The sequence below is a fragment of the Xyrauchen texanus genome, chromosome 45 (assembly GCF_025860055.1).
Source record: "Xyrauchen texanus isolate HMW12.3.18 chromosome 45, RBS_HiC_50CHRs, whole genome shotgun sequence".
NCBI lineage: Eukaryota > Metazoa > Chordata > Actinopteri > Cypriniformes > Catostomidae > Xyrauchen > Xyrauchen texanus.
In genome coordinates this window covers 17,587,376-17,731,554 of record NC_068320.1, presented here as the reverse complement: position 1 = coordinate 17,731,554, position 144,179 = coordinate 17,587,376, and the positions used below count along the sequence as shown (strand labels likewise).

The window sequence follows — 144,179 nt, the reverse complement described above, 5'->3', positions numbered from 1 at the left end:
TATCAAGTACAATCAAAAGATCCCTTTGGCCCATCAACAAGACTATGGACGAGCAGATACTTTTGTCCTTCATCGGTAGGTGCATGTGTGAATATAATAATACTTACACAGTGGGGTAGGTCATTGAATTGACACAATTTTATATCCAGATCTATTAAATTATATATATAAAAAAACATTATTAATGTAATTCAAACACAATAATTGCTTTAATTCACCTGTGACTCATAGTTATTTTTATATTTTTTTCTGAGGATTAAAGTAATGTCGTGTGGTGGAACCGTCTGGGGACAGTACAAAAATAAATAAATATTCAAGTCTCGTTAAAAGTTTAAATTCTTGAAAAACTAAATGTTGGCATGAGTATTGCAGAATAAACATTTATTATTATTTCTTTAAAATTATAAATATGATTCAGATTTGTAAAAAAAGTTTGTCCACTAAATCAAAGTCACGTGGTGTAACCAACATAGGTCATGTGACAAAAAAATTAAACATAGAAAACCCCTTTAGGCCCTCAAGACAGTTTGTGAATTAAAACAAAAATCAAAACATTACTTTTGTCATATCACTCTATCATTATAGTTGTCATTATCAGCTCGGACGACTGCATTTGTCAATGACCGTGTCCAAAAGTCTCAAACAACATTGAAAATCTGGTATTCAAGATCTAATTTAAACCTGGAAACTTTTAAACTTAAAAGAATGAACTGTTATGTCATAAATTGAATAACAAATGTTTAAGATTCTGCACTCTTTCTAGGTTGTATCAATGACCATTTTAACATCTTTGAACAAAAGTTTTCCTTGCTTTGGAACATACTCAAATCATACTGGAATAACATGGATCATCAGGTTTTGCACAAACTTGCCAGCTTGAATGCATGCTTTTATTAAAGCAAACAGGGACACACCAAATACTGAGAATAACTGAAATTCATTTAATTTTTTTAATTAAACTTTTCCTTCAAATTATACTGATAACATAATTTGTAATGAAAACATTTGTATAAAATTAAAACAAATGCTAAATACGTACATACAATTTTCACTAGTGGTCTCAGACATTTGGACACCACTCTAGGTTTTTATACATACGAATGAACAGCACTGATGGCGATTTCGAGAGTCTAACTAGACCTTCACCACATAAGACTCAAGGATGCCTGGAGAATCTGTATGTTCTTACAAAGTTACTTTCTCTGACTCGAACACCTTTGCAGGGCAAGCTTGAGGCAGTTACTGCTCTGTACCTGAGAACAGTTTGTTAAACAAACAACAGGCTTTCATCTTGTGAAACTAAATCATGTAATATAGATGAAAGTTTTCTACAAGAGGGCAAAAGACCTGTCCACAACCAGCTGGGGTATGTAAACACTGCACCACCAGGAATAAAAAGCTCAATTTCTTCAGATATTCACTTCTTACATGATCAGCCTCCTATTTCTTCTATACCATCTATGGTATCTGTCTTCCACAGAAATAGTTTCTTGTTTTTTTATATGCTTGCCCAAAACCATCCAGCTGGTTTTTGTTTATGTCCTGATAATCTAATTGCACAAATGGCCTCACAGGAGTCTAAAACCTAATCAATAATTACACTCACTGATTAGAAAGAACAACGATCAATAAAGATCACTGCCATGTTTTGGAGTTTCAATCAAATGTTGCAGTCTGCGAATGCAGCTTGATCCATCATTGCACCTCCCTAAAACTCATCTCCTCTAACTGAACCTGCTATGCAGGGTTTTTTCATTTATTTGAAGCATAGATGAATATTTGCATATTGATTACACTGCGACAATGGCCTTTTTATTTGGTAATCCGAAACCTAGTCTGAAATATGGCTTTGCAAGTGTATATCAAGTTCTAGATGAAGCTATGTACTTAAAATTTGTCACTGTAAACACCAATTATCAGCTAAATCCATTGCATTTTAAACAATAATTTCGACTCCTCCCTCATTTTCTTTAAAATCATTTAAATCGTCATTCTTACAGCTGTTTTAGGGTTTGTTGACATTGCATCATACATAATTTACACAGAAAAGGTTTGTAAGCCTCCCGCTTTGTCAAGTATAGTGCCTCACTGTAACCCAGATTTGTTCTTTTTTTAAAGAAAAGGAGGGTTTCAAAATAATTTTTGTGGTCATCAATATTATTATTATTATTATTATTATTACTATTATTTAATGAAATAATGTTTTAAAGAAAAAGGTGACCTAAATATTTTTATTATGTATAACTGTTTAGCAATTAAGGCTCTGGGTTACTGACCAGAAGGTCGGGGTTTTAAGCCCCAGCACTGCTAATATGCCACTGTTGGGCCCTTGAGCAAAGCTCTTGACCCTATCTGCTCCAGGGGCGCTGTATCATGGCTGACCCTGGGCTCTGACCCCAGCTTAGCTGGGATATGTGAAAAACAAGAATTTCACTGTATATATGTGCAAATGTATAATGTGGGACAAACATAAAAGGCTTTTTGTACCTTTTCGTAAAGCTTATAGGAACATAATTAAAAAAAACTTTGTCTATCTTTTAAGGAAAGTTTCCCTTTGTAGGCCAACGTAATCTTTTTCTTCAATGAGGAATTACTGTCTAAACATCAACAGTGAAAATAATGTCAGACATTCACCTTCCATTTTATATGGGCCCTGTAAACAAACACAAATGCGCTCAAACCAACCCGATCTCATGAAAATTCGTGCATAATCTACGAGTTGGCTATTTTGTATGGTCTTGAAAGTTTGAAAGTGAAAGTTGTTGGAAGTGCAGTCACACTATATCATACAAATTAAATGGTAAATAGTCTACAATTATATAGTGCCTTTTTAAACTTAGCGGTATTCAAAGCGCTTTACACTGTGTCTCATTCTCCCATTCACACACCTGCCAGCTAGCCTGCCAGTGGGAGCAACTTGGGGTTCAGTGTCTTGCCCAAAGACACTTTGGCATGTGGAGTAGTGTGGGCCAGGAATCAAACAACCAAACCTGCGATTAGTGGACAACCCGCTCTACCACCTGAGCCACAGCCACCCCAATTTGACCATTAGCAAATTTAGAAAAATCGTAGGAATCCTGACGATTCCACCATGAGAGTGTGTGGGCTTAAACTGTGGAGGGTGTGGTAAGGGACCGTCTGAAAGCTTCAGCCAGCAGCAACCCCCCATTAGTTTCGGTGGCTTGCATTTTAGGACAAATTCTTTGCTAAACACCTTCTTACGGCTATTGGTCCACATCACCGGTAGGTGACCAGGAACTCCACCTACTTCGAAGAGGACTTCAAATTTGTTTATGTTGTTTATTCAAAATCAGTCAACATGAAAACACCGGTGTGCAGAACTTTTTTACAAAATTAAAATTTTTGTGTGAAATTGTGAGTAAATATTATGCTAAATAAAAGTTCATGTCATTTTATCTGGTGTCGGTTACCATGAAGGCCAAACCAGGAAGCTGGCCAGTGGGGGTCAGAATTTTCAAAGATCTGCCAGTGCCCCTAATCTTAGGACGAGACAGGCCGGGGATCGAACAGCTGTTGGCCCAAGCTGTCCAACCTGCCAGCCGCCAGGGGCAATGCCACAGGGGACCCCATCCATGGAGATGCCCGGTGTTGCTGGCCACTGACAGTGAGCGAGAAGGAGAGTTAAGAGTGATTGCTCCTACTGTATATTCTGATCTCTTACAACAGATAATGGAGGGGGGGCGCGTTCGGCAAGGAACAACGAGAGGATGACCACCTAAGAAACTGCTGGTCCCAGGTCATCTGAGAACTATCCAATGTGTCCACACTTCATTGAGCACAGGACACCCTGGCATCCAAAGAACAATCACTCTGGTACATAATTCCTTCTAGTGGCAATCTGTAATTTGTGACGTTACTAACTATGTGAAGTTTGTCAAGTGTGTGCACAATCTAAGACCCTCAGGGAACTGCCCACAGGATTACTACAACCACTGCCAATACCACAAAAACCATGGTCCCACCTGTCGATTTCATCACCGACAAGCCAAACTCCAATGGATACACTACCATAATGGTAATTATTGACAGATTTTCTAAATCATGTAGACGTGTCCCTCTAATGGGTTTACCCATGGCTATGGAAACTGCTAATGCTCAATTCCACCAAGTATTTAGAGTCTATGGATTACCAGATGACATTGTGTCCGATTGAGGTTCACAATTCAAGTCCCGAGTTTGGAATCGGTTTGTAAGCAACTGGACATCAACATGAGTCTCAACTCAGGCTATCACCCCGAAGCCAATGGACAGGTGGAATGTTTAAACCAGGAGACTGGCAGATATCTTCTGAGCTACTGTAACTGTGAACAGGAGCAGTGGAGCAACATCTTGCCCTGGACCGAATACGCACAGAATTCCCTCACTCATACCTCTACGGGGCTAACCCCCTTCCAATGTGTGCTGGTCTACCAAACCCGATGTTACCTTGGTCAGGAGAACCATCTTCAGTGGCAGCGGTGGACGATTGGATTAGGCAGAGCGAGAGGGTGTGGGACAGTGCACATATGCAGCTACAGCGAGCTGTCTGAGCACAAGGATTTCAGGCTGACCGGCAGAGGCGCCCTCACCCCAACTATCAGCCTGGACAGAGGGTCTGGATATCTACAAGGGATCTCAAGTTGCAGCTACCCTGCAGGAAGCTTAGTCCAAGGTATGTGGGTCCATTCAGAATTATCCATCAAATAAACCCAGTTACTTAGCGATTAGAGCTTCCTGCTAATTACCGCAACTCTCCTTCATTCCACGTGTCCTTGCTGAAACTTGTCCACCTGGCGTCTGGTCCTGGAATCACAAATCCCGAGCCTCCGCCTCCATTGGAGGTTGATGGAGCACCAGCATATATGGTCAGAGAGATCATGGACTCAAGGCGATGAGGGAGCCAGATGCAATACTTGGTGGACTGGGACGGCTATGGACCGGAGGAGAGATTGTGGGTAGCCACCAAGGACATAATGGATCCATCTCTGATCCAAGAGTTCCACCAAGCCATCCTAATCATCCAGCACCATGACCAAGGGGATGTCCCAGCAGAACAACAGCAGGAGTTGTTCGTAGCCCTGAACTACTGATCTTCACCCCTTTTTTCACTGCTCATTTTACTGTTTACCACATGTGTATATATAGCCATGCAGTTTCATTGATCATTGCAAAGTATTGCCAGTTTACCCTGCCTTACCGAGCATTTTTCCATTTTTTCTTGATTCATGTTATGACCATTGCCTGTTTTTCTGGATTTACTGCTTTTTGGATTACTCTTTGTTTTTCTTTGCCTGGTTGGACTGTCTAATTGGTTTACTGGATTTATCTGCCTGCTGTTTTGGATTGTTTGCTTGTGTCTCTTTTAATAAACTACCTGCACATGGATCCTTACACCGTCTCCATGGCAAGTTTGTTACACTAACTGACCAAATACAGGAAATGTTTTCTATGATTAAATGTCAGGAATTTTGAAAAACTAAGTTTAAATGTATTTGACTAAGGTGTACAGTATGTCATCTTCTGACTTCAACTGTATAGCAAATAGATACTCGCTATTAACACAGTAGCTTGACTGTATCTTAACTTCTTTAGATTATGAGTGACTTGTAACTTGGCAAGCTACGGCTTCAAAGAAGTGTCCCCAACACTGCACACACATACACCACACACGTATATAAACGGACATCACTTCCCGCTTTGTCAAACTCCAAAATCGGGGATGTCAAAACAATCATGTTAACCTGCAATTGACACAAAACTGTCAGGCTTTACTGTCATACAGTATGTCAGCTCAACAAAACACTACCAATTATTCATAATATCACAGACAGCATTTCGAAGATGGCTTCAGACATTATGACACAGACCATTTACAGACAATTTACTCTTGTCTCTAAATAAGTTAAAATTCAGCAGCGCTGAGATGACATGCCAATAAGAATGAATGACATAATGTCAGAATTTAAGCAGCACAGTATTGGATATTTCACATTTCATATTGACTGAAATACTTAATCATATTAAAGCATCCTTACAAATCTGAGGTGCCCTCAGACAAATGAGAGAAACGTAAGATGTGTGCTTGCTATTAATCACACTGAATAGCATGTTTCCATAGCAATAGATTATGGGGTGGGTTAGTATCGCTGCTAGGTATATGAAACGCACACACACAAATCTCCACAAAGCAAAATCCTGGCCTATGATAAATGTACTTGACAGGTGACTCACGTGTCATTAAAAATTATTTTGTTCAGCCTGAAAACACTACCCTGAGTATACCATTTTTCACAACTGCTTCGAGAAATGAAGAGAAAGGACATTTATGAATAAAACAGCAGAAAGGCAATCAATCTGAAAAAGGAGATTTGTCAGAGAGTGAGTGAGTGGCACTCCGATCACCTGACAGAGTCAGTCAGATTGTTTCAAGAACTGCCACAATGTAAAATAGCACGTGTACTGGCCACCTAATATATGCCAAACAAACTGGATTAAAAATATCTGACAAAAATGACTCTTTGTCCTTTATCTCTTAAAAGGTACAATCACTACTGTTTTATTGTTAATAAGTTTTACCCCTAAAAAATTATTTGTATTAAAATGATATATACTCACATGAAATTAACACTCCAATCATATCCTAATAAAACCGGTTATACTTCGAACCATGGGGACTGCCGCATTGGGACCACATGACTAATCTAGACACTTTTGTTTATGGAATAAATAAATCACAAATGTCTTCAAACAGCACATGTCTAATATGACATCAGCAAAAGAAAACTATTACTTTTGCATTATGCAGTATCCTTGCCACTAGGTGTCAGTATAAGTCCATGAAAACCGCCATATCGGTTTACGCAACAACAACAAAAAGTGTTAATAATAATAACTTGTAATCTGGACCAGCTGGGAATGTTATTGGAAAAAGTTATCATGAAAAGATTTCGATATGGGACCTTAGAAATAGTCTCAGATTGTGTGTCAAATACAATAAAAAACTTCAAATGCAAAGCAGTGCCTTGAACAGTAGACCTACATATTCTAATGAATAATTCACATGTAATTCAGTCATTCCCTTTGGCATTTCAGCTCATTCCTGGGTTAATTTACATTTTCATGCATTGCATGACCCCATAATCAAATTAGACTGTCATAACAAATAGATATGTTCATAGAGATTAGATTCATATAGTCAGTAAAGAAAGAAAAGATGATATTTGTCCCAATGGATGGGTTGTTGACAAATAACATGGGCATTTACTTTTTTACAACATAAAATGTATATGAATGTACAAGGGAAAGTGTATATTTTAGGAGATAAGACTGGTCACTGTTTAATTTCAAGATTTTCACCACTTATTATCTTTTTTATTATCATTATTATTGCAGTTCAATTAAATGTTCCTGCAGTGTGAGAATAAAGCAATAATCTACTCAAAGCCATACATTAATGTGAATTTACCACAGGTAAGAGTGTTCTTAGGCACGATTCACCCCTTAAACGTGGTGAAATCAATGTGCAGCATGAGCATAAGTGGCTTATTGCTTTTATAAAAAGACAACAATGCACAACAATTAAAATTATTACTATTTTCAGAATAAAAAATTCTGCCAATTCCTTATCCTATCTGTAGGCTGTTTGCGATTGCCAAGCAACATAGTAACCTGGCACATTCATATACAATGCGCAGTCATTAAGCATTTATAGTTATTTTACAATGGATTCAAATGCCAATTTGAATTTATTGTACAATTACGTCATGATGGAATTACCATAATTACAAGATTCCGACTTGTAAAAAGTGTTCATGTCTTTGTAGAACTTGTAAACTCAGAATTCTATGTAAACTCCGACTTCACAGTCATGATGTTATGTAAAAATTGAGTCATTCCTATGTTCCCAGCCCAGGGTCATTTATAGCACATAATAACCGGAATAACATGTTCCCCATCTGTATTCGCTTAATATGACATGGGCTTAGCATTATGGTTATGCTAGGTTATGGTTAGGGAAATATTTTATCTTGAAAAGAACCAATATGGTAGAGGCTTCAACAGTTAAAGGTAGTGAACACATATTTATGTTTGATATTCTATTTTATTATGCCATTGTTACCTGGAGCGGTTTTCTGTCCTTAAAATTGTTTTCTGCAACATATAGAGGTTAAATAATTTTATAATTTGTAGAATTTATTTAGCTGTAATCACCAACAAAGCTGTTTGTGAGACTTGCCATAGAAACAAATAACTCCACATTTGACATCTGGCACATTGACATGTTCAAGTTATGTCAGAAAGATCATATTTACTATGTAAACAAATGGCATAAAAGTACAGCTCCTATCTATTTGAATGGGGAAAGACCAGAATCTCCAAAATGGTTGGTCGCGTCAGATTACGATAAAATAACTTATTTCAAATCAGCAGTCAAATCTGTAAACAATGGTACCATACATTGTGCTTCTTTAGCTCAGGTCACGCTTAAAAAACACTATTTCTCAGGCTGTTCCAGCTAATGTGCATGCGCGTTCTCGAGTTGGTTGAAAGACAATCTGAATCTGCAAGCTGACTGGCTCTTTTACCATTAAGGCAGGACTTTCTTTTCTATATCCGTTGGGAGTTCCAATTTCTCGCATTCATTTTAATAGGAGTAGTCCGTCTTTGCTAAATGTTCTCTTATTAAAGTCAATCTGTTTCATTGAGTTTTTAAAAGTAAATATATGATCGCTTCGACTCTACATTCTGATTGGCATTCAAACCCATTGTAAAATGATTACAAATATAAAACACATAAGTTCCACAATAAAAAATAAATAAAACTAGAAAATCCGTTTAAAATACACCATTTTATCAAATGTATATTTTTCTGTTTTGAAAAGGGTCTAAAAGCAGAAACTGTATGTTTCCATCATGTTTAAAGCACATGCTTATCATGTTCCACTAAAAAGAGTGAGGCCCCAGTTTTTGGGCAACAGGACGTGGTGTAATTCGGAAAATGTATTGTAACAAATCCTTTGGTCTTTGGTTTCATGGAAAAAAAAATATCGGAATGAATTTAACCGATTAATAACCTATAACCAGCCATTCAAAATAACATTTTCACTCATTTTAGTTTTCGTTCCTTGAACTGTTTTATAATCCCTAGTTTTAAATGCAAGATTAAAGTGCTGTATTTTGTAAAACAGGTATAGAGGACTCGGATTAATAAAACACATGTATATTATACTGTATCTGCTACCTATATCAGCTTGTATTACATATAAACCGCACCTTCTCTGCAGGAACTGTGATACAAAGTCTTAAAAACAAAAAGTGATAGAGTAAAAGAGGCAAGAGCTGTAGAAAAAGAAAAAAGAAGAAGAAAGAAATGGAGTGTTGTCTGTGGAGAGAATCAATCTGCAGGCTAACTCAATCCCTCAGCGTTATCTGGCTTGCTGGAGCAGGCCACAGGTCCAGATTGCTGATGATCTACATGCCTTTATGTAAGTGAAGCTAATCTGTCATGGCCTCGGGGAAGTGGGGAGAGCCAGACAGAGCGCTCAGGCTTCATCACTCTTAAGTGTGGCCTCATAAACTACTTATAGAGTCACTGCTAATGAAACATACTCACAAACACAGCTGCCAGCCAATCAGCATTAGGGATGTAATTAACAGACAGACAGAAAGAAACTTAAACCGTTGATTTTAACAGTGTATTTTTTTACGTTTTTTAAATTCTGGGCTAATTTACCCCAAAATAAATCTTCTGTTATCATTTACTCACCCTCATGTCACATAAAACTTGTATGACTTTCTTCCGAGGAACACAGAGGAAACGTTAGGCTTTCATTCTGCCTAACATCTCCTTTTCCATTTCACGGACGAAAGAAAGTCATACAGGTTTGATGTGACATGAGGGTGAGTAAATGGTGACGTTTTTTTCTTTGGGTGAATTATCCCTATCTTTTTTGAGAAATAATTAGATTTTTTCTTTCTGCTTGCACAAGCCATCGCGTGGGCCTCTTAGGAATGCTAATTCCAGCTCTAAAATAGTGCTTATGCAGGTATTATTAAGCTCTTGTGAGAATAGCTTTTAATGGTTCTCTGTGAATACAAATTTATTCGTGCTCTGTTTCCCAATCCTACTTGACTGAATTTACCTCAGTTTCCCTAAGTTTCCTTCTCACTCTAACAACCTCTCGGCTCATTCCCCATTCCACAATTAATTCAGTCATTTATCCTCCATTCCAGTCAAGGGCACGGCCCGAGATCTCTTAATTAAAGAAGAAAGAGGAGAAGAGAAAGAAAGTTCCTCTGTCTTCAAACGAAGCTCAAATTGGCACGAGGCTTTATCTGATCATTTAAACTCTCTTAACCCTCCTTAATTAATCCCAAACACACACTTCAGACAGCCAGCACTTGATTAATGAAATTAGCGCTTGGAAGTCAAATAAGATCAGCCGTGGACAGTGATATTGTAACCCAGGGGTAGCTTCTACTAGATGTGTAAGGTTGTCTGAGAAAAAATGCCTGTTGGGATTTCACACAGAGAAAAGTGATGCAAGACACTTTTGCACTGATGTAAAGAGAGCACTTTCATCCAGAAATCAGGTATTTGTTCTTGTGTTCGCATTATTCTATGAAAATACTGTAAAAAGAATCTAAGTTTTTTGCAGTATAATAAAATATACATTATATATTTACAAATATATATTTATGTTGATGTGCATTTTGGAAAGAAACAGTTGACCGATAATGTGAACATTCATGACTTCTAAGTACCTTTTCAGCATAAGACTATTTAATTTCTTTAATCTCATAAACTGGCAATCCATCTTTACACTGTCACTGGCTGATTTTATGAAATAGTTCATCCAAAAATGAAAATTCTGTCATTGTTTACTTACCCTCATGTTGTTCTAAACCCATTTGACTTTATTTTCCGAATAACCCAAAAGCAGAAATGTTTTGGGGGGGGTTCACAGTCCATGTCACGTTTTCCTTGTTGTCCGCCCCGTGTTTCACTGTCTTCGTGTTAGAACTACATTTCCCATGATCCCCAGCACTCATCACTGCCAGCCGTGTGTCATTGTGCTCACCTGATTGTAGTTTGTCATCATCTTGTATCCAGTGTATATATACCCTGTTTGTTCTCCATTCCCTTGTCTATCGTTGATGTTTGTGGACGCCTGTCTTCGTGCTCTTCCCCGTGTTCATCCTGCCGGTTCTGCCTTTCATGTTTTCCGTGTTTACGTTTTGTTTCCCCATCGCGGGTATTTCCTTTGTTTGTGTTTTTCCCGTGTAGTTTTCACTGTTGTTTAAATAAATCACTGCATTTGGATCCAACCCCTTGTCTGCCTCCTCCTGCATCGTTACAGAACGATAGACCACCCATGGATCTAGCAGCGGTTTTCCTTGAACTGCCGAGGCAAATCTTCCCCTCCGCGAGTACTCACGACTCTTCTCCACGATCGCCATCCACACCGTGTTCGACGACAACGCCCTGAGGACCATCTACTGGGTCGGGTTACCGTCATCCCGGCGGAGAGAGGCGCCGAAACCCGGAGACCACCCATGGAGGGAGTACGTGAGTCTCATGCTGAGGAAACTCGCGCCCAAGGAACCACCCCTCGTGATTCCGGCTGTCGAACCAGAGCCCACGCCTGCCACGGTCAGCGAGCCAGGGCCCACGCCTGCCACGGTCAGCGAGCCAGAGCCCACGCCTGCCGCGAGCCAGGGCCCACGCCTGCCACGGTCAGCGAGCCAGAGCCCACGCCTGCCACGGTCAGCGAGCCAGAGCCCACGCCTGCCACGGTCAGCGGGCCAGCGCCTGTAGCCTCTACCGTCCCAGAGCCAGCGCCTGTGGCTTCTACCGTCCAAGACCCAACACTTCCCGAGCGTTCCAGAGCTCCGCCTCCCGAGCGTTCCAGAGCTCCGCCTTCCGAGCCTCCCGAGCTTTCCAGAGCTCCGCCTCCCGAGCGTTCCAGAGCTCCGCCTCCCGAGCTGTCTAGAGCTCCGCCTTCCGAGCCTCCCGAGCTGTCTAGAGCTCCGCCTTCCGAGCCTCCCGAGCTTTCCAGAGCTCCGCCTCCCGAGCTTTCCAGAGCTCCGCCTCCCGAGCTTTCCATGGGTCCGCCTCTCTTGGCTCTGCCTCCTGGGCCTCCAGAACCTCCCACAGCTTCGTCTCCAGAGCCCCTCTCAGCTCTGCCTCCGGGACCTGGCCCTGTCCTGAGGCTGCCTCCCAGGCCTCCTGGGCCTGTCCCTGTCCAATGGCCACCTCCCAGGTCCCCTGAACCGGCCTTTGCCTTGTGGCCAGCTCCCGGGCCACCCAAACCTGTCCCCTTAGTGTGGCCTTCTCCCCGGACCCCTGACCTAGTCCCTGTCCTGTGGCCTCCTGACCCAGTCCCTGTCCTGTGGCCTCCTCCCAGGCCTCCTGACCCAATCCCTGTCCTGTGGCCTCCTCCCGGGCCTCCTGACCCTGTTCCCGTCCTGTGGCCTCTTCCCAGACCTCCTGACCCAGTCCCAGTCCTGTGGCCTCTTCCCAGACCTCCTGACCCAGTCCCAGTCCTGTGGCCTCTTCCCAGGCCCCCTGACCCAGTCCCTGTCCTGTGGCCTCCTCCCAGGCCTCCTGACCCTGTTCTCATCCTGTGACCTCCCCCCAGACCTCCTGACCCAGTCCCAGTCCTGTGGCCTCTTCCCAGGCCCCCTGACCCAGTCCCTGTCCGGTGGCCTCCTCCCAGGCCCCCCAAACCTGTCCTTGCCCGGTGGTCAGCTCCCAGACCACCTGAACCTGTCCTTGCCCTTTGTGCCCCTCAGGACTTCCTGCCTGCCCTCTGTGCCCCCCTGGACTTTCTACCTGCCCTTTGTACCCCATTGGACTTCCTGCCTGCCCTCTGTGCCCCCTTGGACTTCCTGCCTGCCCCTCGTTGCCCCCTGGACTGTCTATCTGCCCCACGTTGCCCCCTTGGACGCGCATGTCTTGTCTCCCTTTGGTCTGTCTAATTGTCCCTTTTATCTCCTTGGTCTGTCTCTGTGTCCCTTGTGCCCCCCTTCATCTGTCTGTTTTCCCCCCGGGTCTACCCCCTCACTCCTTGGTCATTTTTTCCAGTTGTTGTTCTTGTGGGTCTTTTCCCCTCTAGGACCGTCTGGAATCCGGTCCTTTTGAGGGGGGCCTATGTTATGATCCCTTGTTGTCTGTCCCGTGTTTTCTTTTTCTCCCGTCTCTGTTCATAGTCCATGTCACGTTTTCCTTGTTGTCCGCCCCGTGTTTCACTGTCTTCGTGTTAGAACTACATTTCCCATGATCCCCAGCACTCATCACTGCCAGCCGTGTGTCATTGTGCTCACCTGATTGTAGTTTGTCATCATCTTGTATCCAGTGTATATATACCCTGTTTGTTCTCCATTCCCTTGTCTATCGTTGATGTTTGTGGACGCCTGTCTTCGTGCTCTTCCCCGTGTTCATCCTGCCGGTTCTGCCTTTCATGTTTTCCGTGTTTACGTTTTGTTTCCCCATCGCGGGTATTTCCTTTGTTTGTGTTTTTCCCGTGTAGTTTTCACTGTTGTTTAAATAAATCACTGCATTTGGATCCAACCCCTTGTCTGCCTCCTCCTGCATCGTTACATTATCACACTAAAATCATGTTAACATACATATTGTTTATGTCTTGTGGCTATACTTTTGGACCAGTGTGTATTTTAACATTAACGTTACAAATTCACCTCCATTGTAAGTGCCTCACATCTGGAATATTCCTTTAAGCTCACAAACAAACAAACAAACAAGCACCATAAAAAGTCCAAAATTAAGTTGTTAACCACTAATAAACTTCACCTCAGCCACAGCTTGTGTCCATGTCCAGATTTAAAAAAATGTCCCATTGATGAAACTGAAGACAAAATTGCACTGCTTCTGATGTGCATAGTAAGCGCGTTTTTTAAATCTGCATTAAACGTAAAAATAACAATAAACATTTAAAAAATAACAACATATAGGTGTGAAACAATGTGAGAGTGAGTAAATGAGAGAATTTTTCATTTATAACAGTTCATTGGCCATGGAGATTCAGGGGTTCACTGATTTTTCACAGATTTAGGCCAGAGGAAGTTCATGATATGCTGGATAGCGTCCAGTTACGTAGTGATAAATCTGCAACAATAAAGAGACAAGACATCTTTTTGTTCCTGTTGGTTAAACCGGTCTGAACACTTTCTAACCTCTTAAAAGCCTTGTCAAAAGGCAGCTACATTAAGCACTTATAATAGACATATACATAAATAAAGGAGCTAATCTATATCCAATTCACCACAGGAGTCTAAGGCCATAAAGCCACACTGTCTGAATAGCTTCCGTTTCCTGCCATAATGGCCACTAATGATCAGTTTATCACACCTTAAGCCAGAATAGACCAGCTTTGAGAGTGTGAAACACAGCTTTGGTTTAATTACCTGCCGCTCAATGTCAGTGAGCAGGCTGCTTGCTCCCAGTCGGAAAAGGTGGGGATTCAGCCACTCGTCTCCGAGCTCCTCCTTTATCAGAGTCAGCCACACCACTGACTCCTGCGCCATTCGAATGCCTCCCACGGGCTTGAAACCCACCTGAGACAGAAAAAAGACATTTCACTCAGGGAAAATGGTGGATAAAATGTATGATTTATGGAAAGAATATTGATTTACAGATACAATGGGTCCTTTACCTTATGGCCTGTCCTTAGATAGTAGTCACGAATGGCCCGAACCATTACTATGGCAATAGGGTAAGTGGCATTGACAGACTCCTTGCCAGTTGAAGTTTTGATGAAGTCAGATCCTAGTGGTTAAGAAGCACAGCAGACATAGCCTCTCAGAGCCAGACTTTTGACAATCGCATACAGTTTTGCTTACTTTGTGGCTTATTCTGGCCAAGAACCGCCCACTTTGACAGGAAGAGATTGTCTGCCAATTTTTTCCAGCAAATTTCAGGTATAAGTCACCGGCTAGTAGGTAAGAGACGAAGCATGCATTGGCATTTGGCTACACTTCTTAGCATTATCTAGCGTTCTGCGTATGCCTCAAGCACTAGGAAGTGTAAACAAGCTTGAAATCCTGATCATGCCCAGAGACGGCAATGGCAACACGTACAGTGAAAAAGAGTAATATTTTAATCTGTTCTCACCCAAAATCAATCGGATCGCTTCTGAAGACATAGATTAAACAACTGGAGTCATATAGATTAATTTTATTCTGCCTTTATGTGCTTTTTGTAGCTTCACTGTTTTGGTCACCATTCACTTGCATTGTATGGATCTACAGAGCTGAGACATTCTTTTAAAAATCAAAATTTTTGTTCTGCAGAAGAAAGAAAGTCATGCACATCTGGGAGACAGAGATGAGAGTAAATGATGAGAGAATTTTCATTTTTGGGTGAACTAACTCTTTAAGTCTGTGTAAACTCACCATTTCCAAGCATCTTATCTGTTTAAATATTAAATGATCTCATGATTTGGTAACAGACTGCTAAGAACATCCAATAAAAAAAAAAACAAATCGCATTCCCTCTAATTTCTTTCTTTCTCAAAAGTACTAAAATAATTGTTAATGGAACTGTTAAATTCCTTATGATTCCTATCAAATGATTGAACTATCAAATAACTACTTAGAATGCATTTTGCTGGTCACACTGATTAGTAATTGTAATGTTTTTGCCACCTTTTGTTCACTTCATTCTGACAGGACAAAGTTCACTTAAACGTGCTCTTAAAAACTGAAATGTCTTTTGTGAACATGCACATTTTTAGCACCTCCATTCAGGAGCTTTGGAGAGGTGTCAGATTTTGAACCCAGACAGGACATTAGTCGTGATGCCAGGGGAGGCTAGACAAGAACATATGGTCCCGTCTGCAGGGCACAGAGGGTGTGCATTCGTTCATCAATAAGAGACATCATTTATTTTCTTCCTCTCCTTCATAGCCAATTACGGTTTATCAGCGTTCCGATAAAAATAGAAGATAAAATGACGCTTCTAATGGATGAACCACAAACTGTGGACCAGTCTAACCCCTAGCACCCCAGTCCTGCCTGCCTTTCCTCATGTCTAATGACTGTTCATTACCGTACAGAACAAGATGAACATTTTCCAGTTCATTAAAGATATGTTTTATGTGTTTTTCCATTCTTTTTTGCAACCCCCACCCCTTCCGCCACTCTTTCAGTCTATTGCTCACCCTCTCCCTCAAACTGACATAATCCTTGAGATTCGTTCTGGGGAGTCTTAATTACACGATAATGGATAACGGTTATTAAACGCGGGCGACAGTAATGAAGCTCTATTCATTTGCGGCGGAGAGCGGGGACACTGCCGGAGAGCGTGGGAGTAAAATAGCTCCTGCATCGCAGATTAATAGGTGAAATTATCATTCAATTTCAGAAACCTCATACGCAATTCATAGGAACAAGGGGAGATTAAGGAATGAGCACTGCGACAAAAGCAATGCATTTTAATAACGATCCCTATCAGAGCCGCTGACAATTGGGTACAGTAATCGGCTTAATGTGCAAAGGCTATTTAAGCGTTCAGTCACTGGCCTTATGTGTGGGAGTGCATGCACGTGTGTATGTGTGGCCATCTGGATGTGGAGAGTAAAAAGGATGAACAATAGTGCCATACTGTGGACAGAACATCTAACTGAGCTTGATTTTTGTAATGTGCGCTTTAGTGTGAACTGTATAAGTGGAATTGTTTGAAAAGTGCTTTGGGGAAAAAAAACGTTATAATGACAGTCTATATCAAAATTGTCCACTTTGCTGTGCTTCGGAAACAACTTTCTTTTTCGTAAGATGTCACCAAGCCCTCTTACTTTTTAACCCCTTCCCCTCTATTCTTGCATGGAACACCCATATGATCCAATCAATTCCAGATGGATAAAATCATCAATGAAAGTCTTGTTTCATTTGGAAATTAACATTACGTCACATTAAGAAATCATATAGGATATGAAGGTTATTAAATGTTGACTATAAAGGCAAGTGGATTTAATCTATATTCATTAAGACTCCTTTAGACCATCTGTGAGTCTCAAGCAGGGCTGGACTGGGACACAATTTCAGGCCGGGAAATCCTACACCCATCCAGGCAATCCTATGCACCCAAATAAAATTTAGAAACACGGACAACCTTGTTTTTTCCCCCCTAAATTACATTTATTTCACAGTATGACCATAACATAAAAACATAAACAACCAACCTAGAAGTAAAGCAGTCCTAATATCAAATGGGTCTGCACATAACGTACATACAAGCATTTACTCTAGAAGTCCAAAGCTGTTTGTAACTCTCTACTTCTCACTCATAAGTGTATATAAAAAAAGGAAATTTGAATTACCTTATTAAATGTATGCATCATCTTTCATGTCAAATTCTTACATTTGATCAATAAATTCAGTTATAATAATAAGACACTATAGGGCTATTACCCATCAAAATAAAAAATGTGCACTGCAATTACAACTGCAATAAATAATGTTATGAGATTGATGTTTTAAATAAATGTTTGAATATAAAAAAAATGCAATACTTAAACATTAAACTAAACCGCCAATAGGTGGCGGCAAGTGACCGTCTTAATTATTGAGTCATTCATACAAAAGATTTGTTCAAAACGCTGAATCATTCAGTAACAAAACACTGCTGTAGCTTTCCTTTGGAACTATTTTAGTCGGTGAAATAGAACAAAAACAGTTAATATGGTTTGTGTCTAAAATGTAAGTAACTTAATAATAAATATGAACTACGCTACTTGTTTATTGGACAATAAATTCAATGTAACATTTTCAATCGTGATAATATTCAGCAAAACAGCTCGATTAGTTGTGTTATTTTAAACTAAATCATATGTTATTAATAAAAAAAAACAACATTTAGAATTTTTACCTCAGTACATTTCTTCTGTGAGTTTTCTGTGTGCACTCATTTGTTTTGATTTCTCCACGAATGTAACGTTAGACAGGCGCTACCGCTTACATTTGCTAGCTAAGTTAACGAAGAAACAAGTACAGTATTTACAGATGAAACTGACCTGCACTTGAAGCCCTGAACAGGTCAGTAATTTTGCAACATTTTGCTGATTCTTCTTGGAGTGCTTTCTTTTTTTTTGTCCTTTCCCTCTCTGCTCCACCTGGCCGTTTTCTCTACATCATCGGGTGCTGCTCGCATTTTCTGTTTAACCGTTTGTCTGAGGCGTAAAGTCGAATCGTAGCCTTGCCAGTCAAGACTAACAGATTCATGATTTTTTTTTTATTATTGTTATTAATATTAATAATAATTTTATTGAATGACGAGTTCAAAAATGATCACTGGTAAAGGTAGTAATATAAAATAATAATAATAAAAAATATAAAATAAATAAAAATAAAAAACAAACCGCTGGCTGGCAGCAGGCCAACTTAATCGCCATGCCAGCGTGAATTGTCCCGGTGTTCCCGATGGCCAGTCCGGGCCTGGTCTCAAGTCTTAAGGCCAATTTATACTTCTGCGTCAGAGCTATGCCATAGCCTGACATGCGCCTCTCCTGCTGTGAGACAAATCCCCCAGCATGACAATTAGGTATCTGAGGTAGCACTGCATTTTCTCCAAGATTATTATAAGATTACATTGTATTTGTACTTAAAATCAGAAACATCTGCTGTTTTTATATTCTGTTTATAATGAAGTTAAAAACAATCTGTTTACAATTTATAAGCTCAAAGCTTTTTACTCTCTATATATTTGGTGATACAATATTTGTTGTATTCTACTTGAGAACGTTCCAATCTGCACAATGTTTTGACAGTATGGTGTACAGTAAATAATACTATTTCATAAGTTATGAAAATGGAACACTTCTGATTGGTCAGCAATTAAAAAAATGATCTGTTCAGAGTTGGTTATATTGTCTATATCCATTGTAAACTCAATTGCATCTCAATTTTATAATTACACACATTTTGCATTGGTGAGCAATTATTAAATGATTTGATGATTTTTGTATTCATTTATTTATTTATTGCTGCACATAGCGTCAAAAGTATGCCAAATGTATGTCAAGAGCAAGCTAACAGTATGTGTCTGATTTATTTTCTCTCTGCATGGTAGACAACATATACGATAAATAATATGCACCTAAATCTCAACATATTCACACACATTGCTTTTGTTTATTTATGAAATGCATAATTATATCAGAAATGAAGACACTTTCTCTCAATACACTAGCAATTTGGCTGTGTACTTGCAGAACGACGCATACACACCAACGCAGGATAGTGAATTCACAAGCGCTGAACCAGTGGTGCTTGTATGATGAAGAAGTATAACCTCTTGAGACTCGAGTGTGACTGCTGTGTGCATTTTTCCATTTTCCTTTTTGAGTTGTAACTAGAAGCTCCTGATAAACATGCAAAAAAAAAAACATTCTATTGCAAATAGTTTTCTTAAAAATGTTTGGCAACATATGTGGACAGCGGGAATACGTTGTGAAAATTGTAATAATACCAAGCTATAGAAAGTCAGCTTTTTTTAATCAAACTGTTTATGATGTTTTCAGGAGTGTTGGTTATTCATGTTTTTGAGACTAATTAGCATAATTAATTCTGATTTAAAATAATGGCAAGCATCATCCAATCACTGCCAACCATGTTAAAATAAACTAATACATTATAGATTTTTTATCTATGTACTGATTACCATTGTCCCATGTCTGCTATGAGTTGTTCAAACATCATCTGCAGCCTGAAACTAAACTTTTGATAGGATGTTTAGATTGAATGCACTTAGTTGCAACGAGAGCTACTATATAGGATGCTTCCTTGTTCCCCATTTAGTGAATGACATAACCTCCAGTGTGCTGTCTGTCTGCACTGGTCTCAGAACAGTTTGAAATGCACATTATTTTCATCCTAACTCCATATAAAGCCTCTGAAAGCAGCTTTTTCAGCTTTTAGATGAACCAATTGATTCTCAATATGAAAATGCACAGACTCTAATCTTTTGACTCAAACAGGTTTCATTGTAAAAATGTACTTAGGTTTCTTACCAGATGTAGTTTTATTGGCATTTCTCCTAATGACAAACTCTGCTGTGGTCAGTGCTATGTTGTTTTGTCATATAACATACGTCACATCATATGCGTCTAGTTTAACAATTTACTGAAAGCACAGAGCCTCCTTAACTAATCTTGGCCTGTCTGGGATCTTACACTTAGTGTCCTCACCTGCCATCATGGACACCAGGCTGGCCTTGTATATATTTTTGAAGGTTCCTAGCTCTCCCACTGCCAGGATAGTCTTCATATGAGCATTTCCACATGCTTCTCTGAACTGCTGGATCTCATCGTAGAGGGCTGAGATTAGAACATTGGTGAAAAAATAAATAACTCAGGTTTAGTTGTTCATGTTAATCAGTACCAAAACTAGAACTGAAGAAACAAAAACTATGGAAACATTATTTATTGTTTATATATAATGTAATACATTGACAAATGTCATGCAAACTGTACACACATTCCCTAGACACACATACCTGCCCATTGCCCAGTAAGTGCCAAAGTCCGGTTTATGACAATATCAATTTCCATAGCACCATCCTCCACAGCCATATGAACTTCCTCGAGACAGGTCTTTAATGGCGTCTGTCCAGCAGGGAAACCAGTGGCCACTGGAAAGCAATGGTATAGAAAAGTAATAGAGAATATTAGGTGAGACAAAGTGGTTGCACCCTCTCTAGGATGATGTGTAAATATAGAGAGATTTAGAAAGAGTGGTTTCAAATCTTTTATCAGATGCAACAGGAAGACTAGAATTGGCTGCCTTAAGAGATTTCACTGCATCAGCCACTCGTGATGGGTACACGCAGACAGCAGCAGTTGTGATGCCTGTAAGCACACACATACACACACACATGCGCATGCAAATATTGTCAGACAAAACTAGCATGCATTTTATGCAAGTCTGCAAAGGCAGCAACCAAAGAAAATTAGGGAAGGAAAAAAACTACAAAAACAATCAAATATTCTGTTAATGTCAGATGCCTCCGATTCTGCATACTGTTGATTTATTGAGTAATATGACTGAATTTCATTCAATGGTGTCACAAATGGAGCTTTTTCTCCCTCTTGTGGGCAGATGTATCACTACACATTTGTTAAACATCATCAATACAATGGAAGTTCCAACTATAGTTAGGAATGACAGGTTAAAAGCATCTAAAAAATGATTTCCTCCAACTGCCATTTGCATCTTCCATAACTTTGTAGTTAATCATTGAATGTTATTTTGTACTACTGCAAGTGCCAATTTGCTGAGAAAACTTTGGCACCTGTCTAACAGACCTTTGTCATGCATGTCCATACTCTTGAGCAGGTCATGCCGAATTGGCTGTGTGGCCTTCATGCACAGTCGATGGACGTTAGAGGGGGTGTCATCACCAGCGAGGGTCGTCAAATCAATACATGTGACTGCTTTCAGCAGCCAGGCAGCCTACAGCAGAGGATTATGATAGTCATATTATAGGCTACACTGGATTTTACAATGCACATAGCAATGCAGTGCAATGCAATCAAGATGATGCATAAAGCAAAACCAGTGATCAGGTGCCACAAATTCTCTGAACTATTTACCTGCCACTGTTTCTTGGCCACCTTGCATCCCTGGATTTGCTGGGCTCTTTTAAGAACAGCCTGAGTGTTGACTCACACTTTTGATACCCATGCCAGATCTAATAGAAGACAAGAAATAAGAAAACAAGGTTTAAAAAGATCAGTTTGGTTTTGGTACTCCCCTCTGCATGCTAAATGTAAGTCATGAGACACATGGGTCATGTGTGATTCATTAAGGAATGTAGTTTAGAAAACATCCTATAAAGAAAAAAAAGTTTTAGGCAATATGCACCTACAAAGGACATAAGAAGGTTCATTTAGGCAGTTCATAAATCTGGTCAGATGTACAGTAGTTATACATTGACCACACACAGCACAAAGTATATACTCTTTGTATTTATTATAAAAATCTTAGTCGTATAGCCAAAGGGACACCATTATCTGTGTAGATCATTATTCATTTGCAAAAAGTTTTATTCTGTCCACTGTTTTTATTTGAATTTAATTTTTTTATTAAATGCCCAGCCATTCACTTGAAAAAAAGTAGCGGTTTTACTCAATGTAAAACTTTGCTTTGTTTAAAGGAAAATAAAACGCTCACCTAGGTGCATTCCCGGATTTCTAGCAGACATAATGAAATATAGGCGAATGCATGAACTGGATATGACAGGAAATTTTGATCATCTGCAGCAACTCCACACATTGACAGCTCAGAAGACTTTGCTTCGGAGATACTCGTCACTGATACGCCCCGCCGAGCAATCTCAGCCAATCATTTTACAGCTTCGCCTGGGCGAAGTGATGACGTATTGTATTTACAACGAGGTTTGGCTAAAGACAAAATATATTTTAATTCAAAATTCCTTTATTTTTATCCCCCTAAACAACAGATAATTAACTTTTTTCTTTTATAGTAAAAAAGGACTTATATATCAATCCGTTTCTCACCCACACCTATCATATTGCTTCTAAAGATATTGTTTTAACCACTGTAGTCATATAGATTACTTTTATCCTGCCTTTATATGCTTTTAGGAGCTTCAAAGTTTTGGCCACCATTCACCTGCATTGAATGGACCAACAAAGCCTAAATATTCTTCTAAAAATCTTTGTTTGTGCTCAGCAGAAGAAAGAAAGCCACATCTGGGATGGCAATGCTGGTAACATAAAGTCTACCAAAAATAAATCTTCCATAATTAATAAATCCGTCTTAATTAGCTCCTCCAGTTTGGCTAAACCATCTGTATTATTCTGTTGTTGTTGAGGGTCCTCGCTGGAGACATCTGCTTTCAGGTTTGCGCTCCATCTTTCCCTTGCTTATTATTTCCATAAACTGGCCAGGCAGAAATGTTAGGACATATATCATGATTCCAGGGTACATGTTTGCAACTCTCACATGTATCCCAGAAACTGATGAGTCAAGACAAAATTTGCCACTGATTATGGTTTCAAAATAATTTAAAGTGCAGTATTCATCATATGTGCAAAAATTTATATTTAAGGTTTAGAATAGAGATAGTTCACCCAAAAATGAAAATTCCCTCATTGTGATTTTTAGTTGAATATCTCAGCTCTGTAGGTCCATACAATGCAAGTGAATGGTGAATAAAACCTTTAAACCCCAAAAAGCACAAAGTCAGCATAAAAAGACTCGAGAACCGATCAAAACAAAATCAAATCTTGACATCAGTCTCCTTGCAGATCATGATTTCAAGCTCCATTACACTTCCTAATGCTTGATGCGTGTACAGATAACTAGATGGTGCTAGGAAGTATAATCAAGCTTGAAATCATGATCACAGAGGAGACTGATGTCAAGATTTATAGTGAAAAAGGAGTAATATTTTTATCAGTTCTCACCCAAAACTGATTGGAAGCTGCCTTTACATGGTTTTTGGAGTTTCACATTTCTAGACCCCATTCACTTGCATTGTATGAACCTACAGAGCTGAAATTGTCAGACATCTGGGATGGTATGAGGGTGAGTAAATGATGGGAAAATATTCATTTTTTTTATCTGAGCACCTATATTTGACCTTAGCTTTGGCTCTGCTAAGTTATTCATTGACATTCTTGAGGTACATCTTTATACAAATGATATTGGTGATCCAACCTGAGTGATTGACATATGTCTTTGATCTGTTCAGACACAGCTTTATGCTTAAATTTAGAATCTTCAGAATCCTGCAGGGCATCCAGCACATTGACAGGCTCCACGGTCTTCGTGCAGCCATAATGTGTTTAAGTCAGGTCCCACACGCTTTGAGAAAGAGACACAACTGACTGGCCCTCTGACCTCAGATTAGTACGAAGGCTGAAGGAGTAGCTTTTGACATAATGCTTGGGCTTGTCTTGGCAAACTGTGTAGGAGATCCCCCACCAGGGATCACGTAAGGGAAATCGGCCTTCAACCCGGTACAAATTTTTACCGACCTTAAAATCCACTGAAAATGAAGGCAATAAGACATGCATTACACATTTGGTCACTATGTTTACAAGTAGGATACTTATATTACTTATATATATATATATATATATATATATATATATATATATATATATTTTTTTTTTTTTTCATATTTGGTTCTCCATAAGAGTACTTAAACTTTAATATTACTAAAAATGTTCAAACTTAAGCTGATCACTAGCTGCACAACATATTTATGTAACTGAAATGTGGGCTGAAATAAAAAAATAAAAAAAATGTCAAACATCAGACTATTATTTAATGTGCATATCAAACATGTATAAACTTTGTTGAATACAGAAAGCTGTTACTTTCCATTCTGGTTTGAATAATGAGCTGAAATGTTAGATAATTTATAGGTGCACTCTGTAATGTTTTCCCTCATTTAAAACGTTTTACTCCTAAAGAAATAGTCATTTTGAAACAGATATGTAAAGTCATGACCACTCTTGTGAGATGAAGACTTCAGTCATATCAGTAACCTTAAAAAGCTGTTTTATTCTACATGGAGAGTGTCCACTCATGGGAGCTGCCATGTTAGCATAACATGACCAGCTGAATAAAAACTATATTGAATAGTGGGATGTGGAACAAAGGAGAACAAATACATGATATTGTGTAATTCACTTGATTTACATGATAACAACAAAAGACCAAGACATCATTTAAACTTTAGAAAGAAAAAATACAGAAAGCATATTGCTTGATTGTGCTATTCATATTGTACTTACAAACATGACACAAGTCTCATATACCTGTGGGAGACAGTGGAACTAATAATATTGTCAAAAACACAATCAGTTGTACAATTTTCAGCACATAATTATTCACAATATAAAAAAACATTTACCTCTACATGGACCAAATATTTGAGACCATAAGTGAAAATGCTTCTATTTTGAATTTTTCTAACCTAATACATTTGATATATTACAAATGATAATATCAGCAATGTCTTTTTCAACAGTATATCCCTCTTTGATTTAATGGTATGCACTCAAGCTGGCATGAGCAAAATCTGATGATCCACTTTATCATGGTAACACTAATATCCTTTGTGCCTCAATAGTAGCAAAGAAATCCAACATTTTATACAAAGGACTTATAGTATACTAATAGTTTACCCCAAAATGAAAATTCTGTCATTATTTACTCACCCTCATGCCATCCCAGATGTGTATGACTTTCTTTCTTCTGCTAAACACAAATTAAGATTTTTTAAAGAATATCTCAGCTCTGTAGGTCCATACAATGCAAAGTCAGAACTTTGAAGGTCCAAACAGCATATAAAAGCATCATATTAATCTAAGTAATCCATAAAACTCAGTTGTTAAATATATCTCTTGGGTGTGGATGAGATCAAAGATCAAGTCCTTTTTACTATAAATCTACACTCACTTTCTCTTCCACATTCTACTTTTGTTTTTGGCGATTTGCATTCTCCGTTCATATCGCCACCTACTGGGCAGGGAAGAGAATCTTTAGTAAAAAATGACTTAAATATTGATCGGTTTCTCATCTAAATCTATCATATTGCTAACCACTAGAGTCTTATGGATTACTTTTATGCTGCCTTTATATGCTTTTTGGAGCTTCAAAATGTTGATCAACATTCACTTGAATTGCATGGACCAACAGAGCTAGAATATTCATCTAAAAATCTTTGATTATGTTCAGCAAAATAAAGTCATAGGCCTACACTTCTGGGGTTGCATGAGGGTGAGTAAATGATGAGAGAATTTACATTTTTGAGTGAACTATCCCTTTAACATGGTCATTGTCACAAATTTGCTTATTCGTTTAGTAGCCTAAAAGTAGTGCAAAAATCATTTAAGTAATTTAAAAAAGAATCATCTTTTTAATTCCAGGTTTAGAATCCTAGACATAAACATAAAACATAAAATAACATCAATTTGTCACTACACCCTATTGGCAGCTTTGTAAATAAATGAACAATTATGACAAAGCTACATTAATTAACTAAATGCATGTTTACATTGAACCCCAAATCTGAAATACAGTATAACCTCTGAAAATACACTAAATCAGATGAAATGCATCTGAAAGAAATAGAGTGAAATTTCTTGGGACAGCTGCCTTTCATGGGAATTCGGGGCTGCGGTCTGTAGTGGAGAACAGCTTCAGCCTTGAGCTGCCAAGTGGAGACCCTTCTGATGTGGTTTACTAAGACAAAAGGATACAGACTGCCTTCAAAAGTCTAAAACAGTACATAACTCATATTTGTTGATCATTTAGATTCAATTCTACTCAGTTTGTTACCTTTAGTTTTTTGCTTGGTGTACTGCAGGTGTCTGAGTGAGCCAGTCGTTTAGAGGCCCTGCTGCTTTCTTTCGGGGAAGAGCTGGTCGCTGCTGACAATGCTGCATCTCCAACATGATTGTACAATTCAGATACATCTTCATTCTGCATCATGCTTGGCTCATCACAATTCTCCATGGATGAGCAAGCATTACGTTTGCTGAGGGCAATTTCATCTTGTAAAGAGATTTGGGATGTTTCAAGATTTTGCTCATCTTCCTCCCTGTAGAGACGTCTTACATATGAAGGTCTGGAGAATGCCTGGGAGAAGCTGGGGGTATGCAGGGCCAATGGTGTGGACTGTGAAGGCCAAAAACCAGGACTGTTGCCAGACTGAGTTAGATAATCATCTCTTGGTCGGACAGCTACACTTCTGATGAGGCTACACAATCGTGTATTCCGATGGATGACTTGTTTCTGGATGGATTTTTCTATGTCAGCTTCTGTACCCACCACATACACGCGCTTTATACCCCGTGTCACAGCTGTGTATAGGTGCTTTCAGTTTTGACCCTTGCTATATCCATGCACATACACATAGTTTCTGCCTCTGATCCCTTAAGTGGAATGAGAACACATATTAGTTCAAAGAAGCTTAATGTATGAGCTTTTAAGATGGAACCCATATCTACACACACTGAGAAATTTAGGAACACCTGAAATGTATGCAATTTCCTGAAAGGTGTGAATGGTTCTTGCCCAAGCATGGCGTAGTTTACACTCTCTCTGCAGCTGCCTGTAGCTAGAAGTCACCAGCCGCCCGTTTTCATCATCAAGTGTCAAGTACCGATTTTTTTTGTCTGTTGCTCCCATATCCTCCTCTGTTACATCCTGTGAATGGATTAGAATAAAATGAAAACTGCACCAATCAATAACAAATTCATGTTATTATTACTTCTGTTTACCAGTTCATGTCCTTTGGAAATTACAATTTAATCTCAGTATAAATTCAGTCATTTTAACTGAATTTTGGAATAAAAGAAATTATAATTAAACATCAGTTCATAAAGACATTTCCCCCCAACATTTAACCTCTTTAATGAAGAAAATTTCTCCATTGCACAGTCGTTTTTTTATTCTTTTCCTTTTGTCTCTGGCTTTCAGCATCATCATTTGCAGCTTCAGCAGTATGACTGAAAGTCTCGTCTTTGTTCTCATCATCTTTGTCTGAGATGTAGCCATTTTTTGTGCAGCAAACTTTATCCCCCACTTGAAAGTTCAATTTATATTTGTGAGTCCTAAAGTAAACAAAACCAAATATTAAAACTTATTGTTAAAAAGGCAAAAAATAAAAGTAATGAAAGCCCACTAATGAAAGCATTGTGTTTGTTCATTAAATACAACAAATGCATTTTTATTTTTTTTGCTTTTATTTTAGTTTTATGTTTACTTTGTAATATGATCAGAATAATGCTTGCAGCAAAGCTCATTGAGCAACTGACAGATCTTCCTGTAAACAAAAATAACTTTTCAAGCTCAGCTTTTATTTATCATGGTGGACATCTTTAGCATAGTCTTACTAAAACAAAATCTGAGGGGTGTTCATCTCTATGGACATGGGTAGTATTCAACTGACAGGTTGAGGTCTATTTTTGTTATGGCCTTGGCTATGTTTTTGTGCTTCGTTATGGCTAGATACGGCTAGAATAGAGGGTGCTGCAGTCCCATGGGAATGCACGCAGACCTTTAAGCTAGGCTCAGTAAGGTCAATGTCACCTATCATTAATTGATCTTAAATGAGGTCTTACCTTGTGAAAGCCACAAATTGCGATGATGTATCATTTTCGAGTCCAGGAGCATTCTCAAGTAAGAATTTAATGGCATTCTGGAGATCTAAGCAGCAAAAATATGTTTGAAACGCAGATCAGTTAAATATTTCAACAGGTGTTTTGCTCATTACAGCTATGAGACAACTTCAACAGCTCTTTACAGTGTATTCAGACACTCTTTTTCAAATAATTCCAAGCCAATTGATTCTGTTATGTACAGTAATTCGAAATGGAAGATGTTCTAATAGGTCGGCCAGCTTGGTGCCTCAACAGTGGATTTGATTTCTTCTAGTTCCAATTACTCAAGATGGTGATTGTGGGCAGAAGAATTAAATAAAAGTGGTGGTGCAGCATAACCCTTTAGGATCTTGTATCTTAACCCACGTTATATTGTTCAAGACTGACCAATACACTTCAAGACAAATGGGTACTTTCAGAAACTTCCAATTGAGAACACACAATAATAAATGCTCCTGAGAAGAGTTCAGCAATGTTTTTTTCTATGATGAAAGCATTTCTTTGTCTGATTGTAAAGTCAGAACTTTTAAGCCACAGACACAACATGTCTGTGCATCTGAGGCATAATTATAATACACAGTGCAAATGCATTAAGCAACAATATATATACATATAACTTGAGTAACTAACTTATATTACATATGTTTCTGAAAAGACTAACAAAGATATTGCAAGTTATTCAAAATGTTATGTAACGGTTGACATGCCTGTCTTGAGACCTACAGGAATGTGTTTCCTCACTTACCATAATCATAATTTTCTCTAGAGATTTGGACAAAATAAACCTTTTGTCAGATGATGGCACTTTGAAGGATCTTGTCATGTCTATAGTGGCATCAAACTCCAATGGACTACAGCGTCTTTTTTCCCCATCTCTGAAATTCTAAGAGTTTATAGATAGAACAAGATTATGGCTGAAAAACTACCATTAAGGTCGAGCTAGAAATATCATTTAGATTTATTCAAATTGCACATCCAACAAGAACACAACCATGATAGAAATAGCAATCCAATCATAATAACTTGTTGAAGGAAACCTGGGAGGCAAAAAACAATTTATATAACCCAATCACACATGCTCACAGTCCAGCGTTTCTGACGATGAGCTCAGACTCGGCACGATGGTTGGTCTGCATTTCAATGGCAAAACGGATATCCCTGAGACCTTGAAACAGATCGCAAAGTGTGTTTCCAGGCTCAATGCTGGGCAACTGCCTCACATCACCTATACTCACAAAAACAAAGGAATCCAAAATGATACCAGAACAATAAGTTGTCCAACCAGTAAAATTAGGTTGCTGATAAATAACGCAATGCTTGTTGTGTTGTATGTATTGGCATCTGGAATATTTGCTTAGGTGTGTAGTAAATTTGTGTTTTGTCGAGACAAAAAATACATTTTCAGCCATGTCTGGACACTAAACTAAACTAAACATCATTATAAAATAGACCATAAACATTATATTAAAGGAATATTCAATGTTCAATACAAGTTAAGCTCAATCGACAGCATTTGTGCCATAACATTTATTACCACAAAAATATATTTTGAATTGTCCCTTAAATGCAACTATCTGGGTTCCAGTGAGGCACTTACAATGGAAAGTCATAGCCAATTATACAACTTTCATTGTCATTATGATGTAATGTCAACAAACCCTAAAACGACTGTAAAAATTACGATTCAAACATCTTTACAGATCAGATAATACACAATAAGTTTTAACAGAAGAACAAATGTAAGTGCTTTTATAAAATGATAAGCTTCACATTTCTCTTTAAATCCTTCAAAATATGACCCCATTCACTTCCATTGTTAGTGCCTCACTGTAACCTCGATTTGTGCTTTTATTATAGACAGAGGGATGAGTCAAAATAATTTTTTGTGGTAATCAACATTATGCCACAAATGCTGTCGATAGACCTTAACATGTACTGAACCTGAACATTTTAATTAATATGCAAGCAATATGCCCTTACCCAAAATGATGAACTTCTGGAGATGTGCATGTTTGGTGAGCATATTGAGAATGGAGTGAAGGATCTGAACAGACACCAGGCTTCCCTCATCCACCACCAGCACCTGCACATGTGAGAACTTTCAGTCCTCAGGATTCCCAAGACCATCTTTTTTTGCATTCATGAAACTCCATAAAACCTGACAAAAGAGGACAGATTTGCAAATGACTAGCATCAACTTCTTCCATAATTAAGGTGTTCATATATTTTTATTTGGTGATACCTGGATAATTTGGCTATACCTGGTGCATGGTGTATGCAGTGAAGCTGGTTCTCTTAGTAAGAAGTGAAGCAGCTCTCCTGTAGGAGCAGTGAGGAGAACTTCTACAGGGGCATTGTCACTGAAGCTTGTTTGTCTCTGCATGGCCACTGTGGTCTTCCCACAACCCCCCTTTCCACTGATCACCGTCACTGCATTTGAGCACATCATTTCTGCCGCTCGCACATGATCGGGGTCTAGTTCTTCAGTGGAACGATCAGGATCCATGTAGGCTGTGGAGGAAGATTCTTTGTTTGGAGAGACACTTTCCTCTATGCTTGAAGTAGAAGTCTGGTTAAAAGCAAGATCTCTCTGCTCCGACCCAACACCCTGCTCCAAGTCATTGTGTGCTGAGGCAGATGTTCTTGTGTCAGCATGAGGTTTCCTCAGCTGAGTCATATCGTCTTGCTCACAAGCCTTCACTTTTAATCTCTCTAGCTGAGCTCTGCGAAGAATCTCGCTCACATCCAAGTGGATCTTCCAGGGTTTTGCCTCCACCAGGCACCTCAAGCATTCAGCAATGCCTTTCTCGTAAAAGAAGAGGTTCCGAAGTGCCACCTTTCTTTTGTCCCTTATCAGTACACCCTGCTCCTCAAGGAAATGGACAGCTTTCCAGACATCCTCAACTCCGATCTCACGTCTCATCCACTCCACCAGCTTCTCCTGCTCAATGTATGTGCTGCCAGTGGCTCTGCAATATTCCTTCAGTTTTGTGTACAATAGTAAGGCGTTGCGCTGTAGCACAGGGATACTCCTGAACAAATCACAAAGCTGAAAGGCCTCCACCTTTGCTTCACACCTGATCAGATGGAATTCTTTAAACATGATCTGTCAAACGTTTGAGAAAATTTATTTAAATAACCATAACAAAAGGATAACAAATGTCAACAAGGGATAATGTGAGCTAATATCCAAAATGGTTCAACAACAACAACAAAATGCTCAGACATTGCATGTGCAATTAAATCTTACTTACAAAGTTGAAGCCCAACTTCCATACATCCTTAGTCTTAATTAGCTCATCCAGTTTGGCCAATACTTCTGTATTGTTCTGTTCCATCTTTCCTTTGTTTATTATATCAATAAACTGGCCTGGCAGCAATGTTGGTAAGTATTTCATGACTTCAGGGTACATGTTGGCAATTCTCACATGTGTCCCAGGGTCTGTGTTTTAAATTATTAAGAATAAGTACAGTAATTATGTTTTCAAAATCACTTATAATAGCAGTAGGTATAAGTTGTTTCGCTGGCTGCACACACACACACACACACACACACTTATGATGATTCGGATCATTTGATCTAATTCTTTTAACTAATTGCTCAAAAACAAAACAAAAACACTGTAATTACTTTTTTTCAAGAAATTACTGCATGCAAGTGATGCAAATAGGTAACATAGGTGGTCCAACCTGAGTAATTGACATTTGTCTTGAGTTGTTCAGCCAAGGCTTTATGCTCTAGACTTGACTCTTCAAAATCCTGCAGGGCGTCCAGCACATTGACAGGCTCCACGTATCGGTCTTTGGGCAACCACTCCATAAATCTGTGAACAAATAAGGGCTCAGCTCCACAAGCAGTAAGAAAAAGAGACACTAGTGACTGACCCTCTGATCCCAGATTAGTGCGGAGGCTGTAGTAGGGGTAGCCTTTGTTATGACTCTTGCGCTGGCCTTGGCGAAATGTGCAGGAGATCTCCCACCAGGGATCATGTAATGGAAAACATCCCACAACCCTGTAAATCTTTTTACCGACCTGGAAATTCACTGCAAATAAAGAAAAGTCATAAGACATGCATGACACATTAACAATTTGGCACAGGTATCTCTTCAGTTATGATACTGTCCAAAATAAGAATTGTTTCACTTTCAGGAATAAGATGAAACAGCAAGATGAGAATTTTTGCTTGTGTAATTTACACTCCTGAGACCCAGCCTATAATTTTTGTCCTTAGTAAAACTGTAGTTGTTTTTTCTCTTAGGACTATACTGTACATGCCACATTTCTTTAAAGGGACACCCTAGACTAGTGCCTGTATTTAATCAGTTTCTAATCATAATGAGTTCTATTTCATAGGAACATCTCATATTTTATATTTTAAAATAGATTTAATTTTTTAACCCTATTTACCTGTAGCATAACCTAGGTGAAAACGCATGTACCAAGTCTGATGTCTCTTAAAGAGGACATTAAAGAAATATCTTGCAAAAGAAAATCTTACCATGATTTGAAAAATCACCAAATTTTTCTTGAGATGTTTATTTATAAAACAAATACTTAATCAAATAATAATAATATAATTACAAAATAATACATCTATTGTTACAATTTTCATAAATTGTACTGAATTGTGATGTCAGACGTTATGAATTACAAAGCAGAGGAAGTTGTTATGGCCAAATCCTGAAAAGAGGGAATAGCAAAATACAATATAAAATTTTTATTTTTACACTTTTCAATATTTTCATTAAAGCTTTGTTGCAAATTATGAATTATTTAATTTTCCAAATAGGTTCCTAATGTCCAAATATATATATATATATATATATATATATATATATATATATATATATATATATCACACATACACACACACCGATGAGACAACTTTATGACTACTCACAAGTTACGTTGATCATCTCCTAACACGGCCACATGTCAAGGTCTGGGTAGATTAGATGGTAAGCAAACAATCAGTTCTCGTAGTTAACATGTTGAATGCAGGAGAAATGGGCAGGAGTAAAGACCTGAGCAACTTTGACAAAGGCCAAATTGTAAGTGGCCAGACGACAGGGTCAGAGCATCTCTGAAATGGCAAGGCTTGTGAGGTGCTCCCGGTCAGCAGTGGTGAGTACCTACCGACAGTGGTCCGAGGAGAGACAAACCACAAACCGGTGTTGGACGCCCAATGCTCAACGATGCGGGAGGGCAACACAGGCTCTTCCGTCTGGTCAGAACCGACAGGAGGTCTGTGGCACAAGTCACAGAAAATTTTAATTATGGTTATGGGAGGAATGTGTCACAACTGAGTGCCCATGATGACCCCGTCGAAAGTACCTACAATGGGCATGCAAGCGTCGGAACTGGACCTTGGATTAGTGAAAGAAGATCGCCTGGTCCGATGAGTCATGTTTTCTTTTACATCACATGGACGGCCATGCATGTGTGTGCCGTTTACGTGGGGAAGTGATGACACCATGATGCACTGTGGGAAGATGACAAGGACGGAGTGTGATGCTTTGGGCAATGTTCTGCTGGGAAACTCTGGGGCCATTCATGTGGACATCAATTTGACACGTGCCACCTACATACACATTGTTGCAGAACAGGTACACCCCTTCATGGCAATGGTATTCCCTGATGGCAGTGGCTTCTTTCAGCAGAAACATGCATCCTGCCACACTGCACACATTGTTCGGGAATGGTTTGAGGAACATTATGAAGAGCTCAAGGTGTTGTCCTGGTCTCCAAATTCCCCAGATCTCAATCCAGCTGAGCATCTGTGGGATGTGGGATGTAGACCAACAAGTCTGATCCACAGAGGCTCCACCTCACAACTTACAAGACTTGAAGGATCTGCTGCTAATGTTTTGGTGCCAGATACCACAGGACACCATCAAGCTTTTTTAAAACAAATATCCCCAGAAAACATGTTCGTGGACCAGTGATTGTCTTATTTTTTCGCCCCTCATGAGTTTGAATCCCTGTAATTTTGCAAGAACAAATCTACAAATTAGAAAAGAAGCAAATGTGTTGTTTTTTCAGTAACCATTTAGCGCTCTTGCCACCTGTGACCACACACAGCGTAGCCTGCCCTATATGTGACTTGTGACTTGTTATCTTTTTTCTTGCATAGCTGAATTTCAAACATTACAAGTAAACATGCTACTAAGACGGACAGAAAACATGCACACGTTCTTAAAAGGGAAAAATATTGACGATGGTTAGCCTATGGGATAGGTGTGCCGTAGACGTTTTTAGTAATAAAAAGTGTGCCGTGGCAGAAAAAAGGTTGGGAAACACTGGGCTAGACTGTAAGGTGTGTGAGAAGTGCCCAACAAGACAGTCACATCTTTGGCAAGTGCAACAGGAAGTGTGGGGTGAAATGTCACCTGAGTATCTGAACAAACTGACAGCTAGAATGTCAAAGATCTGCAAAGTTGTCATTGCTGCACGTTTTTTGATGAGAACTCTTTGAGGTAGTTTAAGAAGTTCTGATTTATTTATTTTTTTATTGTAATTGTTCACGTTATTAATGTCCTGACTATATATTGTGATCAGTTGAATGGCTCTTTTGTGAATAAAAGTACCAATTTCTTTCCATGAAAGCAAAATCTGTACATTATTCCAATCTTTTGGCAGCCAGTATATATATATATGTATATATATATATGTATATATATATATATATATATATATATATATATATATATATATATATATATATATATATATATGTATATATAGGCTATATGTATATATATATATATATATATATAGGCTACAATACATATATATACACACAAACATATACAATTATTGTTATGTTTATTATGCACTAAACACTATATCGACGTTTAAAAGAATGACATTGCTGTACTTTACTTTTATTAAAACGTTCACTATTTAACAGACTGATTTGCTGCAGACACTGTCCACAGAAATATTTTAGCTTATTTTTATGATTTACGCATTTCAATATCATATAAAATTGATTTGTGTAATGTTTAACCAAATCAAATTAATACAATTTAAAATATATATATATTTTTGTATTTTATAAAGATTATTTAAATCAATTTGATAGAATTTTGTTAGTAAATTGAAATTTTTTGTGTGTGAGAAATACTTCTACCTTCTTTTGAAGATGGTGCGCAAGATTTAAATATTTTCCCGCCAGATGAAACGGAGTCCATTTCACTCATATCCATGAATTCAGGCTATCCATATCCTCTTCTTCATTTTCGCTTTCTGTATCATCATCCTGGTTTGACTGGTCGTCATCACGTTCCGATAGTATGTAGCCGGTTAAAGTTTTAAATACAGCAGGAGAACTTTGACCCGCCATTCTGAATTGCGTTCGAATCAAAAAACGGATTAATGCTTTCAGTTACAATTATTCATACTTCGCGGCAACTGTCTATGACAACGCTGTAACACCCAACAGCCAATCAGATCATTCCAAACATTCAAACTTTTGGAAACGCCTTGAAAGTTTTTTTTATAATTATTTTAGATTATTTGTATTTATTTAATATTTGCATTAGTCCTCTAAACCTCCTTATTAGTAAATGCATAAATGATTTAAAAAAATTAAAAAAATGGATTTGCATTTCAACATTGATTTCACTTATTAGTTTATAATTCATGTAATTATAATAATTAATTTGTATGCCAAAAATACTGCATTATTTTTATTGGTTAAAAATGAAACATAATAAATTAGATCATTGTATTTACTGGATTCGTCAGAAACATGAAATATACAAATCTTCACTGGGGTAAATGCATGTCTAATGATATGGTAGTACAACACTGGTTTGAATCCCGAAGAGTTCACTTTTTATAAAGTTCTTCCATTTAATGGGTGAATCAGTCTGACTTCAGTGAGAGAAGTTCCTCTGTTTTTATCAGCCCTTGATTGTACAAGTGAATTTTATTCCTCATTTTTGCTTTTGCTGGATTCTTGATGTCACTTTGTGAGGGCTGGGCACCATCATCTGAAAAAGTAAAATGTTGTTAATTAATCTCATCATTTTGTTTGTTAGTAGTTTGTTTGTTGACATATTTATTTATGAATCCTTCCTTTTTGCTACTTGCCTAGAGTTACATATACGATAGACTGACTAAAGCCATTAGCACAGCATTCCTCACACCCCTGTGCTTCAGTTTCAGTGGAACAGCTGCACTCCACAGGCCAACTCCCATATAAGTCCAGGTGAGGAACAGGGTCTGACTGTAAACTCTGTGATGCTGAAACCACTCTGTCACTTTCCAGGAAAGATTCCCTGTGAAATTGTTCTCCAACACTCAAGAAAGTAACCTCGGACTGGCTGCACTCACAGGGTCCTGCCTGTTTGGGGACTCTGGGTGACGGAGTTTCCTCCAGGGGTCTGAACATTTCATCATCTTCAGTGGGCAGGCTGGGACATGGAACTTGGACATAGTGGAAGCCTTGAGGAGAGATATTATCATCTAGAGTGTGCGGTTGGTCTTCAGGAGGTGCAGGAATGGGAAGAAGTTGGCTTAACCTCTGAAGCACCTGAACAGATCACATTATATCACTATAGCATTCACAATTGTATTTTGCAGAGTTTACACTGACTTATTTGTAGGACAAATTATGTAATTAAAAAAAAGAGTGGGACTTAGAACAGGGGGAGTTTTGGTCAGTACATTTACTAACAGTTTTCATGCTAGGCCTGACTCGTATTCTGCTGGCTGTGCACTCCAGCCCAATTTGGAGCAGACAGAGCGCCACCGCAGGAGACCAGTGTTCCAATTTAGGATCTAAAAACCGCAAACAGGCATCCACACAGCCTTTCTCCTCAAACTCTGATCTCAGAACATCTCTCTAAAGGAGAATGTAATGACATTGTTAGAGATTAGTCAGTAAAGAGTACTCTGTAGATTAACGTTTGAAAATTAGATCAAAACTCTGTGCATTATTCTGGCTAATAAAACATGTACTTTGGAGAGTGGATTCTTACCAAATACAGGTTCTTTGCTGACACTTGTGTCACCTTCTGTCCAGTACATGTCTCTAATATAACCTACAAACATAAAAACGAGTGATGTTAGAGAAGTCCGTTTTGAGAAGTCAGTTTTAGATGAGGAAGAAATTTTAATGGACAACATATTTGTAGATAATTTACTTATGGTTTATTACAGTGATAGTTTATCATTTTGCCTAAAAAGGATCATGAACTAACCATGCCAAGGCTATAAACATCTAGTTTGACTGACAGCTTGCCATCACGGATGTACTCCTCTGGGAGATAGGCAAAGTTGCTATGGGAGGCAGTATCCATGACGATGGTGCAGCTCTGGTTGACAGAGTGGGGTCTTAGATGAGCTAAACCAAAATCTGATAATTTCGGCTGCAGGTGCTCATCCAAGAGTATGTTTGAACTGTCAACACACCACAAACTACGTTTAGCAGTTATAAGCACGCATCATCATCGATCTATATTATCTTCACTGGACTCAAGAAAACATTGTAGCTATGACTGGCACCTTGTAATGTTACCGCAAATAACCATGCAGGGTTGTGCAGTGTGTAGATGGTGAACTGCCTTTGCAGTGCCTTTGATGATGTTCAGCCTCTCCTGCCATGACAGAGGCCTCTCAGCTTCCTGAATAGGAAGAAAGAGTAAAGGTAAAGTCTACTTGAAGCTAGCCTACGAAAACTTCTTAAAGGGATTGTTCACCAAAAAAACTCAAAGGTCCAAAAAACACATAAAGCAGCATAAAAGTAATCCATATGACTCCAGTGGTTAAATCCATATCTTCAGAAGCAATATGATAAGTGTGCGTGAGAAACAGAAGTCTTTTTTACTATAAATACCGACTTTTCACATTCTTCTTAGTTTTTGGCGATTCGCATTCTTCATGCACATCATTACGTTCTGGGCAGGGAGGATAATTTATAGTAAAAAAGGACATAAAGATTTATATTTTTCATACCCACACCTATCATATTGCTTCTAAAGATATGGATTTAATCACTGAAGTCATATGGATTACTTTTATTCTGCATTTATATGCTTTTTAGAGCAATGGTTTGGCCACCATTCACTCGCATTGAAAGGACCGACAAAGCTTAAATATTCTTCTAAAAATCTTTGTTTATGTTCTGCAGAAAAAAGAAAGTCATACACATCTGGGATGGCATGAGGGTGAGTAAATAGTGAGAAAATCAAATGATTACCTCATGAAGCCTGTGGAACAATGATCCATTATGAAGGTATGGATACACTAAACAGAAGTGATCTCTCTCTGAAAAGCTTCCCCATAGCTCCAAGATATTAGGATGCTGGTAGCTGAGAGGACAGATGGCGAGAAAAATAATCCTTTTTTGTCAGGACTATGGAAGGGGAATAATGATAAAATGACAAGCACACCACTTATAATAAACAAACTTAAAATAATTGACTGATTAAAACCTACAGTTGTAGAACTTCAATCTCATTTGTGAATTTTTCCCACAATTTCTTCCAAGTGGCTTTATTTCCCTGTGTTAAAGTAATCAAGAATGCTGAAATCAGTGTTTTCAAAATTGTGACAGTGTTATATCTAAAACATTTCACCATGTAAATTCAGAGCTTAGAGGCAAGTACCTGTTTGAACACTTTCACAGCAAAAGATTTGCTTCCCCATCTTCCGCAGTAGACCTCTGCAAATGTGCTAGCTCCAATTTTCAAGTCCTGATGGAAATTTCTGGTTCCCTCTATGACGTCTGAATAAGTGATCGAATACTTCTGTTTTTCACCTATGACAGTGAGGTGGACAAAGACTGTTTCATAAAGCAATATATCATCATGAAACCACACAAAACAGAAATGAAACTTACTATCTACAGTTGAGGTCAGAACTTTACATACACTTTGGTTGAATTCATTAAAACTAATTATTTAACCACTACATGAGCAAACTATAGTTTTGGCAAGTCATTTAGGACATCTACTTTGTGCATGACACAAGTAATTTTTTCAACAATTGTCTCCAGACAAATTGTTTTGCTTTTAATTGACTATATCATAATTCTAGTGGGTCAGAAGTTTAAATTCACTAAGTAAACTGTGCCTTTAAGCAGCTTGGAAAATTCCAGAAAATTATTTTAAGTCGTTAGGCAATTAGCCATTTAGTTTCTGATTGGCTATTAGGCTAACTGGAGTAAATTGGAGGTGTACCTGTGGCTGTATTTTGAGGCCTACCTTCAAACTCATTACTTGACATCATGGGAAAATCAAAAGAAATCAGCCAAGACCTCAGAAAAATGTTTTGTGAACCTCCACAAGTCTGGATCATCATTGGGAGAAATTTAAGCCAAGACATTGTCCACAAGTCTGATTCTTCTGTGGGGGCAATTTACAAACCGTGGACCATGAAGGTACCACCTTCATCTGTACAAACAATAGTATGCAAGCATAAACACCATGGGACCACACAGCCATCATATCGCTCAGGAAGGAGATGCATTCGGTCTCCTAGAGATTAACATAGTTTGGTGTGAAAAGTGCAAATCAATCCCAGAACAACAGCAAAGTACATTGGGAAGCTGCAGGAGGAAACAGGTAAACAAGTATCTATATCCACAGTAAAACAATATCGATATAAGCTGAATGGCTGCTCAACAACAAAGAAGCCGCTGCTCCAAAAATGCCATAAAATAAAAAACAGACTACAGTTTGCAAGTGCACATACTGACACAGATCTTACTTTTTGGAGAAATGTCCTCTGGTCTGATGAAACAAAAATTTAACTGTTTGGCCATAATGACTATCGTTATGTTTGGAGGAAAAAGGGTGAGGCTTGCAAGCCAAAGAACACATGGGGGTGGCAGCATCATGTTGTGGGGTTGCTTTGCTGCAGGAGGGACTGGTGCACTTCACAAAAGTAAATGGCATCATGAGGAAGGAAAATTAAAGATATGGCACCATCATCACATAAACCATGAAGTTAAAGCTCGGTCGCAAATGGGTCTTCCAAATGGACAATAACCCCAAGCATACCTTCAAAGTTGTGGCAAAATGGCTTAAAGACAGCAAAGTCAAGGTATTGGAGTGGCCAGCATAAAGCCCTGACCTCAATCTGAATGAAAGTTTGTGGGCAGAACTGAAAAAGTGTGTTTGAGCAAGGAGGCCTATAAACCTGACTCAGTTACATCAGTTCTGTCTGGAGGAATGGGTCAAAATTCCAGCAACTTATTGTGAGAAGCTTGTGGAAGGCTGTCCAAATGTTTGACCCAAGTTAACCAATTTAAAGGCAATGCTACCAAATATTAACAAAGTGCATGTAAACGTCTGACCCACTGGAAATGTGATGAAAGAAATAAAAGCTGAAATAAATAATTCTCTCTACTATTATCCTGACATTTCACATTCTTAAAATAAAGTAGTCATCCAAACTGACCTAAGACAGATAAAGTTTTCTACAATTAAATGTCAGGACTTGTGAAAAAACTGAGTTTAAATTTATTTGGCTGTGGTGTATGTGGCCTTCTGAGTTCAAATATATATCTAGAATGTGTAAAAGAAAGACGTTCATACTGAAAATTGTATTCTATTGCTGCTTCTAAGTACAGTCATACTAATTAATACAGAGACCATGTAAATACAAATGTGTTTGTACTTTTAAAGTATATTACCTTTAACAGACACAGGCTCTAGATAAAGAGCTGAGATGTGAATGGATTGTTCACCATTTGACAGATACTGTTTGGCAAACAAAAAAAGGGGACAGACTGAATATGAATGTGAGATCTTGAAATTTCACAGTTTCACAAAAGTTGTGAAAAGTTTCACAGATATTAGAGAATCAGATATTACCGTGGGAAACCGAGGAGACGAAGATGACTTCAACACACAAGAATCTAAAAAGATGATAAAAAGTGTTCTGTTACTGTTCTTTCAGTGAACTGCTTTAAAGCAAAATCAACAACTTTACTTTGATGTCTTTACGGTGGTATGCGGATTTGTGGGTGTAATGAATTGTTTGAACTGCACAGGGGTCATGTGCATTGTTGAGGTTATTTAACTTGCTTTGTTTTGCTTTGCAACACCTTCGTAATTAGATTTGATTTCAATATAATTTCTTCAAACAGCAACAAAAACCTCCACAGTACTTTCCTAAACACCTGTTTGTCACACTGAAAGAAATTCCCGATCTGCAATGTCTAAACTTTGGTTTTGAGGTATCTTGCTTTCCCAAAAGTTATACAATTTTGCCCTATAACTATATTTACATGATATCACTATAACCGCTCTGGCGGATTTCTACCCCAAGTGTGGGGTAAAAGGCTCCACACCATCTTATTAAAATACGAATTGTAATCAAAACAACCTTCCGTTATTATTTCTTTTCACACAAATGATGCTGCTCCATAGATATTCTATAAAAATGTATGTATTTTTACCAATCTTGACACACTTCGGAAAACTCATTTTCCTTAAGTTGTGCCTTTAGCCCTGTTGTACCCTATAAATATAAATAACCATGGTATTTTGGCATAAACTAGTGGTACATTTATTATAAACAACCAGGATTAGAGTCTTTAAATGAAATGATGTTCTCTCTACCTGACTGAAAAAGACTCCTGGCACGAACATGGCCCATATCATCCAGCACCTTCAGCAGATCCCCCACTGTTTTATTCTGCTGTGCCCACGACCACATGAGCTCTTGGGTTGGACTTTTCCCTGCAGCCGCAAACGTTTCAGTACACCTCACTTCCAGCAGACTGGGAAGGATGCGAGCAGCTGTAGGGAATCAGATTTAGAGGCAATAAACAGAAAATGTTACTACCTAAAAAGAGAACTTCTGCTTATGTAACATAATTTATCTCCAAAGCAGAACCATGCATCCAAATCAAGAAAATGAGTACTTGTTAATGTTTTTCAGACAACGGTTCAAATGTCGACGTAAAGTCGGCTACTTTTACCTAAATCTCGCCATCCCAGTCCATTGACGCCGCTGTCCATCAGTCTACAGAAAGTCCCCATAAGCAGCGGTGGGAAATCGAAGAGGAACATTGACGGATCAACTTTACCTGACATGGTTCAACAGACAATGAAGGTGTGAGAAGCTTGTATAGACGTTTCACGCCTCTCTGACTTAACAATGCTGGAGATCTGTTGCTACAACTTGGAAACTCCTAAACCACACCTACTTCCTCAAAATACTTCTCTTATATCAAATCAATCAAATTTGGTCGATTACCTGTTTCTATGCTTTTTCTCAGGTTTGTTAAAAAGCCATTGGCCAGTAATATATAAATAATACATTAATAATAAATGAACAAGTCCATTGTTTGTCCATCTATTGTTTATAATGTAACTCAACCCTAGACAACATAATAGCTAATGACTAGACAAAGAAAATATAACCTAATATGTGCAGATACTGTCATTTTCCGCTCTGTGCACAAGGTGTAAAAAAGATAATGCTCTGATAAATGAAAAAAGTCTGATAAGCCTTATGACAACAATCAAAGATAAAGACAATATACAACTCACAGTTTCAGAACATGCGAAATATAGAGACTATAAGGATAAACTAGTTGAATCGTAAAGGGATAGTTCACCCCAAAATTCAAATTCTATGATCATTTATACACCCTCATGCCATCCTAAATGTCAATGACTTTCTTTCTTCTGTTGAACAAAAATTAAGATTTTTAGAAGAATATCTCAGCTCTGTAGGTCCATAAAATGCAAGTGAATGGGTAAAACATTTTTGAAGCTCCAAAAAGCACATAAAGGCCCCATGAAAGTAATCCATATGACAGTGGTTAAATCGATGTCTTCAGAAGTGATATAATATGTGTGGGTGAGAAACAGATAAATATTTAATTCATCTTAATATTAATTCTCCTCCCTGCCCAGTAGGTGGCGATACGCACAAAGAATGTGAATCGCCAAAAATAAAAGAAGAAGAATGTGACGAAATTTCGAATCCAAGGCGTACTGAGTGACTCCAGTCAGGCTTCCTAAGCAACCAATTGGCACAGTTGCAAGGGTGGGTAGAGTTACATTGGTATTCCAAATTGGGGAGAAAAAAAAAGAAGAATGTGAAAGTGGAGATTGATAGTATAAAATTACTTAAACATTGATCTATTTCTCACACACACACACACACACACACACACACACACACACACACACACACACACACACACACACACTTCTGAAAAAATAGATTTTACCACTGGAGTATATGGATTACTTTTATTATCATTATGTCATTTTGGAGCTTCAAAATTTTGATACCCAGAGCTGAAATATTCTTCTAAAAATCTTTGTTTGTTTTCAGCAGAAGAAAGAAAGTCTTACTCATCTGGCATGAGGGTGAGAATATGATTAGAGAATATGTATTTTGGGGTGAATTATCCCCTTAAATGCTGCAAAATCCCTCAAGTCAACGTTTTATTTGTTAAATATGCAAGTTGCAACAAAGCAAATATCAGGCCAATTGTTGATACTGTGTTTTTAAAGTTCACCATTGAAAGTAGCCTAGTTTTTATTATATAAAATAAAATATTACATATAAACAGTAAGTAGTAAAAAATATAAAGGATGAGGTAACATCTAGTGGCAGGCTATTAACAATATAAAATATAAAAAACATAGAATGCTAAAACATGAACACAGTTATGCGGAACATGACCAATATTTACTGTTTCTAACTCTGGAAAGTTATAGGCCTAGAACTGGGACAGCCAGATTCTGTAAACAAATACATTGTCCTTTTGTATACACATCAAAGTGACACCTGCCTTGGAAAATTATATATATTCACGTTAAAAATGTGAAAAGCTAGTGTTGTCCAACATTACGTTTTATAGAATCTTAGCGTCGCTGTTCCATTATCAGTTACATGTATACTTGATTTCAGTGTTTCTCGTATCAGGATTACAAAAGCACTGTCACGATTACAGGTTTAGCGGGAAATCACATGACTTCAAGAATTGACATTTTGCGTGGCAGAATTGGCAATGGCGCGCGATGCAAACGGCGTCAAAACGAGCTGCTTATATTGTTTACCAAACACATTTAATTTAATGACAACAAATATACATATAATAAACCGTATATCATATTTACAACCGCGAAATTCGAGTATTTGATAGCTGTTAATAAAGTGAAACTACAACTGGCAGCCGTTTTTCTTTTTTATCCAATCACCGACTGGATCGCACGGTTGCTAGGCAGATATTTGTGTTTGTTTATTGCGAGAATGAAGAGACAAATCACAAATCACTTTTATATTAATATAAGTTCAAACTGAAAGCTCATTAAAACTGATTTAACAAGATATCAAATAAATTTGACCGGAAATGGAAATAAATAAACACAATTAGGCCAATGCTACTAAGCTTTATTCTTTATTTTCCCATTTGTAGAATGTCATTATTTTCATTGGGACAAAAGATTCAAATTAGGGTAAATACATTAATATTAGGCTATTTACAAACGAATTTACAGCAGTCCGAACATGTGTGAGAAAATGTAGATTAAAATGTGCAATTGTGTTATACACATGATTGTCGTCTGTTGTATGAATAAATTTGAAAAGAAAGCCCAAAAATAAGCAAAAACATAGCCTGAAATTGAATGTCATTTCATAGTTTTGTACTTGCACATTACTACTCCTGCATGGTCTACATAACATTTACACAAAGAGGAATGAAACAACAACAAGAAACAATACAATACCATACAGAAACATATAGCAGCTGTACTTGGGTTAAATAAACCTTAATCTCATGGAGAAAAGAACTGTGTAATTAAGCCGACTCTAGGAAAAACTAAAATCAATTAATCTGGTTATTTAAATTGTCATTTGTTTGAATTGTGCATCTTGAGCAAATTTGTAAAAGGACAGCAGTGTTTTCTGCTGATGATGAAAAAGGTCCAAAAACATGAGAAATGATCCTAAGAGGGGAAGAAAAACACAATTAAACATCTTAACATTTCTGAGTGGATGCATTTTAAACTGTAGAAAAACAAATCTATGTGCTAGAAATAGAATTTCAAATATTTTTCACTGATTCTAAAGATAATGACTCTCACCTTTCTTTGTCTCTTTGTTTGGCTTACATGTTGGGCTCTGTGGAAAAACAGAAGATTTGGTTCATGTGCACGCCAAACCAAAAGTATCTTAATACACATAGAGAGCTACACATCCAACACTTACCCCAAATGGTATTGTATGTTTTATCCATATGTCGAACTTTGCAGATGTATTTATCTCCCCTCTCTGGTTTGAATGAGACACTCTTGGTAAGATGAAATTGCCAGCCCTTCTCGAAAGCCAGGTCAGTTTGCTGGGCATTAGGGATAACCTCGTTACCCTTCACCAACTCAATGGATATATCAGGAGGGTGGAAGCCGCTCACATGGCAGATCAGTGTGTTTTCTTTGCCATACTCTCCTGGATAATGGCTGTATACCTGGATCTTGGGACTGGCTGAAATTTCAATTCAAAATATTAGTCTCTTCAGATCTGTAAGATGTAGACAAATTGAAACAAGTGTGGAATGAGAAAGGGAAAGAAGCGAGCAAAGACAATGTGGAAGTAAGCTAAATTTAGTCCGAGCAAACAGGAGATTATTCATTTGACAAATAGTTCTGTTCTAACCATGAATACAGATATAACAGAAAACATTGAATAAAAATATATTTAGAAGTCAATATTTCAAATAGACAGTTCTGATCTAAATGTACAGTGCACAACATAAATAATATTCTACAGACAAAGGAAATTGGGGAGGGAAAGTTTTTCATTTCATGAATTGTCCCAAACAAAACACTAACTACATAAGACCATGTTATTTCACAAGTGCACTAACTAGGCTACTTCTTAGGTTACGCAATTACAATTAAAATATGCTACAATATTATTAATTATTTAGGCCTACACACACATACGCATTATATAAACATTATTTGAAACAATGTTAAGTATCAATCCTAAATGGATTACTTACAAGTTTTTCCTTGTACAGCGACGTACAGCAAGCAAAAAAGCAAAAGTAATGAGTTCTCTCATCTTTGACGATTTTCTTTGAGCTTATCAACGAGTCAACCCTTCTGCTCTCAGATCTCAGCAGTTAATGTTAATATCGAAAGTACAACCAGCACTTACCCTAAATGCCCTGTGAGGACAGCACCAAGTACAGCCTCCAACCATAAGAGAGTTTCATGTTGTTGTCAGGTAAATTTGGCCTGATGATGTTATACAGGCTGTAGTTGAATATGTGCCACAATTCAGGGTGCACAAAATTATATTTTGAGCGTGCAAGATTTTATTTTGAGAACACAAACATGTTCTGTGCTCACAAGATGATATTTTGAGTGCACAAAATGTATTTTGGACACATGTGAACTCAGTTTTATAAAGCTATGTATCTTCTTGCAAAGATGAATTCACTTTGAGCAAAAACAAAAAAAAAAAATGTTTTGCACTTGAATAAAGCTTATAGCTTTGACTGCTTGTTTGCTCAACAAGGTCACAGCATTAGAATGCTACCACTTTCATCTGAAATTATATGAATATAATCTCTCCCACGTGTAAAACTCTTTAAGACTAACGTAATAGTGTAGTATTGGGGAACTTAATTTGACTTATATCTGTTCCACGTGATATTCTGAGAGAGCAGTTTATTAAAATAAATATGACCAGATTACAATCTACCATGGATCAGCAACCACTGAACCTTATTCTTTTTGTTATTATTATGTGAAATATTTTTTTAAATAAATATTTTATTTTGTTCACCTTCTTTACTGTGTCCTCTCCTATATTTCAACAGCCTTGTATATTATACATTTTATGAATATTATAAATATTGCCTAAATCAACATTCTATTCTTGATAATAAATTAGAAATGCTGTTTATGTTTGCATTTCAAAGCTGTGGGGTATCTTGAAATGTTCAGTATGCTGTTTTTATGAAGTTAATGTATTATGCATTCTTGTACCATGACACCTGTATTTTGAAAAAACGTACATTACAGTAAGTGAAGATTTGCATTATTCCTGGTATGTCTATAATCTGTGGGGTAAATATCTTTTGTAATGATAACTGCATAAAGGATATAAATTGTGTACTGAACTTGGAGCATTTCACCTGTTGGCTCTTCTGCTACATTTACACTGAGATGTTCATGGTTGCTGTAGCTACTTGCAGAGCTTGTAAGCAGCTTCTAACAGCCAGTCCTGATGCAGTCCCCACCTTGTAAGAATACAGTTGGAAAAGAAAGCAAACAAACTAAAGATCCGAGCGCACGCAGAGAGCATACGATGAGAGAGAAAGATTGAGATCTTGCACACTCAAAAAACAATTAATCTTTGCAAGATACATTGCTTTTCTAAAAGTTAACAGTTCAAGCGTGTACAAAATTGCATCTTGTGTGCTCAGATTATCATCTTGTGCACACAAAAATACTTTTTTTACACTCAAAATATATACTCGCATGCTCAAAATATCATCTTGTGCACACAGGACATTTTTATGCATTCAAAATATCATTTCCAAATAAATCACTCCAAATAAAAGTTTGTAAGTGCAGAATTTTGGCACATATATAACTCCATAGTTGAAAAAGCTCATTTTGGAATTACCCGTACTTTCCAAAACAATAGAGACAGAGCGCAACGCGTCATAATCTGAAGACCACGCCCACCGGGGGGAGAAACAATCCAACTGTCTCCATTGACTTTGCATTGCGAGAGGCTGCCTCCTTGTCATTTATGGCATATAACAAAAGAAACAGAAAAATGCCTAAAAGCTGCTGTGTGACAAGGTGTACAGCAAACAAGCTAAAAAACCCAGAAATAAATTTTTATAAGCTTCCGAACCGTAAAAGCCAGCCTTTAAGGAGACAAAAGTGGATACAGGCAATATAATACGTGAAGCATCAGCAGGAAGAGTGGGTAAATTGTGGGATATCCTGACAATAAAATTTTACTTCTCAGTATATCTCCTCCTCTCAGGTTCACACAGGGTGGTGAAATAAGCAATCGACATGGTTAAAATTATGAATGTTTTTCTTTTTCTTTTTTACAATATCATGTCGCGTTCCAGTGAGCGTAGTTCTCGGAGTAGTTCGAGAACTAGTTGCGCTCTGTCTCAATTGATCCACTTTTATGTCCTGAAACAAACCGTTTTTTGGAGTCGACAGATTATAAAAATGTATTTCTGGGTTATTTAGCTTGTTTGCTGAAGACCTTGTCACACAGCAGCTTTTAGACGTTGTTTTGTTTTTTGTTATAAGTCATAAATGACAAGGAGGCAGCCTCTCGCAATGCAAAGTCAATGGAGACGGTTGGATTGTTCCCCCACCGGCGTGGGCGTGGCCTAAATACGCTCTGTCTCTATAAGAGACCTCCAGTCTCCATAAACGAAACTGGTCGACCATTATGTAAATTGACATGAACCAAAACAATTTAATTTGAAATGGCTTAAGGAAGGGGAATTATCAAATTTGCAAAAATGTTCTAATCACTAAACACTGATAGGCAGCTCACATGCAACTTCAAGCAGTAATTGAGACACAACATGAAATATTCATATGGCTACTTTTAAAAATTAAATTGTCACACTGCAGTATTAGTGATGAACTATTGATGGGGGGAAATGGTTATTAGAAATAGAGAAAAATAATTAAATTACATGTAAAACTTTATATATACTAGATTTATCCTTACATGCTGATAAAAGTTTATGTTGTTGTTTTTTTTTTTTTTTTTTTTTGTTAACAACATGTTATGAGAGATTAAATAATACAAACTGTTTCTGAACAATGATTATTTTATGCAGAATTAAAAATTAGTCAATCATTCATCAAACTAGAAACAGCACAAAGGAGGAACAAGATACATCAATAGATAACACTGAAAAATTACCATGTTCCTCATTTCCCCTTACAGTTGTATCATGTATTTTCAACTATGGCTATATTAGGAGTTGGGAGTTGTTGTGAATACACTGGGCCTGCTTTTAGATTACAGACTAAGCAAATTATATATATATATATTTTTTTTTTTTTTTTTTTAAGAACAACCTTAGTTATTCACAAATGTGAATGATATAATATTTGTAAAATTGCAGCCAGTAAGAATCTGGCTTTGGATCTATGGATTATTCTGCATGCCAGAGCAATAAGGAAATCCATATGAATTGTGGCTTGGCTTGGATGCCAGTGTCCCTGCCACAACATTCCCCGTCTCAGTCACTATGGAAACTCAGAACAATATTAGATATCTGTACTTTGTGGAGATCTGTAACGTAATGTATTAGAGGTTTGGGAAAAATGATAAAACTCCACTTTATACCCTCTGTATGCTCTCCGCTTCAGAAGCTGATTTCACTTCTAATTCAAACACCTTTCCTTGTGATTTGTTTGTGTATTTGTATCAAACCAAAGCAGATCTACCGGCCTGGGCATATTACAGATGAGCTACAATCTCTGCAAATGTTGATTCACCCTCTGATGAAAAATACAGTAAATCTCAATGGCATAAAATGTATTAAAATGAGTACATTTAACTTACATATGTTAGTAAATACAGTAACTTTTACTTAAAGACATTTTACTAGAATAACCTTCTTTAAAGTTTAAATGAACATATTAGATCATGTTCCATTTTGAACATTCATTACAAACACATGATTAATCATGTAACACATGACATGCAGAAGCTTCCCACAGCATGCTTAATGCATTATTTGTAGCAATATCACCTTGAATTCTTGGCAATATATATTTATATGATACGCAGTATGCAGACATGAACACTTGGTGCACAAAACATGATGATGGTAACAACCAACAGATAATAAAACATTTTTAAAATGAAAGGGTAATTTTGAGTAGAAAATTAACTTCAGACTGCACAAAACAAGAAGGTACCAAAATGTAACAAAATGAACCATAAAAAAGACAGTACTGATAGCACTGAAATTGCTAATTAATTTAATAGATATTTTATCCAGTCTGTGGAAGAACTTGCTATATGTTTCCAACCTGTACAATTACCTTAATATGCAATAAAAGACAAACCCTAATTCTTTATATCTCTGAAGCTGATGAAGATAAGATACTCCAAATTATGAATCAATTGAATAACTCGTGGGCTAAGAATATATTTGGAATGGATACTGCATTTGTAAAAAAATATATATATTGTGCTTGTTTGCTAAAGCCCTTGGTAAATTTGATAAATGTATCTATTAGAGAAAGTTAATTTCATTTCAAAGTGGAAAACTTCTATTATAACCCCCATTTTTAAGGCAGGATCAGTTGATGAGGTACAGAACTATAGACCAATTTCTATACTTCCTGCAATTTCTAAAATTCTGGAAAAGTTGGTAGCTGAACAACTTATCAACTATCTAGAAAAAAAATTATTTACTTCACTCTAAACAGTTTGGTTTTAGGTTTAAGTATTCAACAGAAATGGCAAACTGTTTTCTCACAGAATTTATTAAGGGAGCTTTAGATAATGGTAATGTGGTAGGCGCAGTATTTTTAGACCTCAAAAAGGCATTTGTTACTGTGAATCATGAAATACTCCTGCATAAATTAAATCTGTTTAGTTTCTCCCAGCAGGCAATAAATTGGTTTAGATCATATTTAGAATCTCGAGATCAGTGTGTTAAATAAATAATTCAAGATCGTCTTTACGAAACAATGAGATGGGTCTCCCTCAAGGGTCTATTTTAGGTCCACTGTTGTTTTTCTTATAAGTCAATGATTTACCAAATTGTTGTAAGGAAACTAAATGTCAGTTATATGCAGATGACACAGTCATTTATGTATCAGCACAGACTCCACACTTAGTTGCAGGTATATTAACAAATGAAATTACTGGCGTGTCACATTGGCTGCAAAACAACAGTTAATGATTTTAAATATTTAGGTGTTATTTTAGATTCTCAACTGAAATTTGATATGCATGTAAAGAGGCTGTGCAGAACGATAAGATAAAGACAATATACAACTCACAGTTTCAGAACATGCGAAATATAGAGACTATAAGGATAACTAGTTGAATCGTAAAGGGATAGTTCACCCCAAAATTCAAATTCTATGATCATTTATACACCCTCATGCCATCCTAAATGTCAATGACTTTCTTTCTTCTGTTGAACAAAAATTAAGATTTTTAGAAGAATATCTCAGCTCTGTAGGTCCATAAAATGCAAGTGAATGGGTAAAACATTTTTGAAGCTCCAAAAAGCACATAAAGGCCCCATGAAAGTAATCCATATGACAGTGGTTAAATCGATGTCTTCAGAAGTGATATAATATGTGTGGGTGAGAAACAGATAAATATTTAATTCATCTTAATATTAATTCTCCTCCCTGCCCAGTAGGTGGCGATACGCACAAAGAATGTGAATCACCAAAAATAAAAGAAGAAGAATGTGACGAAATTTCGAATCCAAGGCGTACTGAGTGACTCCAGTCAGGCTTCCTAAGCAACCAATTGGCACAGTTGCAAGGGTGGGTAGAGTTACATTGGTATTCCAAATTGGGGAGAAAAAAAAAGAAGAAGAATGTGAAAGTGGAGATTGATAGTATAAAATTACTTAAATATTGATCTATTTCTCTCACACACACACACACACACACACACACACACACACACACTCACTTCTGAAAAAATAGATTTTACCACTGGAGTATATGGATTACTTTTATTATCATTATGTCATTTTGGAGCTTCGAAATTTTGATACCTAGAGCTGAAATATTCTTCTAAAAATCTTTGTTTGTTTTCAGCAGAAGAAAGAAAGTCTTACTCATCTGGCATGAGGGTGAGAATATGATTAGAGAATATGTATTTTTGGGTCAATTATCCCCTTAAATGCTGCAAAATCCCTCAAGTCAACGTTTTATTTGTTAAATATGCAAGTTGCAACAAAGCAAATATTAGGCCAATTGTTGATACTGTGTTTTTAAAGTTCACCATTGAAAGTAGCCTAGTTTTTATTATATAAAATAAAATATTACATATAAACAGTAAGTAGTAAAAAATATAAAGGATGAGGTAACATCTAGTGGCAGGCTATTAACAATATAACATATAAAAAAACATAGAACGCTAAAACATGAACACAGTTATGCAGAACATGACCAATATTTACTGTTTCTAACTCTGGAAAGTTATAGGCCTAGAACTGGGACAGCCAGATTCTGTAAACAAATACATTGTCCTTTTGTATACACATCAAAGTGACACCTGCCTTGGAAAATTATATATATTCACGTTAAAAATGTGAAAAGCTAGTGTTGTCCAACATTACGTTTTATAGAATCTTAGCGTCGCTGTTCCATTATCAGTTACATGTATACTTGATTTCAGTGTTCCTCGTATCAGGATTACAAAAGCACTGTCACGATTACAGGTTTAGCGGGAAATCACATGACTTCAAGAATTGACATTTTGCGTGGCAGAATTGGCAATGGCGCGCGATGCAAACGGCGTCAAAACGAGCTGCTTATATTGTTTACCAAACACATTTAATTTAATGACAACAAATATACATATAATAAACCGTATATCATATTTACAACCGCGAAATTCGAGTATTTGATAGCTGTTAATAAAGTGAAACTACAACTGGCAGCCGTTTTTCTTTTTATCCAATCACCGACTGGATCGCACGGTTGCTAGGCAGATATTTGTGTTTGTTTATTGCGAGAATGAAGAGACAAATCACAAATCACTTTTATATTAATATAAGTTCAAACTGAAAGCTCATTAAAACTGATTTAACAAGATATCAAATAAATTTGACCGGAAATGGAAATAAATAAACACAATTAGGCCAATGCTACTAAGCTTTATTCTTTATTTTCCCATTTGTAGAATGTCATTATTTTCATTGGGACAAAAGATTCAAATTAGGGTAAATACATTAATATTAGGCTATTTACAAACGAATTTACAGCAGTCCGAACATGTGTGAGAAAATGTAGATTAAAATGTGCAATTGTGTTATACACATGATTGTCGTCTGTTGTATGAATAAATTTGAAAAGAAAGCCCAAAAATAAGCAAAAACATAGCCTGAAATTGAATGTCATTTCATAGTTTTGTACTTGCACATTACTACTCCTGCATGGTCTACATAACATTTACACAAAGAGGAATGAAACAACAACAAGAAACAATACAAAACCATACAGAAACATATAGCAGCTGTACTTGGGTTAAATAAACCTTAATCTCATGGAGAAAAGAACTGTGTAATTAAGCCGACTCTAGGAAAAACTAAAATCAATTAATCTGGTTATTTAAATTGTCATTTGTTTGAATTGTGCATCTTGAGCAAATTTGTAAAAGGACAGCAGTGTTTTCTGCTGATGATGAAAAAGGTCCAAAAACATGAGAAATGATCCTAAGAGGGGAAGAAAAACACAATTAAACATCTTAACATTTCTGAGTGGATGCATTTTAAACTGTAGAAAAACAAATCTATGTGCTAGAAATAGAATTTCAAATATTTTTCACTGATTCTAAAGATAATGACTCTCACCTTTCTTTGTCTCTTTGTTTGGCTTACATGTTGGGCTCTGTGGAAAAACAGAAGATTCGGTTCATGTGCACGTCAAACCAAAAGTATCTGAATACACATAGAGAGCTACACATCCAACACTTACCCCAAATGGTATTGTATGTTTTATCCATATGTCGAACTTTGCAGATGTATTTATCTCCCCTCTCTGGTTTGAATGAGACACTCTTGGTAAGATGAAATTGCCAGCCCTTCTCGAAAGCCAGGTCAGTTTGCTGGGCATTAGGGATAACCTCGTTACCCTTCACCAACTCAATGGATATATCAGGAGGGTGGAAGCCGCTCACATGGCAGATCAGTGTGTTTTCTTTGCCATACTCTCCTGGATAATGGCTGTATACCTGGATCTTGGGACTGGCTGAAATTTCAATTCAAAATATTAGTCTCTTCAGATCTGTAAGATGTAGACAAATTGAAACAAGTGTGGAATGAGAAAGGGAAAGAAGCGAGCAAAGACAATGTGGAAGTAAGCTAAATTTAGTCCGAGCAAACAGGAGATTATTCATTTGACAAATAGTTCTGTTCTAACCATGAATACAGATATAACAGAAAACATTGAATAAAAATATATTTAGAAGTCAATATTTCAAATAGACAGTTCTGATCTAAATGTACAGTGCACAACATAAATAATATTCTACAGACAAAGGAAATTGGGGAGGGGAAAGTTTTTCATTTCATGAATTGTCCCAAACAAAACACTAACTACATAAGACCATGTTATTTCACAAGTGCACTAACTAGGCTACTTCTTAGGTTACGCAATTACAATTAAAATATGCTACAATATTATTAATTATTTAGGCCTACACACACATACGCATTATATAAACATTATTTGAAACAATGTTAAGTATCAATCCTAAATGGATTACTTACAAGTTTTTCCTTGTACAGCGACGTACAGCGCGCAAAAAAAAGCAAAAGTAATGAGTTCTCTCATCTTTGACGATTTTCTTTGAGCTTATCAACGAGTCAACCCTTCTGCTCTCAGATCTCAGCAGTTAATGTTAATATCGAAAGTACAACCAGCACTTACCCTAAATGCCCTGTGAGGACAGCACCAAGTACAGCCTCCAACCATAAGAGAGTTTCATGTTGTTGTCAGGTAAATTTGGCCTGATGATGTTATACAGGCTGTAGTTGAATATGTGCCACAATTCAGGGTGCACAAAATTATATTTTGAGCGTGCAAGATTTTATTTTGAGAACACAAACATGTTCTGTGCTCACAAGATGATATTTTGAGTGCACAAAATGTATTTTGGACACATGTGAACTCAGTTTTATAAAGCTATGTATCTTCTTGCAAAGATGAATTCACTTTGAGCAAAAACAAAAAAAATGTTTTGCACTTGAATAAAGCTTATAGCTTTGACTGCTTGTTTGCTCAACAAGGTCACAGCATTAGAATGCTACCACTTTCATCTGAAATTATATGAATATAATCTCTCCCACGTGTAAAACTCTTTAAGACTAACGTAATAGTGTAGTATTGGGGGAACTTAATTTGACTTATATCTGTTCCACGTGATATTCTGAGAGAGCAGTTTATTAAAATAAATATGACCAGATTACAATCTACCATGGATCAGCAACCACTGAACCTTATTCTTTTTGTTATTATTATGTGAAATATTTTTTTAAATAAATATTTTATTTTGTTCACCTTCTTTACTGTGTCCTCTCCTATATTTCAACAGCCTTGTATATTATACATTTTATGAATATTATAAATATTGCCTAAATCAACATTCTATTCTTGATAATAAATTAGAAATGCTGTTTATGTTTGCATTTCAAAGCTGTGGGGTATCTTGAAATGTTCAGTATGCTGTTTTTATGAAGTTAATGTATTATGCATTCTTGTACCATGACACCTGTATTTTGAAAAAACGTACATTACAGTAAGTGAAGATTTGCATTATTCCTGGTATGTCTATAATCTGTGGGGTAAATATCTTTTGTAATGATAACTGCATAAAGGATATAAATTGTGTACTGAACTTGGAGCATTTCACCTGTTGGCTCTTCTGCTACATTTACACTGAGATGTTGGTTGCTGTAGCTACTTGCAGAGCTTGTAAGCAGCTTCTAACAGCCAGTCCTGATGCAGTCCCCACCTTGTCAGAATACAGTTGGAAAAGAAAGCAAACAAACTAAAGATCCGAGCGCACGCAGAGAGCATACGATGAGAGAGAAAGAGTGAGATCTTGCACACTCAAAAAACAATTAATCTTTGCAAGATACATTGCTTTTCTAAAAGTTAACAGTTCAAGCGTGTACAAAATTGCATCTTGTGTGCTCAGATTATCATCTTGTGCACGCAAAATTACTTTTTTTACACTCAAAATATATACTCGCATGCTCAAAATATCATCTTGTGCACACAGGACATTTTTATGCATTCAAAATATCATTTCCAAATAAATCACTCCAAATAAAAGTTTGTAAGTGCAGAATTTTGGCACATATATAACTCCATAGTTGAAAAAGCTCATTTTGGAATTACCCGTACTTTCCAAAACAATAGAGACAGAGCGCAACGCGTCATAATCTGAAGACCACGCCCACCGGGGGGGGGAAACGATCCAACTGTCTCCATTGACTTTGCATTGCGAGAGGCTGCCTCCTTGTCATTTATGGCATATAACAAAAGAAACAGAAAAATGCCTAAAAGCTGCTGTGTGACAAGGTGTACAGCAAACAAGCTAAAAAACCCAGAAATAAATTTTTATAAGCTTCCGAACCGTAAAAGCCAGCCTTTAAGGAGACAAAAGTGGATACAGGCAATATAATACGTGAAGCATCAGCAGGAAGAGTGGGTAAATTGTGGGATTCTGACAATAAAATTTTACTTCTCAATATATCTCCTCCTCTCAGGTTCACATAGGGTGGTGAAATAAGCAATCGACATGGTTAAAATTATGAATGTTTTTCTTTTTTTTACAATATCATGTCGCGTTCCAGTGAGCGTAGTTCTCGGAGTAGTTCGAGAACTAGTTGCGCTCTGTCTCAATTGATCCACTTATATGTCCTGAAACAAACCGTTTTTTGGAGTCGACAGCTTATAAAAATTTATTTCTGGGTTATTTAGCTTGTTTGCTGAACACCTTGTCACACAGCAGCTTTTAGACGTTGTTTTGTTTTTTTGTTATAAGTTATAAATGACAAGGAGGCAGCCTCTCGCAATGCAAAGTCAATGGAGACGGTTGGATTGTTCCCCCACCGGCGTGGGCGTGGCCTAAATACGCTCTGTCTCTATAAGAGACCTCCAGTCTCCATAAACGAAACTGGTCGACCATTATGTAAATTGACATGAACCAAAACAATTTAATTTGAAATGGCTTAAGGAAGGGGAATTATCAAATTTGCAAAAATGTTCTAATCACTAAACACTGATAGGCAGCTCACATGCAACTTCAAGCAGTAATTGAGACACAACATGAAATATTCATATGGCTACTTTTAAAAATTAAATTGTCACACTGCAGTATTAGTGATGAACTATTGATGGGGGGAAATGGTTATTAGAAATAGAGAATAAATAATTAAATTACATGTAAAACTTTATATATACTAGATTTATCCTTACATGCTGATAAAATTTGTTGTTGTTGTTGTTGTTGTTTTTTTTTGTTTTTGTTTTTTTTTGTTAACAACCTGTTATGAGAGATTAAATAATACAAACTGTTTCTGAACAATGATTATTTTATGCAGAATTAAAAATTAGTCAATCATTCATCAAACTAGAAACAGCACAAAGGTGGAACAAGATACATCAATAGATAACACTGAAAAATTACCATGTTCCTCATTTCCCCTTACAATTGTATCATGTATTTTCAACTATGGCTATATTAGGAGAATACACTGGGCCTGCTTTTAGATTACAGACTAAGCAAATTATATATATATATATATATTTTTAAGAACAACCTTAGTTATTCACAAATGTGAATGATATAATATTTGTAAAATTGCAGCCAGTAAGAATCTGGCTTTGGATCTATGGATTATTCTGCATGCCAGAGCAATAAGGAAATCCATATGAATTGTGGCTTGGCTTGGATGCCAGTGTCCCTGCCACAACATTCCCCGTCTCAGTCACTATGGAAACTCAGAACAATATTAGATATCTGTACTTTGTGGAGATCTGTAACGTAATGTATTAGAGGTTTGGGAAAAATGATAAAACTCCACTTTATACCCTCTGTATGCTCTCCGCTTCAGAAGCGATTTCACTTCTAATTCAAACACCTTTCCTTGTGATTTGTTTGTGTATTTGTATCAAACCAAAGCAGATCTACCGGCCTGGGCATATTACAGATGAGCTACAATCTCTGCAAATGTTGATTCACCCTCTGATGAAAAATACAGTAAATCTCAATGGCATAAAATGTATTAAAATGAGTACATTTAACTTACATATGTTAGTAAATACAGTAACTTTTACTTAAAGACATTTTACTAGAATAACCTTCTTTAAAGTTTAAATGAACATATTAGATCATGTTCCATTTTGAACATTCATTACAAACACATGATTAATCATGTAACACATGACATGCAGAAGCTTCCCACAGCATGCTTAATGCATTATTTGTAGCAATATCACCTTGAATTCTTGGCAATATATATTTATATGATACGCAGTATGCAGACATGAACACTTGGTGCACAAAACATGATGATGGTAACAACCAACAGATAATAAAACATTTTTACCATGAAAGGGTAATTTTGAGTAGAAAATTAACTTCAGACTGCACAAAACAAGAAGGTACCAAAATGTAACAAAATGAACCATAAAAAGACAGTACTGATAGCACTGAAATTGCTAATTAATTTAATAGATATTTTATCCAGTCTGTGGAAGAACTTGCTATATGTTTTCAACCTGTACAATTACCTTAATATGCAATAAAAGACAAACCCTAATTCTTTATATCTCTGAAGCTGATGAAGATAAGATACTCCAAATTATGAATCAATTGAATAACTCGTGGGCTAAGAATATATTTGGAATGGATACTGCATTTGTAAAAAAATATATATATTGTGCTTGTTTGCTAAAGCCCTTGGTAAATTTGATAAATGTATCTATTAGAGAAAGTTAATTTCATTTCAAAGTGGAAAACTTCTATTATAACCCCCATTTTTAAGGCAGGATCAGTTGATGAGGTACAGAACTATAGACCAATTTCTATACTTCCTGCAATTTCTAAAATTCTGGAAAAGTTGGTAGCTGAACAACTTATCAACTATCTAGAAAAAAAATTATTTACTTCACTCTAAACAGTTTGGTTATAGGTTTAATTATTCAACAGAAATGGCAAACTGTTTTCTCACAGAATTTATTAAGGGAGCTTTAGATAATGGTAATGTGGTAGGCGCAGTATTTTTAGACCTCAAAAAGGCATTTGTTACTGTGAATCATGAAATACTCCTGCATAAATTAAATCTGTTTAGTTTCTCCCAGCAGGCAATAAATTGGTTTAGATCATATTTAGAATCTCGAGATCAGTGTGTTAAATAAATAATTCAAGATCATCTTTACGAAACAATGAGATGGGTCTCCCTCAAGGGTCTATTTTAGGTCCACTGTTGTTTTTCTTATAAGTCAATGATTTACCAAATTGTTGTAAGGAAACTAAATGTCAGTTATATGCAGATGACACAGTCATTTATGTATCAGCACAGACTCCACACTTAGTTGCAGGTATATTAACAAATGAAATTACTGGCGTGTCACATTGGCTGCAAAACAACAGTTAATGATTTTAAATATTTAGGTGTTATTTTAGATTCTCAACTGAAATTTGATATGCATGTAAAGAGGCTGTGTAGAACGATCAGAACAAACCTTAACTGTTTTTATATGATTCAACCATATATATCCCTAAAAGCAGCTAAGTTGTACATGCATGCAATGGTCTTCTCACACATGTCTTATTGTGTGACTGTTTGGAGTCAGGTTTCTCAACTGACCATCAGACCTGTTAGACCTCTATATAAACTAACACAAAAAATGTTGGACAAGAAATTGAAATGGTTTTTAAATGTGCAAATAATTTTGCTCCAGAAATCATATGCCAATTAATAACAAAACAGAGTAGTAAGGGATCACTACAAGAGGTACAACTTATAAGAATTGCACAGTACCAAGGAGAAAAACTACATTTGCACAATCCATATGTTCAGTTCAAGGTACATTACTTTGGAACAGCCTACCAGCTGAACTGAAAATGCTATTTAGAAAAATGCTATTTTTCAAAGAAATCTAAAAAAGTGGTTCAAACAAAAGCAGGTTTGTGAACACTTATGGTCATGCACAGTCTCAGCGTTCTTTCATTATTGTTATATTTTTTTTTTACTTTTTGTTTGATTGTTGTTTTATTGTTGTTAAAATAGCCTAACCAGGGACTGTGGCTGCAAATTAGCCTTTGGCTAGAAGCCTGTAAGTGGCGCATCGGCTGTTTGAAATTGTAGCAATATTTCTGCATTGTTCTTGTTAAATAAATTAATAAATAAATATTCAAAACATGGGACCTGTTGGTTGGGAGTAATAGCTAATGGCTAAAAAAGTCAAGTTAGAGCTTACAAAAGGTTATTTATTTATAGATGCACTTTGGTTGACATTTTAATACCTAATGCAATGACATACATATGTTTTCTGTGTGGCTTAAGTGTTCAAATACTTTTCTGGGGCCACTGAATTAACAAAATATTTAAGCAGATTCCATTGCCTGGACAACATCTCATGGAAACCGCATGATAAATGCAGGGATTTTTTGATTGTCATATATGTGGAAGGGAACCTAGCGAGCAATATCTCAACGAGTATTCTGTCTCAACCAAAAATGAAAAATTGTAAACGCCATCTGATAATAATGTGAGTAGACTTTTGGTCAAAAAAACTCTGGTGCTTTTGAAGACCTCAAAATATGGGGCAGCTTCTAAAGCACAGGTTGTCCACATGATGTCAGCATTGTACCAGTATTACTCAAACTGTGCACAGAATCAAATCTTGTGTCAGACAGGTAAAACTGAATTTGAAGTTTGGACCAACAACTAATCATATTTCAGACTGATTTATTTACAGTTATTTATAATGTCTTTACTGATGTTTCATGAACTTTTATATGATTTGAATACACAAAACATTAAATCAATTTGTCATAAGCTGTAAAATCTAACGATTCACTTGAATATATATATATATATATATATATATATATATATATATATATATATATATATATATATATATATATATACACGGATGAGCCAAAACATTATGACCAATAATAGGTGACGCAAAAAACATTGATCATCTCCTAACAAGGCCACATGTCAATGTCTGGGTAGATTAGATTGTAACATTGGGAACATTCAGTTCTCGTAGTCAATGTGATGAATGCAGGAGAAATGGACAAGAGTAAAGACATGAGCGACTTTGACAAGAGCCAAATTGTTATTTGTCAGAGCATCTCTGAAATGGCAAGGCTTGTAGGGTGCTCCTGGACAGCAGTGGTAAGTACTTACCAACAGTGATCCGAGGAGGGACAAACCACAACACGGCGACTTGTTTTGGGTGCCCAAGGCTCATCAATGTGTGAGGGCAACAAAAGCTATCCCGTCTGTTCCGAATGACAGAAGTTCACAGAAAATTGTAATGATGGTTGCAGGGGGAATGTGTCACAACACACAGTGCATCGTACCCTGTTGGTATGGGGCTGCGTGTCCACAGACCGGTCAGAGTACCCATGATGACCCCCAGCACCTACAATGGGTACGCAAGCATTGGAACCGGACCTTGGAGCAGTGGAAGAAGGACGTTTGTTCAGGTCAGTCCCATTTTCTTTAACATCACGTGGACGGCCGTGTACGTGTGTGCTGTTTACCTGGGGATGTGATGGCACCATGATGCACTGTGGGAAGTCGACAAGCCAGTGGAGGGAATGTTATGCTCTGGGCAATGTTCTGCTGGGAAACCCTGGGTCTGGCCATTCATGTGGACATCAATTTGACATATGCCACCTATCATAACATTGTTGCAGACCAGGTACACCCCTTCATGGCAGTGGATTTCTCTGATGGCAGTGGCCTCTTTCAGCAGGATAATGCGCCCTGCTACACTGCACACATTGTTCGGGAATGGTTTGTGGAACATGACAAAGAGTTCAAGGTGTTGCCCTGGCCTCCAAATTCCCCAGATCTCAATCCGATTGTGCATCTGTGGGATGTTCTTGACCAAGAAGTCCAATCCACGGTGGCTCCACCTCGCAACTTACAGGACTTGAAGGATCTGCTGCTAATGTCTTAGTGATGTCCAGATACCACAGGACGCCTTCAGGTGTTTTAATACAAAATATTACATCACAAATGATATTACCAGATTAACAATGTTGGTGAAATCCAGACGATCCATGTATTTGCACTATTTGAGAATGTTCCAAAAGCATCTAGTGTGCATTAATGAAAGTAAAGAAATCTGACATTTCGCAAAGAGATAACATGGTCAATGGTAAATAAAAATGTTCTTCTTTGAATAGTGACCTAGAAGTAGTGTAGAATCCTTCATATTTCATCATTGTTTTTCTTTGTGGTATCAGACATTTGGACCACTCTGTATGTAAATATAAGCCTTGTCCACATCATCTCCTAGTTTATGAGAAAAAGTTGCAGCCAGAGCCACAGATAGTTCTTTTATTACATGTGGTATTGTTGCCATAAGTCATGGAATGCAATCAAACTTTTGGAATTATTGTAGTTACTCTAGAATTCACAGATTCCACAGTTGGTTCTGTTAACAATGAGAATGGAAGCCAGACCTGGAGTACAGAGAGAGAGAGAGAGAGAGAGAGAGAGAGAGAGAGAGAGAGAGAGAGAGAGAGAGAGAGAGAGAGAGACAGAGAGAGAGAGAGAGAGAGAGAGAGGTTCCAGCCATGCGGTTCAGTCGTCCCGCCAAGACTGTGCTTCATGAAAATGAGGTCATTTACAGAGCCAGGAAGGAAAGGAAAAGAGAGGGAGAGGCAAGAATGAGAAAGAGAGATAGACCATTAAGGGACGAGGCAGCAGAAGAGGGCAAGTTTTGGTGGTGGGTGGAGCGGGTTGGCAAAATGAAACCAAAATGAGTCATAGAGACTTGGAAAGAGAAAGAAGGGAGAACGAGCAGAGGAAATCGTTCCTCGATGACTGTGTGCGTGTGGCCGGATTGTGTGGAGTGGCACGCGAGTCAAGGGTGCTGTTAATGTTGGGATGACTCAGGACCGCTGGGCGTGAGTCAGTGGCAGTGTGTCACACAGCTGACATTTGGGTCAGACACTCTTAAACAGAAGCACACAAACACAGAACAGTCATACAAATGAAAAACTGATTCATGAAGCTTGATTCACTAGGTGGAACTCACTGCTTGAAAATCTTACATAAATACACAAACATACATGGAAAATCATGCTCATATTTAAATAACAGAGTTCAAAGCAAAGTTATTTGTTTTTATTATACGGCTCAATAGAATAATTTATTCTGATTGGTCAACTGTAGCATTTTATGGTCAAATATATTTGTATAACGACTGCTAAACCGTACAATTTTTTTTTTTTTTTGAGGGGCAGATCAGGTAGAAATAGAACCTTATGGTAACAATTGCAGCAGGTTACTATGTCTTACAGTATATAAATGACCATTGTTGCACACTGTAAACACTAACATACTTTATTTAATCATTGACCTAGAAACAGTTATAATCTTTTCTTTAATTTTCTTCAGTGCATACCTTTTTAGTGACTCGCACCATATTCCACCCCTATACATCATCCATTGTTAAGAGTTATGCCCACAACTCTTTAGTATTCCTCAACATTTCTCTTCTGAATATTGTAACAAAAAAAACAAACAAACAAAAAAAAAAACTAAAAGGCAGAATTGCAACAACAGAAAAGTTTTTAGAACTGCTTGATTACCAAAAGTTAATTGGGTCATCAATGACACTAGATATGTAATAGTCTAGTTTTTTATTTGGCATCATAAATCATATTTTTATTATTATTTAACGTCCATCCGTCCGTCTATCTATCTGTCTAAGTTTACTATCACAGGATATATATTTCTATGTTTATTACAAGACAAAGTAGTACTGCATTTATACAAATAACTACTATATCACATTGATTATCTGTGTGACACTGATGAATTATCAATATTTCATATGCGTGTACATATATGGTGGCACTGATGTGTCAGTGATTGACTTCATTTACAATTGACATTACTGTTTGATGGAAGAAGCAGTGTGGAAGTAAACTATAGCAAGTGTAACACATGAACATTCATATTTAGATATAGTCATTTTGGTGTAATATTGAAACTTTGTAAGTTGTGCATCTATTTAGACTCAAACAATGCCTGAGAACAATTTAAGTGTAGATAATTTGTTATGTTTAGCTCAAAATGTGTTTGACAGTTGCATCTCATGATATTTCAGGAAGTAATGAATCCTTTTCTAGATTTGTTGCATCATCACTTTGATATATGAAAAGTAAAACATCAAAATATATCAGAATATATTTGTGGTGATGGGGTGTGTCCGAGCGATGTCTGTGGGGAGCAAGGTAGAGAGAGTGAAGAGGGATTTAAAAGGGCAATCCAGACCACCGAGGAGAGAGTGGGCCGAGCTTCAGAGCTCTGTGTGTGTGTTTAAAGAACTGTTCCACTGGAAAGAGAGTTTTTGATTTGTTATAAAATAAATTACCCACTGAGTTGAATTTTGCCGTCTCCCGCTTCTTCCTTACACCTTCACATACGAACCTGTCACAATTTCTATTCGATCATTTTCGAATAGTCTTGAATTTTACACGATCTGGGCATTTTGTAGATCTATTTGTGACAGATATATACGCGCCAGGTCTCTAAAGACCCAAATATGAACACCCATGCATTTAAGGGTTGAGCTGTGTTATTGTATGACCTAAATTTGAGCCCATTCATTTAAAATGACTAAGTAGAAGCAACAACATTTAAATAGCAAATCTGAGTTAAGTCTACTTGCATCAACAGTAGTTACATTAACTTAAATAGTTTAGTTCTTTTTATATGATCACCAAGTTAAGTGAACTTTATTACACATGTTTTGGAGACACCATTACTCGATTCAATTGAGGGAATGAGTTTACTCATTCAATTGAGTAAAGTCAGCTTATTAGGGGTTTCAGTGCATGCAGGCAACTTTCCTCTTGTATCACTCCATCTTCTCACCTATAAAATTATTTCAAATAAAAATGTCATGCTCATTTATTTCGGTAATTTAACATGAAATAAGCAGCTTAAAAATAAACCACTTTAGCATGATAGAAGACCGGCTGTTAAATCCTCGCACCTCAAGTACATACATGGATACACACCAATATTTGTCTCTCTGATATAATAGGATTTTAAAATAAAAAAAAAAATATTTTCAAACTACATCACGATCTGGACACTTGAGGTCCTTTTCTGGTGCCAAACAGAAACCTAGTCTCATTGAATGTGATATATATATTTTTTTCTCCACTTTTTCTCACAATTTGGAATGCCCAATTCCCAATGCGGTCTAAATCTTCGTAGTGGCATAGTGACTCGCCTCAATCCGGGTGGCGGAGAACGAACCTCAGTTGCCTCTGCATCTGAGTCCATCAAACTGCTAATCTTATCATGTGACTTGTTGAGTGCGTCACCACGGAGACCTAGCACGTGTGGAGGCTTCACACTATTCTCTGCAGCATCCACGCACAACTCACCACATCCCCTACCGAGAGCGAGAACCACATTATAGCGACGACGAGGAGGTTAACCCAACTTGACTCTACCCACCCTAGCAACCGGGCGAAGTGGTTGCTTAGGTAGCTTGCGACTCCAGGTGTGGTAGTCAGTGTCTATTCTTGCTGAGCTACCCAGGCCGCCGCCTCATTTATCTTTTTGATCACTATCGGTTAGGTTTAGGTTAAAGTTTATGTTAGGGAGGTAAGTTTTACTCATTAAAACATCTGTTTAATATTTGCCTTACAAACCTTGTCTGATTACAACATTATTTAACTCACTTTTGGCACCCTCTGCAGAACATTTCACTGGGAAACTGCAGCCAAAATGTGAAATGAAGCAGGTAATTTTGTTTCGCAAAAAGGTTACCATTGTCACGTAAATTTCATAACATCAGGCTGTTTTTTAGATTGTGATGTTGTGAAATTAAGATTAGAATCAGCTGACTGGTCAAGTTACCAATCGTAAGATGCCACATACTAAATTAAAGTTCTCTGTCCTGATAAATCTGGGATGGGTTTGTTATTGTACCATACCGAACCATGTGCTGCTGGAACTGTAACTCACAGAACCATTTGCCCAATGGTGGAAAAGTGCATTTGGTTTCAGCAGGAAACACTGGGTGTGCACTGGGAGCACACCCACTCCATTCCATTCACCTCGCCCACACATCCACTCCTCTGCTGGCTTTGTAACCCAGAACAACAGACGCCCACCTCAGACGCAGCCCACGCTGAGCTTGCAGCAGCGATTAGACTCACTCAGGCAGGGGAAACCAGACACGGACACATCCGCTCCACATTCAGGGGGAAGCAGGCGTAGCCTGTAGTTTTGATGTCCACTGACTCATTCATATAAACAGCCACTTCTGAATGGAAGTGTGTTAGAGGGCTATTCAAATTCTACAGACATATCACCACTGTACTATTTGGTGTACAAATGTGCTGCTGACTCACCTCGACTTGAGCTGTTATGATCTGTTAAGGCATGAATGAGGCCAAGGTGCTCCAAGAGTGCAAATGTGGATTAGATATGCCACTTGTTGAGATTATTGAGTATTTTGATTTTAGTTACATAAACACTGTCATCATAGACACTGAAGCTCATGCCTTCAGTTTCCTGCTCTTTTAAACATTATCCGATCCACTCTTGTATGCTGTTCTGTGTATTGTACCATTTGAGAGTCACTGTACTCTAACTGTTTTTAAAGGTCTGTAGCTTTCTGAGTGTGTGTGCTTACTGCTTAGACATACTTTAACATACTTTAGCCCTGACAGAGGCCAAAGTGACTACCCTTAACTTTTCTCCTGTTGTGGAACAATGCAGCAGCTCTGGCCTTCCTCAGCCAGATGACCCATTTCAAACACTCGTCTGCAGGAAGTACCCAGGCATAGCATGGCCTTGGAAAGGCTATGACCCCCCCAGCCCCTCTGGATACCACAACTCTCAGATGATCCACAGATCCAAGATCTCTGAAGTAAAGGACACAACAGTGAATCAAACCAAAACACTAAATCACAGCTACAGAAAATCATAGGAAACGGACTTTCACACCATTCTTTAAAAGATTTCTCATCATAACAGAATTGTGTGGCCTCAGTGTTCCTTAAGTCACGATCCTCCTTTGGAGAAGCCGGAATCAATAAACCATTTTGAGGAATGTCATCTTAGCAGCGTCATCATTCCACCCGAAGCAGCTTCTACATCATGTTTTCATTTTAAAACTGGTTTCAACATGAATTAAACACTGAGCATTATTCTGTGTTTTTGGAAATATCATGCATTGGTTCACATGATTTATTATCCTTTTAACAGGATAAGTTTTTCCTAAGAGGGTAAAAAGCACCTAAATAATTAAACGTTTTTGTGCTTCAAACCAAATAGGTGTGTGATGCATGAAGCTGCTTGTTGTCTTTTCCTATCCTGCCTTGAGGAAATGTGGAAGTTCCTGAGAGGGATATTTTTATTTTATATCTACTCAAGGGATAGGAAGTTGCTAGTGGGTTATAAAATAGTGTAGTTTTGTATTTGATTGTGATTTGTTTTGTATACACATGTGAGGAAAGATTTGCTTCCTGGTTTTGTTATTGTTTGAAAACACTGTTTTCAATCCCAGCTATCAGATGCAATGTCTAATCTTAATCTTAATTGCTATGTCAAAGGAATAAAACTCTGTAAACTATGATTGTGTGCATTGCATTGATTAATAAAGGCTACAATTTTTGTAACAAAGCTCGCAAAAAAGAGATCTCAAGACCTATGATCAAGAATTGTTGCTGGGCAGAAAGTTGGAGAGAGTTACAAAGTTATCTCAATGAATTTAGGTATTAATCTGTCCACAGTTAGACAAATTGTCTATGAATGGAGACGATTTAGTACTGTGGCTACTCTCCCTAAAAGTGGCCATCCAGCCAAGATGGGCACACTGCAGAATGCTCAGTGAGGTAAAAAAAGAACCCTAGAGTGACAGCAAAAGACTTAAAGGAGTCATTGGAACTGGTTAACATCTCAGTTCATGAATCTTTAGAAATCATTAAACAGGCATGGTGTCCATGGCAGGACACCATGAAGGAAGCCACTGCTTTCCAACAAAAATGTTGCTGCGTGCCTGAAGTTTGCCAAAGACTACCTTGACACTCCACAACACTACTAGGAAAATGATTTGAGGATGAATTGTCTGGGAAGAACACGTAGTGCTATGTCTGGCATAAAAAGGGCATCGCATACTAACATGAAAACATCATCCCAAAGGTGAAGAACTGTGGAGGGAGCATCCTGATTTGGGGCTGTTTTGCTGCTTCAGGTCCTGGACCACTTACCATCATCGAGGTAAAAATGAATTACCAAGTTTATCAAGATATCCTACAGGAGATAATGTCAGGGTGGCTGTGGGGCAGCCAGGGCAGGACTGGGAAGAGAAATCGGCCCTGGATTTTACATAGCAACTGGCCCAAAAGTTGGGGGTTGAGCTAAGAGTTGTTGAGTGGTGGGGGGGCGGGGGGTGGGGTGTCCTTTTCTGCATATTTTCCGCCGTTTTGTGGTCCGTTCTGCACAATGTGGCGGCTTATTTAAGCTTAACGCGGCCGACCCACCGGACCCCTCGGTTCTCCCGATGGCCAGTCCTCCCCTGATCGGCCCCAAAGTGCTTCGGCCAACAGGGGCAGCTGAAGCTCAGTAGAAGTTGGATGATGCTGCAGGACAATGACCCAAAACATTGAAGTAAATTCACTACAGAATGACTTTTGTCATAGTAAAACACCTTTTGGAGTGGCCCAGTTAGAGCCCAGATATAACCCAATAGAGATGTTGTTGAAGGACCTGAAGAGAGCCAATCACACCAGACATCGTAAGAACATGACTGAGCTGAAGCAGTTCTGTAAGGAAGAATGGTCCAAAATTCCTTCTGAATGTTGTGCAGGTCTAATCCGCAGCTACCGGAAATGCTTTGTTGAGGTTATTGCTGCCAAAGGAGGATTGAACAGTTATTAAATCCAAGGGTTCAGTTACTGTTTCCACAGCACTGTAAATGTTTAATGGAATGTGTTCAATAAAAACATGAAAGATTATAATTGTTTGTGTGTTGTTAGCTTAAGTACATTGTTGTTTGTCTACTTGTGACTTTGATGAAATAACATTTTATGACCAATGAATGCAGAAAACCAACTAATTCCAAAGGGTTCACATACTTTTTCTTGCTACTGTATATATGTTCCTTATATAGAATGTGTTTAGGATCTGTGACTATATGGAGAAGCTGAGCTGGACAGCTAAGTCTATGGCAGGTCTACAACAGCTGCAGCCAGACACACAAGAGAGAACAGAAAGTATATTTTATTTGCTCAGCAGAGTGGACAGACATCCTTCAGTGTGGAAGATTCTAGAAATGAACAATTATGTGCCACTCATAATACATTTTTTTTAAAAATGACTTCAAATTAATTTGATACACAAAATATAATTTGAAACCTTTACAACTCATCTTAATTAAACATGAAAATCAAGAGGAAAAAAAAAATGTGAAAGAACTAAATCTAACAGCCATAGAGTGAATTAACAAAAACAAAACGAAATTGTACTGACATACTGAAAATAAAACATAAATAAAATCTAAATTAGAAATTGAAATCTATAATAACTTCCCTTTCCTGGATGTGGGACAGTGTGGTGGAATTACAGAGTAGTTTGAAGATGTGCGCATGCACTAATGACCAAATAATCTTTACAATGAAGGGTGGGGGCAAATAACAGGCATGGACGGACAAAGGGGTGTGGGGGGGGGATGAGTGACGGGCGCTGTCAGAGTGCACAGAACGGCTGGGCTTTGAAGTGGGGGCCGCCGTTCCATTCACATAGTCTGCTACAGAGTAGAGGTCAGGGGCTTCAGGGTGGGCTACGTGTCCCCCGTGAGTACACCAAAGAATGGGAGTTGAAGAGATGTTTTGAAATTGGGAAAGGGGGTGGGGAAGCGTGTGCAAGAGGAACGGGAAAAAAGCAGTGGTCTAAATTCACTAACATTGTGTACCAAGAAACTCCATACATGGGAGTAGGCCTCTGCCATTGTGAATTTACACCTTTACCATCTCGCCCTCGAATAACGTCACAGTGACACCTTAATGTTGACTTTTTGATGCTTGTATATTGTGACACCAAAAAGTTTTGGGGCACTTACAATGGTAGTGAATGGGGCCAATTTTTGGAGGGTTTAAAAGCAGAGATGTGAAGCTTATAATTTTATAAAAGCACTTCATTCTCCTATTAAAAGTTGTGTATTATTTGAGTTGTAAAGCTGTTAAATTAATTGTTTTTACAGTCCATTTAGGGTTTGTTGACATTACAACATCATGACAACGAAATTGTAAAATTGCTATAACTTTTCACAGAAAGGTTAGTAAGTGATTGTATCGCACTAAAATCATGTAAACAGACATATTGTTGACATCTTGTGGCTATACTTTTAAAATATTGTGTATTTGAATGTTTATGGATTGGCCCCATTCACTTGCAAAGTAAGTGCCTCACTGTAATCCAGGTTTTTTTTTTTTTTTTTTTAAAGGGATGAGTCGAAATACATTTTTGTGGTAATATGCTACAAATGCTGTCGATTGAGCTTAACTTGTGTTAAATGTGAAATATTCCTTTAAAAATAAATGGCACTATATTAGATGATAAAATATCCAAATAAGTAGCATAGTGTTCAAGCAAAACCTTTCACAAAAAGACAGTTGTTAGGTTTTGAAACAATAAAAAAAAACAATAGATATACTGCTCAAAATGAAGACAAAATGTATTTGGACACTTTCAGTTATTGTGATAAACTACACCTGGTTTCTCTAATAGGACACCTCTATATATATTTTTATATCTATAAACATATTTCAACATGTTAGATTAATATTTCAGATATCTGGAAATTGGTTTTAGATATCAATAAACTGAAGAGTAATTAAAGATACATTACTGGTTACAATAACATCATACTGTAGATATCAGAAATTAACATTGCCACTAGTGAAACCAAATTACAAATATCTAAAATATTCATTTTTGTATTTTAAATTGCAACAACTAATGGGGTAGTACATCCAAAAATTTAAGTTCTCTCATCATTTCTCTCATCCCAGATGTGTATGACTTTTTCTTCTGCAGAACACAAATTAAGATTTTGAGAAGAATATTTCAGCTCTGTAGGTCCTCACAATGCTGAGGCTTAAAAAGAACATAAAGGCAGTATAAAAGTAATCCATAATGCTCAATCAGAATCCATATCTTCAAAATCGATATAATAGGTGTGAGTGAGAAACAGTATCAATAGACCTTTTTAAATATGGACCCCAGACTGGGCTGAAGGTTCACCTTCCAATAGGACAATGACCCTAAGCACACAGCCAAGACAACCCAAGAGTGACTTAGGGACAACTCTGTGAATGTACTTGTGTGCCCCAGCCAGAGCCCAGACTTGAACCCAATCAAACATCTCCGGAGAGACCTGAAAATGGCTGTCCAACGACAGTCCCCATCCAACCTGACAGAGCTTGAGAGGATCTGCAGAGAAGAATGGCAGAAAATTCCCAAATCCAGGTGAGCAAAGCTTGTTACATCATACCCAAAAAGACTTGAGGCTGTAATCGCTGCCAAAGGTGCTTCAACTAAGTACTAAGTACAGGGTCTGAATACTTATGTCAATGTGATATTTCAGTTTTTTCTTTTTAATAAATTTGCAGTTATCAAAATGTGTTTTTTTTTTTGCTTTGTCATTATGGGGTATGGAGTGTAGATTGTAAAAAATAAAAAAATAAAACAATTATGTAAAGCATTTTAGCATAGGGCTGCAACATAACAAAATGTGAACAAATGAAGGGGTCTGAATACTTTCTGAATGTACTGTATTTCTGGAAAGGCATTAGTAAAAAAAATAAAAAAGCTATTGACTCGGCCCCCACCATATGTTCAAGACCAGTTGTAGTGGCCAGCATTTCAAAAACTACCAATTTGTGCATGTTTAAGAAAAATATATTTCATATGGAATTTACTTTCTGTCTTAACCATTTCCTCTGTTTACAAGCTGACCAGGACTGCCGGGATTAGGAAATGATACACCTAATATCCGGTTTCATGAAAACGTCTTGGTTACTGTCATAACCTCCATTCCCTTATGGAGGGAACGAGATGTTGTATCGATGTAGTGACAGAAGGGGTCGATCTTGGGAGCCCCAAACACCTCTGATCTTTGAGAAAAGGCCAATGGGAATTGGCGAGTGGAATATGCATGCCACTCCCCCGGACAAACGGTTATAAAAGGAGCTGGCTCACAACCACTCATTCAGGTTTTGCGCTGAGGAGCTGAGACAGGGTCCCGGCCATTTCAACGGGTAGCTCAGCATTGTGGCAAGAGGGACACAATGTCTTGTTCCCTCCATCAGGGAATGAAGTTACAACAGTAACCAAAACATTCTCTATCTGTCACTCACTCTACATTGTGTCGATGTAGTGACACTAGGGGACCCTATATGAAACGCCACAAACAGCTGAACTGTGTTGCGTGGACTGGCTGTGCACGTGCGGGCAGACCACTACGTGCCTCGTAGAAAGTGCATCCAGCCCCCACGTAACCTCCCCCAATGCCCCACGAGTGTTGTACGGCACCTCGCACCCCGGGGTCAAGACGAACTCATAGTGGGGACAGGCCGCGCCAGCTGTGGCCTCTTCTTTTTGTCCCACAAAAATGGAAAATGTATTTGCTGGGCCATATGCGTCCACATCAGGGGTGGGGGGGTTTGTCCTTTCCCAATGGGAAAGACACCGTGGAGACCACACCCTGCCTGAAGGGGAGGTAAAGTGTGGAGAATAAACCACATGGACTTGCCGACCGGCAGTATCATATGTGGAAGAAGTCCCACGGAAGGTCCTACCCGGCGGGGAGGACCTCTACAAATACGGCGACTGGAGGCAGAGGGAGCTCTGCCCAAGGGAAAGCGGATTTACCAACAGGGAAACCGTACCGCATAAAATACCTCACAAGGGGTTACCACAGGTAACCACAACATGTGGAGCACCTACCCCAGTACAGGGCATACTAGCCACACGTATTAGGCCCGGCTAAGAATTCCTCCGCTGAATTTGCCTGCCACGGGGCTAGGGAGGAAAGACATCCAGGGTTCACAGTCTCGTAAACTCCCATTGGAGGAAAAAATGCACGTCTTCCCTTCTGAAATCGCCTCACTAACCGATGCAGCCTCGTACCTATAGGTAGAAGGACCAGGGCGGGGAGTGGCTTTCCCCTTTAAGAAGGAAAGCCACGACCGCAATGTTGCCATGGTCACGCTCTCGCAGTGAGAGCATGAGCCATCCATCCAAGCACCCAGGGGCGTTCTCTGCACTTATTTGTGCACGAGGTGGAGAAACCGCTGAAATGCGCCATATATACACTCACCTAAAGGATTATTAGGAACACCTGTTCAATTTCTCATTAATGCAATTATCTAATCAACCAATCACATGGCAGTTGCTTCAATGCATTTAGGGGTGTGGTCCTGGTCAAGACAATCTCCTGAACTCCAAACTGAATGTCAGAATGGGAAAGAAAGGTGATTTAAGCAATTTTGAGCGTGGCATGGTTGTTGGTGCCAGACGGGCCGGTCTGAGTATTTCACAATCTGCTCAGTTACTGGGATTTTCACGCACAACCATTTCTAGGGTTTACAAAGAATGGTGTGAAAAGGGAAAAACATCCAGTATGCGGCAGTCCTGTGGGCGAAAATGCCTTGTTGATGCTAGAGGTCAGAAGAGAATGGGCCGACTGATTCAAGCTGATAGAAGAGCAACTTTGCCTGAAATAACCACCCGTTACAACCGAGGTATGCAGCAAAGCATTTGTGAAGCCACAACATGCACAACCTTGAGGCGGATGGGCTACAACAGCAGAAGACCCCTCCGGGTACCACTCATCTCCACTAGAAATAGGAAAAAGAGGCTACAATTTGCAAGAGCTCACCAAAATTGGACAGTTGAAGACTGGAAAAATGTTGCCTGGTCTGATGAGTCTTGATTTCTGTTGAGACATTCAGATGGTAGAGTCAGAATTTGGCGTAAACAGAATGAGAACATGGATCCATCATGCCTTGTTACCACTGTGCAGGCTGTAATGGTGTGGGGGATGTTTTCTTGGCACACTTTAGGTCCCTTAGTGCCAATTGGGCATCGTTTAAATGCCACGGCTTACCTGAGCATTGTTTCTGACCATGTCCATCCCTTTATGGCCACCATGTACCCATCCTCTCATGGCTACTTCCAGCAGGATAATGCACCATGTCACAAAGCTCAAATCATTTCAAATTGGTTTCTTGAACATGACAATGAGTTCACTGTACTAAAATGGCCCCCACAGTCACCAGATCTCAACCCAATAGAGCATCTTTGGCATGTGGTGGAACGGGAGCTTCATGCCCTGGATGTGCATCCCACAAATCTCCATCAACTGCAAGATGCTATCCTATCAATATGGGCCAACATTTCTAAAGAATGCTTTCAGCACCTTGTTGAATCAATGCCACGTAGAATTAAGGCAGTTCTGAAGGCGAAAGGGGGTCAAACAGAGTATTAGTATGGTGTTCCTAATAATCCTTTAGGTGAGTGTATATCCAACAGCATACGCAGAGGTGAATGGAACGGCAGTGGAATTCAATGAATTAATTCAATGAATGAACATCTCTCGGCTCCAAAGGAAAAATCTGAATGAGTGGTTGCAAGCCAGCACTTTTATAAGATCAGAGGTGTTTGGGGCTCCCAAGAGCGACCCCTAGTGTCACTATATCGACACAACGTCGAGTGAGTGACAGATAGGGAACATGTTTCTCCATGATGATGACACACATAAAACATGTAATATTGACTTCATACACAACAACAACAATCACAGGCACCTTTTTTATTGTGCTGAATAAAGAGGCGGATATGTATAAAGAGGACTTTTTCTAATATGTTTTTTTCTTCTTTTTTTTTTAACAAGCAAGCAATTTTAAGTGAAATCACAAACAGCAATACTAAGTGAAACAGCCATAATTGTTAGAAAACAAGTTAAATCAAGTGAAGACAGCTGAGAGTGTGAAACCACCTAGTGATAGTTTTCCATCTCCACAGCCACAGAAACTACATTACATTGCATAATGTAAGACAAACGTTTAAAAAACCAGACAAATGTCCAGTCTTACCTAACTTGTGACTGAGGCAGATAGGTACAGCCTTATAAAAATCCCCATACACAAAAATAAACTATGAATATATATATATATATATATATATATATATATATATATATATATATATATATTTAAATTTAAAACTATATGATGCTCTCTCTGTACTCAGGCACCTGAATTTAAGCAGACAGTAAGTTTGAAAAATGAGGTAACAGGAGGCCCTCACAGAGGTAGAAAAGTGTATTCGATTGTACTAGAACATGTTGTCGTGAAAATACAACTTCATCTTCATTAAGACACCCAGAGTTGAAAGCACATGAACAGTGGCTCCTGTTAATACACATTCAAACCAACATAGAAAGTATATGAACACAATGACAAATTACCTCAGAGACACATAAATGTCAGCTGTGGGCATCATGATAGATTTTTTGCTAAACAGTGAAGGGTGCTTTGTGTGTAAGTTGCCATCTTGCACTGATCTAGAATCAGCTTTCCGCCTACTACCATTACCATCGTGAGAGTTCAGACCACATGATCTCAAGTTGATGGATTTGAGGTTGTCAAAAGGCACCACTGAGACACTGACATGACACTTTTACAAGAACTGTAACCATTTAGGTAGTAGCATTACAGTGTTTAAGCAACGTTTAATGTTGGTTTGTGGCAAAAGCCAAGCTGCCGCATATAAAGACGGTCATTACATGCCATTGTAAGTTTAATGGGCATGCCAACAGTTCCTTTAGCTTCCTCTGAGGCTCTACCTCAGGCCCAGTTGAGATTAACATGTTAACATTTCTTAAGGTTTTCATGGTGATGGTCTGAAAAAGGTGTATTCTTACACTACATAAGTATTACATATACATCTGTTTGAACCATATAACAAGAAAAGAAAATCACATTTGTGTGAAGTACACACACACAAAAAAAAAAAAAACGCTAATCAAGTATATCTCAATATCTACTAATTTTTCAAAAAGATATATGCAATATACAAAAACATTTTTTTTTCAAACCTGAAAGTTTCAAGTTTTTTCTTTTTTCATGTGATGTGTTTTATGTTTGTTTTCTTATCTATCTTCTCCCCCAGCTGAATTAAGATTTAAATTGAAAACGTTTGTAAAAGGATCTTGTGCAGTCCGAATGTAATTGTCAGTACTCTAATTGATACTGAAAGAAACCAGACAAAATTCATTCAATTTTTTTCAAGACTGGAGGTAGGTATTTGTCAGCTGATTATAATTCCATTTTTATCCATTTTTTGAGGTACATATCTGAATAGTACATAGAGAGAACTAAAACTATAAAAATCAGAGCAATAGTGGAGAAAAATAAAACAGAAGAAAAGAAAAATACATTTGCAAAAATATCATTTAGTGTCATACAAGCAATTGATCCTTAGAAACCATTGAGTAAATCAGTACTATATATATAGTACTGATATATATATACTATATATATAGTATATATATATATATATATATAAAGAAATAAAAATTTAAAACAGACATCCCAGTTGTAGAAAAAAAAAAGAAAAGAGTATCTTGTTACAAATGTCAGATATAAGCTAATGTGGAAAAAAAGAGAAACATTTACGAGAACACAGTACTTTTTTCCCTTAGCTGCATGATTAGGTCTACATATGACTACAAACAGACCTCAGATTTCAGTAATTACCTGCCCAACACCCACAAAAACATTCTGCAGAGCACTGATGCGCCCTTGTGCCAAGTTACGACAATGTTAAAATAAAGTTAGTTTTCAATGTTGGCACACACCGCTAGCCCCTGCTTTATAATGAGAACTGTATAGCAGTGTGCATTTCTCAAACTGGTTTGCTGGTTGAAGAAATCAGAGGTAGTTTTGAAATGTTGAGGAGATATTGCATTTGTGACAGTTAAGATACATCGAACAATATTTGTGTCTTTTGACACAACGCTGTCACTGTCATTCAGGTATTTATGTGTGTAATGAGGTATAGAGCGGTTTTGTTCCTGTGGTTTTTGAGGTTTAGTTCTTGAACCAGTCTGAGTTAAAACATTTCCCTTTAGTTGAGCTCGTCTGATATTATGTTCTTAAAGCTATGCCATTCAAGAAAATAAAACAATTATGTACACGTGTTAATTAAGCAAAGCTGAAGTTGTGAGATATGTACAGTAGAATGCTGTGGCATTGTTCTGTTGTAATGCTGGAAATGATCGCCCACATTTATGTTTGCTGCAACAATAATAAAATGCATATTAATATTTTAGGTTCTAATTTACCTCTAAGGAAGAGGAGGGGCTAATTCTTACATTCACACACAAATTAAACTCACAAGCAATTACAGTAACAGGGTGAAGAGTCTGTCAGCAATTTAAGGCCATTTAAGGTGACACACAGTCCTTTTGGTTAAATTATTAATGCATCGCATGCAACCATTTTTGACATATTATTTTTCTTAAAGGAATATTTCAGGTTTAATACAAGTTAAGCTCAACAATATTTGTAAAAGAATGTTGATTAACACAAAAAATAGTTTAGACTCGTCCCTCCTTTTCTTTAAAAAAAATCTGTCATTTTATAGTTTATGGCGCTACACATTCATGGCAATGAAGTTGTAAAATTGGAATTAACTTTGCACAGAAAATGTTAGTATGTGATTTTATCACACTAAAATCATGCTAACACATTGATTACATCTTGTGGATATAAAAAAAAAAAAAGTGAGTATTTAAATGTTAACGGATTGCCGACATTCACTTCCATTGTACTGTAAGTGCCTCACTGTAACCCAGACAACAATTTTTGACAACAAATGCTGTTGATTGAGCTTAACATGTTTTGATCTGGAATATTCCTTTAAAATATCATGAGAAAAATGTTATAGGTTCCACTGGAGCATTTTACACCTGTTTGAATATTTCACTGAACGTAAACTTACTAGGACATTTTTTAGGTAAACTGCGAACCACTTAGCCAATCAGCTCCTTTAGTGTGAATAAAGGAAATTCACAAGGGAAAATTAATCTTTGGTGGCATGGTGCTATGGAGAGGGAGTTCATGTGTGTTTATTTGTGTATGACAGGATAGCTGTGTCCATTTAAAGCTTCACCCATGACGCACCTCTTGTTGTGACTACTTCAATGACAAAAACTTGATTTATCTTCTTTACCAATGAAGCCTGGAAAATCTTTCAACGAGAGTGTGGTTAGAAGTGTGTGTGGTGTAAGGAAACTGCCGCAGCACATATTGTGTGTTTAACCCCTGAAATTACTCTGTGCGCTTACAGCAGTTTCAATGCTTTAGTGGGGACAGCAAGGTGGCTCCAATCGTTATCTGCAAGATGTTAGTTTGCATTTACATAGTTTTTTCGGGTTTAAGCTCTGAGGTGTTGTGTGTGTTTATCACAAACAAAACAAAACCAAAAGAAACTAATGAGGAAAAAACTAAAATAAACAAAACGATCAAACGAAAGTGGGAAATCAATGATAAGTGGTCAAGGCAGTCTTTTCCCTTGGAAAGAGCTAACAGCTGGATGAGGTAGAGGTAAAATCCTGTGGTTGCTTAGTCCTCCTCTGGCTCCACATCCTCTTCTTCTTCTTCTTCTTCTTCTTCTTCTTCTTCCTACAAAAACACAGTAGTCATCTATCAGTCACCATCAGAAAAAATACACACAAAAAGCTGAAACATAGCCGTGTGTATTAGGAATGTGCATTTAATGTAATTTTGACTGTTCGAGTACATGGCAGTGAAATCTGCTGAGCACTTAAACATATGTTTAACTGCATCTGGCTGATGTCTTTTACCCAGACTGATCTCATGAAAATTATGTGACGTTTTTTCTAAATTATATTATGTGGTTCCTTACACGTATTGCGTTAGTTCCAATGAGAAATGTCCACTGAGTGGCACTAAAAGCGAGTTACATTTTCTTCCAAACTGAGGTTGTTAATGCTCTATGGAGTTTTAAATCAACAAAACCTACCTTCCCAACCTAAACCTAACTGACAGAATCATAAAAAGCAAATGTGACATCAAAACACAAATCGCTGAAGCAACTACATGTGCTTCTATGACACTTTCGCGCCAATGGTTGACTCACATGCAAGTGCAACGCTGGCTCTATCAATTGAGCTAGCAAGCAATTTGTTTGAACTCTGAAAAAACTAAAATATTTGTGTTATGATTTTTTTAAATCACAATTAATTGCATTATTTTTTCATCATTAATCGAGATTAATCACAGATTTTGAAAGTGCTGAAATTTTACTCTAAATATAAATATTTTCCTGTCAAAATGCCTTTATTTCCATTTTAGGAAAGAAAACAAAACAATATGTAACAATATATTGCTTTATTAACAATTTACAATCAAAGCCTTTCACAATATAAAGACAGAAATGCACGAAAATAGCACCAATTCAAGGCTAATGGGGAGGTTGACTAATTGATAGATCTAGTCTCACAATAGGTTGAATTTTCATTGCAATAAGCAACAAATCTCAAAATCTCTCATTCTCCATAATGTTAATTTGCCAATAGATTGTGGCTATCCACTTCCCAACATCATGATGTCGCTTTCATCATTCGTGTTAGTGTGTCATGGTCAAGCACTGCTTTGAACTCCACATGAAATGTACTTGTAGACAAAAACGTGAAAAATGTAAAATACTTGATTTCTACCACAAGTCCAATCTGGGCTTGTTTTGTACATCAAATAGCATTAAGAGGACCTTTCTCCAATTTATCACTGACATGGAAGTACTGTTGTGTGTGTGTGTGTGTGTGTGTGTGTGTGTTGTGAAATGTGTGTCAGTATAATGACTCCGGGCAGCTGCCCTTCCATCAAGCTTTTGCTGGTTTACACTTTATTAACTGTAAATGCATTAATCGTGATTAAGAAAAATGAATGTGTTAAACTTTAATTAATCGCATGCATTAACGCATTAATTCTGACAGCTGTAGTTTTTATGTAATTGTATTATATTACAACGTGTCGCCTTACAAGCGCACTATAGTGTTTTGATGTCAGAAAAACAAGCATTGTGTGAGGAACAGTGTGAAAAATAAATATTTATTAACTGATAATCTGCCCTTTTACTTGTGATTTGTGAGAATAAAAGTCATTGTTGTTGTAGCGCCACTAGTGTTCATTTCACCAAGAAAGTGTCGTGATACGTACAAATCCCATGCAAAAGTAATTTTGAAAAGATTTAGGTATAGTAACATGATTCTATGAGAGCAGGTTGCTTTTACCATAGCATTTCATTTCACTGGTCTTTCAGCATCTTGCGCCAATGGTGATGCATTTTTAGATGGCGTGTCAAGTTAATAATAGTCAATGCTCTTTGTTTTCTCTGTGGTTACAAATGTTCTTTTTCATGCGTTCAGACAGTGAACATCCCACAGCTGCTGCTGAGATGACCACGATTGAGACGGAGGGAAGCAGTGAATGGGGGACTGAGGAGAGATGCTTGGCTTTGGGCAGTTTTCAGAATGAAATAGATTTCATTTTCCTATTGGGGGGGGGTAACCAAAACAATTTATAACCCTCTTACTTTCCCAAGTTTCTGTGTTGCTCCCATTCAGGGGAAAGGGCTGTTGCAAAAGCTTGTCTGCATTATACGAGCCAAACTCCATTCATTAGTACGGCAGACACTTCAGCTGTGAAGGACCAGCTAAGCGCTACCATGTGTGACATGGGTGAGGGAAATAATGGAGAAGGAGGGTTGAAGGAAAGTGAAAATACTCTTTAATCATAATGGGACGGCACACACCCCAACACCTATGCCACACAGACCAGAAAAAAGGTCCATTCACTACTCTTTAGTGCTTACATTTTTTACATTTCAGCACTATAATTTTGAAAAAACTTCACAAGTGCTTTTTTCTTCAGGATTCTACAATAATTTTTAATACATTTATTTGCTACCAAATTCCTAATATTTATCTAGAAGATGAATTAAGCATTAATACACAAGAGGCTAATACATTACACAATACATAATATTACTGCCAGTAAAGGGTATTATAGTTTTTAATTAATTAATTAATTAAATATCTAATAATTGTTTTTAACAATACATAAACCCAATCAAGAATTCTTCCACCAAACAACAGAATTTATTTGTCTGACTGTAGGTGATATTACAGATATGTAGACTAGGCGCATTAATTAATTACTATTCCATTGATGTGCGGTAACAGATTTATGTATACCAGCTATTTTACAACGGTTTTGAACATAGCTTTCACAATAAAATTTTAGTCACAATTATACGTTTTATAATGAACATTAATGAACATTACCACTCACAATTTCCTTCAGAGCATTTCTATCAACATAGTCTCATGACAACTCAAAATAATTCATACAAGATGGCGAAATCTTAAGACATCATACCACATGGCTCGAATGAAAAGGTACAATTTAATTCCCATACAGACCAACCAATAAACAGAATTTCGAATCGATACAATACAGACATCACATTTTTCAAACTTACTGTCCAACACTTTGTTCACTAAAATTTTCTTCCTAAAAAACTAATCTTGTTACTCATTCCATAACTATTAATGCAATAGAAATTATGGTTGGATGTCAATAACGTGTAAAACGCTTTCCCTCAACTTCTTCCAAACCACCAATGTTTTCTTATTCCATGGTTCACAAGATATTTTTCCATTAAAACCATGGTTAGGTTTAGTGTTTGGGTTAGTGTTTAGACTTCATGTTTAGTTTCAGGTGTAGGTTTGTGCTAAGGGTTAAACTTAAGAGAAATCGTAATAACATTGTTTGTTAATTTTTCTCTATGGGAGATAAAGTCGCAGGCTACGTTTTTGTGGGAGCCAACTCAGATGATTTTGTGCTCTCGTACTAATTATTATGACTTAATGAGACTGGGTTGAATTCTCCTACTCACTTTTGTTTTTTAAAGTTAAAGAGTTGAGGGAAATCAGCATTGTAACTGATTTAAGTGCCACCTGTAGTTACCAATGTAGTGATATATGTAGAAACATGTTTTTATCATAGGTTTTAATAAAGGATTGAAGTATTTAATTAAATACATAAGATAACTGCATACAACAATTATTTGTATCAATTAATTAACATTTCTGACCTAAAAATAAAGCCACATTAGAAAATCAGTTTGATTCATAGTCCTATTCAAAGAATAAAATGCATTTACTTATACTCACATTGTATGAAAATTTGGAATAAAATGGGCTCCTTAAGTTAAAATATCTTTTGCAACTCAGTGGATTAAGTGAATTTTCCATTTCCGTCAAATATTGCTCTCTATTTAATGCCAATCAGAAGACCTACCTATATAAACATTCATTTTAATGCTTGCAAGTCATTCCAAGCACTTGTAATCAATGTCTTATAACATATAATTACACCGTAATAACATAACCACATTAATACTACATAATTACACAAGAGGATAATGGTCAAGCTATGCCTTGTGATTCAGAGGTACCATGTCTGTTCACCTACAGCTACCTGGGCAGTGAATGTGTGTGTGTACAGCATTTTTATGTGCTGAAGCTTTCAGTGTGGCTCAAAGCCATCAGGGTCTGTGCGTTCCCACATAGCAACAAATCAGGCTGCAGTTATGCATTCACACCATAAACTGGTCCGCACCAGCGGACAAGAGGCGGCGAGCAAATTCCTGGTAAACGTGTGGAAGTTTGTGTGGGGGAGGTGGGAATTGTAGCTTAGCCATTTGCGTTTTAGATTATTTGAAATAGATGATTTGGTTTGAAAATTTGTTAACAAATATTTTATATTTTCGTGTTGTCAGACATTACCTCTTTTTACTCAAACCAATATACAGTATAGACATCAGACTTGAGTCTTTTCCTCGTGAACACACTGAAGCAGCAATGTGCATAGAGACTATACAACCTGTAGATCAACAGAACAGAAAACCAGAGACAACTCTTCAAAACTAATCCTGTCTGCCAGATTGCATATCCATCTGTAAGGGGATGAAACTGAAGAAGGCTGGAATTCCCCACATAGCGCTCTAGGATTTACATTAGCCTTAATGAGCGAGCACACGGGTCTCTCATCAAGCCAGACTTATGCCCTCCTTTCACTTACTTTGTATCTTCTGAAGACTTTGAAAACCCAAACAGCAAATGCCCTCCCTCGCATACACACACACACACACACACACACACACACACACACACACACACACACACAATCAGATTGTCATTCAAATTAAATGCGTAGATCTTAACAATAGACTGAAATAGTTTTTGCGTGAGCACCCACTTTGGATAAAAGCATCTGCTAAAAGCATAATTGTAAAATGCATGTTGAGCTGGCACATTTAAATCATGGACTGCTCGAATGTGACTTTTTGCAACAGAATGTGTCTTTACCGCCAATCAAGATGTGTGTCCTGTCGCCCTGTGAACTATTCTGCAGTACACCATGGGTCATCAAGAGTGTGACAGCCCAGAGTCAACTGCACCCGTTGGCACTTATCCATTGATTAAAAATAGTGTAGGGAAAATACTGAGAATACTGTGTCATATCTGCGAGCATGTCCACCTGCTTCATTAACTATGCATGGTGCAAGATTACATTTTACATACCTGAGCAGGCTTTTCCTGGACCACTTGCTGTGGCTGAAAGACAAAAAAGGGAAACAATCATGACTTTCTGAATGCAAACTAATAGCAGCCATACTGGCAGAAAATTCCACTCTCAGAAATATATTTGCCCTGCATCAAAAAGATATAAATAGTAAATTGTTAATGGGTGTGTTGACATCAGGGTTTGAAATTAACTTTTTGGCTGATCGGCCACTGGTTAGTGGTGTTCTAGCCAAAATGCCCATCCCACAAAAACTGATATAGGTAAATGGAGACTAGGGCTGAAACGATTAGTCCACGTTATTGTCGACAACGTTGACAATCATTTTCGTGTAGAATAGTCGTTTAATCTAATTTAATTTGAACTCTAATGATGAGAGCAGCACTGCAGCTCACACCTGACAGGAGAGGAAGAATTACACATTTCACAGTCCAGTTGCACTCTAAACCTTCCAAACAGCTTCAGGTGATGTAGATTGCAAAACATTAGGGAATTCTAATGCAAAAAACAAAGTAAATACAGAAGCACACTTGTTGTGTAATAAGCGGAACTGCCGCTCTGCTGAAGAAAAACTTGCTTGTTGACCCCAGTGTTACATCTTAAATGCAGTTATATTTAATGTGTTGTAGCTTTATTAAAGTTCAAATAATATGGAAGCAGGTCATGTAATAAACTACAAATTCCAAAACTGGCATTTCTCTGTGTGGTCAGTGCCTCTTCTATGAGCTGCGCGAATGTCCCAATCTAAGGGGGAGATTGAAACTGTACCCGGCTGATGTACACGGTCAACTTGTCAGTTCTGTTTTAATTTAGGGGCTGTCAGTTTGAGGTTTGACTTCCACCATATAGAGATTTATACCAAACTGTTCTTTGTAGAATTGAAATGGGTCACATAAGTTTTGTGGTCTCTGCTGGCCACACGTGAGTAAACCCGGCTGAGCCATGCAAGTTTAGCTTTTTGCTGCCCAGAGCTCTGGCAATCTTATCTCTTAAAACCTGGTTGAAATGAATAAATTAGAAACAAATACGAATCTGCAGACCTACTTAAATTGCAAAAGCAAGCATAATTATAAATAGTTAATTACAAAGAATGGGTAAAAACACCAGATCTTTAAGACCATTAAAATAAAATTGACCAATGATTAAAATTAATAAATTCTTAGTTTGTAAACATATTGTTACAGCACTGAAGATTATTTTGGGACTGAACTTTTAAGTAAATTTGATTAAAGCATTAAAACAACATGTACACCTTTAAGTTTATAACAATGTATATTCTTCAGTAAAAATGTATTTGATTGGGGATCTCGGACTGAAAGCCCTTGTTTATTGATTTTGTAATTTGACTAAAAGTACATTTTATTCAGCCACTAATCGATATATTACAGACATACTTGTGCACAACATACATAGTTCTTATTACGTTGGTTTAAATAAATAAAAATAAAAAAAATACCAAAATTTGCAAGGTAACTGCTCCTCGAGCATTCAAGCAACATCCAAACTCTGCACAGACCTTCAGGCTTGTATTGCAATAACTTATTTAACTGACTAGACTTAAGGTTTTCCCATAACGGATAGTCAAATATACCAAAAACCCTATAAACTTACATTCATGGAATGTTAAAAAGCGCTACAGAATGTTTGTGATTCAAACTCCAACTGTCAAACCATACATATGTAAACACTATCTATCTATCTATCTATCTATCTATCTATCTATCTATCTATCTATCTATCTATCTATCTATCCTATCCATCCATCCATCCATCCATCCATCCATCCATCCATCCATCTATCTATCATGACACAAGTAATTTTTCCAACAATTGTTTACAGACAGATTGTTTCACTTTAAATTGACTATATCACAATTCCAGTGGGTCAAAAGTTTACCTACACTAAGTCAGCACTAAGTTAACGGTGTCATTAAGCAGCTTGGAAAATTAAAAACAATCAGCCAAGACATTGTCCACAAGTCTGATTCTTCCGTGGGGGCAATTTACAAACACCGGAAGGTACCACGTTCATCTGTACAAACAATAGTACGTAAGTATAAACACCATGGGACCACAAAGTCATCATACAGCTCAGGAAGGAGATGCATGCTGTCTCATAGTGATGAACGTAGTTTGGTGTTAAAAGTGCAAATCAATCCCAGAACAACAACAAAGGATCTTATGAAGATGCTGGAGGAAACAGGTAGACAAGTATCTATATCCACAGTAAAACGAGTCCTACATCGACATAAACTGAAAGGCTGCTCAGCAATGAAGAAGCCACTGCTCCAAAAATGCCATAAAAAAAACCAGACTAAAGTTAGCAAGTGCACATGGCTGGACAAAGAATTTACTTTTAGGAGAAATGTCCTCTGGTCTGATGAAACAAAAATTTAACTGTTTGGCCATAATGACCATTGTTATTGTTTGGAGTGAAAAGGGTGTGGCTTGCAAGCCGAATAACAATCATCCATCCATCCATCCATCCATCCATCTGTCTGGCATGTAAACTGTCAGTTTAAATTTTTATTTCAAAGCCAACATTAAAGTTTGTCTTAACAAATTTTACATATGGACCCTTTTCACAGACCTGTTATGATGCGTTTCGGCCTTCTTTAACAACGTATATGTAGCAAACTTGTTTACATTTCCAATTTTAAATTTCTGTAAATTTACAGCATTGTACTTTGTATTATATTACCCTGGAATAAGTTAAAAAAAATCAGTTACCACAGCTGCGATGAGGCTTCTAACACAGCTGCTAAGGGAGTGACAGGAAATGTGTCCTGTTTCTCTCTTCCTACTGCTGTTATCCAGCACAGTATATTTTTATCTTCATTTGCAAAATGTGAAAGCGTAATCGTTGATTTATTTTATTTGCTGTTGGAGCAAACGGGTAAGCAAAAATTGTATTTGCTGTGGTCCCCCATCTTCAGCCATTCAAGTTGAACCAATTACAACAACAACCACTTCGCAAACGTGTGAAAAGGATCCATTTAGTTAATTATAAAAATCACTCACAACATGACAAGAAAATCAATGCAACCCACCCGAGACCTTTAGAATTCATCACAATACACTACATAGCCTTCTGTACAGTAGAAGGATATAGTTGCACATATACAGTAGAAGTGAGCACAGCAGTGCTTCCACACTGGCAAGAGGCGAGTGCACAAATCCCAGATTGTGCCCTACTCGCATTACATCACAAATGCTAAGCACTGCCACCCCACAGGAAGTGATTCTAAGACCGGAGCTTGACAGCTGAGGAGTTCTCCGCTGTTCTGAGAGCCAGGCAAAGTCCCACCAGTGTTAGGAACCAAAGCCAACACACACACACACACACACACACACACACACACACACACAAAGTAATTGGGATTGTTGGGAGCAGCTGGTGTGTTTTGTGCCAGTTCCGCTTGGAATGCTATCTGGCTGTAACACAGTAAATGTCAACAGTGGATAGAAGCAGGCGAAGAATGTAACTGGCGATAAAGGAAAATTGAGAAAATGATGCACACATTCCAGATGGGATGGATGGAACACAAATATAATCTGGATAACCACAGACAGCAATAGACATGAGGAGGAGTGGAATTCCAACACCTTCCTGATTGCATCTATTTGCAAACACATGAAATACAAGACAGTGCCATGAGCACTTTGTGATTAACAGATGGTCGTGGATATTAAAATTGTACTCTGTTACATAAGATTCTAATGAAAATCGCAAAAGTATAAAATTAATTCAAACTATTTTAAGGTAAAAGGTGATGTTGTAATCACTTTACATGTTACCATCCGATTCAGCAACAATTACGCCTTCCAATCGTTACTAATAAAAGGAAGAAGGCTCAATCAAATCTGGCAGGTTGTAACCAACATGTTTGCAGTCCTTTGACTCTTTCTTTTGTGTTAAGATTTTGGTTATGGAATGATTGCCTATTTTAGGGTGAGTTTGGGTAAAGGACTTCAGGGACATACACATTTTCTAGGAAAATGAACTAGGAAGCAACCTTCCCTTCACATAGCATTTACAAAAATAATCCAATGCACTTCTTCTAGTATATAAATAAAAAGGTTTTTATTTGAATTGGCTCATCACACTGACAATAAAAAAGTATAAAAAAAATCAGTAGCTGGACACTGATATATAATCTTCTCTTCATTCAGTGCTTTCTAAAAACAGGGCTTTTGTTCCATTAGAATTGCAATTGCATTTTCAGAATCTGCACACCACACTGTGATTAGTAAAATGTTCTTGCACAGGTTTATAACATTAAATAATTTTCACTGAAAGTGAAATGTTGCTATGAAGTGACAAAACCAGGTGGGTTTCATCAAACAATTTTATGTGCATTTTGAAATTGCACATAAGAAATCCTGAATGGAAATGCTTGATATGCAAATACACTTTCTAAATTCGCTTAATGTAATGCGCTAGGAGGAGGTGGATTTTCTAGAGTTACAAATAAGTTAAAATTGAAAAGGGTTAATGTGTTTTGACCATTCATTCCTGTGTTATGAGTGTACGATAGCTTGATGTGACTAGCCCAAAGGTCCAACCTTGGCACACAATTCTTTGTACATAGCGCTTGTCATTCGGAAGTGTTTAACCCACAGCTGATTGATAAAGTGGGTCCTCACAATCTGCCAGAACAGTTTTAAGAGCTGGCGCTCCCAGGTATGTGGAGACTGGCGGTGTGTGGGCATCGCAGATATTTCAGCCCACATTATATCAGATATTGCCCTTATTCTGCGGTGTCTCGTGGATGCATTTAAGAAAATTAGATACTTGCTCCAATCTTGCAAATAAAACTCCAAAGCAAAGAGAGGTCATTCAGCTGACAATCATGATGACGCAGCTCCCTCAAGATGATGAGCATTACATAGTGGACGGAAACGAGACACAATTTGTATTTCCTTAATTTTGCATTTAAAAAATGTAAAAATGCTAAAATCAGAACATATTTGATGATTAATATACAAATATAAGGAGATTTTCCTCCAAGGTGCCAAACAGTTATTTTTGCGGAACCATGCCATTCCGTACCAATCCGGGTCTGTTGACACAGTTAAGGTTTCTTTTTCCAAATCAGGATTTAAATGGACTGACTAAGCAAGTGTCCAATCGTTGAGTTGCCACATCACTACAGTCGTTCCAGCAGCAAGGTTCTCTGTCCCGAGTACTGTCAGCTAACTGTGCTGAGAAATGCGGGCTGGAAACATAATTGATGGCAAAGGGCTGTATGTGGAGCAGGAGTCTGGACCAATGACATTGCCAAGGACGGGACTACCCAGGGGTGCATTTCCCGTACAACTACATAACTCACTGCATAACCACCATAGTACGATCAAAGTTGTGGAAATAAACTTGCTAGTCACAATTGTTTCCTGAAACCTTAGTAACTATGTTGCACATCCATCGTTCAAACCACGTTGGTTGAGCTGTCATCAATGACGTTCCTCAAAGGTGGAGTAATAACTTCCTCAAATATTACATTATAATATTCTTTTCATTCTCTTCAGCGGAGAGCTGTATTTCCAACCACACAACTTTGAGATGCTGTTTGCCAATGTTCGAACTACAGTTTCAGGAAACACCAAATTGTTTTACTATATTGGTAAAGATAGAACTTGGGAAACAATGCTTTTGGGGAACGCACCCCAGCCCGACTCAAAAATAAACACCCAAGTGAACACAAAAATGTCTTTCTGCACATTATATGTTGCATCCATGCAAAAAAAAAGCCATTAATATTCTTGCTCGATGCTTTATCGTGTCATATTTAGGTGTTACCTATGTAATGCATGTCTCTCAACCATATCTGATATTTCCCAATTGCTACTGGTTTTAAGCATGAAGTTTCCATGACTGACAAGCCACATTCCTCTATTCCCTTTCGTGTTAACCTAAACTGAGGATTATCTGGAAGGCTGACTGCCTATGAATCCCTGTAGTTGATCTAATACCTTCAATGTGGCTCCTCTGAATGGCATGATGTGCTACTTAAAAAAACAAATCACTTCTTCTTAAAATTGTAGAATGGCTTGGAAGGAAACTCCATTCCTTTTTTGACATTTATCCATTTGGAGAAGACAAGACATTTTACTATGGAAGACCATTCTTTTTTCCCATCAGTGCTAGAGGAAAAGACTTTCCGTAGAATGACCCTTTTCTTAATGGCACTTAACTTGGCCCCCTTATCTGAAATGCCGGTCCCGCTTGCTCTTCTGCCCCTCGGCCCAAAAGAAGAACTCACAGCATTGTCTTTCACAAGACTGAGCTCACTCTTTGAAGTCGTTAGCAGCTGACAAACCAAATCACTTCTGCAAGCTCTGCTGAGTTGAGAGCCAGAGATCTGAATGACCCCATGGCCCCCGTGTCCCTCTTGTGATCTGCAAATGGGCTGCCTTTATAGAAGCAGAAGTGTGTTCCCAAAAAGACAAGGGGAAGAACAGCAGAAACCCTAGAGACAGCCAACCCAGCATGAAATGTAATGTTGCACCCAGATACACACTATCCCATTACCACCTTCTGAGAGCCATCCCCAGATTACTTCCCCACAACAAATAAATGCAAAACTGCCATTCTTAAAGAGACAATTTTTTTTGGAGGATGGTGCAAACTAGGGCTGGGCAATACTATATATATATATGTCGATTTAATGCGTTAATTCAGTGCGATTAATTTGACAAAAAATAACACGTTAAAAAAATTAACGCAATTAATCGCACCATAATAAGGAAGATTCCTGAGAAATGCAAGCTTGTAGTACCACCTGTTTACTCCAGAGGGCAGTAAGTGAAATTTCAGCTGTATGAGCAAAGCACAGTTTATACAGTGAAGAAAACAACTACAACACAGACAAGCGTTACGTTCTTGAGTTCAAAACACTTGAAGGAGCAAACTAAGGGATCTCAAGATTGAGTATTAAACTATATTTAACTTGAAACAGTGAACTAAACATTTTATGTTTATGATGCAAAGCACCCGAGACGCTACACAAGCATGTCTGACGCAGGTGTAGATTGACGAGCTCTTAAACAAATACAATTTTTTATTATTTAAAGTTAACTATGTATAATTATTTATTGATATCAATGTGTATAATCTTTATATATTGAATTATTGTTATATGAGGGGCTTTCTCAGCAAATATTTGTGTATGTGATTAATCGCGATTAATTAATCGGTACACCATGTCATTAATTCTATAAAAAAATGTATTGATTGACAGCCCTAAAAAATATATATATATATATATATATATATATATTTTTTTTTTTTTTTTACTTATGTTAATATTCATTCTGCATTGCTCTAAAATGTGTTTTCAATAAATCGTAAAACATCATGATATATATTGTCTGAACACAAAGTTTAACCGATACTAATTTTTTAAATGTTTTTGCAAAGGAAAGATTTATATATACCGATTATTAACAAACGATATGATTGTTTTTATGTTTACATGTCCGATAACCGATATGCTGAACCGACATTTAATAATTGTTTTATTTATGCCATTTTGCAAAACAAAATACTAGACTACAACAATGAAAACATAATAACATTAGCCTAAGAATATTTAAATAATAATCATAAAATTCATATTATGATACTATATGACTATTGTATCGTGGCAGATCTCAGCCTTCCCTAAGGAGGAGGAAGCGGGGGCCAGGCGAATGGTTCACAAAATACTTTAATTGAACACAGACACAACGTAATTTATTTTCAGCACAATAATGCCAGCACACACAAACAGAATTCTGTATGCCGCTCACACTGTTGACCTTCCTGGCCCAAATGCACTGCTATCAGGGAACACCACTGCCATGAAGGGGTGTACCTGGTCTGGTTTAGGTAGGTGGCACGTGTCAAATTGACGTCCACATTAATGGCCAGATCCAGGGTTCCCAGAAGAATATTGCCTAAAACATCACAGCTTGTCGTCTTCCCACAGTGCATCCTAGTGCCATCACTTCCCCAGGTAAACAGTGCGCATGTACACGGCCAATCATGTGATGTAAGAAAATGGAACTCATTGGACCAGGCGCCCTTCTTCCACTGCTCCAAGGTCTAGTTTGCGTGCCCATTATAGGCACTTTCAACGGTGGACAGGGGTCATAGTGGGGACATAATGCAGCTACTCAGCCCCAGACACAGCAGGATGCAACCATCATTATCATTTATCTGTGACTTCTGCCACAGTAGACCGTCTGTCAGTTCGGACCAGACAGGATAGCCTTGGTTGCCCTCACGCATCGATGAGCCTTTGTCACCAAACACCTTGTCGCCGGTTTGTGGTTTGTCCCTCCTCGGACCACTGTTGGTAGCCACTCACTATTGCTGGGAGGACCCCACAAGCCTTGCCATTTCAGAGATGCTCTGACCGAGTCATCTGGTCATAACAATTTGGTCTTTGTCAAAGTCACTCAGTTCTTTACTCTTGCCCATTTCTCCTGCATTTAACATGTTGACTACGAGAACTGATTGTTCTTTTACTATATAATCTTCCCAGACCTTGACATTTTGCCTTGTTAGGAGATGATCGATATTATTCGCTTCATAGTGGGTGGTCGTAATGTTTCGGCTCATCAGTATATGCACCAATAAAACAATACATAGTAATAAACATCCATATTTATCTACTTATATATTTCTATTGAACATTGTTGAGTAATGAGGCAAACAAATTGTTGAATAAGTGTTTTGAATCAGATTCACTGAAATACAGCAAGACGGCAAGAACCGATTTATGGAAATCAATTGAACGTATAAACTCTAAAGCCATTATCATTTAAGTTTAAATCAGAGACACTATTAAAGCATCTGTCTTAACACTCTCACAGCAAAACTAGTGTAAAGACACAATCTTTATGAAACAACTAAATACGTTCAACTTTGCAATATTCACTATATTGCTTACTTTTTATATCACCAGCAAAATCATCAAAATTTTGATATACTATAATATTTAATATATTAGCCAGCCCTAGTGCAAACTGCTCTAAATAACTTCTGGATTTACAGCTGAACTGAGCACATTTGTGTTGGCAAGTGATGGTACAACTACTTTGGATGTATCAGGTAACCCATAGAAAAGGCACTCAGACACTATTCCTGTTCCAGTTGTAAATTTGGGGCAATCATTTGGAGATACATTTAGCCATCAGGGCCTGCAAATCCAGATTACCTAATTACAGACAAAAAAAACCTCTTTAAGAAAATTTTTTAAACACACAACACTTCTCAATAATCAACAAATAGAAACCACATTAAAGTTACATATTCATCTTCATTCATTTATATGTTCTATTTATATGGCACCTCTTCTGCCAAAAATTAAATGACCCATTGCATTAATTAAAAGTCTTGTTAAAGACTTATAAATAATAATAACTATAATCTACATTTACATTTGGTGTTGTGCCACAGCAAGTATTGTCGGCTCCCTATTGATAAATTGCTTGAGTTTTTCCTTATTTGTAAGTCAAGTTGGATAAAAGCATCTGCTAAATGATTAAATGTAAATGTTTCTCTTTCATCTAACTAGCTCTGTACTCTTAATTTATTGTTAATGTGATCTGGATTTAATGGAGGAAGTCCTGCTTGGTTACCAAAAGGAACTAACTGGCGTGAGACAAAAGCCAATTAACTTGTGAGGAAATTATACTATGATTGTGTATGCAAGTTAATTGAGTTAAATATTGATGTGATTGGTGGCCTTTGCACCTTCTTTAAAAGGACACACATTAACTGACACACAGTCAATATGTTATACTGCAACCATACCTAATGCATAGTTGAGAGACATCTGTTTAATTTAAGAAGATAGAAGTTCATATCGATATACAAGTACCTTAAGGAGAGGTATCTCTCTAAACAGAAGTTGTTCATCCACACAACTTCATCTATAATTTCGAAACACTTTCAAAACTGTAGTATGACTTTCCAATATAGTTTGAAACCAGCACGTAAAAATTATTTGTACATACATACATTTATATATGTTTCAAATAAGATTTTGTGTGCAAATATGAAGGCTGTAAAAATCAGGAATGCCAAGCTATTTGCACATTTAGGTTTTAACAACCATGCCTTTCAGTAAGTGAACTTCCAATGTAAAGGCTTGTGTTTATACATGAACAGAAATGCACTCTGAGAGGTTGTTAAGGCCATTAAAGTTTTATGCCAACATGAGAACAGAGCAACTGCTCAAATATTATTGCAAGTCATGAGTCACATTCATCATGCAGCACAAAACAGTGAGTCTACTTTGACGTTGAGTTGATTGACAATTACCAGAATTGTTCTACAGCAATTAAAATCATTAATATGTACATACAGGTCGGTTTGAGCACACCATATTGCTAATAATCCTTTTATATTGGCTGGTTAGAGAAATGCACATACAGTGGTGTTCAAAACTCTGAGATAAAAGCATCTGCCAAATGCATAAATGTAAATGTAAATTAATAAACAAATAAAAATAAAATTAATGTTATGACAAAATGAATAAGAAATATTTAAGCTTCTGCACTATTTCTATGTCAATAATCAACCAAGTTTGTGACACTGACCATATTAACAAAAGGTCAGAACATTTAAAAAAATCAACTTTTCACTCAAATTGTTATTGTGATATTATAATTTGTAATTTAAAAAAGCAACAGAAGCATTTTCACAAGTGTATTCAGACTTTTGAACCTTTAACTTTGATATAAGCATTAAAAGTTCACTTTTCTCACACAGGCGACAGATTAAGGTATTGCATAAGAGTAATATACCAGTATGAGTGAATTTCCAAGCTCTTAACGCTACACTGCCAACTGGCTACAGAGTTCATTGCTTGCCGCAACCCGCCACATTGGAAACAATTACTACTGTGAATTTTTTTACCAGCCTACAGTGTTACGCATGCCTTAAAACAACTGCCAGGAGGAAAACGGAGACACCCACCATGCTCAGGAATGAAAACATTAATGACCAGTATCTCCAAAACAAAAATAAAAAACAAAGGCAAAGAGGGGAAGAATGTGGCATCTCTAATTCTTACCAAGCCTTTGGAAACTTGTTTTGGGGTGAATTTTGTGTGACTTTTTGTGAATGTTTGTCCATCTAAAACTTTTGTTGTGATACAGTTCAGAGAGTCAGCAACTGTTATATGTAATAACATGTCATAGCATGTAGTCACAAAAAGGTCATATTTAATTGCTTTCACCATCAGATACCCATTGAATAAGAACTGAAAGTATTGTTTAAAGCACGTTCGTTGTATTTTAACTGTGTCAAGTAAAAAAATGTATCAGCTTTTAAAACATGTCTCGAGATTCCTGCATTCTTTTCCTTCCTGTTGTGCTCTGTCTAGCTGATTTTGAACGCAAGAACGCAAGAATATGTAAACTCTCCCTTAAAAATGCATTCGATAGGAGTCAGGTGAACCCAACACCAGCCTTATAATGCAGGCCTTCCTTAAGGTCGATTAGTCCACTAACCATTTTAGGGCTCCAGACTGCGACTATTTCCGACCAAAAATAATTGATTACAGCAATAATTTTAAATCTAGTTAATCATATTCGGTTTTGTCAGATGTCATCTTGCGAGTTATTGAATATATTTTTAGAACGCGCACAACCAATATCTCGTGCCGCTTGGCACCCGTTCTGTTTCTGACGAGCTTGCTGCACCGCACGCAACAAACCCAGCACGAGAGAGTCATGAACAAATTACTCTTTTGAACCGGATCTTTTTCATGAATCACCTGAAAAGAACTGAGGGTATGAACTGAGAAGCTACGGTTAGCTTAGGTTAGATTCACTTTATTAGCGAATCAACCATCAGTGAGTTCACAACTGGGAGAACAGATATTTCAAAATAAGTGTCCCATGTGCATTTCGGGCTTCTGTGCTTCTGCACTGTTCCATGTGCAAGTCCCATATTGTGCACCACTTTTTCTTCTGTAATTATTGATTGGGATTGAAGTAACACAATAAACTGCATCTGAGATTTCATACAATTTGCATTCTTGTAGTTTCTGTGTCTGGGGCCATCCGGTAGCAGTAAAGAAAGACTAAGGCAATATTTTAAACAATTACAATTATATACACAATCAAGCTTTTGACACTTTTGAGGGACTTGTTACATAACGTGCAAACATTAATTGATGCTCAAAAGCAACACACTACTATGTTCATACTATAATTTATGGAAATATCTGTAATGGAGATTCTGAAGAGCAGTACTAAATAAAATAAAAAATCTTTTATCTCTTATATTTGTATAAATTATGAAAGGGGTGTGAACATTTATGAGACAAAAGGGAATGCACACTTATCTTCTCAACTATATTTACTGATTATTAACCCTCTTATTAATTAATCAGCTGACTTCCATTTCTTTGGCTTTCTATATTGTTTCTGAACAGCAATCTAAATTGAGAAAATCTGTGATTTGGCTACTAAAACAGCAATTTGGATCCTTATTGTTTCAGTTTAGGAGCCAATGGTTCCTTGGTTGATTTTTTTTTTAGCCTAGAGCCCCTACAATATGTAGTTTTGCACATCAAATAGATAGTGTTACATCTTACTTTCAAAGGACAACTTGACACACAGTTCCTCCCTTTGGTACAAGACATTTCTTCTTATAATGACAAGATAAGCAACATCTCAGACATCCAATTAAATCCTGTCTCAACTGGCGGTCTCTTTTTAAGTTGTGCTAACCCGGACTACACAATCAGTCAGCATGTTCCTCAAAAATGATGAGACAGGCCTGAACTTCTTCCAGGAGAAAGTTGTGTAGGTGTTGTGTAACAGGCCAGGAAACCCACATGCTTCCTTAACTTAGAGTCTAGTCTTGAGGCCCAGAGTCCAACAGCAAGAAAAAACATGGCAAAGCCCTCTCTTCTTGCTATCATTCCAACTGCTCAACATTCAGTGTAACAGCAAGTCAGCCATAACGACATTCCAAATAATATCCACCAAAATGCAGAGGGACAATATCCAACATTCATACACTGCCATGGGTCTGTCAAACATCTATCTGAAAAGCTAGATTGTGGTCATTAAATACACAAGCAATCACTCAATGCTCTTGGATTTCAAAGAATGCTTGAGCCCATTTTCTTGGCAAAACACGATGCATACTGTTGTAGAATCATTTGTTCTGGCTGCCATGTTCTCTTAAGCTACTTTGAATGGAGGGAGGCTCTTTAAAATCTCTGATTATTGAAAGGATAGACACAGTTTTGGAGTCCTTTGTAATTCAATATTGGATACTGTCTTAAACAAGAAGAGGTGTTTGGGCCAGTTACACAAAGAGATTAAGTAATGGTTGTAAATCAGCCTCTGGCACAGGTACCAGGGGGCAAAAATCAGCGAGCATGCAGCAGCAAGTCTCAGCAGCTCCAGAACACAACGTGCTGGGGCACAACAAAGCCAAGCTGCTACACAACTAGTGGAAGACTCATGCTCTCAGAACCTGGCATGTCTTACCAAAACCAATCTTTGTGCCAAGAGTCATTTACTAAAAGTGGGGAATCCCCTCCTTCCTCTTACAAGAAACTGCACTGAAGTCCATAGTTAGATCAATTTCTATATTCCTTTTTCATCTATTGCCCCTAGAATCTTTCAGCAACCAGTACGAATTAAGTACTCGAAGCTCCATTTAGCACATTTTGGTACATTTAAATCCATCCTTCCATAAAAATCAGCAAAAAATATTGGAAAAGGTCTGCAGATTCCATCTGGGCCAATTGATGCCTCAATGCTTAAGAACACTGTATATGAAAGTCCAAATGCATATGATTACTAAGGCCACGTCAACATTAATCGGTTTACGTTTAACACCTCCGTTTTCAGGTTCCTAATGTCATCCTTTTCCAAAGCATATAGTTATGGAGAGTGTTTTCATGACGCTCTGTTTTCAGTGGAAGAAAAAGTGTTCTAGGGTGGATAAAAGGCATAAATCTAGAAAATGGATTACTGTGGATGTGGCTTGAGACAATCTGACTTGGCACAGACCATGAGACCTTCTTACCCACAAGCCATATTCATTTTACCTGGGTGGCTGGTGAAATAAGGGAAAGTCTAGAACTACAGAACGCAGCTCACATTTGCTTTAAACTTAAACATATGTTTTGCGTTTGTGAAAAAACCTTACTTGAACATAGTCTCCTTAGGGCTGCTGACAAGAATTTCACAAAGACAGGAAACATAAAAAAAACATTCTGCTTGATTTGATGAGGCAAACTTATCCAAGGACTCCTTCACTAGAAGCATCTCTAGGGTCCAGGACCACAGCACTGGCTTTATGATCTCCATTGGAATGTCTCCACCAGTTCGGCCGATTCTGAAAAGACTCCAGGTCCAGAAGTCGCCCCCCAACCCCAACCCCAACCCCCAACCCACCTCTCTCCCTCCCCTCACACACATCTTTTCTTGAGCTTCAAATCAGCCACCCTCCCCAACCAAACAGTGCTATGAATGCCACCTATCAGAGCTAGTCTAAACCCTGCGATTAAGGGAATTCGCCGAAGGGCCCTTTGTAGAAGAGAAAAATGTCTGCCAGAGCAAGGACTGTGGAAAATTCCTGGCAGGACAAGCAGCCTTTTGTTAGGAGTTTTTTTTTTGGGAGGGGGGTGTTCTGGAGGGAAAGAAAAGCGCAGACAAATTGGATCTGGTCTGTTTATGAGCCTCTGCTGTTTGAAGTGAAATCAGTTCCCAGAGTTTCTCAAAGGAGAGAGGAAGAGAAGGGAGAGGGGTGGGGGCCAGCACAGTAATTCAGGTTTTATTTCAGTTACACATAACTTTCCAAGCTCTGAGTTCTTCTAGTCTTGAGAGGTCTTTATTATTGGGAACTAGGTCAATACCTCAGTAGGTCCAATGTGAAGCCTTATACTTCTCAACCTGTTTGCCAAAGTTGTTTCACTTCTACCAAACAATCCATCTTGATCAAACAACAAAAAGTTTTTTGACTTTAAAGACTGTGTCCACAAACTTGATAAACACATATAACACTCAATGTATAAAGGTTTGTAGGTATTTGACATGGTTGTGGTCACATCCAAACATCAGATGGGACAGGTGAGTGCAGACATGCTCACTTCCTCAATGTTTTCTTCCAGCACATAGCAAGCAAATTTACATCCACATCCGGCACTTTCATTCATTTGTGAAGGCCCCTGTTTTTGTTTAGTTTGCTTCTACTTCCAGCATTTGGACTAATAGTAAATTAAATGAATGTGAACTTGATCTTGTCAAATATTAAGCCTGTGGCTAAAGTGTGTGGACAACCCTCAAGTAAATTAGACTACATAAATAAAAACATTATATGTGCTATGAATATCATATAATCATTATTAATAATACATATATTTTGTATTATTAAATAAAAACAATAATTATAATAATATTATCATTAATACAAATATTTTTATAATAATATTTTAATAGTACAAAGTATAATATGCATTATTCAATTATTATTATTACATAATAAAGACAATTAATAATTATATTAATATTAATTATTATTATTATTATTATGAAAATTTGGAACAAAATTCTGTAAACTCTGTATAAAAGGAGTCAAGATTAAGTAAAAAAGTTTGAGTATTGGTAAACAATTCTGGTCAAACTGATTATCTGTCTCTTTTTAGTCACTGTTTTACAGTCCTTCAGAATGTGTGGCACTGAACACAAACCTCTGATGCATTTGGCCAGATCTGCACTAATACTAATAATGTTTGCCTGATTATTATTTATTTTTTAGAAATGAGTGAACGCAAAGGTGCTGAGCCTTGTATCATTTTATAATAAGTCATGGTTCTGAATTTGGGGTTCTTTTGCTTTGGATTTGGAAATCAGTCACTGTAACAAATGTTTTCATGAAATTGTCCTGGAAGTGCCAGGAGAAAGACATTGGTAAAAAAAAAAAAAAAAAATGCGTGTTTGCAGCCCTTTCTGTCAATCACTTCCCCTGTGTGGCCATAGAATCAAAAAGGTCTTGTATCATAAAGGTGTCACCAACAATAATGTATGTCACATAACTTTCTCTGTTCTTCCAAAGACAAATGCTTGCTTTATGTCTTTTTCTATGTCTTACTAATGTCTTTCCCGCCATGTATTTCTATTACTTTCTCTATTCATTCTCACATCAGCACCACTACGGATGCTGCCGTTATGATTTATAAGTTAAGTGTTGTCATGCTGCCTGCCGACATAATGGGCCTATGTAATTATTTTGTAGAACTGCTGGCTCATTTTTGACTGCCATTGCAATTAGTCATATTAACATAATATGTATAACATGGAGACAATGATGTAAATCGTTATTATTTAAGTGGACTTGAAAAAAAGCACCTATTGAGGCAGCTGTTATGGTCACGTGTTAAAAGCAAAATGATTAAAGTGCTTCCAGAAGTTGGAACAGAAAAGGGAGGGGGGGAAGAGTCTAGCTTGAGAGGGAAAAGGGGTCCCAGGGGTCACTGGTGGAAATCCGTTGAGGTGGTCCCAGCAAACTCCTGCTGTGTAAGCAGAGCCCCATACACTGCACATGCCCCTATTGGCAGGAATTCAGGTTGTCGGGCCTCGGTTTAGAGGAACAGAGATAGAAAAAGAGAGGAGGGGAGAACACAGGGGAAGGGCTTAAAAGAACGTGGGGAATGAGATCTCCACTCTCTCTCTGACACAGGGTTATTCTCATTTCTGAAATTGTGCATCCTCGTTTCCTTTCCTTGCTTCCTTTCCTCACTTCCTAGCTCCTCCCTCTTAGTATATGAGGAAATGATCCAAGGAAAGAAACGAGGACAGAGGAATCGAAGCAAGATTTATAAAATGGAATGTCCGGCTCACTCATCTCTTCAAAGTGCCGTCCCTGCGCAGCTGCATTACCTCGGAGCGCTTGTAGTCAAGTTGATTAATTGATATTTTCATTATAAAACCCAATAATTTAAGTTGCACTATTAAAGTATGTTACAATTATGGTCTATTTAAACAACAAAGCTGAAACGTGAATTAAAACTGTTGTGTGCATCAGGTACTTTGACAAAGGAGATGCTCCTGCTCATAGAATGCTCCTGTGCTTCCTCGCTCAAGCGTCCTTGGAAAATTTCTTCCATCCTCGATCCTTGTGGTGCATTTAGAGATTTGATGCATCCTTCTGTGATGCCGGAATTTGATCGGGTTCCGGGTCATGGGCTTGAGGACGGAGGAGCGAGAAAACGAGGATGCACAATTTAAGAAATGAGAAGCACCAACTGTATCTAGTCTCACGCAGCCAGACTATTGACTAAAATGGCAAAGGTCTGGACCATATAAAAGTACAAATAGACAAGAACAGCCCACTTAGACAGGAAACCCTGTCTAACTGACATATAAAGCAATTAATCACATTCAGTTTTGTCATTATATACAGTTTAGGGGTGGGGTTATTGGACATGTATCATACCACAATTTGATTGGTCAGATTTTCTGTAACTCTGCTAATACAAATGAACTGCAGAACCCTTCAAAATATCCTCTGAAGGGAATGTAGTAACGTCGAGCTAAAGCATGATAATCACCAATTTTTATTGGCTGTCAGGGATTGCTTAAACTCTGTCAAACAGGAAAAACAATGCAAAGATATTTAAGATATTTTACAGTAATTTTAAGTTGTTTTGAAGTTGTAAATTACTGTATTTTAATGGATTTATATGTATTATGTATATCCGGACTAATGAAAAGTCCTGTGTACTTCTACTCGAGAAAGTTCCATCAAACCAGCCAATAAGATTTGCACTGCGTAGCTCGAGAAAGCCTTTTCCAATTTTGTGCATCACACCCACATCCAAGCCACAATATAAACCAAGCTTGTGCAAGTGCATTCTTTCAAGACCCCAACACAAGCCCATTGCTATTGCTAATACAATTTCTGCATCTCATTAAAAAAATATACTCACCATACAACTGTCTAATTAGAAGACTCTTACCAGAAAAAAGAAAAACTACTATTAACTTAGAATCTAAACATGAAATACAAAAAAGACTGTCGTAACCCTCAAGTCCGTCAATCATTTCTACAAGCAAACTGTAAATTTGATTGCAATTTTGTCTTCAACAGCCTTTTAACCTTTACATTTTTTATTTTGTTATTGGTTACATATTGGGCTGTTCCATGAAACACAATGGAACATGTTACTGACAGCCTCAGTCACCATTCACTTTCATTGTTTAAAAAGGTTTAAAAAATGCAATAAAAGTTAGGGCCCATTTAATTTTTGTCTTCAAATTTCCGTTTGATTATTTCCCTCAAAATTCCATGTTTTCCATTACATTTTTAAAAATCATTCATCAATTGTTTAATTCCATTTCATCATCAAAATGATTAAAAAAATTATGTCCATTTAAATCAAACTTTTATTTTGGCGGAAGACTGAGTGAAGTCCTTACCGTTTCTGTTTTTGTCCCATTTTTTTTATTTCCGGATAAGATTGCTACATGACCCAGTGTGATTATATAACCACTAAAGGCTTAATCAAATTAAATATTTAGTCTGAATGTGCTGCATGCTTCACAGTGAATGAGTTCTCTGCTCATGATGAGGTGTTTTCAGTGTATGAGCGTCTGGATTCACACATTTATTTTGAAGCTTGTAGCACATGCAGACTTTATATTGATTTAATTAAATTGCAGTCTTTTCCGTTTAATAATCACTCTATGACCTACTGTTATTATAACTTGAATAATTGTGTATTCAAACATTCTTTTTATCCCACGTTTTATTGTTAATTCCATTTTGATGACTAGATTATATAATTATGTTCTTGTATTTAGCATCACAGAGATCACAGGGCCCTGTAAAGTGAATGTTGATTGAGATTAAACACTCTGCTTAACATCTTCTTTTGTGTTTCACAAAAGAAAGTCATATGGGTTTGAAAAAATATTAGGGTGAGTATATGACAATGAATTTCATTTTTGGGTGAACTATCCCTTTAAATGTAGATGCCCATTTAACTCACATTCTTTATACGTTTGGGTTTGTTTACATGTTAAGTAAAGCTGACACCATTGTACTATTTCAGTCCCATTTAGAGTGCACAAAACATGAAAAAAAGATGTTGGCGGGAGGAGCATAGGCCAAACCACTAATTTATTTGACTGCAGTCAGCTGAGGTCTTATCCTACTCTCAGATTCTCCTGCCTAGAAAACGTGGTGGGAGAAAAGCCTGAGTTCAACATTTTGCCCATGAAGCTTGCATAGGTTAAAAAAAGTTTTTGATGTTTGACACCAAATTCCCATCACAATACCCTCCTTCTGCCTCACACATGCATGCATTAAAAAGGGAAGAAAGAAAAAAAGTTTCACACTTTGGCAGAGGATGAGGGTTTTCCGAGCCTCCCCACCAGATCGAGACTGTTGGATAACTCCCAATAGAAGCCTCCAATCTCCAAACGCTGCGCGCCTCCCCTCTTTCCTGCCAGACTTTTTCCCCTCTGCTCTGATTCCGCTCTTCACCACCTGACAACACTGTCTGTCCCGTGTCCAAAAGCAGCAGATCCTTTTGTGAGATGAGAGAACTTCCTCCCTTCGTCTGGCTCATTTGTGCCTCTTCACTCATTAATTTACTCATTTCCTCGTCTCTTCTTAGACATGGGGTGGGGGTGTCGAAGGCGCAAGTGTAAAGTTTGCGATGTCCAGAGTCATTTATTCCCTTCCAATTTGGCAGTAGTCATTTTAAAGTGATAGTTCAACCAAAAATGTAAATTCTGTCATCATTTACTTACCTTCATGTTGCTCCAAATCTGTATGACTTTTTTCTTTCACAAAAGGAGATGTTAGGCAGAATGACAGCCTGACACAATTTCCTTTCATTGTATGGAATAAAGATGCAATGATAGTGAACGTTACTAAGACTAGCCTTCAACCTAACACCTAATGTTGTGTTCCCCAGATGAAAATAAAGGTGAACTATCCCTTTAAAAAGAAATGTTCCAGGTTCAGTACAAGTTGTGCTCAATCTTCAGCATTTGTGGCATAATGTTGCTAAACACAAAAAACAATTGACACATTCCTTGTTTATAAATTTTTTTTTTTTTAAATCGCAGTTACAGTAAGGCACTTACAATGGAAGTGAATGTGGTCAGTCAATAAACTTTAAAATATACACCTTTTCAAAAGTATAGCCACAAGACACAATGTTATTATTTAAATTATGATTTTTTTACTAACCATATCTGTGTAAAGTTATTTCTATCGGGAAGACACGCAGGCTTGAGTGAAGTTTAAGATGCCATTTATTTGATAGATGTAGAACAGAAAGTAATGTCTCTCTCTTTGGCGTAGGCTCCGTCCGGCAGTCCGAGGGAGTTGTACCCGGAGCCTACCCCCCGGGGCTCAACTGGTGGTGGTGGGGTGGTGGAGGTTGCAGTGTTAGCACACAGAAACAGCAATGTGATAGATTGTGAACGGACTTATAAAGCAATGGCTTGCATGCGATTGGCTAGGAATTACCCAGCTAATGATGTGATGATGTACAGCTGCTAGTCTTCCCACTAGAACTACGCTGCGCTTCCATATATTACAATATTACAGGTATTCGAGGCATTACCGGAAAATTATACCATAGTTGCTTCTTTTCTTTTAATAAGCAAGGGACGAATCAAAATTACTACTTTTGAAAAAAAAGAATTGTACCACAAATGCTGTCGGTTGAGCTTAACTTTGAACATTCGTGTAAGTAATCACACATTAGAGAGTTTGCATGATAAAACCCTTCAGGAAATGATGCAAACGTCTTTGGTCTCTGTGTCATGTCTCACGCCATTTTCTAAGCATCCGCCACAAGCGCTGTGTCGAGTTAAAAGTAGTGTAACTTATTAAAAAAAGCATTTAGAGACCCCTGCTTTGTTCCATTTTGTTGCAAATTCTAGTGGTTTTTGAACTCAAGAATATGTAAATGCTCCCTTATAAATGCATCCGATTGGGATCAGATGAACCTAGACGAATAGTCGTTCAAGCAAACCTGCAACTATATGATTCTCTAAATACCCTCACTGAGCACATTATTAGGAACACCTTCACATTCATGCGATTATCTAAATCAGACAATCAGTGTGGCAGCAGTGCAATGCAGATATGGGTCAGGAGGATGCTCACATCAACCATCAGAATGGAGAAAATTTTTATCTCAGTGATTTCGACTGTGGCATGATTGAAGGTCCCAGACGAGCTGGTTTGAGTATTTCTTTAACTGCTGATTTTCTGGGATTTTCACGCAAAAGAATTTACTCTGAATGGTACCAAAAACATACAGTCAGCGTCAGTTCCGCAGACAGAAACACCTTGTTAATGAGAGAATGGCCAGACTGGTTCGAGCTGACAGAAAGGTAACTTGGATATCCACTCAGATAATACAATTGCAGTGAGCAGATTAGCATCTCAGAATGCAAGTCGAACCTTGAGGAAGATGGGCAACAACAGCAGAAGACCACTTCTGGCACTTCAATAGGACCATAGTGTTCCTAACAAAGTGCTCAGTGAGTGTATGTAGTTTTGCACATCCATAGTTTCCACAAGTCTGGGGAATGAAAGGGCAATGCGCTGTATTTATCCAACAAATATTGCTGGGTAAACTAAACAAGGGAGATGGAGATAGAACCACCTTGGAAGGAAAGAGCAAATATGAATAAAAATCTTTAGCAACCTCATATCAAAGGAATTCTTGGCATGAGATGAGGTGGACATCATCTTTTGAGTGCAAGTGACATCCCTCACATGTTGGCTTCCGAGGGAATACACCATGATGGGAAGTAAATCTACAGGCTTTGCTGGCGTTCCCATTTATTACCTTGGTTACTAACAGGCAGGAATATTAGCTGAGGTGCCAAGTGCTAAGTGAGCAAACACTTGACCGCTGTGGTGGGAGTTGGATATCTAGAGAGAGCAGAAGAAGAGGAAAGAACTTCTCCATCCAACTGACTTGCAGAGCAACACGTAAACTCAATGGACACAAGCCAGTTGGCACTAAGAAAGGGGAATTGCAGTGCACAAGTGAATAATGTTTGCTGTTTGAGGACATAGATAGCCCGTTCCATCCCGCCCCCACCTCCAAAACACAGTGTGGCTTGTCCACTTGGCACAGCATACACTGACCATCTCCGCACCTGTGAAGGAGGAGCACCCGGAAAAGGAAGAGGGGGGCAATAAATCAGTCTTTTGGCTGCTGAGGCAAATCTTCCAGATAACATTTCGCCTGGTGCAGAGGATCCGCAGAATGTGCTCTATAGCAGGACTTCCTGTTGGCCTGGTTTATAAATAACAAAAGGACTAGAGCAAAAACAAGTAATGAAATGCTTTAATGTAATTTTACACCCAGTGAATGGAGCTATTTATATTCCAATATGTTCTTTGGAAAGAAAAAACACCTGGCAGATGATCATAATTTTGGACCATAACCTTAAAGGAATATGAAAATGAAAATGATGTCATGAACTTATGTACTCATATTCAGTGTTGGGAGTAATGCATTTCTAAGTAATTAATTACTGTAATTAAATTACTTTTTCATTGAAAAAGTAAAGGGATTACTCTTTTACTTATTATTTTTCAGTAATTTAATTACAGTTACTTCTGATGTAATTGTGTTAAAAAACTGTATAGACTATAGAACAATTCTATATAAAACAATAGTGAATTTAAAATGGAAATTTAACATCTAATGTAAAAATGTATGCTTTCTAATTTAATGCAGCCCCCTTCAATTCTTTGGCTAGTTCATGAATAATTTATTACATTTTATATGATTTATTTGAAAGAATTAAAAGAACAATTTCATGTCTATACTTGTATTTTTCATCTGGTCATGGTTGATAAGGGTTTTAGAAAGTAATTAGTAATAAGTAATTCAGTTACTTTTCAGACAGATATATATTACTACAGTTATCTAATTACACAGTAGATGATGTAATTAGTAGTTAGTAATTAACTACTTTTTTAGAGTAACTTACCCAACACTGCTCATATTGTACCAAACCCAAATTGCTTTCATAGAACACAAAATGGAGATGTTAGGCAAAATGACAGCCTCAGTCACCATTCACTTCCATTGTATGGGAAAGAATGCAATAAAAGTGAGTGGTGACTGAGAATAACTTAATGCCTAACATATGCTTTTGTGTTTTACAGAAGAAAGAAAAAGTCATACAGGTTTGGAAAAACCTGTAAATAATATAATTTTTGTTTTTGGGTGAAAGCCCATTGAAAATGTTACGACCCCTTGTTAAAAACTACATTTGCAGTCTAGCAACTTGTGGTTTGAGCAGGATGGGTTGCTGAGAGCAAATAATTCCTTTTGTTTAAATATTACTGATAGCAAAAAATAAAACAAAAACAGCTCAAGGTCTTGATTAGAGTGAATTTTTTACTTATCACTTCACAGGAGGACAGTTTCCCTGCTGCAAACTAGCACTCTAACATCAGCTATGCCACCTGTGAAATGCTGTTTAAAAGGGGCAGCCACGCTAGATTAAGTATGTGAAATTATTTCCCCACAACGAATACAGGCATCAGAATAAGATGTCATGATTAAGGGTGTTTTTAAATGGATAAATAATAATATTAAAGGAATAAAGTATTCTATTAACGGTTTCCTGCAACAGTTTAAATCATACAGCAGGTCTTTTTAATTGAAGTTGTCAATTTTAAATTATTATTGATGCAAAAGCAAATATATGAATTTCCTCCTGATTTTTAACCAAAACTTCAATCTTTGATGTCTATTGGTCAAATGTCTTTTCACTATGCGAATCCACAGATCAAAGTTCACCAATCTTGCATACCCATGATTGCATAGTCTATCGCAATCATATGCATATGATAGAAAGAGAATGGAAAACAAATCTAGTGTGAATCTAAGGAGCAAAATCTAACATTTCTACATCTAAGACTGTTGGATTTCTTATCAGAAACCATGAAATTCAAAGCATCCTTCAACAAGTCTCTGGCTACAGGGACAGGGATATTCTGAAGCTGAATATGCCACAGACCGATGGGCCACTGCAATGAGGCTTCAGAATTTTGTTGAGCTGGAGTTTCCCTTTGTTTTAAAGTCTTATAAAACTGGCAAATCTTGGTGGACTCTCATCTTTCATAGTCTCCAGTGGAATGGATATGGTTAAAATTGTTCCCTCCTTATGGCCAGAGTCACCTTCCACTATTAACCATTTAAGGGGTGGAGATACTTTGTTGGGGAGGGGGCAAAGGAAAACATTCCAGCAGCCCCCTTGTAGCCAAAAAGGATATGCTATAATTAGTTCCAGGAGGGTGAGCAGTAGCTGAATGAAGAAAACTGACTTGTTTATTCAGAAGAGGAATGGCAAAGCTCTTGTCAAGTCCACAATGTATATGTGGAGACCGCCGTGCAAACCTCTCGGCCATGCCAGTTCATCGGTGACATACTAAACAGATCATAACCCACACACAATGACCATTACAAAATGATGGAAGGCTGCACACACGTTTCCTATTGCCCATTAATAAAGAAAGACAGGAAGATAAAAAAATGTTGGTGTTCCGCCAGCATCAGGAAATTTAGAACTTATTCTTTTGCAGATACCCTGACCCTAACAAACCAATCAGAATCTATCTATTGGAATCATATCTCTCTCTCTGCTTTCCATCTCTGCTTCTGATTCATTCTCATTCATACACTTGGCCACAAGTTCATCTCGGGTTTATTCACAGGATGTCATTCCATTTTGCGCACTCCTCATTCAGGATGTTTGTAGTATGACTATGGTCTGATGAATATGCCTTAAGTCCAAAACCACATCAGTCTTTAAAACTCATAACAACTGCAAAATCAAAGTCTTCATACTATGGAAATAATTGTCTTTTGGCCATTAATATTGATTAAGACGTTTTTAACAAATAATTCCAGAAATAAAAAATTTACAAGCATTTACAATTTTACAAACGTAAACAAGCATAAACTGATTTGCTGGTCTTAGCTGGTTTAAGATGGTCTCCCAGTCTGGACAGCAAAAGTGTCCACATCCTCTCTAAAACATGCAAAGTGACCAGAGAGGAAGACCAGCAAACTCCTTTAGGCAGGTTTAAGCCATTTTTTTCAGCTTGGATGAACTTTTTCCAATGGTTTGCTGCTTTAAAAAGATGGTTTATTTGTTTCTCCTTGGGGAAAAATTCATCACACTTCGATGAGAAAATGTCTTATTCATTGACAGACTTTTGCACTTGCAGAAGTCTGTTAACCTTTGACTCATAATGTTATAGTTTTTGGTGAAACTCATTTGATGGACAATATAAACTCTATTGCATTTCAAAATAGAACTGTTCTACCTTTCTGCTTCAACTTTCAAACAAAAAATACTTATCTTGTTACATTTTTGTTACAAGTCTTAGATTTTTTGTTTTCTGTGGAAACCAGTTTACAAAGTCTGCTTAGCATCTACAATGAATATTACTCCATTATCTATTTGTTTAAGACTAACTGACATCAATGTGTGGGTGGATCAAGGGAGTGCTTGTTTATGTGGGGCAACGTGGCGCGTGGGAGTGTGTACCTGCATCACGAACCCATCATGAAAGCACAGCCAAATGTTCCTTGGGCATAGGTACAAAGGAAACAGGGCAATAAATGTGAACATTATCAGTTTAGTCCAAAGAGTTCAGCCATAGCCAAATGCTCACATCTAGACTCAAAGTCTCTCTATCTGTATCTCTATGAATTAAACTGATATAGCTCAGCCTATAGGTTTAAGCCATACAATGCAATTAATTGGATAAACACAGATAACATTAAATCTAATGTAAGTGTTAAAGGGGTTAAATGGACAGATCAATTGAAAGTAACTTCATATGTAGAGGTTTTGATGGTTAGTGCCGAGTCCGACACTTTGATTTAAAAGGAATATCCCGGGTTCAATATAAGTTAAGCTCAATCAACAGCATTTGTGGCATAATGTTGAAAATGTTTGAAAAAAATTAGACTCCATTTCTTTATATAAAAGCAAAAATAAAAGTAACAGTGAGGCACTTACAAAGGAAGCGAAGGGGGCCAATTTTTGGAAGGTTTAAATGCAGAAATTTGAATCTTATAATTTATAAAAGCACATTAAGTGATTTATCACACTAAAATCGTGTTCACACTTATTGTTTATGTCTTTTGGGCTAAACAGTGAGTTTTTAACGATTACAGATTTGCCCCATTGTGCCCCATGTGTCTCACACTAAAGAAATTAGGGGCAAGTCAAAATAAATTTTTGTGGTAATCAATATTATGCCACATATTCTGTCGATTGAGCTTAACTTGTATAGAACCTGGAATATTCCTTTAATCATTTAGCAGACATTTTATGCAAAGTGAGAAATTAGGAAAAACAAGCAATTTATCATACAGGAGAAAATAATATTAGCAGAGCTGCAAAATGCTCATGCAGGCACCACAAGCTTGATTCTGGCTTGCAAAAATTCCCGATGCGGTTTCCCCCTTCTCACAATTATTTCCTGTCCTATCTTTTCTATAAATGAAAGTGGCAAAAAAGTCACAAAAAAATCTGTGTGTGGGGCCCAGTGAAGTTTTGTCCTAAATCTGTCTGCTATGGTGAGTAAAGACTGAACTTCATCATGTTAGCTAATAGGGCTCAGCTGAGACTTGGAGTTAAAGTGTGTTTTGGAACCGCTCGGCTCACATGTGATTCAAATAATATCCCTAGATGATAGAGTCAGATGAGTTATGTTTTTGTCCAAAACAAATGTACTAATTTCTGCATTGAAAAAGTAATTTCAGCTTGTGTTTTTTAATCCCCCACCCCCCACACTATATAGGAATATATGCAAGTATGTCGAGTAGTTTAATGAAATCCCATTGGATGAGCCAAGAATTTCAACCAATATATCAAAAATCAAAAAATATTAATTTTAATAATACAAACATTTGCACTAGGTATGCTATACTCAAATCTCTAGTCATTTTCTCTTAACTAATAGTGAATTTAGACTTGACACACTTTTGGAGCCAGTGTGTGTTCAGGGGCCTCAAAATACTTTGCTTTTCCTCTCCGCCAGAGAAAAATCCGTAAGGACACAGAGTCGGCATGCTACAAAGGGTTCATTCTCTCCATATCTCTCCAAAGTCATCCTGGTGGCACTTTTAACTGCCTGCGGCTTTACTCCCACAGCTATCAATCAAAAGTGTCACTTGCTGGCTGATAAACACTGAAAACCATGTTATCTGAGGAATTATTGAAATAAACCTGAGCACAAACATTTGCACAATCTCCTCATTCATTTGCCCACTGGCAACCAACTGATTAAGTTAAACATGATTAAGTAAAAGTGTACTTGATTAGATGAATACTGATTTCTAAAGAAGACTGAAGTTACAGAACTACCCGTAATATTTGTTCAGTTGTTTCACAATTAAAAAATATCTATATATTATTTATTTTTGCTTGGTTGTTAGTTTCAACTACTGACACCATATTTAATTATCGACAATTTAAGCAAAATAATACCTATATAACGTTTAATGTAAAAACATTTAAGTCTTTGATAAAAATAAATAAATGTTATTTTCAGGTTTTCAACACTTTTTGACCACAGCATTTTCATGATTTTTCCATAAATTTTCCAGTCATTTGTTATAAAAAAAAAAAAAGAGCTATTTTTTGTCAATTAAATATTTTAGAACCGAGTATAACTAGAAACATGTAGTCACCAGTCACCATCAAGAAATTCTCAATACGTTACCAGGTCAGTTCATGTTAATGATTAAAACTTTTTTTTCAAGTCATGAAAATCACATTTTTAAAACTCTTCTAATTTTTTCAAGTTCTCCATGACCGTGGGAGCCCTGTAAATGTATTTCATTTTCACAGCATGGTGATACATTGAAAAGCCCTCCAAGTGTATTTTCTGAATGTAACAGTTTTGAAAGAAAAATGTGAATGGGCTGTGATGGATTTAACTTTTTATAGGTCTCTGATGTGTCATTATTGGAAACAAACTTACCCATTTCCTGGGTCTTCCTCTGGGTCTTTTCTCCCCTGTGGTCTCAGCTTTCTGCAAATGCCAAATATCATGAATTAGTGGTGGCATTTTATCAAGTGTTTTAAACAAAAATAATTTCAGACACAATTTGTCACAACATTTATGTAGTCATTTTCATATATGGGCACAGAAGGAGAGGGTGAAATGTTGTGTCTCCATTACCTTTAAAGCTTTTAACGCACAGAGAGTTGTGTCAGGTATATCCGGGCCTCCAACTGTTTACATTGCTCAAGTTCCTGGTCTGTGCAGAGTAATATTTCACTGGAGGAATTTTATGCCATTCAAGTGTAAATAAGAGCACCATTATCAGCAGCACCACCCAGATAAGAGCCACGAGAGACATTTATGGGGTTTCTATCACAGCAGGACTAACTAAATAATAGGGGTGCACTGAAGTTGAATACAAGTCCAAGAGCAGAGAACTCAAGTTAAAATAAAACATCTTGCAGGAAGTTTTCTCTAATATCTTTCTGAAAACTGCATAATCATAAACAAAGGGACTTCCTATTAAGAAAGGGAAAAGAAAACTGTTTTTTTTTTCTTTTCTTTACTTCTCCGCAGTTTGACTTTAGCACAACATCTTCCATCAGTATTGTTTTGGACACCATATTTGATCTGACGGCTGTCTGACTACACTGTAGGGTCCCTATACGAGGGGGTTGAAGCCTAAACAGAAGCGTATGACTTCTCCAGCTCCGTGTATTTGATTAAGAATTCCTAACAGACATTCTTCGTTGTTCAGGCAACAATCCTGCCACCCTCTGAAAAACGCATCTGAAATTATTTGACAGGTGGAAGTAGAAGAATCTTGCCCTGCGGGCTTGCACGATGGTGCCTTCCCACCGCGGTCAAAGACAATTAACAAGAGAAGACGTGTTATAGGATATAACGTTTTCTTCTGCCCATGGGCTTTTGTCTTGCAGAGCCAAGAAACCGAACTCAAATCATCAAATATCTATGAATTCTGCTAATTACCTAGGAAGGGCAGATGTCAACGTTTGTCAGCAAAGTACACCCAACTGAGCAAGATACAAATCAATGCTGGTAGAGAGCGTGTGTCTCTAACATATTAACAACACCAGAGCTCATTCTAAGGATTAGAATAATGTGAGAATTCCAAGAAGATATTTAACCAGGTACTAATAGTGTCACAGTAATGAGGGATCCAGAATCAAGAGTGAACCCTGTCAAGCTTTTTACTACTGCAAAGTTATGACTTATGGATCACCAATTTCTTTTAAAAGTCAACATGAAAAAACAATCAAAACTAATTTCTTCCATAACGTGACATATTTCCGTGTGAAACAGTATACTCATCAAGTGAAAAAGAATGTAGGATGGATTTGGATTTATCCTTTGGTGAAACTGGGCATTCCATACCAGAGTTTGCAGTAAATTGAGGATGACAACTCCCCTTTAGAAACATCACTTACACCCAATGGTTAAAATATACAAGGCCTTGTGATGTCAGAGGCAAGTTATTATATTTGATGAAAGATTACAAAAACAAACTTTGGAAAACTTTCACTGATGAATTATGTACAATAAGACCTGGAATGTGTATTAAGAAAGTAAATAGTTTAGTTTTCATTTCATGAAGACTTAAGAATTTAATAATAGCAACATATGTCACAAAAAAGGTATCTGTACACATGTCTTGACTTGATGTTTTTGAAAAGATGCTGAAATTTGGACATTTGAACCCCTATTCTTATGTTCTGAATAAAGACATCTAAACCACATCGGAACGTTGTTGTTTGTGATGTATTTAGCCCTGTTTGGTTCGGTCTGTTTGTCCTGACTAAGAATGCAGGCATTGTCAAGGCTCACATTACCACCTCTCCAACAAACACAGTTTATTTTGAATACCCCAAGGACACTTCACTGTTCAGCAAAGGCATGATAGACTGGAGAAACATAAACCTTAGCGTCAGTTCTTGCCAAGAAAGGACACGGATGCAACACTGGGTCAGTGGTCAGCCAATTCCAACAACCTATTTTTTGCATCCAACACATTTCACTGGCATTGCCCTAACAAATGGCAAATTTATCAGTGTAGACATGACCTAAAGTTGGATTTAGATAATTGGAAACATAACTGTAATTTCACACTGACCCAACAAAAACCAACAGAGTTAAAGCTAAAGTATGTAATTTCTGCACCACCAAACAAAATTGAAAAAAAAATAAAAATCAGCATTCTGAATACGCCGTGTGCCATTGGTCAAACAAAGAGATAGCCCTGCCCCAACTCACACCATTGGTTGAGTATTGTTGTTAAGGGGTCTCAACAACAATAGTGTTGCTTAAAACAAACAGCAATTTTCATAACGCAGCAGAAACAGTGCTTAAAGTTTGAGAAAATTTACCTATGAACATATTAAGCTGGGATAAGAGAAAGTATTTTAACATTGAAAAAGTTATATACTTCAGCATTAACACACTTAAGAGTCGTTCACACCCAAACATTTGTGCGTCCGCCAACACTGTTCTCAATGGTTTTTCAATGTAAACATGCTCTCGATTGACGTCTTTGACCATTGCACCATCTCTCGCTGTTTTATCTGCATTTCATGTAGAAGCTCCAAATTTTTTATTCGCTGTGTCAAGTTAATAAGAACTTCAACTAGCCTCGTGACACCTGCGATTTGTACTATCAGTTGCGTTGCATCTATTTTTTTTGCCGCAAGAATGCATTTTGTCTGAACAGTTCCTTATCTAGACAGCAGGGTGGCCGATTGCCGATATATTGCCAATTTAAACACTTATTTGAATACTTATTTTAAAATTTAAAACAGATATTGTTTACCATCCACTGACAAGATTTTGGAACAGACAGAAGTGGGAACCACAAATTCTAATTGGTCAAAATGACACGATTATCAGCCGATAATCTAAAAAAGAACAAATATCGCAGGATTACTCTGCCTGACAGATTTATTGAAGCTCTGATTATCATGAATGGTTTTCCCTTCATTTCTATGATTTGACACAAGGATTCAATCTTTGGGCTTATGTTTTTATTGTGCAGTGACAGAAGTTGTCAAAGACACAACCCCTTGAAAAGAATTCTCTCTCTCTCTCTCTCTCTCTTTCTGTGTGTGACATTGTCTTTATTCTCAGAGTCTCTGTCTGTCTTTCTTGGGCCAATCAGTGTCTTCCTTCCCTCAGTTCTCTGTTGGGAATGCTGCATTTTTAATTAGGAGATTTAATGGTCTGCAAGCTGACACCCTGATCAATTAATCATGGCTGTGTTTGCGTGTCTCATTCAGCCAAGTCCCATGTCCATGGCAGACATAAGCCTGGCCACTCGCTGTCCTCTTCGACACCAGGACATCCTGGCATGTGAGTATGTCCGGGGACAGGGCCATCTCTCACTAAAGGAAGGGAGGGGCAGTCTCGCCTCTTGCCAAACTCACTTTTGCGAATGGCCAGTTTAAAATTAGCCCATGGTACACTATATCAAGTTCCAACAATGACTGGTCAACGGAAAATAGTCCAGTTAGTCAATAGGGCCACTGCATTGACGAAATGATCACTGTAGGGTGGAAACTGCCAGGTTATATCTGTTGACAGAAACAACCATGTGAAACACCACAGAGGTATATCCTGACAAGTTTAGCCTGGATTGGTCATTTGATGCAGTTTCTATGGATTCTTTGGTGCAATTAAGGGCTGACAATGGTGGAATTTATAATGTTTCAATTGAAGTTAAACTGAAGTTAACCTCAATTGACAGCATTTGTGGCATAACACTGATTACCACAAATCATCGTATTATAACTCGTCCCTCATTTCTTTAAAAAAACATTGTGGTTACATTATGGCACTTTCAATGGAAGTGAATGGGGCCAGCACATAAGCTTTAAAATATGATAAATGATGCTGGGAGTACTTTATATACAAGGGTCCCTTACTATATAAAAAAGTTTTCAGATGGTACCTCGTACTTCGTTTTAGCAAGTGCAGCATCCATCTGGGAGTGAGCCTGAGAAGGAAAGCTCCATCCTCTTATGGAGGTCTTTAAAGGTTTAGAAGACACTAAAAATGACTGATCCTGGGTTTGGACTGATTCTTGCAAAAAGGATCTCTACTGAGGTGCCTTGCTGATTTTGACTCCTTTCATCTCAGAGGATTTATCAGTCCACTGTATATCATAACAATGCCAAACAAGATTAAATGGATTTTCAATGCAAGACCATGACTGTTTACAACAGTACATTAATGCTAAAGAGAGCGGTCTGAGCTGTCAGTTATTAACACAGACTAATTCGGCAAATTTCAGCTCTACTCGATGGCTTGGAGATCAGAATTGCATAGTAGTTCTTTTAAAACCAAATGCACTGACAGTTAAGGAGTGGAGGGACTTCCCACAAACATATGCCAGACTAGACCACACACACACACACACACACACACACACACACAGGAGTGAGCGAGGCAGAAATGTTAATGACTTCATCACAAAACGCTTTCCAGAACAACCTCTCTTTAAAGGCATTCCCAATACATAATACACAGAATACAATACAGAATTCTGCAATTAGAAATGCTGACAGTCACATTCAGCTAAACTGCTGTGTGCCAACTAAATCTTCTGTGATACTGCAATTTTCTTTTCTGTTTACATGGGCATTAGCCATGGGAACAGAGCTCTTTTAGCAATATGCAAAAGAACATGCTCTATACTGGGATAGTATAGAACATGCTCTATACTGGGATACTGGGATATGCATGCATGAGTTTTGTATGTATGTGTGCACGCATGCAAGCATGTTTGTGGTCCTCTAACATTCAGTACGCGTGGTAATTTGCCTAAGGTGAGACAGAGTATTTATGCATGCGAGCAAGTGTGTGTGTAGAATTCACTGCTACCTTAAGGTGTCAAGGTCAGCAGGGGGAGCTTAGCTTTTACTGCTGTGCTGAAACTAGTGATGGGCTTGGGTCACTATGGTTGGCCCAGGGTGTTCCACTAACCCATTCAAATGGGTGACACTGACATTTTATAATGGAGACATCAAGGAGGCAGTACCCCACATTCACGCACAAATAGACCGTCCCGGATGTTGACACACTTCACATGTCATTAAAGTAATATTCCGGGTTTAATACAAGTTCAATCGACAACATTTGAGGCAAAATGCTGATTACCACAACATTTTCATTTTGACTATGCTTTTTTTATAAAATAAAAATAAAAAATCTGGATTCCAGTGAGGCACTTACAATGGAAGTGAATGGGGCCAATTTGTAAACATTAAAATACTCACTGTTTCAAAAGTTTAGCCACAAGACATAAAATTGATATGCGTGTTAACATGATTTTATTTAGATTGACTGGCTTACTAACTTTTTACTAAATTACATCCAATTTTACAACTTGTTGTCATGATGATGTAATGTCAACAATCCCTAAAACCCTAAAATGACTACAAATTATAATTTAAACAACTTTAAATAATAACAAATAATACATGAGTTTTTAAACAAACACACACACACACACACATATACATATATATATATATATATATATATATATATATTACACACACACTATACTGTATATACAGTATATACATAATGTATACAATGGAGTATACAATGAGAAAAACAAATGAAGGGCAGGACTTTATTTATCCATTGGGTGTTGATAGGATACTGAAAAGTTGTCTCTGTATGACATGTTATTGATGGAAAGGGGATTAAAAATAAAGAGGGCTTGGTGATGTCAGCCGAACAGGAAAGAAGTTTCAGAGGCGGAGCAAGTTATTTTAGTTTGATCTAAGTTTATGAAGACATTTTTATTTTATTTTAAATAAAGTGCACATTCTTTTGTCTTTCAAAATAAGACAAGGAATGTGTATTAACCGCAAAAAATATTGTGTATCCTGGAGGATACAAACATTTAAGAGGCTGGGGAAAGGAGCAATAAATGTGTGTCGGTCAAATTTATTTTATGAAAAATATTGAAAAGAAGGTCCCTGCAATACTGAGCATGTGACTGAAAGTCTTCATTTAAGAGTAACATGACAGCATTTTTTTTTAAGCATTTAAGGTAGCTGACCTTGAAGCAAATATTCCTTTGTTTTCAGTGTTATTTTCATGATTCTACAAGCTGTAAAATTTACAATATTTTTGAAAATAACATGAAAATGATGTGGGCCCTACTGTGTTGGAAGTAAATTAATACATTTTCAGAGTTACCTTTATATTATTTACTTTTTTTAGGGAAAAGAAAAAAGGAGCAATTTTGATTTTATGTTGACTAATATTTCTGATCCTATTGAGTCGTGTTTTAATAGTACTATAAATATAATAAAAAGGTTAAGATTATACAAATAAAGTGCAGTTAGATAAATGAGTAGACAGACAACTAAAAATCAATAATCAGTCAATTAAAATTGCTTATGGCACTAGCGCTTGATAGGATACAAACAAAGTACACCCCAGATCCGGTGTGCTGTGTTGATAGTGTCAGGAATATAGTGGGAGGGTTAAGAAAACACACAAACAAGTGTGCCGGTGCTTCTTTATGTTCATTTTTCACCAGAGCTGAATGAGGTGCTACAGAATGTGTCAAGTGTCTGTGTGTGTATGCATGTGTATGAGTGTCTTTGTAACTGTTAAGGTGTGCAGAAAGTAGCCTGTTTTCTCACCTTCTGTGCTGCTTTGGAGGGGCCCTTGTTCTTGCTTCCTTTGGGGCGTCCCCTCGGTCGTTTGGGGACAGGCTCTCCTGTGGGTTCCTGAGGAGAGAAGGTGAACATAGGCCATGAAGACTGGAAAAAAAGCCAAAGCCTAATGCCAGCCCCCCTCAACCACCATATATACCCTTCGCCCTGCTGCCCCCTCCCCACACTCAGGACAGGGTCCCTTTCAACCATGCACACATTTACTAGTAGTCTCCCCTTCACTTGTGCTTTATGAGTGAAGAACAAAAGAATTGAGAAAGGCTGTGTGTGCACACAGGAAGAATAATACGCATCATTAATACCTGCACAGACCACAATAACAATTGACAAAAAATGTATAATGCAAAGAAAATGTGTATGTAGTTTACAGGTGGTTGTAAAAATGGATAGGGTGGATAAAAAAGCATGCAACACAATTTTCTTGCACCTAATAACAACAACAGCACACTTTTACTATGTTTATATACAGTTTAGTATTATGGCAGGAAATACCAGGGTAATCACCATGCAATGTTTATGTCCTTATACTACAATACAAATCAGAAATGTTTCTTTAACCATGTGCATTTTTCATTTATTTATTTTTTTATATTTTTAAAATGTACATTTTAGTCACCTTTTATATATTACAAATTTTACATTTTTACATTAATTCCTTAGTTGAATGGGTGATTAGATTTTTTTACCCCATTCATAAAACTCATCCTGGTGAATACTTGCAATAAGATGCATTGGAGTGACTCATTGGTGAATCACTTAAGATAGTGAATCACATCCTTTAAAGCATCAACATACTCAAATCAAGCATTTTGAAGGATGTGGTAATGACTAAACAATTAGATGTTCAGTGGCATTACATTTTAATTGCACGCTTGTTATAGTAACCATTGCACATATTAGCGACCTCAAGAGAAGAATCGTTAATTTCAACAGGTACATTTAAACATGTATGTGTGTGTACACACACATACATACATAGTCAAAATTATAAAAGAAATATAACAAAGTAACAAGCGATTGCTAAAAATCACTGGGTGGGCTATACATAATTTATCAAAACCCTAAAACATTGTATCGGTTTGTTGACTATTCAGAAGCAAACAGCAAATTTGGTTTGGACAGCTGAAATGTTTCTAAAGCAAATTTACACACCAATCAAAATTGTTTAGGTCTCATCACAACAACATTGTATGGACGTTTAAGAGCAGAGGACCTTATAGCGCGCGCTATACATTCAGTCAGCCCGTAGACATTCTCCACAAGAGTAACTCAAACTTCAAATGCACAAAACACATTAAATAATTCGGTCTAACTACACCTCATTAAATTGGCCATATTTAAATACGACCACCTCCATTCTTCAATATAAAAATAAATACACTTGACGCCAACAGGCACAAACAGCCGCGAACACACTGACCTGTTGTGGTTTCCTGGGTCTGCCCGGTCCCCTCTTCGGTGGCTCGGCCGGGGTGGGCTCGGGCTGCTCCTGCGATCCTGAAGCTTCGCCGGCGGCTTCCTCACCACTCGCGCTCATCGTGTGTGTGTGCGAGTTTGTACTAAACAAGAGTCTCGCGCACCTTCTGTTACTGCAGCACGAGCGCTCAGTCAGCCAGTCAGTCGCGCTCACCGGACGTCCTGCTGCTGTAATCCGCGTCGAATCAGAATCAGCAACACGCGCTTAAAAAAACAATGCAAAGGGGATGCCAAATGTAAAAATTAAACGCGCGCCTTTCGCGGTACTGTGAGAAGCACGTGCTGCCTCTTGGTTGAGAATCTGTAGCGCACACACATGCACAGGGGGAAAAAAACTGTTTAGGTTTGGGTGGGGGTGGCTTTCAGTCATAAAATAAGCCCATGGGTGATCGATTGGAATTTCAGTCACCGTCTGTGCAAACGAGAGGGAACTTGTGACAGTGCACTGTCAAATCCACACTCCTGGTGCGAGTAATTCAAGAATTTGCGGGGTTAAGACTTTCTATGCGGATTGGTTTATGCCAAAAAAAGAAAATGAAATGTGATTTTAAATGCATCCCTGCTGCCTACACAGAAATAGTAAGTCCAGTGACTAGGGATGAGGATGAGACATATACATTTAAGAAAATCACTTTTCGCTTGGGTGAATAACACGATGAGGGAGGTGGCAAGAAAGGCGCAACAGAGAGAGAGGGAGAAAGAATTGAATAACAGCCAGAAAAAAAACATGAGAAATACTGCAACACTAAGAGGAGAGACCACAATGAGACAAACTCACGTGTCCAGCACCATTCATATAACTGGCTAACACGCCAGAGAATTTAAAGAGACAGCACATTCTATAGACGGTTTATTTTGTTTGTTTGTTTTTTAGATAAATGTAATTAATCCACCAACCTCATCAGCTATGTAATATGTGGTCAATTACCTCTACTGTCAAATTTTTGGTAGACATCTGGATGCTGATTGATCAATGGCTGACATTACTGTGCAGCACAACATCACTAACCGTTATACTTGTTGTTGCACACTAACGTTCTGTTACAAGGTTCTACTCAGAGCTGTCAACACTCATAATACCAAAACGGCTTTATTATGGTTAACAACAAAATATTTATCACTACATCAATTCACCTTTATGTGTTGTTGCAAAATGTTAGACATAATGCAGGTAAAGTTGACTTAATAAGATGGCGTATCAAAAATAAATATGTGTTCACTACCTTTCGTTGTTGATACCCCTGCCATATGGGTTCTTATCTCATGACTGTCATGTCAGAGCTTTCATAGAATTCTGAGTTTATTTCCGACATGATGTAGATGCACCAATAGAATTCTGAGTTTATTTTCCGACATGATGTAGACGCACCAATAGAATTCTGAGTTTATTCCGACATGATGTAGACGCACCAATAGAATTCTGAGTTTATTTTCCGACATGATGTAGACGCACCAATAGAATTCTGAGTTTATTTTCCGACATGATGTAGACGCACCAATAGAATTCTGAGTTTATTCCGACATGAGGTAGACACACAGATAGAATTCAGAGTTTATTTTCCAACATGATGTAGACGCACCAATAGAATTCTGAGTTTATTTTCCGACATGATGTAGACACACCAATATAATTCTGAGTTTATTTTCCGACATGATGTAGACACACCAATATAATTCTGAGTTTATTTCCGACATGATGTAGACGCACCAATTGAATTCTGAGTTTATTTTCCGACATGATGTAGACACACCAATATAATTCTGAGTTTATTTTCCGACATGATGTAGACGCACCAATAGAATTCTGAGTTTATTTCCGACATGATGTAGACGCACCAATAGAATTCTGAGTTTATTTTCCAACATGATGTAGACGCACCAATAGAATTCTGAGTTTATTTTCCGACATGAGGTAGACGCACCAATAGAATTCTGAGTTTATTCCGACATGAGGTAGACACACAGATAGAATTCTGAGTTTATTCCGACATGATGTAGATGCACCAATAGAATTCTGAGTTTATTTTCCGACATGAGGTAGATGCACCAACAGAATTCTGAGTTTATTCTGACATGATGTAGAAGCACCAATAGAATTCTGAGTTTATTCCGACATGTGGTAGACACACCCTTGAGTTTTTTCCAACATGATGTAGACGCACCAATAGAATTCTGAGTTTATTTTCCGACATGAGTTAGACGCACCAATAGAATTCTGAGTTTATTTTCCGACATGAGGTAGACGCACCAATAGAATTCTGAGTTTATTCCGACATGAGGTAGATACACAGATAGAATTCTGAGTTTATTTTCCGACATGATGTAGACGCACCAATAGAATTCTGAGTTTATTCCGACATGAGGTAGACACACAGATAGAATTCAGAGTTTATTTTCCGACATGATGTAGACGCACCAATATAATTCTGAGTTTATTTTCCGACATGATGTAGACACACCAATATAATTCTGAGTTTATTTTCCGACATGATGTAGAAGCACCAATAGAATTCTGAGTTTATTCCAACATGATGTAGACGCACCAATAGAATTCTGAGTTTATTTTCCGACATGAGGTAGATGCACCAATTGAATTCTGAGTTTATTTTCCGACATGATGTAGATGCACCAATAGAATTTGGAGTTTATTCCGACATGAGGTAGACGCACCAATAGAATTCTGAGTTTATTCCGACATGAGGTAGATACACAGATAGAATTCTGAGTTTATTCCGACATGATGTAGACGCACCAATAGAATTCTGAGTTTATTTTCCGACATGAGGTAGACGCACCAATTGAATTCTGAGTTTATTTTCCGACATGATGTAGACACCAATATAATTCTGAGTTTATTCCGACATGTAGACGCACCAATATAATTCTGAGTTTATTCCGACATGATGTAGAAGCACCAATAGAATTCTGAGTTTATTCCGACATGTGGTAGACACACCCTTGAGTTTTTTCCAACATGATGTAGACGCACCAATAGAATTCTGAGTTTATTCCGTCATGAGGTAGACGCACCAATAGAATTCTGAGTTTATTCCAACATGATGTAGACGCACCAATATAATTCTGAGTTTATTTTCCGACATGAAGTAGATGCACCAATTGAATTCTGAGTTTATTTTCCGACATGATGTAGATGCACCAATATAATTCTGAGTTTATTTTCCGACATGTGGTAGATGCACCAATAGAATTCTGAGTTTATTCCGACATGATGTAGACGCACCAATAGAATTCTGAGTTTATTCCGACATGATGTAGACGCACCAATATAATTCTGAGTTTATTTTCCGACATGATGTAGACACACCAATATAATTCTGAGTTTATTTTCCGACATGTGGTAGATGCACCAATATAATTCTGAGTTTATTCCGACATGTAGACGCACCAATAGAATTCTGAGTTTATTTTCCGACATGATGTAGAAGCACCAATTGAATTCTGAGTTTATTTTCCGACATGATGTAGATGCACCAATATAATTCTGAGTTTATTTTCCGACATGATGTAGATGCACCAATATAATTCTGAGTTTATTTTCCGACATGATGTAGAAGCACCAATAGAATTCTGAGTTTATTCCGACATGTGGTAGACACACCCTTGAGTTTTTTCCAACATGATGTAGACGCACCAATAGAATTCTGAGTTTATTCCGTCATGATGTAGACGCACCAATAGAATTCTGAGTTTATTTTCCGACATGATGTAGACGCACCAATAGAATTCTGAGTTTATTTTCCAACATGATGTAGACGCACCAATAGAATTCTGAGTTTATTTTCCGACATGAGTTAGACGCACCAATAGAATTCTGAGTTTATTTCCGACATGATGTAGATGCACCAATAGAATTCTGAGTTTATTTTCCGACATGATGTAGACGCACCAGTAGAATTCTGAGTTTATTTTCCGACATGAGGTAGACGCACCAATAGAATTCTGAGTTTATTCCGACATGAGGTAGATACACAGATAGAATTCTGAGTTTATTTTCCGACATGATGTAGACGCACCAATAGAATTCTGAGTTTATTCCGACATGAGGTAGACACACAGATAGAATTCAGAGTTTATTTTCCGACATGATGTAGACGCACCAATAGAATTTGGAGTTTATTCCGACATGAGTTAGACGCACCAATAGAATTCTGAGTTTATTCCGACATGATGTAGACGCACCAATAGAATTCTGAGTTTATTCCAACATGATGTAGACGCACCAATAGAATTCTGAGTTTATTTTCCGACATGAGGTAGATGCACCAATTGAATTCTGAGTTTATTTTCCGACATGATGTAGATGCACCAATAGAATTTGGAGTTTATTCCGACATGAGGTAGACGCACCAATAGAATTCTGAGTTTATTCCGACATGAGGTAGATACACAGATAGAATTCTGAGTTTATTCCGACATGATGTAGAAGCACCAATAGAATTCTGAGTTTATTTTCCGACATGAGGTAGACGCACCAATTGAATTCTGAGTTTATTTTCCGACATGATGTAGACATACCAACATAATTCTGAGTTTATTTCCGACATGATGTAGATGCACCAATATAATTCTGAGTTTATTCCGACATGATGTAGAAGCACCAATAGAATTCTGAGTTTATTCCGACATGTGGTAGACACACTTGAGTTTTTCCAACATGATGTAGACGCACCAATAGAATTCTGAGTTTATTTTCCGACATGATGTAGACGCACCAATATAATTCTGAGTTTATTTTCTGACATGATGTAGACGCACCAATAGAATTCTGAGTTTATTCCGACATGATGTAGATAGCACCAATAGAATTCTGAGTTTATTTTCCGACATGAGGTAGACGCACCAATAGAATTCTGAGTTTATTCCGACATGATGTAGATGCACCAGATAGAATTCTGAGTTTATTTCCGACATGATGTAGACGCACCAATAGAATTCTGGAGTTTATTCCGACATGAGTTAGACGCACCAATAGAATTCTGAGTTTATTCCGACATGATGTAGACGCACCAATAGAATTCTGAGTTTATTCCAACATGATGTAGATGCACCAATAGAATTCTGAGTTTATTTTCCGTCATGAGGTAGACGCACCAATAGAATTCTGAGTTTATTCCAACATGATGTAGACGCACCAATATAATTCTGAGTTTATTTTCCGACATGAGGTAGATGCACCAATTGAATTCTGAGTTTATTTTCCGACATAATGTAGACACACAGATAGAATTCAGAGTTTATTTTCCGACATAATGTAGACGCACCAATAGAATTTGGAGTTTATTCCGACATGAGTTAGACACACCAATAGAATTCGGAGTTTATTCCGACATGATGTAGACGCACCAATAGAATTCTGAGTTTATTCCAACATGATGTAGACGCACCAATAGAATTCTGAGTTTATTTTCCGACATGAGGTAGACGCACCAATTGAATTCTGAGTTTAATCCAACATGATGTAGAAGCACCAATAGAATTCTGAGTTTATTTTCCGACATGAGGTAGATGCACCAATTGAATTCTGAGTTTATTTTCCGACATGATGTAGACGCACCAATATAATTCAGAGTTTATTTTCCGACATGATGTAGACGCACCAATAGAATTCTGAGTTTATTCCGACATGATGTAGAAGCACCAATAGAATTCTGAGTTTATTCCGACATGTGGTAGACACACCCTTGAGTTTTTTCCAACATGATGTAGATGCACCAATAGAATTCTGAGTTTATTCCGTCATGATGTAGACGCACCAATAGAATTCTGAGTTTATTTTCCGACATGATGTAGACGCACCAATAGAATTCTGAGTTTATTTTCCGACATGTAGACGCACGCACCAATAGAATTCTGAGTTTATTCCGACATGAGGTAGACACACAGATAGAATTCAGAGTTTATTTTCCGACATGATGTAGACGCACCAATAGAATTCGGAGTTTATTCCGACATGATGTAGACGCACCAATAGAATTCTGAGTTTATTCTAACATGATGTAGACGCACCAATAGAATTCTGAGTTTATTTTCCGACATGAGGTAGACGCACCAATTGAATTCTGAGTTTATTCCAACATGATGTAGACGCACCAATAGAATTCTGAGTTTATTTTCCGACATGAGGTAGATGCACCAATTGAATTCTGAGTTTATTTTCCGACATGATGTAGACGCACCAATATAATTCTGAGTTTATTTTCCGACATGTGGTAGATGCACCAATATAATTCAGAGTTTATTTTCCGACATGATGTAGACGCACCAATAGAATTCTGAGTTTATTCCGACATGATGTAGACGCACCAATAGAATTCTGAGTTTATTCCGACATGTGGTAGACACACCCTTGAGTTTTTTCCAACATGATGTAGATGCACCAACTAGGTTGGTGCATCTACATTTTACTAGGGAATGGCGATACCACTTATTTTATTTTTGATCCAAAACCAAGTATTTTAGGCCAATATAGATAACAATATGATAAATCTATTAAATAGTTTTTTACGAATTCTTTGGATAAAATTAGTAAATGTATTATTACTTAAATGTAATATATATTTCTGGGCCTAAACAGAAAATTATACAGCTGCTTTGTTTATCCTTTAAAAATGTGTTAGTATAAGCCATATTTAAAACCTCAAAATGAACCACAGATATTATTATACAGTTAATATTACTCAAATCAAGTTACCATATGGATACTACAGCAATGCTGTATATATATGGTTTATTGTATCAAAACCTTAGTTACTGCCAAAAGGAAAAAAAAAAACATGGTTACTACAGTCGTGGTTACTAGTCATGGTTAATACAATATACAATATAATACAGTAAATCTATGGTAAGTTTTCATAAGGGTATAATTTATTAACAAGGATTACAGACCATTATTAATGTTTTAACAATGAATTTAAATAAACCTGTAAATATGGTCACGCAAGCCAATTATAATACATGTCATATCTAGGTTTGTCATTACTTAGTTTGAATAACTCCAGATGCTGTTTTTCTGTCATTACCTGCTCTCTCTTTGAACGAACTCTATGACTGAAAGGGTGAGTGCTGTCTGTGACTGCTAGTGTATTTTAGCATTTCTGGTGCGTCAAGGTGAGCAGAAGAAAAAAAAATTCAGGTGCCATGCAACATGTGAACGCTTTTTACACGTTAGAATCTCGGAATTATGGTAATTCTGACATGACATAGAGCCACCAATAGAATTCAGATTTTACAAATTGTAATTGCGAGCTTTATGAAGACTTGAACACTTTTTAAAAGTCAGAATCTCATAAGTACGGTAATTCTGACCTGAAGTGATCGCACAAATTGTAATTACGAGCTCCACGAAGACATAAACAATTTTACAAGTCAGTATTTTGTAATTGCAGTAATTTCGACATTACATAAATGCACCAATCTAATTCTGAGTTTACACCCTGTAATTATGAGCTCTATGAAGACGTGAATGCTTTTTACAAGTCAGAATCTAGTAATTACAGTAATTCCGACATGACATAGATGCACCGATAGAATTCTGAGTTTTCGACCTGTAATTACGAGCTCTACGAAGACGTGAACGCTTTTACAAGTCGGAATCGTATAATTTCGGAAATTAAATAAGGTTGACATTTAATGATTTTTCATGAAAAAAAAAAATATTTATGCGGTAACCGTTTCATAAAAGCAATAAGGTACTTGAGGCTGTGCCATTTTGTGAATATAGCCATGACTAAATTGGTTCAGCCATGGTTACATTCACAATATAGCACGGCTTCTCGTACATCATTGCCTAAATGCAATTTATTGTGAAATTCATTGACACATTTCAGGCCATTTCTAACAGCTTGCCATTCAAACCGTGTAGTTCAAGTTACTCCTCGTGTGCACGGCTTGTTACCAACTACACAAATGTGCATAACTTTTTTCTACACCTCTCAAAAGTGCGCGTTGTAACAGAAAAAAGAAGCAGTTGTTTTATGTCCCTCAAGGCCGCGAGCACAAGCAGCCCGACCTCCAACAGCCGCGTGTCTTTGAAGTCTTCCACCCATCGACGTGGAGTGAGATCAATTACACAAGAACAACAGTGACAAAGAATAAACTGCTTTACGTTGAAGGCCTTTCCCACGATCTGACCGAGCCTGCTCTACAAACGGGGGGAGAGTGGCAAAGTCCTCCCTTACCCTCTCCAACTGAATACAGTTGTCAGAGATGGGCTTTATAACCAAGAGCTTGAGGATCTTGAACCACAAAAGACAGCAAAAATAAGCATAGAGAAAAGATAGCCAGGAAGAAAGAAAATCAATAGCTAAAAAGTGCATTAAATATGTAGGTAACACTCTACAATAAGATTATATTTGTTAACAAGTATCACAAAATAACAATGAACTGTGTTATGAACAGCATTCATTGATTTTGGTACCATTGCTCATTGTTAGTTCATTATGCATTAACAAATGTTAACCTATAGCCTACAAATTTTAATGGTTAAAATATATTAGTACTGTATATGTTGAAATTAACATTAACTAAGATTAAAAAGTGCTGTAAAATTATTGTTCATTGTTAGTTCATGTTAATTAATGTAGTAAACTAATGTTAACAAATACAATCTAATTGTGAAATACTATATATAAAATGCATGAGTATATAAATACACACATAAAGCATGATTGCATGTACATATGTAATGCAATGTATGTTCTAATGAATAATCTTTTATATATAGAAACTGAGCATTCAAATGTTTTTGAAGCACTAATATTATGCATGACTGCACCCTCCTCATCTGTATACAGACCCATACAGAAATCTGAGATGTATGCAAAACACATATGAAATATATGTTCATTTATGTTTTTTGCTTGTATACACATGCAATATATATTTTAAAATACTAATTATATATATATTTATACACACACACACACACACACACACACACACACACATACATACATACACCAATCAGCACCAACATTAAAACCACCTGCCTAACAATGTGTAGGTCCCCCTCATGCCAACAAAACAGAACCAACCCACATTTCAGAACTTCTCACCACAATTGTACAGAGCGGTTATGTGAGTTACCGTAGACTTTGTCAGTTCGAACCAGTCTGGCCATTCTCTGTTGGCCTCTCTCATCAACAAGGCCTTTCTATCCACAGAACTGCCACTCACTTGATGACTTTTGTTTTTGGCACCATTTGGAATAAATTCTAGAGACTGTTGTGTGCATAAAATCATGCAGATATGGGTCAGGAGCTTCAGTTAATGTTCACATAAACCATCAGAATGGGGAAAAATGTGATCTCAGTGATTAGGACCATGGCATGATTGTTGGTGCCAGATGGGCTGGTTTGAGTATATCTGTAACTGGTGGTGCTGTTTTGGTGGACCTACACAATTTACATTTATGCATTTTGGCAGATGCTTTTATCCAAAGCGAAGTGTATTTATTACAGGGACAATCCCCCAGGAGCAATATGAAGTAAACTGCCTTGCTCAAGGACACAATGGGGGTGGCTGTGCGGATCGAAGCAGCAACCTTTTGCTTGCCAGTTCTGAGCTTTAGCCCACTATGCCACCACCACTACACTAATTTTTTAATGTTGTGGCTGATATATAAATAGCCATAGACCAGATTTCTGTATGGGGGAATTGACCATTTTAGATTTGCTGCAGAAGAAGCATTTAAGAAAGAGAGTGCTTAATTTGTCATTGATATTCAGTTCATTCATAAAAAACAGCTCTCAGACCCCCAAAGAAGGTGGAGAAGAGGAATTTCAGACCACTCCCCTGCAGACAGAGCGGCGTCAGGACCGCAAGCGAATGAAACGAATACAATCAATAGTCTCAGCCGCAAATTACTGCCCAAAGTACTACCAAGATTGATTACGGCCAACTTGAAACTTTTGTCAGAACATGGAGACATATGACTATGTAGTATGGATACATACTATTGTGCAAAATGCACTCCCTGTGCAAAATTCAAGAATAATAAAAAGCTTTCCATTGCCAAAGGTTTATTGAATAATTATAGGTCTATATACTTTATATTAACTTTAATATGCATGCACGCATCTTGGCAACACTCAATCAAATTACGTCAATCTACAGCTAAAAAAATAAAAAATAATAAAAGACATCTTTGTATTTTATAGTGCATAGGCCTAATGTTTACTGTGTTTAAAGATTTATTTTGAAGATGCTGTGCTTTTTTCACCATTAAAAGTAGTGCTTGTAGAGGTAAATGACAAGAATGCAACCCAAATGTGAAGGAAACAAAGCACTCACATGGTGTAAAAAGTAGGAGTATGGGCATTTCAAAAGGCATTCTTTGGGACGGACACAGATTTCCTTTTTTTTTTCCTCCCTCGGACAGAGGAAGGGAATGCTCGGGGCAAATTTGTGGGAGAACTCGTCCACCGCAGCACACTAAAAAAATTTGAGACCAACCCCAGCCCCTTTGCCACCCGATGTCAATTTTAACCGTTTCACCCCCAGACAGCCTCAAAGCGGCCCCCACATATGCTATATATTTATGAAAGCTGGCTGCCAGGGGCCTACAGCTACACATCAGATAAACTGTTAAAGCATTGTCCTCATCACTTCAGTCTTAAAGATTCTTAAGTAGTGGTATGGGGGAAAATTAACCGAAAATGTTCACGGGTCTGGGTAAAACATAGCAATGAGATGCGACTTTTATATCTGCTATAACTGGTTTTCTTAAACAGCTTCTCACAGCTCATAGGTTGGTTGATTGTATAACAGAATTGAAAAGAGGGGGAAAAAACTGGATCCATACAATCAGCCATGTATGACTCTGTGGGGAGTGAGCTGGTGCATCCTCTACCCACACAGTCAAACTGCCTGTTTGGTCACTTGGGAATGCACTATCTAGGGTCAGTGGCTATCTGTGGGTTAAAAGTGACGTGGGGCCATAAAGACAAATTATCAGCCCGAGCTGCCTCTCCCATTCCCTTCCTTCTGAAGTGACATAGACGTCTGGCCAGCTCCCTGGCCACCTTGAAGAGACAGGGAGGCAATGTGTGCACACGCACACAAAACTCCCACCTCACTGAACCAGAGTCCCCTGTGAACAGCAGAGTCTGCTGATCTATTCATAGTCTCCAGGCTCTCATCTTCTTAATGTAGCAGCATGGAAAAGACGATTGAAATGGACCTCAGTGAGCTCATGCACTAGTTTGGGAAGCACTTCAAGAGGAAAGCAAGTGCAATGTGGCGTCACAAGGTCAACAGATGACGCTGATGCAGGAGAACACTTGCATGTCATCATGTTAAGGGGCTTCAGCTTTAAGAGAGCCTTTCTTAAACACTTAAACAGGGTGGCTTGGTTCAGATGTCCTGTTCAGAATCATTTGAAAATACAAAAATTAAACAAACTTGATACCAATTCAAGCAACAGTTGGAATCATCCCTAACACACAGCCACTGTTCCCAGAACCGCGAGAGCCTGACCCAGACCACCTCCATTTCCATGAGCAGTTGTGTTTGTGCACAAACAGTGCATACAATAGACTACCCTGGGACACTTTAAGGGTCTCTCGAGCAGGTGAAGAAGCCTGGACCAACCCCCAGGTGATAGCAGGTGATCTGCTATCAGTCTGACATGACCTCTTTTAAACCGATACCCAGCATCTGCTAGGGCTGTCAACATTAAGCAAAGTGGTGCACAAAACAAACCTTCTAAAATTCTCATCTTTTAAATGGCTCTGCAAACCAGAAATAGAGCTTGTATTCTTATTCAATGCAAATAAGATGGTATATATTGGTTGAAATAAAAATCTGGTAATATTTAAAAAGTCATATACATTATGCATAAGATATCAATATACCAATTTATTTACAGCATTTCAAATTGTTGGTTAATGTTAATAAATATAATATTGATCATTGTTAGTTTATAGTACATTACCTTGTGTTAATATACACTGTTTAACTTTTCATTTAGAAATTAACTTATTTATTAATATACTATTATGTAGAATAGATGAATTATGGCCCCATAACAAGTCATGGGGAATCTGGTTACAATTTTGAGAAATAATTAGTCATTTGTAGTGGATTACTATTTTAAAGTAACTTACCCAACACTGCTCCTATGCTCTGCTATATTTCCTAATAGCCTTGTTCTAACCCTATATACCCTAATTTAACACCATGTTAACCTATTTTTGTGCCTGTTGTTTGATGGCCCTGAGATGGACCAGACCAATTGCATTGTGGCTCTTGACCAGAGTGAAGGTCAGATGTGAATCTGGGCTGTAAGTGAATGCAGTATGCAGGGCATTCCTCAGTAACGCAGCCGTAAAGGGAAGTGAATGTCATGCTGGTTTGTTGAGAAGACTCAGAGTGGGTAACAAGAGCTTTTTCTGTAGAGATGTATCACTGCAAACGTTAGTAGTCTTGAGGCATTTCGGGTAGCCAGAAGACTTCTTAAATGCAATTTCTAATTAACTCAACTTATTTTAAATGTATTAATCTTGTGAAATTCATGTCAACAAAACAATTCTAAAAAAAAAAAAGATTTTTAAAAAAGGAATCACGTGTTATTTCTCATTCAAAGGGGTCCAAACATCCAAGCTAGTACCATTAGTAACTTTTTAGTTCTTTTTTTTTAAAGTTCTATAGATGAAAATTAGCTACTTGAAATAGCACACGCAGTACTAATAGTTCTCAAATTGTAAAAATAAAAAAATATAAATTGTTTCTTCACCTTAAGCTTAAGTTTGTACTATTCTTATTAGTTTTAATTGAGTTTCTGTTCCACACTAAATCCAAAAATTTAGAGTCACATTTTGTAATCATAACTCAAATATAAATGTTCTTTAAACTTTGGCTTCAAGTCCTACTAACACAAAAGTAAAGTACTGAAAAAGTACTGAATTGTGGCTGTGTGGAATACCCATAAGCCTTCACGCTTGAATAAATTAACTATGTTTGGTCAGAACAGTGGAACTTATGTAAAAAAAGAAAATTGTATATGGTTTTAATTCTTATGACTACTGTTGTTGTTTTGTTGTAGCTGGTTGATAATTGTGATTTGTGTGAATTCACCATCAGTTTGATTGGTGTTACCTCTGGTGAAGTTGGAGCCTGTTAAATTTAAGCCATTCTTCTTTACTGAATTGTCCTTCTCAATAGAGCAGATTTATGTGCACTAAGAAGTACTGAAGAGATGTAGCATATGTCTCACCGAGATTCCAGTCATTATTGCCCTTATACTGTATAAGATATACTGAAAGATGCTATAACTCAATTTAACTAAATAAAAACAAAAATACTTTAAATAACAAATGAGTTAAGTTTACTTGTAACTAGTTAATATTACTTAAAAAAATTAAGTTCCGTTTACGTGAGCCAAATAAGTACGTTTACTTAGAAAATATTTGAAAAAGCATGCGTACTTCATCACACTTGGTTCATATGAAACTGCTTAACCACTATATGGTTGCTATTTACATAAATTTAATAAAAACAACACTTTATATAAATAACCACTAACTATTGCTTTGCGACACTACCAATACTACTAAACCATTTTCAGGAACTGTGCAATAGCATTAATTGTAGGTGTGTGCTGAACTTGGTAGACCTGTTCTTTGTGTATGAGAGCTTCCAGTAGCAGCAAATCTCCCCATGTTAACTTCCTGTGATGGAGGCATTCAGGAAACCAAGAGTGAAAAACTCACTGACCTTTGACCTTTGGGCTGCCAGAGTTTTGCCTCCACACCTTGTTAGGGTCAAAGTGTACAAAACAAAAAGTATGTACCTCCCAAGCAGAGGTGAACCACAGAAATCCTGCTCTCTGTTTTTCCTCCACCTTTCTTGTTCTCACAGAATAAATAGAATCTGTTCTTTCCCAACCCTCCCACACTTCACATTTCTTAGACATGAATTAGTATAGACAATAATACAATTCAAATCTATACTACAACATAAAATGATAGCACTTGGAGAAACAGAATTTAGAATGAGCAAACAAACAGTATTGAAAGGTCTTTTTTCAATTTCAATTGTGTACGTTAATCAGAAAAACATTGAGAAATAGCAGCAATGTAGCCCAACAAGCAAATTCTTACAGAGCTCATTTCTCAAGAAACAGATTACATTAACCAGCATGGTTTAAAAGCAGTTCTCATCCTCTTGTTTAAATGAGGAGCATTGGAGTAGCCACCTGAATTTAAGTCTGTTGCTCCCTGGTCTATCTGTTCCACTCAGTGCCATCTCTAAATGTGAGCAGAGAAGACGACACCTGGCAGACCAAAGGCTCCATCTGCTGGCATAGAGTAGAGAAGTTGACAATGAACACTCCCCTTTCACTCGAAAGCAAATGATCAGAGGATGCCAATTGGCACATTTCTTTGAAAACCTCCCGACTCTTTGTCTTTCAGTACACCTCACTGGCACTGCACTAGAGGGACTGTGTCGAGATAGTACGCGAGTATTACAGCAGTCACTGCCTTGTGTCTGGGACTTGTTCAGACTCACATTTAGAGGTTTTTGTTGTAGCAATTATGAATATGGGAAATAACAAGCACATACGTTGTGTCATTGTGTAGGCATTACAAACCTCTTAGATATTCAAATTGTCAAGATGAATATGCCACTTAACATTATAAAGCTTCTATCAGAAGATTTATTTCTCCATTTTCTGTCATCTAAAAACTAAATACTGCACAAATAGGTCAGTGTGGCAAATTCTGCATCCATTTGCACAAGGTTGCTCAAGAAAACTTTAAAGCTGATGTGTGTAAGTTCAACAGCACTAACGTCACCAAACAGAACTGCAAAAATAGTGATTGTTTTCAAACAAGTTCCTGAACACTCCCCCTGTCTACTATTGGTAGATAAATGGACAGTCCCACCCCAAGTGCATGCCACTGGACAAGAGAATGTTGTTGAGTATGGATGGCACTCAATCAAAATGGCAATGTTAAGATAGCACCACAGACCCACTGATTCAACTTTTTGGTCAAATCAACCTATGAATTAATTACTTAAAATGTCTCTGCAAAAAAAAAAAAAAAAACAGTGGATAGTGACTTCCAGTTTGTGCCCCCGACTTTAAAGGGGTCAAGTAATGGAGAATACAATTTTCTTAGATTTTTAGACATAAAAGAGGTAACTACTACAAAAAAAAACCTCAAAACGTCCTCCCCAGTCTAAAAAGAGAATTTATAGTTGACACCCTGCTGCAACATCTCTGTTTGAAATTGCTCAATTGTATTTACACATCCCACAAAATGCATCATCACACCCTTGGCCCCGCCCACTGGTGAGCAGTTCGAGAAGAGGCCATGTGTGGTTAACTATTCCTGAACACCAATGGGGACCCATCTGGACTTTTTTCATTATTTTTTTTACATAAACATGCATTACTGAGATGTCTTTAACCAATGTCATGTATCTCGCACCACTTTTAAAAGTCGCGGTGTCAAGATACAATTCTGAAGATGGAACACAATTATCTTTCATTCAGCTGCTGCCTCTTGCTGTTTTGAGCACAAACGCATCATGGATGCATTCTTTCACACATCTGTGCTATTTTTAATTGCTGGTATAGGTAAACACGAAGTAGCGTGCATAATTGTTCAAACTTTTCACTAAAAACACGAGGAACTTACCAAACATTTCAAATGTCATGACTGTTTGATAGTTTATGGGCTGTGATTACAGTGTGCATTAGTTTTATAATGTTGTGGAGCTTGTTCAGTTCTCATCCAATTGATTTACAAATACGGCTGTGTATTTGAGGGGGTGCACAATGTTAGCCAATCATAACAGTGGGAATATACTCTGAAGTTTTAAGGAGGCGCTTAGGCCAAAACAGAGCGTTTCAGACAGAGGGCCAGAGACAGGGTGGAAAATGTCATACATTACTAAATTATGACTGTTTTGGTGCAAAAAAAATGCAAGTCATAACCCATTTAATGCAGTGTCTTTCCAAATACAAATGACGTTCTTTTAAGGAAAATTAACAAGATGTCCAGTTCGCTGGTTTGAATAAAATGGCAGTTGATAGGGTCTCACTTTGAAGCTCAAAAAAGGACCCAAAAATTTCATAAAATTAATCCATGTGACTAGTCAGTCATATTTCAAGTATTCTAAAGGGAATACAATAGGTTTGTGAGAAACAACCCCCAAATCAAAGATATTTTGCAGTGAAAATCTTTACCTCTGCCATGGCTATCCTTTGCACGTTCATGAGTGGTTACATTCATACATGAGAATGAGTAAATTACAGATACAGTCTATCCCTTTAAGTATAACATTTTAAGCTTTTATGAACCAAGAATTCTGAACTGGTTCTTCCTTTGGTTTTTAGGTATAAAACATTTCAGAGCTAAAGTCAGAATGTCTAATGTGAACTATCTGAACATAAAGTTCAGATCCACCATAATCAATGGTTGTAAATCAGGGAGTACATTTCTGTGCACAAGTGTTTATTTTACTTCTGCGCAGTTGTTGTAAAAGAAATTCCTTTTCTCCACACACTCTTCCGTCATATGGCGACAGCAATCCCAACTATTTTCTATAGAAGGTCTGAACAAAATTGCTGTTCATACATTGGCTGAATGCAGCGTAACAGGGCGCAAACTGAATCTTTGTTAGTTTTTCCTAGAAAACAACTGTTATTCCAAGCAACGAAACTTACACACAAATGCAAACATACACGCTCTCTTGCCCCATGTCTCTTAAATGCAAGTGGTCAGTACACACACACACACACACACACACACACACACACACACACACACACACACACACACACACACACACACACACTCTCAGTGTAGCCCTGGTAAATTCTGCTGTGTTCTTCAATGAACTCGCTCTCATTGACAAATTTATGGAACCTTGGCCTCAGAGACAGGAAGTCTTCAAAAGAGTGAACGGCCCACTGCACATTCCTGACCTCCACAAAAACATCAAGTGAGTCTGCCACTGTGAACCTAAGGCACCATCACACTGAACAGACCTGCTTCTGGCTGCAAAAAGCATCAACAACTATTTTAAATGTTATGTATATTGAACTAGCTTTGAGTTTCAGAAGGGTTCTTAACAATGTCTCACAAAGTGCTCAAATTTGTCAAAATACTATATTCTGCAAAGTCAGAGATTTTAATATGAACTGAAAAATTCCATATTAAGTACTTAAAGAGCAACATGCAGGTTGAATTTATAACTGAATTAATACTTTATATTGTCTGCAGAGGTCTTTTAAAAACACATATGTAGAAATTACTAATGAAATCTCATTTGATGTAGAGATTTTGATGAAAATGTGCTAGGCTCTGGAATACGCCTTTCCCGCTATCAACGCGTCATATGACGTAGGGCGAGGCAAACAAAAGAGCTGGCGGTCAGCTCTCATTGTGGGTGTTGATGTAGTTAGAGCAGTACAGAAAGTTTTAGAGAAGCCATAATGGTAAATTATTGTGTTTGTGCTGGTTGCACGAATTCCAGCCTGTCAGGACATCGTGTCCATCATTTTCCTTCTAGGAAAAACAAGGCTTTTCGGTCTTGAGTGCGTTTTGTGCAGGTGAAGAGAGCAGACTTCACTGCCGCGTCTGTTACCACACACTCGGTCGTTTGTGGCGCACATTTCACTCCGGAGAATTATCGACCTGGAGATTTGTTGGAGTCTCGGATGGGTTTTCTTAGTAAGGACCACGTGAGGCTGATTACTGATGCTGTTCCCTCGGTGCACTCGATGGAATCAAGTCCACCGTCAAAGTTTACACCGGATTTTGGCGCGGGCTGGACTGGAGGACAAAGTGCTAACGTTAGCAGACATTCTGTGCAACGAAAACGAGGACTTAGCAGAGTAAGTCTTACTTTTTATTATTTTAACTCTTAATTTGCTCATAATTATAGGCCTATGGGCCATCATAGGCATGTTCGTCCACACCGGAGAACTCGGTTTCTTCATTCGCATCCATTGTAACCTGAGCTTGAACTTGACCAGACTCCCTCGCCCATCGTCACTTCCGGTTAGTGCTTTATAGACGCGGAAGTTATTTTATCACAATTTATGTCAAAATATCGTTAATGGCTAAATATATATTACTCCAGTAGTTGTTTTATCATCAACATACACTATGCTATATAGGGGTGTCCAACCTGCATGTTGCTCTTTAAATGGAATATTCCGCATTAAATACAGGTTTAGCTTAAGTGACAGCATTTGTGGCATAATGATGATTACCATAAAAATTATCTGAGCTATTTGTCATCCTCATTCATAGCGCTCTCTCTCTCTCTCTCTCTCTCTCATATATATATATATACACACACACACACACACACACACACACACAGTATACATACACTGATCTGCCACAACATTAAAACCACCTGCCAAATATTATATAGGTCCCCCTCATGCCGCCAAAACAGCACCAACCTCATTATATTCTTCTCACCACAATTGTTGGTTATCTGGTTTACTGTAGACTTTGTCAGTTCAAACCAGTCTGGCCATTCTCTGTTGACCTCTCTCATCAACAAGGTGTTTCCAACTGGAAGAACTGCTGCTCACTGGATGTTTTTGGCACCATTCCGAGTAAACTCTAGAAACTGTTGTGTGTGAAAATCCCAGGAGATCAGCAGTTACAGAAATACTCAAAACAGCCCATCTGGCACCAACAATCATCCATGCGATTATCCAATCAGCCAATTGTGTGGCAGCAGTGCAGTGCATAAAATCATGCAGATATGGGTCAGATTGGGGAACAAATGCGATCTCATTGATTTGGAACATGGCATGATTGTTGGTGCCATACGGGCTGGTTTGAGTATTTTTGTTGCTATTGAATGCTATTCTGAGATGCGGGCTGGTGCTATTTTGCCAGCACTAGGGGGACCTACACAATATTAGGCAGGTGGTTTTAATGTTGTGGCTGGTCAGTGTATACACACACACCACTCTTCTTACCATATATGAAGCATTGTCTGATTTGTTTCTTTTTATAATTTCTCCTGAGGATTTTTAGGAGAAACATCTCCTAAAAAAAAGTTGAGAGCAAGACAGAGAGGCAACAAAACAATTGTTTTATAGTCACAGTTTTACATAAAGAGATCAATTAATTTTTCTAAAAATATTTTAAATCTTTAACTTTAATTCTAGCATTATCACTGAAAAAAATCATATTTGTTGCCTAAACAGCCATAACATAAGAAATTAAATAGCATCTACTCAGAAACGTACATATTTATAAAATCTTTAGCTTTACTTAATTTGCATGAACATGCACAACAAATTAATTATAAAGTGAACTTAGAGTGATAAATACAGTAAAAGAACAATTGTGAGTTTCTTGAACCTTTCTGTCTTAAAAATCCATAAAATTAAGATTTTAAGTACTACTTACTAAAATGATCAAGTACAGAACTGAGCCCTTGCACTTGAATAATTTAAAAACGTTTGTTTGGTCAAAAGGAGCTTATTGGGGCATTTCATTTGTTGTTGTTAAGAATTCCTAGAGATGTAAGCTTCTTATTTTTTATTTTTTTCATTATTGAAGTTGTTTTACTGTAATTATTTGTTTTGTGTAGTCACCATTAGGGTAATTAGTATTGGCTTTTGTGAAGTTGGATTCTGTGCAATCCATGTAATTTTGCTTTTTGCATGTGAATGTGCATGGATGACATTCAACTTTATCTGCACTTCTTCAGTGAATCAATTGTTTAATAGCTAACCTCAGTCTTTATTTTCTTTTGAGCAAATTAAATTAGGTAGAAACAATACAATTAAAGTTTATTTGAAAAATAAATAAACATGCTGTTAGTTTTTAAATCTTATTTGTGTGCCATACCTTTTTTAAATAAATAAAGTTGAATGAACTGATACATTTGTGAAAATCTAACAAATATTTTCTAGTCATGCTGACATAAAATTACCATAAATTTAATTTACTTAAAAAGCATGATGCAAAAATACTACATATATATTTTTAAATAAATCCAACACATGATTTTTGTTTCAGTGAACATGCAGTGTTTATGACAACATCTTCATTGATAGACTACCAAAATATATATTTGTACTTTTAAAAAGGCCACAATGCAGGTGTGGACTATTAAAGAAATCTGCAAAAACGCTACAAAGCTGATCAAAAATGGTGCAATACTTCAAAGAAATGGTGAGCAACCAGAACATCTAAAATATACAATACACTCTCTTATACATTATACACTGGTGACCAAAAGTTTGGAATAATGTACAGATTTTGCTGTTTCAGGAGGAAATTGGTACTTAAATTCACCAAACTGGCATTCAACTGATCGCAAAGTATAGTCAGGACATTACTGATGTAATAAACAGCACCATCACTATTTGAAAAAAGTCATTTTTGATCAACTCTAAACAGGCCCCATTTCCAGCAGCCATCACTCCAACACCTTATCCTTAAGTAATTATGCTTAATTACTAATTTGGTACTAGAAAATGATTTGCATTATATAAAACACAGTTGAAAGATATTTGGTTCATTAAATGAAGCTTAACATTGTATTTGTTTTTGAGTTGTCACAGTATGCAATAGACTGGCATGTCTTAAGGTCAAAATTAGGTCAAAAATGGTAAAAAAAGAAACAGCTTTCTCTAGAAACTCATCAGTCAATCATTGTTTTGAGAAATGAAGGCTATACAATGTTTGAAATGGCCAAAAAACTGAAGATGTCATACAAAGGTGTACACTACAGTCTTCAAAGACAAAGGACAACTGGCTCTAACAAGGACAGAAAGAGATGTGGAAGGTCAGATGTACAACTAAACAAGAGGATCAGTACATCAGAGACTCTAGTTTGAGAAATAGACACCTTACATGTCCTCAGCTGACAGTTTCATTGAATTCTACCTGCTCAACACCAGTTTCATTTACAACAGTAAAGAGAAGACTCAGTGGTGCAGGTCTTATGGGAAGAATTGCAAAGAAAAAGCCACTTTTGAAGCAGAAAAACAAAAATAAAAGGTTCGAGTAGGCAAAGAAACACAGACATTGGACAACAGATAATTGGAAAAGAGTGTTATGGATCTTAATCCCATTGAGCATTTGTGGGATCAGCTAGACTGTGAGGTGCGTGAGAAGTGCCCGACAAGACACCCCACATCTTTGGCAAGTGCTACAGGAAGTGTGGGGTGAAATGTCACCAGAGTATCTGGACAAACTGACAGTTAGAATACCAAAGATCTGCAAAGCTGTAATTACTGCACATGGAGGAGTTTTTGATGAGAACTCTGAGGTAAAAAATTTTTTTCAAATTGTAATAGTAATTTTTGACATTATTAATGTCCTGACTATACATTGTGATCAGTTGAATGCAGTTGAATAAAAGTACCAACTTCTTTCCATAAGAGCAAATCCTGTACATTTATCCAAACATTTGGCCACCAGTGTATATATTCTAAACTTTGGTGAACAAAGTGTTGATTTGTTTCTTCACATAAGTGTCTACCTTACGTCTTCCATTAAGAACTCTTGTTTGTGCTGGAGTTTTGTGCTCTCCATGGAGGTGATTGTTTTGTGGGCCATTGACTAGTTATTGATCAATTTCACTCACGCAGTATCAGTATTTCAGTATTTCAGATAAGAACACACAGTTAGAGTCTTTGACACATTAGCTAATACTACATACCTTTCAGAAACCATTGCTCCACAGTCACCTGTAGTATGGTTATATGCCTGGGGAAAGGGTCAGTCTCCATGACCTTTGTTTGGATTCAGGGCTGGGTGAGTAAAAAAAAGAAGAAAAAGAAAACAGTTAAACATTAATTTATAAAGTAATAAATGTTTGTAAAAAGACAATTATAACAAGGATTCCAAAATTGTGCAGTTGGAATCTCTCACTCATAAACAATCTGAAATTCCCAGTCACAATTCATCTCAAATGTTTCTTTTAAATTGCAATAAGAATAAATTAAGAGCAAATGCACCTTAAGACTCCTGCTTCTCAGATTTCACTCCTGAGGGAAAAATGGACCCCATAATCACACAAATGTCTCCTTTAGAGTTTCAGAAGAGATCTCATAACTCACACCATGCTCTGATTTACCAAAGTCTGCAATCAAAAGTCAAAGATTTCAATATAAACACATCAATAATTGTTTCATTGTCTCCGTTTTATCTCAGAGAAACGTATAAACTAAAAGTATATACAACATAACTGATGACTCTTATGCTGCCTTCACATGCTCTCGTAAATACAATTGTCCTACTTAGAAGTTGCATATGAATGCCCACTCAAGTTGTAATTACCACATAGAAACTCTGAGATAATTTTGATAGACGATTTTCCAAGTTGGGAGAAGATGCAATTAATATGGTGGTCATATACACTCACTTACCACTTTATTAGGAACACTATGGTCCTTATAAAGTGCCCAAGCGCCTCAAGGTTCGATGTGTGGTGCATTCTGAGATTGCTATTCTGCTCACTACATATTATACAGAGTGATTATCGGAGTTACAGTAGCCTTTATGTCAGCTCGAACCAGTCTGGCCATTCTCTGTTGACCTCTCTCATCAACAAGTCATTTCTGTCCACAGAACTGGCGCTCACTGGATGTTTTTGGCACCGTTCTGAGTAAACTCTAGAGACTGTTGTGTGTGAAAATCCCAGGAGATCAGCAGTTACAGAAATACTCAAACCAGCCATCGGTCACCAACCATGCCACGGTCGAAATCACTGAGATCAAATTTGTTCCCCACTCTGATGGTTGATGTGAACATTGACTGAAGCTCCTGACCCGTATCTGCATGATTTTATGCATTTCACTGCTGCCACATGATTGGCTGATTAGATAATCATTTGTTTCCAACAACAATGCAGTTGAATGCAACATATTCATAATCATGACTTCATAAGTGGAAAGTAGGATAAGTCGGATAAAAAGGCAGAATAAAGTCTCCTAAGCTATGAAAGTTCAAGATCTGAACAATATATTTCCTCTGTGGTACCTTTCAGTGCTCCCAATAACAAATAATAGAACCACTTGAAACCATAATTTTTTGTGTAAATTGTGGCATATGTGTATGTTGATATTTACATATTGATCCTGGGGGGTAGAGAGAGAGAGAGAGAGAGAGAGAGAGAGAGAGAGAGAGAGAGAGAGAGAGAGAGAGAGAGAGAGAGAGAGAGAGAGAGAGAGAGAGAGGTAAAGCTTTACAGGGGTTTTGTTGATTGGACCAAATGCTAACAGCTGCCTAATCTTACTACTCAAATAGGCAACCTCAAGAATTTGCCAACAGCCCATTCACCTTTATCCTAAGCAAACAGAGGAAGTAAAACAACACTAGGTCTCTGCGAAACACCTGCCAAGGCCAACGAGAGAACAGCAGATTAGAGTAAAGTTAGTTTAACTCATTTGTTTGAGTGGCGGAAGCCATTTGAAAGCCTGTTAGGTGACACCAAGTTTGCCAGGTCCTCCCAAGGTTTAGTCTTTTGGAACAGCATTTATAATTTAAATGTATTTATCAATATGTCATACTTCCAAATTAAGACAATAAAACACTAGCTATTTTCTCATATCATGTGAATTTCGTAACATACTATAGGAAACAGTGTGGAAAAACTAATTTGGCACACTGTTGCCCTAAAACTGCTAAAAAGAAATTCTCACCACACAAATGTCACTTGTACTTTTGTGGTAAGAATAAATACTAGCTATTACGGGAACTATTTTTTGTGCTTCTTTGATCACTTTGGTCAAGCACCTTCTGAATTGTTTTTCCATGGATGTCAAGTCAAGTCAAGTCAAGTGGTTTTTATTGTCGTTTCAACCATATACAGTTAGTACAGTACACAGCAAAACGAGACAACATTCCTCCAGGACCATAGTGCTACATAAAAACAACAAAGGACCAACATAGGACCACATGAGACTACACAACGAAATAAAATACCAATATAAACTACCTATATATACCTATATAAAGTGCACGTGCAAACATGTGCAAAAAGTACAGGACAGTACAACAAATTACTGACAATGAACAGGACAATAGACAGTGCAGCGCCGACCAGTACTCAGTAGTGCAAAAAGATGACAGTTTCTAAAAATG

General features: G+C 37.4%; 3 protein-coding genes and 3 pseudogenes across 5 annotated transcripts; all 6 read right to left on the bottom strand.

Annotated features, from left to right (window-relative positions):
- Positions 1–12,975: 12,975 nt before the first annotated feature.
- Positions 12,976–22,219, bottom strand: LOC127637670 (deoxyribose-phosphate aldolase-like; annotated as a pseudogene).
- A 3,984-nt stretch (positions 22,220–26,203) lies between these two features.
- Positions 26,204–35,506, bottom strand: LOC127637494 (DNA helicase B-like; annotated as a pseudogene).
- Positions 35,507–35,888: 382 nt separating this feature from the next.
- On the bottom strand, positions 35,889–42,250 carry irak3 (interleukin-1 receptor-associated kinase 3). 2 transcript variants are annotated; one of them, XM_052118825.1, is made up of 13 exons: positions 42,101–42,250; positions 41,739–41,918; positions 40,989–41,032; positions 40,808–40,874; positions 38,778–38,929; positions 38,608–38,672; positions 38,369–38,480; positions 37,675–37,793; positions 37,371–37,569; positions 37,149–37,211; positions 36,845–37,012; positions 36,259–36,700; positions 35,889–36,158 (listed from the first exon to the last, which is right to left on the bottom strand). In XM_052118825.1, the coding sequence occupies exons 1-13, from the start codon at positions 42,213–42,215 to the stop codon at positions 36,031–36,033; spliced, it is 1,854 nt and encodes a 617-aa protein (XP_051974785.1). In that variant the 5' UTR covers positions 42,216–42,250; the 3' UTR covers positions 35,889–36,030. The 2 variants fall into 2 exon arrangements, with proteins under 2 accessions (XP_051974785.1, XP_051974786.1); XM_052118826.1 differs by lacking the exons at positions 40,808–40,874; positions 40,989–41,032.
- A 2,273-nt stretch (positions 42,251–44,523) lies between these two features.
- Positions 44,524–46,209, bottom strand: LOC127637456 (beta-2-microglobulin-like; annotated as a pseudogene).
- Positions 46,210–53,003: 6,794 nt separating this feature from the next.
- On the bottom strand, positions 53,004–54,782 carry LOC127637455 (beta-2-microglobulin-like). The gene is made up of 4 exons (XM_052118530.1): positions 54,629–54,782; positions 53,835–54,107; positions 53,711–53,747; positions 53,004–53,572 (listed from the first exon to the last, which is right to left on the bottom strand). The coding sequence occupies exons 1-3, from the start codon at positions 54,690–54,692 to the stop codon at positions 53,734–53,736; spliced, it is 351 nt and encodes a 116-aa protein (XP_051974490.1). The 5' UTR covers positions 54,693–54,782; the 3' UTR covers positions 53,004–53,572; positions 53,711–53,733.
- A 20,624-nt stretch (positions 54,783–75,406) lies between these two features.
- Positions 75,407–141,847, bottom strand: LOC127637202 (high mobility group protein HMGI-C-like). 2 transcript variants are annotated; one of them, XM_052118151.1, is made up of 7 exons: positions 141,754–141,847; positions 139,052–139,121; positions 120,017–120,276; positions 118,564–118,650; positions 111,866–111,916; positions 83,841–83,873; positions 75,407–78,852 (listed from the first exon to the last, which is right to left on the bottom strand). In XM_052118151.1, exons 2-7 carry the CDS (start codon positions 139,116–139,118, stop codon positions 78,793–78,795), a joined length of 558 nt encoding a protein of 185 aa, XP_051974111.1. In that variant the 5' UTR covers positions 139,119–139,121; positions 141,754–141,847; the 3' UTR covers positions 75,407–78,792. The 2 variants fall into 2 exon arrangements, with proteins under 2 accessions (XP_051974111.1, XP_051974112.1); XM_052118152.1 differs by lacking the exons at positions 139,052–139,121; positions 141,754–141,847 and having other exon boundaries at positions 120,017–120,618.
- Positions 141,848–144,179: the final 2,332 nt, after the last annotated feature.

Excerpts from the sequence above, each read along its gene's own strand:
- irak3 (XM_052118825.1), bottom strand. The coding sequence starts at position 42,215 with ATGTCAGGTAAAGTTGATCCGTCAATGTTCCTCTTCGATTTCCCACCG. Across the intron at positions 37,013-37,148 it reads CAGCAAAGAACCTGTATTTG|AGAGATGTTCTGAGATCAGA; the intron begins GTAAGAATCCAC and ends ATTCTCCTTTAG. Across the intron at positions 36,159-36,258 it reads TATCGTATATGTAACTCTAG|ATGATGGTGCCCAGCCCTCA; the intron begins GCAAGTAGCAAA and ends TTACTTTTTCAG.
- LOC127637455 (XM_052118530.1), bottom strand. The coding sequence starts at position 54,692 with ATGAGAGAACTCATTACTTTTGCTTTTTTTTGCGCGCTGTACGTCGCT. Across the intron at positions 54,108-54,628 it reads CGCTGTACAAGGAAAAACTT|CCAGTCCCAAGATCCAGGTA; the intron begins GTAAGTAATCCA and ends TTGAAATTTCAG.
- LOC127637202 (XM_052118151.1), bottom strand. The coding sequence starts at position 139,118 with ATGTTTCTCCTAAAAATCCTCAGGAGAAATTATAAAAAGAAACAAATC. Across the intron at positions 120,277-139,051 it reads CAGACAATGCTTCATATATG|CGCGTGTTGCTGATTCTGAT; the intron begins GTAAGAAGAGTG and ends TGTTTTTTTAAG. Across the intron at positions 78,853-83,840 it reads TCCAGGAAAAGCCTGCTCAG|GAAGAAGAAGAAGAAGAAGA; the intron begins GTATGTAAAATG and ends GTGTTTTTGTAG.